General features: G+C 44.3%; 6 protein-coding genes and 1 long non-coding RNA gene across 8 annotated transcripts; 6 read left to right on the top strand and 1 right to left on the bottom strand.

Annotated features, from left to right (window-relative positions):
• The first annotated feature begins 22,195 nt into the window (after positions 1-22,195).
• Positions 22,196-24,190, top strand: LOC130195277 (E3 ubiquitin-protein ligase TRIM21-like). The gene has a single exon (XM_056416724.1). The coding sequence runs from the start codon at positions 22,199-22,201 to the stop codon at positions 23,834-23,836; it is 1,638 nt and encodes a 545-aa protein (XP_056272699.1). The 5' UTR covers positions 22,196-22,198; the 3' UTR covers positions 23,837-24,190.
• Positions 24,191-40,122: 15,932 nt separating this feature from the next.
• LOC130195299 (uncharacterized) lies at positions 40,123-40,849 on the bottom strand. Its single transcript, XR_008832045.1, has 2 exons — positions 40,760-40,849; positions 40,123-40,675 (listed from the first exon to the last, which is right to left on the bottom strand). It is a non-coding gene; the product is annotated as an uncharacterized LOC130195299 (long non-coding RNA).
• A 68-nt stretch (positions 40,850-40,917) lies between these two features.
• Positions 40,918-50,582, top strand: dldh (dihydrolipoamide dehydrogenase). The gene is made up of 14 exons (XM_056416713.1): positions 40,918-41,027; positions 42,390-42,471; positions 42,758-42,837; positions 43,386-43,454; positions 43,581-43,650; positions 44,095-44,195; positions 44,269-44,412; positions 44,870-44,971; positions 45,180-45,370; positions 45,443-45,613; positions 46,920-47,109; positions 48,895-49,032; positions 49,134-49,223; positions 49,827-50,582. Exons 1-14 carry the CDS (start codon positions 40,989-40,991, stop codon positions 49,890-49,892), a joined length of 1,533 nt encoding a protein of 510 aa, XP_056272688.1. The 5' UTR covers positions 40,918-40,988; the 3' UTR covers positions 49,893-50,582.
• A 1,407-nt stretch (positions 50,583-51,989) lies between these two features.
• Positions 51,990-67,343, top strand: syt8 (synaptotagmin VIII). Of its 2 annotated transcripts, XM_056416715.1 has the most exons (11): positions 51,990-52,162; positions 55,361-55,434; positions 59,803-60,114; positions 60,360-60,532; positions 60,703-60,795; positions 61,831-61,998; positions 62,337-62,504; positions 63,162-63,279; positions 65,268-65,288; positions 65,381-65,514; positions 66,279-67,343. In XM_056416715.1, exons 3-11 carry the CDS (start codon positions 59,901-59,903, stop codon positions 66,516-66,518), a joined length of 1,329 nt encoding a protein of 442 aa, XP_056272690.1. In that variant the 5' UTR covers positions 51,990-52,162; positions 55,361-55,434; positions 59,803-59,900; the 3' UTR covers positions 66,519-67,343. The 2 variants fall into 2 exon arrangements, with proteins under 2 accessions (XP_056272690.1, XP_056272691.1); XM_056416716.1 differs by lacking the exon at positions 65,268-65,288 and having other exon boundaries at positions 51,991-52,162.
• Positions 67,344-70,978: 3,635 nt separating this feature from the next.
• LOC130194928 (uncharacterized) lies at positions 70,979-76,344 on the top strand. Its single transcript, XM_056416152.1, has 4 exons — positions 70,979-71,048; positions 71,130-71,268; positions 71,656-71,839; positions 71,917-76,344. The coding sequence occupies exons 1-4, from the start codon at positions 70,979-70,981 to the stop codon at positions 72,790-72,792; spliced, it is 1,269 nt and encodes a 422-aa protein (XP_056272127.1). The 3' UTR covers positions 72,793-76,344.
• A 5,241-nt stretch (positions 76,345-81,585) lies between these two features.
• Positions 81,586-85,285, top strand: LOC130195283 (troponin I, fast skeletal muscle-like). Its single transcript, XM_056416734.1, has 6 exons — positions 81,586-81,641; positions 81,962-81,998; positions 82,127-82,255; positions 82,916-83,005; positions 83,529-83,705; positions 85,103-85,285. Exons 1-6 carry the CDS (start codon positions 81,634-81,636, stop codon positions 85,196-85,198), a joined length of 537 nt encoding a protein of 178 aa, XP_056272709.1. The 5' UTR covers positions 81,586-81,633; the 3' UTR covers positions 85,199-85,285.
• A 1,704-nt stretch (positions 85,286-86,989) lies between these two features.
• On the top strand, positions 86,990-102,422 carry LOC130195284 (troponin I, fast skeletal muscle-like). The gene is made up of 7 exons (XM_056416735.1): positions 86,990-87,064; positions 95,922-95,952; positions 96,168-96,204; positions 96,357-96,485; positions 99,977-100,066; positions 100,173-100,349; positions 101,238-102,422. The coding sequence occupies exons 2-7, from the start codon at positions 95,942-95,944 to the stop codon at positions 101,316-101,318; spliced, it is 525 nt and encodes a 174-aa protein (XP_056272710.1). The 5' UTR covers positions 86,990-87,064; positions 95,922-95,941; the 3' UTR covers positions 101,319-102,422.
• The last annotated feature ends 1,539 nt before the right edge of the window (positions 102,423-103,961 follow it).

Below are 103,961 nucleotides of genomic sequence, written 5' to 3'. Positions count from 1 at the left end.
CTGTGTCTTGTTTACCGGGGTTTGGGGGGCCTTGTCTTTGGGCCATGGGGGATTATTTTGATCCCTCACCACGTGAGCGCTTATTTTGTTCATGCAGAACCGAAATAAAGTACTTACAAATACTTTATCTCTGTCTCCGGTCGTGCAATTGGGTCCTACTTCCTAAGTGTCTGAGATCGTAACAGAACGAACTGACCACATTATGGACCCAGCCCAAAAGAACGCTCACGCCGCTGTCGGTACAGGGCGTGATGATTTTTCATCACGAGGAAAAACTGGACAAAGTCAGCCGGAAATACAAGAGCTGAAAAGGACGCCAGGTCAGGTTCAGGAAGAATTATCTACACAGATGCAACAACTGGTTGCCCAAATGAATAATTTTTTCACTCATCAACAGACTGCTCCTCCGGTGACGTCATCCACAGCTGAGAATTTGCCTGTCAATACTCCAGCTGACGACCCAGGTCAGGCTGTTTCCTCCCGTTACGGCTGGCTCTTCCGGAGAGATTTTCGAGACTCTTGAATTGCAGAGCCTTTCTGGTACAGTGTGATCTGCATTTTCAACACAACCCAGCAGCTTTTTATCTGAGCATGGTAAAGTGGCGTTTATTGTGTCTCATTTAACGGGAAGAGCTGCAGCCTGGGCTACTGCAGAATGGTCTAGAGACACCGAACTATGTTACTCATTGGCCGATTTCATAGAGACTATGAGGCGATTTTGACCACTCATCGCCTGCTCGGACGGAGGCCAGCAGAAGACTGTTTCAAATACGTCAGCTCAACCGTCAGGTGGTTGATTATGCCATCGAGTTTCGTACAGCAGCAGCGGACAGCGGATGGAATGTTCCGCTCTTCGTGACGCCTTCATGACAGGACTTTCGAACCGATAAAGGACCAGCTGGCTCCACTGGAGACACCCGGGATCTGGAATCCTCATCGCTGTGGCCATCCGGATCGATAACCGTCTTCGAAAGAGAGAGGGGCCGACGCAACCGAGATGTTATTCCCAGCTTCCAGAATTCGCCTCGGAGGGTCGCGCCGCCAGCGGAGGATTTCCAGCTCATGTTACCGACCATGTGAGGACTACACTTCCGAATGACCCGTGAACCCATGCAGCTTGGAAGAACCAGGCTTTCTGGAGGAGAGGCAGCGCCGTCACGGAGGGTTGCTGTTTCTACTGCGGCCAGCCGGTCATCAACCGCTTCATGCCCGGAAAAGATCGTGCTCACCAGTCAAAAGGAGGCAGAGCAAGTTTCCGCAGACTTCCCTCCTCGACCTGTTACTCAGGTAGACATTTGTATTAACAATCAGACCATTGACCAGGGTGTGTTAATAGACTCAGGGGCTGACGAAGCCTTATAGACTGGGGCCTAGTCAAACAGCTAAAATAAAAACTGTCCCGCTTATCTCATCCTGTTAGTGCCAGTGCCTTAGACGGCGCTTGTTGTTCACAGTTACCCATTGCACTGAGCCCATACAGATTACTATAAATAAGGACCATACCGAGAGCATGCAATTTCATATTTTTGAGTCGACTCAGCACCGATTATTTTGGGGTTTTTGGTTGAAGATCCACAATCCTCACATAGACTGGCCTTCAGGAAAGTTAAGGAATGGGAGAGGATTGTAGGGCAGGTGTAAACTTTCAAACCTGTTAATGCACCAACAGACTCTAGTAGGATCATTATAGATCACCCTGACTATCCTGATCTACACAAGGTACCTTCCTGTTACCATGATTTAAAAGAAGCGCAAGTCTAAAGCCTTGTCGCCTCCTCACCGAGATTTTGACTGTCCCATTGATCTCTAGGAGCCCCCATTCCCAAGGGGAGACTTTACTCGATTTCGAGACCTGAGAGAACAGCAATGGATGAATACATCTCCTCTTCACTCAAATCAGGGATTATCCGTCCTTCATCGTCTCCAGCCGGAGCGGATTCTTTTGTGGAAGAAAGACGGGTCTCTGAGACCTTGCATAGACTACAGTCCACTAAATGACATTACGGTGAAGAACCGCTATCCTCTGCCACTCATGTCATCTGCTTTTGAACTGCTTCAACGGCCAAGATATTCACCAAGGATTTAAGAAATGCATATCACTTGGTTAGAATAAAACAAGGGATGAGTGGAAGACTGATTCAACACTCAGAATGGTCACTATGAGTACTTGGTAATGCCTTTTGGACTGTGCAATGCACGGCTGTTTTCAAGCTTTTGTGAATGAGGTTTTGGAATTCTTGAATATTTCAGTGTTTGTGTATCTGGATGACATACTGATTTTCTCCCCAGACGCTAAATCTCATGTTAACCATGTCCGCCAAGTTTTGCAGAAACTACTGGATAATCAGCTATATGTCAAGGCAGAGAAGTGCGAGTTCCACACAGAAGAGGTGTCTTTCTTAGGATACATAGTCTCACCTAATCATATCCAAATGGATCCTGCGAAAGTCAGTGCAGTATCCCAGTGGCCCACACCAGACTCCAGGAAAAAGGTTCAGCAGTTCCTAGGATTTGCTAGTTCCTAGGAAGTTTATTAGGAATTTCAGTTCTGTTGCTGCTCCTCTGCATGTTCTGACTTCTCCTAAGGTTCCCTTCAAGTGGACCCGACAGGCGGATCTTGCTTTCAAACTGCTCAGAGATAGATTCATCAGCTCCATACTCACCATTCCAGATCCCCAGCGCCAGTTTATGGTCGAGGTGGATGCTTCCAATGAGGGAATTGAGGAGTACTGTCTCAACGTTCTGCAGAAGACAACAAGATGCATCCATGTGCTTACCTGTCGGAAGTTGACAACGGCAGAGCGGAATTATGACGTGGAAACAAGGAATTGTTAGCTGTAAAGCTGCCCTCGAGGAATGGAGACACTGGCTGGAGGGTGCAGAGCAACCGTTTTTAGTCTGGACAGATCACAAGAATTTAGAATATATAAGAAAGGCTGTTGCCTCAACTCCCGTCAGGCCAGGTGGACACTTTTCTTTAGTAGATTCAACTTCACACTCTCTTTTCGTCCCGGTCTCAGAATCAAAACCCGATGCTTTGTCTCGCCTTTTACGATCCCGAACCACTTGGTAGAGCCCAAGACCATCCTTCCACTTAACCGGGTGATCGGAGCCTTTTCCTGGCAAGTGGAGTCAGACGTTAAAGAGGCAAATGTCATGAATCCAGCGCCTAGCGAGTGTCCCAACAATCTGCTGTTTGTTCCTGAGGCTCTTCACTCCAAGGTCATCCACTGGGCTCACTCATCTGTGCTTTCGTGCCATCCGGGAGTAGCAAGAACAATGTTCAGGATTCAACAACGTTTCTGGTGGCCATCCATGAAGAAAAATGTGGCCGAGTATGTAGCGGCTTGTCCGGTGTGTGCGTGTAATAAGACCTCATCTCAAGTTAAGATGGGCTTGCTCCAGCCGCTGCCGATTCCCCATCGCCCTTGGTCACACATTTCGATGGATTTTGTGACAGGATTTCCTCATCCAGAGGCAAGACTACGGTTCTAACAGTGGTTGATCGATTTTCAAAATGGCTCACTTCATCCCATTGACCAAGCTTCCTCTGCCAAAGTCACCGCAGAGGTCATGATGAATCACGATATTCAGGATCCATGGATTCCCTAATGACATTGTTTCCGACAGGGTCCACAATTCATTTCCGCCTTCTGGAAAGAGTTTTGTCGACTCATAGGTGCCACCGCCAGCCTGTCATCAGGATATCACCCTCAGTCAAATGGACAGTCGGCGTCTGAACCAAGAACTAGAGACTACGCTACGTTGTCTGCCTCCCGGAACCAGACCACCTGGAGTGACCAGCTCAGATGGGTCGAGGTTGCGCACAATACCCTTCCTACGGCCGCCACAGGTCTCTCTCCATTCCATTGTGTCAATGGTTTCCAGCCTCCACTTTTCCTAACAACGAGGAAGAGGTGATGGTTCCATCGGCACATGCCATGATCAGACGTTGTCGCAGAGTTTGGGCTGGTGCTCGCCAGTCTCTTCTCCGAAGTTCAGCTCGGATGAAGGCTGTGCGGACGCGGACGTTCATCGCAGGGTCGCCCCTCCTACAGTCCAGGCCAAAGGTTTGGCTCTCTACCAAAGACTTACCACTCCATGTCGCCTCAAAGAAACTGGCTCCGAGATTTGTGGGTCCGTTTCCAGTGTCCAGAGTCATCAACCCGGCCGGCACGCTTGCAACTCCCCAGGACCTTGAGAGTGCACCCAACGTTTCACGTTAGTAGAATCAAGCCGGTGTGAGAGCACACTTGTTCCGCCTCCAAGCCCTCCACCGCCCCAGTTCTTTGAAGGGGTGACTTACAAGGTCCGTAAGCTACTGGAGGTCCGTAATAGGGAGGGCAAGCAATTCCTGGTAGACTGGAAGGGGTCCTGAGGCTAGAAGCTGGATAGTTGCTTCATTTATCGTAGACAAGACTCTTATCCACGACTTTTACAATCAGCCTGGGCCATCAGGTGTTTGACCTAGAGGGGTGAGTACTGTTGTGCACCGACAGATATGCTAGAGAGGTTCAGGTCATTTATGTTCGCTTTCTCTCATTCCAGGCTTCCTGATTGTTTTCACCTGTCATCACACCTGTCTCCTATGCTCATCAGTGTCAGCCGCCCTGATTGGTCCCACCTGTGTCTTGTTACCATGTGCTTAAATTCCCTGTCTCCCAGTGTTCCTTGTCAGTTCGTCTGGTCTTTTGCCATGATCAGGTCGGGTTAGGTTGTGCTCTTGAAAAGTTTTTGATCCCTCACTACGTGAGCGCTTTCATTTTGTTCACGGCAGAACCGAAAAATAAAGTACTTACAAATACTTTATCTCTGTCTCCCGGGTCGTGCAATTGGGTCCTACTTCCTAAGTGTCTGAGATCGTAACACTATGTCATGTGTATCTACCATAGGGGCATCTAAGAGGGCACTTTCTCATGTGTCTCTACCATAGGGGCATCTAAGAGGGCACTTTCTCATGTGTATCTACCATAGGGGCATCTAAGAGGGCACTTTCTCATGTGTCTCTACCATAGGGGCATCTAAGAGGGCACTTTATCATGTGTATCTACCATAGGGGCATCTAAGAGGGCACTTTGTCATGTGTATCTACCATAGGGGCATCGAAGAGGGCACTTTGTCATGTGTATCTACCATAGGGGCATCTAAGAGGGCACTTTATCATGGGTATCTAACATAGGGGCATCTAAGAGGGCACTTTGTCATGTGTATCTACCATAGTGGCATCTAAGAGGGCACTTTATCATGTGTATCTACCATAGGGGCATCTAAGAGGGCACTTTATCATGTGTATCTACCATAGGGGCATCTAAGAGGACACTTTGTCATGTGTCTCTACCATAGGGGCATCTAAGAGGGCACTATGTCATGTGTCTCTACCATAGGGGCATCTAAGAGGGCACTTTGTCATGTGTATCTACCATAGGGGCATCTAAGAGGGCACTATGTCATGTGTCTCTACCATAGGGGCATCTAAGAGGGCACTGTGTCATGTGTATCTACCATAGGGGCATCTAAGAGGGCACTTTATCATGTGTATCTACCATAGGGGCATCTTAGAGGGCACTTTCTCATGTGTATCTACCATAGGGGCATCTAAGAGGGCACTTTGTCATGTGTATCTACCATAGGGGCATCAGAGGACACTGTGTCATGTGTATCTACCATTGGGGCATCTAAGAGGGCACTTTCTCATGTGTATCTACCATAGGGGCATCTTAGAGGGCACTTTCTAATGTGTATCTACCATAGGGGCATCTAAGAGGGCACATTGTCATGAGTATCTACCATAGGGGCATCTAAGAGGGCACTGTGTCATGTGTATCTACCATAGGGGCATCAGAGGGCACTTTGTCTTGTGTATCTACCATAGGGGCATCTAAGAGGGCACTTTGTCATGTGTATCTACCATAGGGGCATCTTAGAGGGCACTTTCTAATGTGTATCTACCATAGGGGCATCTAAGAGGGCACTTTGTCATGAGTATCTACCCTAGGGGCATCTAAGAGGGCACTTTGTCATGTGTATCTACCATAGGGGCATCAGAGGGCACTTTGTCATGTGTATCTACCATAGGGGCATCTAAGAGGGCACTTTGTCATGAGTATCTACCATAGGGGCATCAGAGGGCACTTTGTCATGTGTATCTACCATAGGGGCATCAGAGGGCACTTTGTCATGTGTATCTACCATAGGGGCATCAGAGGGCACTGTGTCATGTGTATCTACCATAGGGGCATCTAAGAGGGTACTGTGTCATGTGTATCTACCATAGGGGCATCTAAGAGGGCACTGTGTCATGTGTATCTACCATAGGGGCATCTAAGAGGGCACTTTGTCATGTGTATCTACCATAGGGGCATCTAAGAGGGCACTGTGTCATGTGTCTCTACCATAGGGGCATCTTAGACGGCACTGTGTCATGTGTATCTACCATAGGGGCATCTAAGAGGGCACTTTCTCATGTGTCTCTACCATAGGGCATCTAAGAGGGCACTTTATCATGTGTATCTACCATAGGGGCATCTAAGAGGGCACTATGTCATGTGTATCTACCATAGGGGCATCAGAGGGCACTATGTCATGTGTATCTACCATAGGGGCATCTAAGAGGGCACTTTGTCATGTGTATCTACCATAGGGGCATCAGAGGGCACTATGTCATGTGTATCTACCATAGGGGCATCAGAGGGCACTATGTCATGTGTCTCTACCATAGGGGCATCTAAGAGGGCACTGTGTCATGTGTCTCTACCATAGGGGCATCTAAGAGGGCACTTTGTCATGTGTATCTACCATAGGGGCATCTAAGAGGGCACTTTGTCATGTGTCTCTACCATAGGGGCATCAACGACGCCTTGTTCCTTTGCAGATCCTCCTCCCACATGGAGTTCCACCTGCATCTGATCACAGATGGTGATCCGTATCATCTCCATCCAACTGGACTTCTCGTCGACGGGCGAGAAGGCCGACTGAGCTCCGGATCCTATCTGGAAACTCCTTAAGTTGGAGGGGAAAGGGTCTATGCTGCTCGCTGCTCTTAACTTTTAATAATATACAAAGACAGTTTTTTTGTAATCCTTCAAATGAAGGATACCTGTGACGAATGAACCACACCTATGACGTCATTGGTGTTTGTATTTGTAATGAAGGCTGAATTAAATAAATCATGATAACGTTCATATTATTGTTGAGTTGACTTTATGTGTTGAGTGGAATCAAAGTTACACACAGTGCAGAATAGTGTCTTTATTTAGAAATTATTAATTATTTATTAGAAAACCAACCAATCCGATAAAAAACTAAGAAATTCATACAAAACAAAAAGTTAATCATAATTTAAGATAAAACTTTATTGATCCTTCTGTGGATTTCTGCAGCATCTCCATATTCACCAGCTGCGACACATCAATGATTATCATACAACATAATATGTATTATTCTGCATGATGAGTACTTTCACTGGCTCCTCGTGAAAGAGGAGGAGCCAGTGAAAGAGGAGGAGCTGCAGAGTCACTTCTCCTGAAACGAAAGTGAAGTGAGTCTGAGAGACAGCAGCGCTGCAGTCAGACACGTCTCTGTTTCTGGCTGAGAAACATTCACCTGGACCCACAACAACAACAACAACAACAACAACAACAACAGCAGCAGCAGAGTCTCTGACCAACGCCGGTGAGTCCACTGTGCTGCTAAATGAACTTAAATGTAGTTCCAGTCAGAAAGTAGCAGCAGCTGAACTAACCGGTGGAGCTTGAATGTACCCGATGACGTATTTGACCCGTAAAGGCAGACGTGTGATTTATAAACACGTTTATTATGTTCATGACATTTGGTGAATGTCCGTGAACTCCTTCCCCGCCTGGTGGTCAGTGCTGTTGGTCTTCGTGAGGCGGCCCAGCTGGTCGTATCGACTGTGGTCCAACATCAGGCGTTAGCGTGAAGCCTCAGGTCTCCTCCGACAGGAAGCTGGCCTCAGCCTGTCCTCCATGTCGGGGCACTGTCGGCGTTTCTCAATTCAAAGAACACGAGTACAGACTTGTGTTCTTTTGGAGTCCGGACTTGGGAGGACGGTGTCGGGTTCGCTTAGTAATGCGCGTGAGACAAACTGTGGACTGAAGTTGACATGTTTATTCCCCAGCTCACTCCGTATCTGACCCTCGCCGCACACATTCACTCCCTCCTCCTATTGGTCCACACTCCACAGCCTACCAACATAGGGCTTCCTATTGGATAAACATACATGTCAATCAACTGTTATGCGTAACATTGAACAATACCACATCTTCCCTTTTAAGAACAGAGAATAAACTATTGTTTCCATCCGACCATTCGAACCCTGTAAGGAGAACAATGTTAGGCACCTTGGTGAGCATTGGAACTTGTATGAAACAAGTGCATTCATTAAACAACTGCTGTTCCCTGAATTCTCACATTGTAACATAAAGTGCTTTAACTCAACGTATTAGCTTCAACTAAGCTTTCACATAACCATGACACCCTAACACAACAATAACTCAACATATATTTCAGAGATTTCTTTCATTTCATTTCACAAGTTAAGCCTAGTGGGCTCAATGATGGCTCTCCCCGACCTAGTTCTGAGATTGGGAGTCTCTGCAGTAACACTGGAGGTGTCACAGCGGGTGACATGGGAGCTCTGACAGGTGCTGCTGTGGTGACGTCCTCTCTTGTGTAGGCGCCTGTGGAGGTATCAGATGCAGGCGGTTGCGTCTCACCACCCCTTGAGGTAAATCCACCAAATAAGATCTTGGAGTAGAGTGGTTCTGGATCACAGTTCCAGACGTCTTGGCGTCGGTGGCCCATACATGTTCTCCTGGTGACAAGACGCTGTGCATTTTTGCACGGTGACGCCTGTTATCGTGTGCAGCATCTGACATCCTCCTGCATGGCTGTCAGGCAGTGTAGGGTCCAGATGAGAGGGAACGGTTGGCACCGTGGTGCGTAAACGTCGGCCCATGAGAAGCTGAGCCGGGCTGTATCCGTTCTGAAGAGGAGTGGCTCTATAAGCGAGTAGAGCCAGGTCGGGGTCATCTGCCTTCTTTAGAAGGTTGTTCACCGTCTGAACCGCCCGTTCTGCTTCGCCGTTACTTTGCGGGAACCTCGGGCTGCTGGTGACACGTCTGAATCCGTATGCAGCTGCAAACAAGGCGAAGGCCTGTCCAGAAAACTGAGGTCCGTTATCTGACATCATTACCTCCGGGATGCCATGGCGAGCGAAGATTGACTTTAGATGCGTGACGATGTCGGTGGACCTGGTGTGAGATAAGAGTGCAATCTCAATATATCTCCAGAAGTAGTCGGCGACAAGTAAGTACGTCTTTCCAAACAGTTCAAAGAGGTCCGCCCCCAACTTCTGCCATGGCCGGTCAGGGAGCTCTGAGGGCGTGAGCGGCTCATTGTGATTGTGTCTCTCTTGTATGCATGTTCTGCATTTGAGGACCATGTCGTTTATCTGCTGACCAAGTCCCGGCCACCATACAGCCTGGCGTGCGCACGCTTTACATTTCACGACACCTTGGTGTCCTTCATGCAACAGCTAGCACGCTTCCAGTGTTGCAGGTATTACCAGCCGTGAGTCTTTGAGGAGCAAACCGTCTCCCACTGTGGGTGTGGCTCGCTCTAGCCAGTAGTTTCTCAGCACTGATTCCTGTTTGACATGCGCTGGCCATCCTTCTCTGCACCGCGTCATGACCCGTGAGCAGACACTGTCAGCTTTGAGCTGCTCTTTTAGATTCCCTATGTATGAGGGGCTGGCAGGCAGATTTTCCATGATACAGTCCACATATATGTTTGTGCTCTCCATCAGTTCGTTTTCATCTGGGGACATGCTCGCTTTCACAGGCGAGCGTGACAGTGTGTCTGCTGCTGTCCAGAGGGACTTCCCTGGCACATGTATGATTGAATACGAGTCGCGCATGAGCCTCATTCTGAAGCGCTGAATTCTTGGCGGCAGAAGATCAAGTGCTTGGGCTCCAAGTAGGCTGAGAAGAGGCTTATGGTCGGTCTCCAGGATGAAATGCTTTCCCAGGAGGAAATCCCAGAACCGTTCACAGGCCCATGTGAGGCCTAGAGCCTCCTTTTCCACTTGTGCATAGCGTTGTTCAGTTGGAGAGAGTGACCGCGATGCATAAGCCACAGGACACCGTCCACCTTCTGGAGAATAACGCCTCCCAAGCCATACGAAGATGCATCGGCTGATACTTTCGTGTCCCTGTTTGGGTCATACATGGCCAGCACTGGAGGAGAAGTGCCTCCTTCAGCTCCTTAAACGCCATTGCCTGGTCCGTGCCCCACACCCAGCAGTTCTTTTTCGAGAGGAGGTCGCGGAGTGCTTTGTCCTTTTCGGCCAGCTGAGGAATGAATTTTCCCAGCTGGTTGACCATGCCGAGAAAACTCCTCATCTCACTCACATTTGTGGGCTCCTTCATCTCCCTGATAGCCTCCGTCTTCTTCGGATCGGGCCGGATGCCCGTGACTGAGATGATGTGGCCCAAAAAGGCCATCTCGCTCTTGGAGATGTCACACTTCTCCACATTCAGGGTGATGCCTGCTCTCTCCACTCTTTGTAGCACAGCATGGAGTCGAGTGTCATGCTCATCTTGGTCCCGTCCCCACACTAGTAAGTCATCGATGTGGCAGACCACACCCTCCAACCCCTCTATGACTTCCGCCATCATGCACTGAAAGTGTTCGGGTGCTGAGTTGATGCCGAAGGGAAGGCGGTTAAAGTGGAACCCCGAAGGGTGTTATGAATGTGGTGTACATGACTGACTCTTCGGCTAAGGGGATCTGCCAGAACCCCGTGTTAGCATCCAATTTACTGAACACTTTTGCTCCAGCAAGCATTCCGAGGGACTGATCCACAGACGGCAGAATGTACTTTTCACGGCACACATACTCATTCAGGCCGGTATAATCCACACAGTCTCAGACGTGACTGTGGACTGTTTTCTTGGTGGTACCACCACCCGGCACATCATCAGTTCGTTGGCTCTCCACGGCTGATGACGCCCAGCGTTTCCATTCGCTGGAGCTCTTCCTTGACTTTCCCCACCAGCGGCAGTGGAATTCTCCTAGGGGTTTTCAGTGAGAAAGGCACAGCATTTGGTTGAAGTTTGATGTGATATGCCCGTTTCACCTCACCTAGCCCACTGCACAGTCTAGGGTACGTCGCCTTGAGAGTGTTCAAATCTATGCTGGCAACACGTGTGAGCAGGCCAAGGGCTGTAATGGCTGGAAATCCGAGCAAGGGCGTGCTCAGATTTTTGACCACGTAAACCTTCTGCATGGTCTGTTTGACTCCACTCCTCAGCTGCAGTCTGGCGAATCCCGACACCTCCAGCGGCATCCGTCCCGGACCAAGCAAAGGTCTCTCTGCTTTCTGGAGAACAGGCTGCCGTGTACCGGAACATATGCGGTTCATATCAGTCTGTGACACAGCAGTGACATCCGCTCCGGTGTCGAGTTTGAACCCGATTGTGGTGTTCCTTATTCCTATGTTAGCGGTCCATGCAGCTTTGTCGGACGTCACAGAACCCAAGAAGAAACTTTCATCCTCCTCCTCCGTCTCAATACCGTCCACGTTTTCGCCTGCACGACAGACACGCTGAAAGTGGCCTTTCTTTCCACATGAATGACACTTTGCATCGTTGGCAGGGCACTCATGTCTAGGGTGAGGTGAGCCACCACATGTGTAGCACTGGGAGCTATGTGTATATTTACTCTGGCTGCTGAAGTGTGTCTTTGCTTCATCACTTTTGCATGTGTTAAACTTGGGCTTCTCTTTTTGCTTCCTGCCTTCACACACTCTGTCCACAGTGGCTGCATCCATCTGCACAACACGACTGGCATCACTCCTCAGTGTGTTTTGTTGCTTTTTTATCTCCTCTGATTGTCTTCCCATGTTGAGCGCTTTTTCCAGGTCTAAATCCTTCTCCATCTGCATGCGTTCGGAGAGCCTTGCATCAGCCAGTCCCACTACAATCCTATCTCTGATTAGCTCGTCATGCAATGTCCCATAATTGCAGTGTTCCGCTAATGCGTGTAAGGCCGTTACAAAAACGTCCACAGTTTCATTTGCCTCCTGTTTGCGCATGTTAAAACGCGCGCGCTCATATACAATGTTCTTTCTAACAATGAAGAAAGACTCAAATCCGTCTCTCACTTTTGCGTAGACTTGCTGGTCTGGAGTGCTTAGTTTTAAGCCTCTCAAGACGTCATCTGCGTCATCTCCCATGCAGTATATCAAGGTGTTCACCTGGTTGACTTCGGAGCTTGCTGACAGGTTGCTTGCCTGACGGAATCTCTCAAATCTCCGAATCCATTTTGTCCAGTCGTTCGGCTTGGAAAAATCAAAGGGCTCCGGCGGCTGGATGCTAAACGTAGCGCTGGGTGTGTTAGCCGCCATGCTGACGTTAGCTGCCTCCCCGTCCTGCTCGTTATCACTCATCAAACTTCACCGAACTCTTCTTCCGAACTTTGACCGACGTCCCTACAGTAGTACAACCAGGCACGTGCACAGGTAGAGCCCTAGTGGTGCTCAAGCACCAGCCCCTTTGCCCTGGATGAGTAAAGTGCCCTTTTTGCTGGAGACACATTTTTTTTATTCATCCGTATTTAAGAATAAAAGTTACTCTCTCTGTCATCAAGTCCCCCCAAATGTGTTTTAATGAGAATTTCGCCCCGACCTGCTCCGCAGCGCTCACGAGCCCCCCCCTCCGCCGCGCCCTTCCCTCCTCCACTTCCTCCTCCGCGCAGTGCTCCTCGCGCCACCAAACGGCTGCACCTCCTTCTCCTCTGACCCGCAGCACCAGACACACAGGTCATGACGGTGTTTGTCCCCTGACGTTGTTTTGTGATAAATCAACCACAACATTACGCTGCTGAAAACATGACGTCACAACTGGTCCGACATTTCCTAAACAAATAAACAAACAAAAACTCCGTGATTTCAAAGCCTCGTCCAGCTGTTTACTGACGTTAGTTATGTTTAGGGAATAGAGAGAGGGAGAGAGAGGAGAGAGAGAGAAGAGAGAGAAGAGAGAAGAGAGAGAGAGAGGGAGAGAGAGAAGAGAGAGAAAAGAGAGAAAGGGAGAGAGAAGAGAGAGAGAGAAAAGAGAGAGAGAGAATTCTTATTCCGTTCTATTTAACGGGCTAGTCTAGGATTTGCGTGGCCAGACTGAAAAAAAATCATAAGGCCTCTCTTGTTCAGAGGGCCGGGCCAAATGTGGAGGCGGGCCGTATCTGGCCCTTAGTTTGAGGACCACTGCTCTTGGCTGTTGATGTCTATCAATATCACTCATTTTGAAAATGACGTAAGAGGGCAATACGGATCCGTATCAGACCAGCGAGGAGGGCAATACGTGGCTGGCATGACGACCCATGAGCCAATCAGAACGCTTGTACTGTTGTTGCTATAAAATAATTCATCTTTATTCATAAAGAAAATGTAAGCGAGCGGTCTGATGCTGCCCAGAGGAAACGCAGGTCGAGGATGTATTGCATCATCAGTGTAATGCTGCTAATGCTTCAACTCTGTCAGAAATTTTTTTTGGCATTGGGTGCCCTTTTTTTTGGTTTGAGCACCTGCCCCCCAAAATGTCTGTGCACGTGCCTGAGTACAACTGTTACATATCCTGCTTTAGCTACACAGCACTTCTGACACCATGTCGGGTTCGCTTAGTAATGCGCGTGAGACAAACTGTGTCCTGAAGTTGACATGTTTATTCCCCAGCTCACTCCGTATCTGACCCTCGCCCCACACATTCACTCCCTCCTCCTATTGGTCCACAGCCTACCAACATAGGGCTTCCTATTGGATAAACATACATGTCAATCAACTGTTATGCGTAACATTGAACAATACCACAGACGGGACAACGGGAGGATGGGAGGACGGTCTTTCTGGTCTTTCTGGTCTTTCTGCTTGGACCAGCAGCTGACTTGATGACGTCACCACATCAGCTGTTCTTGCTCCCCAGTTTACTCTAATTATTCACTGTAAATAATTTTTTACAGTCAAAAAAATATGACAACCCTGCTTTTTTCATTATTCTTTAAATATAATTATTTTATTTTGAATTATATATGTGGATATATATATATGTATGTGTGGATATATATATGTATTTATATACACACAATTAAAAATAAAATAATCATACACATATAATTGTATTAATATTGTGTACAAAATAAAAATATGTATTTATCTTGTTTATACATATTTATATTATATATAAATATGTATATATAATAAATATGTTATATACATACATGAATATTTATATATATATATATTTGTATGTATATATAGTTATATTACACATGTAATTGCAAACAATTCGGTCAAAAGTAAAAGGACACCATGAGTTCAACGGTAAAGTTTAATTAAAACATTAAGTTATGAATCTTAACCCTCAGTCAAACTGATGTAACGTTATCTGTGAATAAATAATGAACTCTTTGTGCTCTTTAGATCCTCCAAACCGAATTATATCTCATGTTTAACCGCTACGGAGACGTCAGAGCCAGCGGAGCATTTAAAAAAGTCCTGCCGAGATCAGGCTGCTGTCGGCGGGCACACAGCGCTGACCGCCCGCTCTGCAGAGCTCACTGGTCTACGGCACAGAACCTCAAATCTACGGCGCAGATCTTTATGAGGCTGAATCACAACAAACCGACCACCGATTCGATTTTTAAACTACTAACTTCTCGCCTGAAAACATCCTAAAATTACATTCCTGACTCAACAGTCGTATTTATTAAAAGTCAACTGTCAGTAATTTATTTTCTCCTCCGCTACTGTTTCCGGTTGCTGGTGAAATGCATTCTGGGATATCGGCTGGCCAGAGTACGCACAGGTCTCCTCTGATGCATCCTCCAGAAAGTGGGAGGATCAAGTCACATCCGGGTGTTTTGACCGTGCTTTGAGAGAAGAGAACTTTGAATGTGAACATGTCCTCAGAGACTGATGACGTTTCATGAGTCACGAGGAGAGGAAAGTACGCACAAGTACGCTGATGGAGAAACGCTGTACGTGTGTCTAACACCGGATAAGCCTGTTGCCCCACCTGTTGACCTCGACTCGCCCACATTCCACCACCTGAACATACAGTGGAGAGGTGTGAGTCATCAGCACGGATACAACTGCTGCTTTGAAAGTTTATGATGACGAGAGTTTAAAAGTCACACGAGATATGAAGTGAAATTATGGTTCCACAAAAGAGGAGCTTGATACCGAAGGCTCTGGGGCAATATGGTACTACACGTTCTCTAGTGGGGTAACATGGTACTACACGCTCTCTAGTGGGGTAATATGGTACTACAAGCTCTCTAGTGGGGTAATATGGTACTACACACTCTCTAGTGGGGCAACATGGCACTACAAGCTCTCTAGTGGGGTAATATGGTACTACACACTCTCTAGTGGGGCAATATGGTACTACACGCTCTCTAGTGGGGTAATATGGTACTACATGCTCTCTAGTGGGGTAATATGGTACTACAAGCTCTCTAGTGGGGTAATATGGTACTACATGCTCTCTAGTGGGGTAATATGGTACTACAAGCTCTCTAGTGGGGTAATATGTTACTACATGCTCTCTAGTGGGGTAATATGGTACTACATGCTCTCTAGTGGGGCAATATGGAACTACAAGCTCTCTAGTGGTGTAATATGGTACTACACACTCTCTAGTGGGGTAATATGGTACTACATGCTCTCTAGTGGGGCAATATGGTACTACAAGCTCTCTAGTGGGGTAATATGGTACTCCACGCTCTCTAGTGGGGCAACATGGCACTACAAGCTCTCTAGTGGGGTAATATGGTACTACACACTCTCTAGTGGGGTAATATGGTACTACACGCTCTCTAGTGGGGTAATATGGTACTACAAGCTCTCTAGTGGGGCAATACAGGGGTTTTCCTGCATAGAGAAAATTTGGGCGCGCGCCTAAGCCGTTTTCCCGAACGCCTATGACAAATCCTGAGCGCCTAAGGCAAAAAAAAGTCCACGATGGAAAAAAAAAAAAAAAAAAAAAAACCTGTGTTCATCACGTGCATGTCAGCGAATATGTTCTCAATAGTATGTTTCAAGTCGGCTACAGCCGAACCCTCGTTCTGTTTGGATCAATCGTAATCGAGTTGATAAGCGTGTCTTCTTGTCTGATCAATACGCAACTGTGAGGTGCGCGAATGGACAGAGCGACCAGCTGCTGATCACTCAACAGCCCGACGTGCATGAATACACCTGGACTATTGTCAATAGGGATGCACCGATCTGATCGGCGCCGATCCATATTGGCCGATATTCCCATTATCGGTTTTGATCGGCGTTCTCAAACGGCCGATCAGATGACGTAACATCTGCGAGAACTATCAGAGACGTTTCAATCGCGGCGCACCGCAACGGAGACCATGCGCCCGGCGAGGGCCGCAGAGTGAGAGGTCAGAGGGGATCATCACCACCGAGCGGCGTCCCCGTCCCCCGAGTTGAATCTCTGGGTCGACTCAGCCGACTCTCACATGTCTGCCCCTACAGACTGATGCTCACGGTAAACACATTCGATCGGGAGCGCGAGAGGGTTTTGATAAAGTTAGCGGAAGGATTTATGTGACAACATCCGGTTTTGCAAAGTTAGCGGAAAGAACCACGTGAAACAACATCCGTTTTTCAAAATAAGATGTCGACAAATCAAACACATAAAAGTAAACAATGAACTGATTTTGTATCTTTATAGATCGTTTCTGAGATTTAGCTTAAATTATGCTAACATTAAAACATTTTTACTTTACCAAGGAAGAGTTTATAAAAATAAGTCTGACTTTTGTATGTTAAAAAAAGTCCTGTATATAGATTTCCCCAAGAGTTCCAGGAAATGAATGATGCAGATGTGTTCCATACATATCTGAAATCCCCTACAATAGCAATCAAACAATTTTAATGTATCAATTAGGACATTTTTCAAAGTAAATGTCCTAAATGTTCTGTAATTTCTTTAAAGTTTGAGGTGCTTTATATAAGTATTTCCTCATAGTCCTAGGCAATAATGCTACACAATAAATAGAATGCTTCAATCAACACCGTGATCGGTTTTATCGGATCGGCAGATACTGATTTCGGTGATCGGCACCAACAAATCTGATCGGTGCATCTCTAATTGTCAATCTATTAGCCTATCTATTTTAGCAAAATGATTTCCTCAAGCATTGCCTCCATTATTTATGGAAAAAAAAAAAAAAACATAGATGTCTGCTAATTACGGTGACATGGCAATACAGACCGTGCGCGCTATGGGGAGCACCGAAGACCCATTTTGACCCAGGAAAAACCCTGCAATATGGTACTACAAGCTCTCTAGTGGGGTAATATGGTACTACAAGCTCTCTAGTGGGGTACTATGGTACTACAAGCTCTCTAGTGGGGCAATATGGTACTACAAGCTCTCTAGTGGGGTAATATGGTACTACAAGCTCTCTAGTGGGGTAATATGGCACTACAAGCTCTCTAGTGGGGCAATATGGCACTACAAGCTCTCTAGTGGGGCAATATGGTACTACAAGCTCTCTAGTGGGGTACTATGGTACTACAAGCTCTCTAGTGGGGTAATTTGGTACTACAAGCTCTCTAGTGGGGTAATATGGTACTACAAGCTCTCTAGTGGGGTAATATGGTACTACAAGCTCTCTAGTGGGGCAATATGGCACTACAAGCTCTCTAGTGGGGTAATATGGTACTATAAGCTCTCTAGTGGGGTAATATGGTACTACAAGCTCTCTAGTGGGGTAACATGGTACTACAAGCTCTCTAGTGGGGTAATATGGTACTACAAGCTCTCTAGTGGGGCAATATGGTACTACAAGCTCTCTAGTGGGGCAATATGGTACTACACGCTCTCTAGTGGGGCAATATGGTACTACAAGCTCTCTAGTGGGGTAATAGGCTGTGGAAGCGCTGTGCCAACGGCTGCTTGTTTCAGTAGTGGCGTTTTGCTTTTATTTTATTGTCTCTTTTTTTGCACTTTTCCTCTCTTTTTCTTTTTCTTTTCTTTCACGTTTGTCTTAGTTACGGTCGGACACTGGACCATAACTACTTTTTTCGATAATTCTACTGTGGCTTTTGTTCACTTTGTCGTGAGTATCGGTGAGCCACAGCAAAACAATGACGGGACCGTCTGCTCACTGCTGCTCAGCTGATCGCGCTGTGCAGGCCGAAGCTTCTGCCTGGAGACAGACCTGTGATCCGCTGGAGCTACGGAGGAGGGCTCGGTTGCAGATCGGGTGTCAAGCGGAGGGCTAAAACGAGGAGATACAAACCCTCGGTACGCCGATCATAACGGGAACGTGAGGTCTTTGGCGAATAAGACGGATGAGCTCGGCGCTGGTAATGACAGAGAGGATCTTCCGTGAGAGCAGTCTCTTGTGCTTCACTGAGACGTGGCTACACGCGGACTTTCCGGATCACAGCGTCTTTGCCCGGCTTCAGGACTGTTCGGCTGACAGAGACGCTACACAGAGCGGTAAGATGAGGGGGCGGATCGCTGTTTATGTGAATGAACGGTGGTGCCACCGGACCATGTGTGCGTGAAGGAGCGCTTCTGTAGCCCGAACATTGAACTGTTGGCCGTGGGACTGCGCCCGTACTATTTGCCGAGAGAGTTCACGTCCGCCATTGTGGTTGTCGGTACGTGCCGCCATCAGCTGACGCTGAGGAAGCTGTGGACACCATCCACTCCACTGTGTCTGCTCTGCTGAATCATCAGCCTGGAGCATTCATGGCTATCACTGGTGACTTTAACCACACCACATTGGAAAAAGCTCTGCCAACCTTCCATCAATACATAGACTGCCCAACAAGGAACAATAAAACTCTGGACTTGCTGTATGCTAATACTAAGGACGCATACAGCGCCACTGCCCTTCCCCTCGGCAGGTCTGATCATGACCTGGTCCGCTGACACCCAGGTATGTTCCTCTGGTGAAGAGGCTGCCGGTGACCACCAGGACTCTGAGGAGGTGGTCTCTGGAGGCTAACGACGCCTACAGGACTGCTTCGAGTCAACGGACTGGGATGTGCTGTGTGGACCGCACGGGAGGACATCAACAGTATGACCGACTGCATCACGGAATACATCAAGTTCTGTGAACACACCACCATCCCATCACGGACTGTGCGCTGCTTCCCCAACAACAAGCCCTGGATCACCAGGGACCTGAAGGCGCTTCTTAACATGAAGAAAGCTGCTTTCAGGTCTGGAGACAGGGATGAGCTGAGGAAAGCCCAGCGCAACCTAAAGGTGAAGCTCAGGGAGGGCAAGGACTCCTACAGGAGGAAGCTGGAGGCCAAACTCCAGCTGAACAACACAAGGGAGGTGTGGTCTGGCATGAAGCAGATAACTGGCTTCAAGGTGGGAGGAGACAGCCAGGGGCTCGCTGGAGAGGGCCAACGAGCTGAACTGTTTTTTCAATAGGTTCAGTTCACAGCCCTCCCCCGTCTCCTCCACACATCACACCTCCCAAACACCTCCCCCTCTGTCCCCCCTGCTGAGCTGCACATCCACCGAGCCCTCAATAACAATGGGCTCCTCCACCCTCCCCTCTCTGTGACGACTGACCAGGTGAGAAGACAGCTGGAGAAACTACACCAGCGCAGAGCTGAAGGTCCTGATGGCATCAGCCCCAGGGTCCTAAAGACCTGCGCCACCCAGCTGTCTGGTGTCCTGCAGCGCCTCTTCAACCTCAGCCTGAGGCTGGGGAAGTCCCGTGCTGTGGAAGACGCCGTGCCTGGTCCCTGTCCCAAAGAAGTCAGCACCATCTGGCCTCAACGACTACCGACCGTCGCCTCACCTCCCATGTGATGAAGGTGCTGGAGAGGCTGGTCTTGGCCCACCTCCGCCGCAGGTGAAATCATCGTTGGACCCTCTGCAATTTGCTTACCAGCCTCATGTGGGAGTGGACGACGCCATCATCTACCTGCTGCAACGAGCTCAGTCGCACCTGGATGGAACCGGTGTCTCTGTGAGAGTCACTTTCTTTGACTTCTCCAGTGCATTTAACACCATCCAGCCACTGCTGCTGAGTGAGAAGCTGCGGTGGCCGTGTGGACGCGTCCACCATCTCCTGGATCACTGACTACCTCACAGGCAGACCACAGTTTGTCAGAATGGGCCGTGTGCTGTCTGGAACGGTGGTCAGTGATGTTGGAGCCCCACAGGTATCTGATCTGTCTCTCTTCCTCTTCACCCTGTACACCAGTGACTTCCAGTACAACACGGAGTCATGCCATCTGCAGAAGTACTCTGATGATTCTGCAGTGGTCGGGTGTATTAGGGATGGACGGGAGGAGGAGTACAGGGCAGTGGTGAGTGACTTTGTAAAGTGGGCCGATGAGAACCACCTGCGGCTGAACCTGGCCAAGACCAGAGAGATGGTGGTGGACTTCAGGAGGAAGGCGACAGCTCCTACACCTCTGAGTGTCCTGGGAGTGGACGTGGACATGGTGGAGGAGTACAAGTACCTGGGCGTCTCCATCGACAGCCGACTGAACTGGAAGGCCAACATCAACGCTGTGTACAAGAAGGGATGAGTCGACTCTTTTCCTGAGAAAGCTTGATCCTTCAACGTGTGCAGCAAGATGCTGGAGTTATTCTACCAGTCGGTTGTGGCCAGTGTGCTGCACTTTGCCATTGTCTGCTGGGGAGCAGCATCGAGCCGGTGACACCAGCCGTCTTAACAAACTGGTTAGGAAGGCTGGCTCCATCATCGGCTGCCAGCTGGAGCACCTGGAACAGGTGGTGGAGAGGAGGTCGTTGAAGAAACTGGTGTCCATATTGGACAACCCGGACCACCCTCTCCACCACCTCCTACAGGGACAGAGGAGTACTTTCTCCAGACGTCTCCTCACGCTCCGCTGCCACAAGGAGAGATACAGGAGAACATTCCTGCCGACGGCTATGAGGCTCTACAACAGTTCACCTCTTGCCAGATCACCCTAACCCTTCTTATATTTTGTGTTTTGTTTTTATTCTTGTGTGTTGCTGCTACTGACTCGACAAATTTCCCGTTGGGGATTAATAAAGTATATATCTATCTATCTATCTATCTATCTATATGGTACTACAAGCTCTCCTCTAGTGGGGCAATATGGTACTACAAGCTCTAGTGGGGAGTAATATATACTACAAGCTCTCTAGTGGGGTAATATGGTACTACACGCTCTCTAGTGGGGTAATATGGTACTACAAGCTCTCTAGTGGGGCAATATGGTACTACAAGCTCTCTAGTGGGGAAATATGGTACTACACGCTCTCTAGTGGTGTAATATGGTACTACAAGCTCTCTAGTGGGGTAATATGGTACTACACTCTCTCTAGTGGGGCAATATGGTACGACAAGCTCCTTAATATCATCGTCTCTCTGCACCTCCTCCTCCTCCTCCTGTATACTATCAACTGTATACTACTTCCCGTGTACTTCTACTTGAAAGGAATGTGTAGCACTACATTAACCTAGAAGGGTAACTGGTTACACGGCAGATTCAGATTTGAGGCCAGCTGGGAGATATCATCCCTCCAGCATATCCTGGGTCTTCCCGGGGGTCTCCTCCCAGTTCGATGTGCCTGGTAAACCTCCAGTGGGAGGCGCAAAAGAGGCAACCTGATTAGATGCCCGAACCACCTCGGAATCTCCTTTTCCCCGGGAGGCTGAGTAGTCTGATACCTTGGTAGTTCGAGCACACTTTTTGAAAATGGGAACCATTTGGTCTTCGCCCATCGGCACTGTTCCCGACCCCCATGGGCGAAGACCACCAGACCACCAGACCACCAGACGCTCACCGGTGAGCTCCCCTCCTGGCTCCGGGAGGGTGCCCCGGTTTCCCTGACCTGGGTGGCTATAGTCCATTTGCCGCTACCGATCAGGTTTATTACAGATATTATATAAAAATATAACAATTACATTATAATGCATTAATATTTAATTGAACTATCCAAGATCTGATTACAATTCAAATCTCTACCTGAAGTAAATGTAAGTACATTGTGCCGATGATGCTTCTCTGTCACCCGTTACTTCATTTGAATGCAGGACCTTTACTGTGCGCTATTTATAGTTTTGCTGTTAGTTAATACATAATAACAGTTTTATTTCCCCCTCTTGTTGTCCTCAGACTGTAGACATGTCTGCTGCCAGCTGTCAGCTGACTGAGGATCAGTTCCTGTGCTCCATCTGTCTGGATGTGTTCACTGATCCAGTCACCATACCATGTGGACACAACTTCTGTAAAGCCTGCATCACTCAACACTGGAACGTCAATGTCCCCGATCAGTGTCCCAACTGTAACCAGCGTTTCTCCAGGAGACCTGAGCTGCAGGTCAACACCTTCATCTCTGAGATGGCTGCTCAGTTCAGACAGGCAGCTCAACAGGAAGCCAGCAGCAGCAGCTCAGAGCAACAAGCTGCCAAACCAGGAGAAGTTCCCTGTGACGGCTGCACTGGAACCAAACTGAAGGCCCTGAAGTCCTGCCTGGTGTGTCTGGAGTCCTACTGTGAGACTCACCTGGAGCCTCACCTGACAAGACCAGGTCTGAAGAGACATCAGCTGATGGACCCTGTGGAGAACCTGGAAGGCAGGATGTGTCTGAAGCATAAAGATAAACCTCTGGAGCTGTTCTGTCAGACCGACCAGACGTGTGTCTGCACGCTCTGCACTGTTCTAGACCACAAGAACCACCATGTTGTTCCTCTGGAAGAAGGATATGAAGGAAAGAAGGCCGAGATGAAGAAGACTGAGGCTGAAACCAAGGAGATGATCCAGAAGAGACGCCTGAAGATTCAGGAGCTCAAACACTCGGTGCAGCTCAGTGAGGAACAAGCAGACAGAGAGATAGCAGGTGGTGTTCAGGTCTTGACCGCTCTGAAGGAGACTGTTGAGAGAAGCCAGGCCGAGCTCATCCTCACGATCAAAGAGAAGCACAGAAACACAGAGAAACAGGCTGAAGGCTTCATCCAAGAGCTGGAGCAGGAAATCTGTGAGCTGGAGAAGAGAAGCACTGAGGTGGAGCAGCTCTCACGCTCTGAAGACCACCTCCACCTCCTCCAGAGCCTCAGGACCCTGAAGGCTGCTCCACCCACCAAGAACTGGACCGGAGTCAGAGTCCGTCCACCTTCCTATGAGGGGACAGTGATGAGAGCTATGAAGCAGCTGGAGGAGATGCTCAGCAAACTGATGAAGCTGGTCGAGCTGAAGAGGGTCCAGCGGTCTGCAGTGGATGTGACTCTTGATTCTGATTCAGCAAACCCCTACCTCATCCTGTCTGATGATGGAAAACAAGTTAAACTTGGTGATGTACAGAAGAATCTTCCAGACAACCCAGAGAGATTTAATCCTTGTGCTCTTGTCTTAGCAAAGCAGAGTTTCTCTTCAGGAAGATCTTACTACGAGGTTCAGGTTGAAGGAAAGACTAAGTGGGATTTAGGAGTGGTGAGAGAGTCCATCAACAGGAAGGGAAGAATCACAGCGTCTCCTCAGAAAGGTTTCTGGTTGATATGTTTGAGGAATGAGAATGAGTACTCAGCTCATGTTGACCCTCCAGTCCGTCTCTCTCTGAGGTCTCGGCCTCAGAAGGTGGGGGTGTTGGTGGATTATGAGGAGGGTCTGGTCTCCTTCTATGACGTAGATGCTGCAGCTCTTATCTTCTCCTTTACTGACTGCTGCTTCACTGAGAAACTCTTCCCATTCTTTAATCCACGTCGTAATGAAGGAGGTCTAAACTCTGCTCCTCTGATCATCTCTCCTGTCGACCACACGGAGTAGAACTACCACTGGATTCCCTCCAGAGAGATCCACCTTCATCTAATATAATAATGTCTGTTAATTGGTGATTCTAATGGTGTGTTCACAGCAGACGCGTCAAAATTTTGACGCGCGTCGAGATTACATGTTAAGTCAATGCAAAGCTGCGTCGAAGCTGCGTATTTTCCAGCGAGCAGCGCGTCAGACGCGTTTGAAGCAGCACGAACAGAGGGTTTGTCGCGGGGCGAACTCAGCGAACAGCGCGAACAGACGCAGCTCCTCGACGCGCGAGTTGAAATTTCCCAACTCTGGCAGCAAAGACGCGTGAGTCATAGTTGCGTCAGCCAATCAGCGTTGAGCAGCTCCGCTCGTCATCGTCCTGCCGGTTTAAAAAAATGGAGGACAAGATTATTATCGACGTCTGTGGGCACCCCGAACTTTACGATACAACTCTTTATGCTTACCGAAACCGGAGCTATAAAGATAAAGCGTGGAACAAGGTCGGAGAAGCCGTGGGACTACCTGGTAAGTTTTGAATGTATGTATTTGCTTTTATTCTCGCTATTTGTTGTACTTTACTATCAACCAACCGCCGGCATATGTGTTTCATGGCAGAGGAGATCTGCCGCCGTAGGTGGAAAAGTCTCAGAGACACGTATCAAAGAGAGAAGAAGAGAGAGAGAGAGAGAGAAGCGCAGTGGGAGTGCAGCTCAGTCCACTAAAAAGTGGAAGTACGCTGCGGTCCTGTCGTTCCTCGATCCATTTATTACTCCGCCCCCGACGCGTCCGACGCGTCTGGTGTGAACACCCTTTTTTCGACGCGCGTCGAGACTGCTGCGTCAGACGCGTCGAGAATTTTTTCGCCGCATCCGGTGTGAACGCACCATCAGTGTGTCGTGTTTATTATTTTTCTATGAATATTTCTTTGATTTGTATCACATCTCACAACTAAAACACCAGTATTTAGTTACTGAAGACCAGTTCATGAATGAGACTGACAGAACTTTGCTTTTCTCTCTTTCTTTTGAAGTAAAACAATACAAAGTCACAATGTGTTCAGCTTTGTTTCTTAAGATATCACAGATAGATCAGAGAACTGATGGTGTTTCTAATGACACCAAATCACGTGGTTAAAACACCATCAGCTGACTGACACCCCTTCTCTCTGGGGACTTTAATCATGCCCCTCCGTCCTCCACTCTGCCCACATTCACCCAGTATGTCAAATGCCACACCAGAGACAATAAGACACTGGATCTTCTCTATGCCAACACCAAGGAGGCATACTCATCATCACCACTCCCTCCCCTGGGCCGATCTGATCACAACCTGGTGCACCTCCTGCCTGTGTACACCACTCGTGCACAGAAGCAGCCAGCTGTGACCCGCACAGTTAGACGATGGACCGATGGAGCCGAGGAGGCTCTGAAGGACTGTTTCGAAACAACTGTGTGGGAAGTATTCAGTGATGCCCATGGGGAAGACATCGACGGTCTCACCGACTGCATCACGGACTACATCAACTTCTGTGTGGAGAACACCGTACCCACCAGGACTGTACGGTGCTTCTCAAACGGCAAACCCTGGATTTCCCCAGAGATAAAGGCCCTCCTCAAGGAGAAAAAGAGGGCTTTTAGATCTGGCAACAAAGAGGAGCTGAAGACTGTGCAGAGGGAGCTGAGGATGAAGATCAGGGAGGGGAAGGATGTCTACAGGACGAAGATAGAGGACCAGCTGCAGCAGAGGAACACCGTCGGTGTCTGGAAGGGCCTCAAAGCCATTTCTGGGTTCAAGGGGCCCAACCAACAGCCTGAGGGGGACCAAAAGTGGGTGAACGACTTGAACTTATTTTTTAATAGATTTGACCGCCACCCACCACTCCCCCAACCAGACCTCCCGGCTGCTGCAACCCCATCATCTGCACCCCTGTGGACCACTGCCCCCTCTCCGTCTCCCTCACCTTCTTCCAGCACACTCGGCTCCCTTCACACCTCTCATACACAGCATTCCACAACCAGCAACCCACTCCAACACCTCACAGCAACCCACCCCCAGAGTGTCCCTTACCCAGGTGAGAAGGAACTGAGGAGGATCAAAGTGAGGAAGGCCACGGTCCAGACGGCATCAGCTCAAGGCTTCTCAAATCCTGCAGACCAGCTGTGCGGGATAGCGGAGCACATCTTCAACTTGAGCTTGAGGCTGGGAAAGTACCACAGCTATGGAAGACGTCCTCGTGGTACGGTACCAAAGACCCCGCGCCCAAGGACCTCAATAGCTACCGGCCGGTGGCATTGACAGCCCACCTCATGAAGACCCTGGAGGCTGGTCCTTGCCCATCTCCGCCCTCTGGTGAGTTCATCCCTGGACCCACTCCAGTTCGCCTACCAATCTGGCATCGGGTGGATGACGCCGTCATCTTCCTGCTACAAAGATGCCTCTCTCACCTGGAAAGGCTGGAAGCACTGTGAGAGTCATGTTCTACGACTTCTCCAGTGCCTTCAACACCATACAGCCTTTGCTTCTGAGGGACAAGCTGGAGCAGAGCGGAGTGGACCACCACCTGACCGCATGGATCCTGGACTACCTCACCAACCGTCCTCAGTATGTGCGGATACGGGGGTGCGAGTCAGATCGGGTGTCCTGCAGCACAGGAGCCCCACAAGGAACCGTTCTGGCTCCATTCCTCTTCTCCATCTACACATCGGACTTCAACCACAACTCTGCTAACTGCCACCTGCAAAAGTTCTCCGATGACTCTGCAATCGTCGGCCTCATTTCCGCCGATGATGACAGGGAATACAGAGAGCTAAACCAGGACTTTTTAGGATGGTGCCAGCGGAACCGCCTCCAGATTAACTCCAGTAAAACCAAGGAGCTGGTGGTGGACTTCCCGGGTAAACGCCTCCTCCGGTACCGGTGAGCATCCAGGGATTAGACATTGAGATCGTCAAATCTTATAAGTACCTGGGTGTTCACTTGAACAACAAACTGGACTGGTCCGACCACATACATGCACTTTATAAAAAGGGACAGAGCAGACTCTTTCTGCTGAGGAGACTGAGGTCTTTCGGGTGCAGGGTGCACTCCTGAAGACCTTCTTCGACTCTGTGGTGGCATCAGCCATCTTCTACGGAGTGGTCTTCTGGTGCAGCAGCATCACTGCAGCTGACAGGAGGAGAATGGACAAGCTGATAAAGAAGGCCAGCAGCGTGCTGGGGCGTCCTCTGGATACCGTGGAAGTGGTGGGCGACAGGAGGATGATGACGGCTGTCGTCCATGATGAGCCACGCCTCCCACCCCATGCAGGACACTCTGGTAGCGCTGCACAGCTCCTTCGGTCACCGGCTGATTCATCCCCGGTGTCTGAGGGAGAGGTACCGCAAGTCCTTTCTTCCCGCTGCGGTTAGGCTACACAACCGGCTGAGCTCCCGGTAGGCCACTTCACAACCAAACTGAACTTGGTCACTCAGCAGTTTATCACTTTATCACTCTACCACTACCTGGTGCAACAACATGTGCAATATGCTGAAGTACTTTTTGTTTATATACTTTGTTTATATATATATATATACTTTTATTCAGTCTGTACATATATTCTACTGTTTTTAATGCTTATTATATTCTACTGATGTTTTCTTTTTTAATGCTTATTATATTACTTGTTTCTATTTTATTATTCGTTTATCAGTGAGCTATACTACTGTGATCCTGTAATTTCCCCACTGAGGGACTAATAAAGGAATATCTTATCTTATCTTATCTTATCTTATACATGTTCTGTAAGATCATGTGCTGATGGTTCAGGCTGGGCGTGAGCACTGAACCATACAGAAGCTGTGAGGGCGCCCTCTAGAGGAGCTCACGACACACTGCAGCCTGTGTTCATAGTATTACTTAATATATACAACCTGGTTCATAGTATAACTTTATTAATATAAACAACCTGGTTCATAGTATAACTTTATTAACATAAACAACCTGGTTCATAGTATAACTTTATATAAACAATCTGGTTCATAATATAACTTTATTAATATAAACAACCTGGTTCATAGTATAACTTTATTCATATAAACAACCTGGTTCATAGTATAACTACTTTATTAATATAAACAACCTGGTTTATAGTATAACTTTATTCATATAAACAACCTGGTTCATAGTATAACTTTATTAATATAAACAACCTGGTTCATAGTATAACTTTAACATAAACAACCTGGTTCATAGTATAACTTTATTAATATAAACAACCTGTTTCATAGTATAACTTTATTCATATAAACAACCTGGTTCATAGTATAACTACTTTATTAATATAAACAACCTGGTTTATAGTATAACTTTATTCATATAAACAACCTGGTTCATAGTATAACTTTAACATAAACAACCTGGTTCATAGTATAACTTTATTAATATAAACAACCTGGTTCATAGTATAACTACTTTATTTATATAAACAACCTGGTTTATAGTATAACTTTATTCATATAAACAAACTGGTTCATAGTATAACTTTAACAAACAACCTGGTTCATAGTATAACTTTATTAATATTGATTTAATCTAACAGACTGAAACATCGAATGAAGTGAAGGAAACGGGAGTCGCCGTTGGTAGAACTTTGTCTCTTTGGTTATTTGAAGGCGTTTGGAGTAAAATAGAAGATCAACTTTATTAATGTGAATAAATAAACACATTTAAAAAGTCTCATAAACATTAATAAGTCTAAGGAATTAAGGAAAAGCTCCACATGGAGTAGCCAGAGTGAGGGTATAGGGTGCTATCTGGAAACTCCTTAAATTGGAGCTTCAGGGAGGGGAAAGGGTATATGTTGTGTTCTATGTCTTAATTTGTTGTTGTTGTCGTTTCAATGTGTTTTTATTGTGAATCTTGTCATCTTCCCATTTGACCTCTCCTGCTCAGTACCAGGCCTCGACACAAAAGTGAAATTACACGAAACAAAATAGCACAGGAATTAACTCATCTCTTAAAATGTGTTCCTAATGGACGATGTCAAGATCCGATGAATTGAGAATCCACAGTTGGAACATCCAAGGTGCCAATAACCCCCCAAAAATTAAAATCCTGAACGACCTTAAAAAAGAGCGAGCAGATATTGCAGAGGAGTTGCAATTATCATTGGGAAACAATGACCCTTTGTCACTGAGACAGAACAGTCTGATCCAAACGGTGCTATGTTCTAATCCAAGGTCGACATGGAGAAAACGTTATTCTGAATGTGTATGTCCCACCAAACTCACCACCATACTGTTGACCATGCTTGCTGAACTGACCTCTGCTTATAATATATATTAGGGCTGTGAAACGATTACAAATTTTAATCGGGTTAATCACAGGTTTCTGTGGATTAATCATGATTAATCACATGTTACCGATATTCTCGGTATATTTTGTGAGAATTTAGAGATTTATGACAAAAGACGGATATATACATTTATACATTCATCTATATAATGGTGCTGCAACTCAGCAGTTATTTAGCAGTTTTCTTCCATATGGAACATAAATACATCTTCATCCTAAACAGAATGTTTAACCCTCCTGTTACCTTTCGGGTCAATTTGACCCCATTCAATGTTTAATGTCGGTGTTCTTTGGGGTCAATTTGACCCCAGGCTGTTTTTCACTGTGTCAAACATATAAGAAATATCAACTTTTTTATTTATTTAAAGGGCTATTTAGGTTGTCAACAAACAAACATAAAGTACCTCACACTTAAACTTGGGAAGCAATATTAATTCTAATACTTTTCTGGAGGTTTTAATTGCTGGGGTCAAATTGACCCCGAGGGTAAAATATGTTAGTAAATGTAAAGGTAACAGGTTAAACAGAACATGTTTCTCTTGTTTGTCAACCATTAACTCCACCATGATACAATCTAAAGGCCTCTAGTCTTCCTCTAGCAGCTGCTGAGGCAAACTGACTGTGTGGGTTTTCTTCATGAACTGGGCTGTGATGAAAGGGACGGCGGGGACACCGCTGCAAAGCTGAAATCTCACGGGCCCGGACAGGTGGACAGATTGACAAGTGACTTTGTTTTTGCTCGGTCCCGATGCGCGCGCACGGAGCTCTGCGGCGCGCGAGACGGAGATCGATAAGTGTTAACGCAACGCGAAGAGACAGAAATGACATGCTGCTGTGGAGATACGATCAACAACAGACGTTTAGTTTAATAAAAGAACAAAGACGTGCTCTAGAGAACATGTCAGGGGGCGGGCCAATCTCTTTAATGTCATGTGATCTACCGACACTACGCCGCGATCGACTGGCAGGTCGCGATCGACGTGTTGAGACCCTGATCTACAGGAAGTAAAAGTCGTAACAAGGTTTCCGTAGGTGAACCTGCGGAAGGATCATTACCGATGAACAGACCGTCTGCATGAGAGCGGACAGAGTTCAGATTGAAGTGGTGGATTGGAAGCTCATTTTGCAAGTGACTTTTTTTTCGTCCCGACGACCAACAACAGACGGATTGGAAGCTCATTCTGCGCATGCGTTAAATGCGTTAAAAAACAACAACTAGTTAAACCTGTAATTGAATTAACTGAGATAACGCATTATTTTTCACAGCACTAATATATATATCTTAACCCTAACCATATATCTTGAATTCAAATCTAGATATGTCCCCCCCAGGCTAAACGTCTCCGCCAGAGTCGTAAAACCAGTCAAAATAGTGAATGAACAGGGATGGGTAGGTATATGGCGTTAGAAAACACCCACAATAAAAGATATTTTACTGAAATCCCCATAACTCTTACTCTAGACTCGATTCCTTCCTTATTCCACGCACATTAGCATCCACAGTTCTCAATTGTAGGATTGGCTCAATTCACATCTCAGACCACGCCCCGATTACTCTCATTTTAACTTCGCAAAGCCTGGTGCACAACTACAGATGCAATGTAATGAGGCCATTTTATCAGACCCAGAATTCTGCGACTACATCAGGAAAGAGCTTTTAGTGTTTTTGGAGATCAATGACAACGACTCTGTAAATCCCTCAACACTCTGGGAAACTACTGAAGCATATTTGAAGGGGTTAATTGTTTCATTTTGTAGTGGAAAGAAAAAGAAAATGTTATCTGAACAGAAAAATCTGGAGGCAGAATTACTATGATGTGAACAGAAACACAAACAATAACTCAAGAAAACTACGAAACAATGATTGTTGTAAGGGCTCCTATTAACAATTTAATAACCCAACGAGTTGGGAAAGTATTATTTTTTTTAAAGCAAAAGCTGTATGAATATGGAAATAAACCACGTAATTTACTTTCAAAACTTTTAAATAATCAAAATAATCATAATTCGGTCTCTTGTCTGAAAGACTCGAACGGAATACGTTGTTTTAAGTCAGAGGAAATTAATACCATATTTACAAATTATTATAAATTATATACATCATAAACACATAAAAGTGACTCAAATAAACGTCTGTTTGGATCATTTAAACCAACCACAAGCTAATGAGCAACAACAACAGTCTTTAACCCTCCTGTTGCCTTAGGGTCATTTTGACCCGATTAAATATTTAACCCTCCCCCCGCCTTTGGGTCATTTTGACCCAATGCAATGTTTCACCCTCTTGTTATCTTTATATTTACTAACATATTTTACCCTTTGGGTTCAATTTGACGCCAGCAATTAAAACCTCCAGAAAATTATTAGAATTAATATTGTTTTCCAAGTTTAAGTGTAAGGCACTTTATGTTTGTTTGTTGACTACCGAAAGAACACCGACATTAAACATTGAATGGGGTCAAATTAATCCTAAGGCGGGGGGAGGGTGTAATATTGATTCGGGTCAAATTGACCCTAAGGCAACACAAGGGTTAAACTAGAACGGGCACTCGGTAGAGCGCATACCTTCGCATGTCACAAGATTGGGCATTGGATTATGAACATGTTGGCATTAGTTGCATGCCGATTGGATAGAAATTGACCGCGCTGTGGAAGTTGCATTAAAAGGCAAAACACAATTCCTCAAGTTGAGCACACAAGTGTGTGTCTCGTTTATTCTGTAACACAAAAACGAATGAACACAAGATGGCGCTGCCCAGATACCAAACCCGCATGGGGCTCGACGTCACCAACAGCAACACAACACTTAAAGGGACCGCGATCCCGGAACAGTCACACCGATGTGTGTGACTCCTTACATTAATAATTGTGTATAGAACTACACCAGGAACAAGGGTGAATTATGATATGACATTCACTACACACGTCCCCCCAGAATTCACCAAATAAGAAAAGATCATCGGCGAGGTGGTCGTAGTAACCGGCCAGCACGGCTGTGCTTTACAGGGGGTCGAGGAGACACTACTGTGGCAGGTGTACCACCATGACATGGGTGTGGGGCCTGGAGTGTGGGAGTTTGGGGAGGGTGGGGAGCAGGGGGTGGGTGCAGAGCTGCAGGACGCCCGCGTCGTGGGGGCTGGGCCAATTCAATGGACCTAGCAACGTCCAAACGAGCTGGTTTGAGGCGGTCAATGGAGAGTCGCTCCGGTTTACCACCCATGTCCACCATAAAATGTTTGTCTCCCGTCTCCAAAACCCGGAACGGGCCCTCGTAGGGCGGGCGTAGCGGTCCCCTGTGAGCGTCGTGGCGAATAAAGACATATTCAGCCGTCTGAAGCCCAGCGGGGATGTGAGACTGAGGGAGGCCGTGATGGGAAGTAGGGACCGGTGCGAAAAGCCTCGCATTGTCCAGTAGCGCGGCCCGCTGGAGAGGCAGACCAGGGAACGGTGGAGGCGGGAACAAAATCCCCTGGAACCCGCAGTGGCTGGCCAGAGACGAGCTCCGCGGATGAGGACTGTAGGTCTTCCTTCGGTGCAGTCCTGATGCCGAGCATCACCCACGGGAGCTTGTCGACCCAGTTGCTGTCCTTGAGGCCGGCACGAAGAGAAGCTTTCATGGACCTGTGAAACCGCTCACAGAGTCCGTTAGCCTGCGGGTGGTATGCGGTCGTGCGGTGGAGTTTGGCTCCGAGGCTCTGGGCCACCGCGTTCCACAGCTCAGACGTGAACTGCGCGCCCCGGTCAGAGGATATGTCGGAAGGGGTGCCGAAACGGGCAACCCAGGTGCCGATAAATGCCCGTGTCATCTCGACAGATGCCAACGATGTCAGTGGCACAGCCTCGGGCGAACGGGTGGTCCTGTCAACCATGGTCAACAGGTAGGTGAAACCCTGAGAGGAGGGCAGAGAGCCAACCAGATCCACGTTGACATGGTCAAAACGCCTCTCTGGCACCGGGAACAACTCTAGCGGGGCTTTAGTGTGGCGATGTATTTTGGCCCGTTGGCACTCAAGGCAAGTGGTAGCCCAGTCTCTTACGTCCTTTTTGAGGCCGCGCCAAACAAACTTCGCCGCCACCAGCCTCTGCGACGCTTTCGAACCGGGGTGGGAGAGACCGTGGATGGCATCAAAGACACGTCGTCTCCACCCCGTGGGAAGGATCGGCCGAGGACTGCCTGTGGAGACGTCACACATGAGCGTGGTGCCGGCTTCTCCAAAAACCACATCCTCTATTTTCAGACCTGTAGTCGAGGTCTTCAGGATGTGCACGTCTGGGTCTGTGGTCTGGTCCGCTGCCATGTGGCTGTAATCCAAACCAAGATGGACTGCCCTGCCACCGCCCGTGACAGGCAGTCCGCCACCTGGTTGTCCTTACCGGCCACGTGCTGTAAATCCGCGGTGAACTCGGAAATGTAGGACAGATGACGTTGCTGGCGGGCGGACCACGGCTCGGCCACTTTGGCCATGGCGAAAACCAGCGGCTTGTGGTCGACAAAGGCGGTGAAGTGTCGACCTTCCAGCAGGAAACAAAAGTGTCTGATGGCGAGGTAGAGACCCAGCAGCTCCCGGTCGAAAGTGCTGTACTTACGCTCGTTAGCGCGCAGCTGGCGGCTGAAGAAGGCAAGCGGCTGCCAGGCCCCGCCTACCCACTGCTCGTAGACAGCACCGACAGCGGAGTCAGAGGCGTCCGAGGTGATGGCGATGCAGGCTGTGGCTGAAGGACGTGCCAGCATGGTGGCCTGCGCCAGGGCTGCCTTAGTGTCAGCAAAAGCCTTGTCCCTGCCCTCAGTCCAGTCCACAGCGTGCGTGGGTTTACCTGTCAAGGCCTCGTGCAAGGGCTGCATGAGCTGAGCGGCTCGAGTGATGAAACGGTGGTCAAAGTTGACCATGCCGAGGAACTCCTGCAGGGCTTTCACGGTGAGCGGGCGTGGAAACTGTGCGACCGCCTCCACCTTTGATGGGAGAGGGACTGCACCGTCCTTGGTGATTCTGTGTCCCAGGAAGTCGATGGTGGAGAGACCAAACTGGCACTTGGCAGGGTTAACAATCAGGCCATGTTGGTTGAGCCGCTCGAAAAGTGTTCGGAGGTGCGACAGGTGCTGAGCTTTGGACGTGCTCGCTACCAGAATGTCGTCCAAATACACAAAAAGAAAAGGCAGGTCCCGTAAAACAGAGTCCATGAGGCACCGGAAAGATTGGGCTGGGTTTTTAAGGCCGAATGGCATCCTCAAGAACTCAAAAAGACCAAACGGCGTAATCACTGCTGTTTTTGAAATGTCCAGTGAGTGCATGGGCACCTGATGATAGCCCCGGACGAGGTCCACTTTAGAAAAAATCACCATACCGGCCAGGTGTGCTGAAAAATCCTGTATGTTCGGGACTGGGTATCGGTCAGGTGTCGTTGCCTCATTAAGCCTCCGGTAGTCGCCACATGGGCGCCAGCCGCCACCAGCTTTGGGGACGATGTGAAGGGGTGACGCCCACGGGCTGTCGGATCGGCGGACTATGCCGAGGCGTTCCATGTTGGAAAACTCAGCCTTAGCAACGGCAAGCTTGGTCGGGTCGAGGCGCCGAGCACGGGCGTAAACGGGTGGACCAGTAGTGGCGACATGGTGCTCCACACCATGCTTCACGGCCGACGCAGATTAAGTGGGCTGAGTGAGTGCTGGAAAACTAGCCAGTAAACGGTGGAAGTCATCGGATGGTGAGAGCAGACAGTCGTATGGACTCAGCCCCGCTGAGCGTGCACGTATACAAGCAGAATGTGACAGCGTCGATCAAACGGCGGTTCTTAACATCCACCAACAGTCCATGCGCACACACAAAATCAGCGCCAAGGAGGGGAACGGCGATTTTCGCCGTGACAAAATCCCAGCCAAATCGACGCCCTTCGAAACACAAGTCAATGTACCTCGTTCCATACGTGCGGATGGGGGTCCCGTTAGCCGCTTCCATCGGGGGGCCCTGGCTGTCGGTCACCGTGTCCAAACGGGAAGCAGGCAGGACGCTCCTCTGTGCCCCCGTGTCGCAAAGGAAACGTCGTCTGGAGATGCTGTCACGGATAAAAAGCAGCTTGCCTACGCGGCCGACGCTCATGGCCTCTACTGAGCGCCAGCCCTGGCGTTTCCCAACCCGCCGAAACTGCATGGCGAGCGGCATTTAAAGGGTACCTGTAGCCAGTGGTGTATAGTAACGAAGTAGAAGTACTTCGTTACTTTACTTAAGTAGTTTTTTTGGGTATCTGTACTTTATTTTACTACTTATATTTCTGTTTACTTTTACTTTTACTTCACTACATTTTGCAATGAAAACTTGTACTTTTACTCCGATACATTTCCCCTGAAACAGTATCGTTACTCGTTACTACGGAAAAAAATAATCATGAGAAACATCGGGACTGTTGTGGAACACACCGCAGCGCACCTGAACGCAGCACATCGGGGACTGTTGTGGAACACACCGCAGCGCACCTGAACGCAGCACATCGGGACTGTTGTGGAACACACCGCAGCGCACCTGAACGCAGCACATCGGGACTGTTGTGGAACACACCGCAGCGCACCTGAACGCAGCACATCGGGGACTGTTGTGGAACACACCGCAGCGCACCTGAACGCAGCACATCGGGGACTGTTGTGGAACACACCGCAGCGCACCTGAACGCAGCACGAACACCAGGTTGGGGGTCAGTGGTCCTTGCCGCGTGTTTTCTCTTCCCAGTGATGCCCAGGATGTTAGCGAGCGAGCGGCTACAGATACGACTCATTTCATGAGGAGCAGCAATGGAAGCTACTCGAGCAACCACGGGGACCAAGATCAACGTCCGTGGCCATATTAGGGCGAACTCTTTTCTTTTGTCGGAGTGAAAGTTTCTTCCTACCGGATGAAGTGCCTCTTATGCCGACCGAAAGCTACGGAGATATGGCCTTCAACAACTCACCAACCTCAGGAAACACATTGAGGTAAATTAAGATTAATCCCATGAGCCGCAACGTTAATGTTTAGTCATCATAAACCTGTTAAGATATCTAGCAGTGTTGTCCTCAGGATTGGAGTACGATATATCTTTGGCAGGAGAGGGGAGGCAGGTGTCTGATTGTCCTACGCATGTTGTACATTAGGCTAACGTTCGCTAGCTATCGTCAATTAAATGAGACAATTAGCGTGAGTGGAGTAGACGGATCTCTAGCGAGTTAATGAGCTGAAGAAGTGTTGACAGTTGTGATAATTTGTTGATTTGAGTCGTCTTAGCTTAAAATATAATGCTAATCATTACAGCATTATTATAATTATTTGTATTAATATTATAAGAGTGACGGTCCAGTAATGGCGACGATATTGATTTGGGACTGTTGTGTTTAACTACAGAGATACAAGTACATATTCACAAATCAACTCTGGATGCACGGACAGTGCATGAAACTAAATGTATAAACTTCAAATTAAAACAAACTATTTTGTACAAAACTTTAGGTTGGGGTCATGACATGTTAGGAAGTGTTATTAATTCTATCATGTCTGTAATACTCTCACTTTATTTCAGGAATGGACTACATCAAGCAGCACATGGAAGAACCCTCCCTGCAGCTAGGTGATGCCACCAGGTCCAGTTCATCTGATGAAGAGGACTTCTTCTTCGTCATCTCAAGCGCGTGACAGCAGCAAACAGCTGGATGGAGACGTGGATCACGTTGACTTGCTGAAATGCTTCCCAACTGTGTGCTGCTGTCTGTGAAGCTAGACACACTCTACCTGCACCATCAGGGTCTGTGAAGCTAGACACACTCTACCTGCACCAGGGCCTGTGAAGCTAGACACACTCTACCTGCACCAGGGCCTGTGAAGCTAGACACACTCTACCTGCACCATCAGGCCTGTGAAGCTAGACACACTCTACCTGCACCATCAGGGCCTGTGAAGCTAGACACACTCTACCTGCACCAGGGCCTGTGAAGCTAGACACACTCTACCTGCATCAGGCCTGTGAAGCTAGACACACTCTACCTGCATCAGGGCCTGTGAAGCTAGACACACTCTACCTGCATCAGGGCCTGTGAAGCTAGACACACTCTACCTGCACCATCAGGGCCTGTGAAGCTAGACACACTCTACCTGCACCAGGGCCTGTGAAGCTAGACACACTCTACCTGCACCATCAGAGCCTGTGAAGCTAGACACACTCTACCTGCATCAGGGCCTGTGAAGCTAGACACACTCTACCTGCACCATCAGAGCCTGTGAAGCTAGACACACTCTACCTGCACCAGGGCCTGTGAAGCTAGACACACTCTACCTGCATCAGGGCCTGTGAAGCTAGACACACTCTACCTGCACCATCAGGGCCTGTGAAGCTAGACACACTCTACCTGCATCAGGGCCTGTGAAGCTAGACACACTCTACCTGCATCAGGGCCTGTGAAGCTAGACACACTTTACCTGCATCAGGGCCTGTGAAGCTAGACACACTCTACCTGCATCAGGGCCTGTGAAGCTAGACACACTACCTGCACCAGGGCCTGTGAAGCTAGACACACTCTACCTGCATCAGGGCCTGTGAAGCTAGACACACTCTACCTGCATCAGGGCCTGTGAAGCTAGACACACTCTACCTGCACCATCAGGGCCTGTGAAGCTAGACACACTCTACCTGCATCAGGGCCTGTGAAGCTAGACACACTCTACCTGCACCAGGGCCTGTGAAGCTAGACACACTCTACCTGCACCAGGGCCTGTGAAGCTAGACACACTCTACCTGCATCAGGGCCTGTGAAGCTAGACACACTCTACCTGCATCAGGGCCTGTGAAGCTAGACACACTCTACCTGCACCATCAGGGCCTGTGAAGCTAGACACACTCTACCTGCACCAGGTGAACGGCTCTTCAGCATCGCAGGACTCGTCTTCAGCCCCAGAAGAGCGACACTGACATCTGTCCATTTTGAAAATCAACTTCTTTTGAAGATGAACAAGAATTTGTTCACTTTAAAGTGATGATTCTGGTTGTTACTTTTGGTTCTGCTTTTTTCTGTGTTAAACGTGTTTTTATATTTTAGTAATTTCATAGTATTCATATATTGCTAAATTAATCCGAGCTCATACTCCTTGTTCATGGCGGCCACAGCACCCAAACAAATAAACTTCATAATTCTCACAATTCTGACCCTTTGTTTTTTTTATTAACAGCATTTACTTTTACTTTTACTTTCAATACTTAAGTACATTTAATATCAGAAAATTACTTTTGATACTTAAGTACAAAAAAAATCAGATACTTTAATACTTTTACTCAAGTAGTATTCTCATGGGTGACTTTTACTTTTACTTGAGTAATTTTCCAGTCAAGTATCTTTACTTTTACTCAAGTATGACTTTTGGGTACTTTATACACCACTGCCTGTAGCCCAAAACAACAACGTGCTACATCCATTAGGCGCATCAAATAAATCATATTTTCCCCGCCGCTATTTTCAACAAGTCACGCATAGCCCGAGGCTTTACATTTCTTTGTCAACATTCCGAGTCCGTGAACGCTTCAGGGCGCAGACATATTGCCAGTTATTTACTCATGTCAAAGGTCACTATGACGTAGAGTCGTTGAAAGGAATTCAGCCAATCTCCAGCGCTGGCTTATGCGCGATGTAGCTCTCAAGCTCACGCTTTTGTGTAAAGCAGATTAGGTCTAATGTCACTATATCATCGGACATAAGTTTGTGTTCTTTACAACAAATGCACTCTGTCTGTTTTTTGTGGCACACATTTCCCACAACTGCACCAAACGTCCGCCGACTTGCGTGCACGGTCCGCACGGTGAAGCATCTGGACCGGCGGTCCTTCGGCATCAACTTCATCAGAATCATCGCTATCGCTGTCACAATTAACTAAATGGGGATAGTCTGCTTTTAATGGTTCATACAAGTATCCAGTTGCTGAATCTGACAATCTTTCATCGTCCATATTTCGCCCGTTTTCTTTGTTATTATCAAGTTCTCAGCATTTGTTTGCGAGCGCTCGACGTTGTTTACATTGGTTTCTGAACACATCCGCTGTGGCTGGCTGTCGATCTCTCAACGATGTGACGTCACACCACCTGCGCCATATTCAAGCTCCAGTGCAATGTCGCATGTCGGAGTTGAGGACTTTGAACAGCCTAAACTACGTATTGTTATTGAATACTGGACCGTCAGTGCATGAATAACCTTTAGAAACACATTATCTTTTGATCTGGCTACATATTCGAGATCACAACAGGTACCCTTTAAGAGCCTTCGGTCCAAACTTCTCGTGATAGAAGCACGAGCCTGAAGAAGACTGCTGCCGACGAGAAGAGGTTGCTGCGACAAGTGTGGAATCCGCCATTGTCCCCGGAGCGCCGTGCGTGGGGAGAAGCGCGGCCATGACGCGGTGCCCTTGACTCGCCAGGAAAAATGTATCAGCCTCTTCAGCCAGTGTTCGACAGTCAGTGATGGCGGTGTTGGCCAGTGCAGCTCTGACTTGGGAAGGCAGCTGGCGCAGGAAAAGTTGGGTGAAAAGAAAATCGGGTCTGTGCTCCCCCAGGAGATCCAGCATGCGGTCCATTAGCTCGGACGGTTTGCCGTCACCTAGCCCTTGGAGCGAGAGCAGCCTGCTAGCCCTCTCAGCGTCGGACAGTTCAAACGTCTTTAGCAGGTGGGCTTTGAGCGCCGCATATTCCTCCGTAGCTGGAGGACGCTTCAGGAGACTCACCACTCGGGTCGCCGTTGAGTTACCGAGAGCTGACACAACGTAGTAGTACCGTGTTGTATCCGCGGTTATGTCCCGCAGCGCGAACTGCGCTTCCGTCTGAGCGAACCATGACGACGCTGACGATTCCCAGAATTCGGGGAGTTTGAGGGTAACAGCGTTCGCGGCCATGGTCGAGTCGTGTTTGCGAGTACGTCCAGCAAACAGGCGTCGGGGTCACCAGTGTGGAAGTTGCATTAAAAGGCAAAACACAATTCCTCAAGTTGAGCACACAAGTGTGTGTCTCGTTTATTCCGTAACACAAAAACGAATGAACCCAAGATGGCGCTGCCCAGATACCAAACCCGCATGGGGCTGACGTCCCAAACAGCAACACAACACTTAAAGGGACCGCGATCCCGGAACAGTCACACCGATGTGTGTGACTCCTTACATTAATAACTGTGTCAAGAACTACACCAGGAACAAGGGTGAATTATGATATGACATTCACTACAGCGCTATGGTAAAAAGAAGATTTTGACCTTTTCATGACCTAGACCTTGACCTTTGACCCGATCAATCCCAAAATCTCATCAAATGGTCCCCGCATAATAACCAAGCATCCCACTAAATTTCATGCAATTCGGTTTCATACTTCTCGAGTTATGCGAGTAACACGCATACAAATAAATAAATAAATACACGGCGATCAAAACATAACCTTCCACATTTTCAATGCGAAGGTAATAAAACAATTACAATGGCAGAGCTACAGGAAGGATCGATGACATCCCCTCTGGTCCAGCAGCTGGTCCAGGTGGCTTTCCTCCTGAAATATATCAAGAATTTAAAGATATTTTCACCCCATTGTGAAGTAAAATGTATGAATACTGCTTCTCGAATAAAAAACTACCTGAATCAAGAAAGACGGCTGCAATTATATTAATACCAAAGCCAGGGAAAAACAATTTGTTTTAAAAGACTTTACCCTCCAACCAGAAACGGAGAGTGACGTCATATACAGGCGACCGACACCGTCGCGGTTTGTATTTTATTTGAATGCTGATACTGCGCACGCGCAATGGCGGTAGTCCTTGGCTGATCGGCCTGCTGTAGGTTACGGACCCGGACACACAGACGCAATGCAGAGCTGGACGCAGCTGTACCGCTCGCTGGCCACGGTAGGAGCGGCTTCCGTTCACCTGGTGCCCCGGGACGCGGAGCCCCTCGAGCGGCTCCCCGCGTGTCGTGGTCGCGGTGTTCTTAGGGGGCTCGTCTCGGTGCCGGCGGGCCCGCGGTCCTCCGGTCTCACGTAGCCGGGGCAGCTAGCCGCTGTGGCCCCGGTGCGAGGACGACATCGCGCCGCTGGGACGCGACCGGGAGTCACCGGGACATACCGGGACATACCGGGACGTTCAGCCGTCGGTGTCGTGCGCGTCTTATTCTGATTATGTGACGTCAGGTCGTTAAATCGGCAAGAGCGACATTCGGACTAATGACTTATTTGTGAGTGTTTTTTGTTATGTTTTTAAAGGCGTCACGTTGCTGCTGTTGAAGTGCCCTTGAGCAAAGCGCTGAACCCCGAACCTTAAAATAAACGTATTCTATGTACAACACGAACGTTACGTGAAGATACTTCCTGTTTCCGTCACGTGACTTTCCTCCGTCTTGAAGTCATAGTTTTGTTTTTATGGTCTTTTAACGTTAACCTTTTTGTTTGTACACTTATTATTATTGTTGATAATATTAACGAGTTTTTACAATTAGTATATCTGCTCTGGATGAATACACTTTTCTTAAATTAGACAAAATAAGACTATAAATCACGTGACACTGTTTGTTTACATCATTGCACTATTGCGTAGTTAATACATGTTATTACATATTTTTTACAATTTAGTTTAAATATATATTGTGCATTTTTCTGTTTTATATAAATTGTAGATTTTTCTTAAATTTAAAAAATATATATTGTATTATATGTATATAAATATATACATATAATATATATTGTGCATTTTATTGCTTATTCTGTATATATTGTGGATTTTTCTTCTATTTAAAACATATTTTTTGTATATATATATATATTGTGCATTTTATTGCTTATTTTGTATATATTGTGGATTTTTCTTCTATTTAAAAAATATATATTGTATTATATATATTATATATTGCGCATTTTATTGCTTATTTTGTATATTTTTTTTTATATATTTAGAGAAGCGCTATATAAAATTGAATGTTATATATTGTGGATTTTTCTTTTTTTTTAAATGTTGTATATATATATATATATAATATGCATGCTACTGTAGTGAAATATTTTCCACTTGCAGCATTAATAAAGTATGTAAATGAGAGTTTTAGCTTCGTCGTGTCGTTGCATCTCCCAAAATCAGTTTCCATTGTGTATTATTTTCTTAACGCTTGAGCTGCTGAACAAGGAAACTGTATTTAAGGAAATCCTCGAAACAAGTCGTCTATTGTTAAGTTAGACTTGAGTTGCTTTGTCATAACTCCCCCCCCCCCCCCCCCCCCAGCGGAGCCAGCACCTCCCCTGCAGACTTCCCGCCTCCTCCACCTCCTCGCTGTCCATCAGGAGCTTCTCCGACAGAGCAGCCAGTAAGTCACCAACAGAACACGTTTATTACAGAACGTTTAATACCTGCCTGACTACCTGTCTGTCTGCCTACTTACCTGTCTTACCTGTCTGCCTGCTCACCTGTCTGGCTTGGGTTTTGTTGTTGTTTGTTTACATTCTCAATTTGTTTGCAAAGTTCAACATAATAACATTTATGTAGGATTATTATTAAAAACTCTAACTCTAAAACATCAAGCTGCTCGCAGTGCCAGCTTCCTGTTTCCTTCACAATAAAAGCCCTGTTGACTCGTGTTCTTCTCTCCGTAGTCGATGCCGACGTCACGGTGGTCGGCTCCGGGCCCGGAGGCTACGTGGCGGCCATCAAAGCGGCGCAGCTCGGCTTCAAGGTAATGTTGTTGTTGTTGTTATTATTATTTAAGTTAGGGATTGATTTTAAATGGAGAATAAATTTCACGAGAGATGCTGAAGGGATAAATACTGGTATATACCATAAGATTCCTTCATGTCTTTGCAGCCCGCCTGTTCATTAATGACAGACCTGTTTTTATTTGCTTGTTTATATTTTTATATTTCTTATTTTAATTTACGTCTCAAACTCTTTTTTCACCAAAATAAATGCAAAAAGCTCTAAAACCAACATTTGAACAAATTAACTTAAACTACCAAAGTGCTTTATGAAGTGAAGTGGTGAATAACAGAATCACTTTCATCCTTTAAAAGAAGGAAAAGAAGACTTTATAAAACATTTATGTTGATCATTTAATTCTGAATAGTGAGAAGTTATTTCAACCCCGTTAACATTCATGAACGTGTTTGTTCCTGGACTTCCTCTGATGAGGAGACTCAGCAGCAGAAGTTATTCTAATGTATTTATCTTATAATGAAACCGTTTGACCTCAATGGAATCAACGTTAAATACTACTTCCTGTGCCAGGTGGTGTGCGTGGAGAAGAACGCCACTCTGGGGGGAACCTGCCTGAACGTGGGCTGCATCCCCTCCAAGGTGAGCGACTCTTCTTCTGTGGTGTTGAGCTCCGCGTCGTCGGAGCCGTCGGTTGAACAACGAGAATCTGAGCCGCGGCGTAAAGAAGTATAATGCATGATGGTGTGTGTGTGTGTGTGTGTGCAGGCGCTGCTCAACAACTCGTACTTCTACCACATGGCTCACAGCAAGGACTTTGAGAGCAGAGGCATCGAAAGTAAGAAGCTCGCTGCTCCACCATATTAGTGACCTTTATATGACCTCTAAACCACCTTTAAATGACCTTTTCGTGTCCTTTATTGAACCTTAACATGACCTTTAATGAACCTTAAACTACCTTTAAATTATTATTTAAAATGAACATTATTTGATCTTTAAATTGTCTTTTGAATTTATTTAAATTACCTTTTAAAATGTATTTAAATTACCTTTAAGTTTATTTGAATGAACCTTTAAATGACCTTTCATTACTCGGCCTATCACAAGAGACTAAATTATCTAAAATAATTAACTTTTTTTTCAGCTGCGTCATCTTTTCTCTTTGTTTTTGGTCATTATTGCGTCATGTTTATGTATTTCTAAATATGTTTGAAATGAAGCGAGTCATCCGTAGCTGTTGTTGTTTGTAGGTCAATTTGTTGTTGTTGTCGTCGTCTCTCAGTTTCCGGCCTGTCGTTGAACTTGGAGAAGATGATGGCCCAGAAGAGCGGAGCGGTGAAGGCTCTGACGGGAGGAATCGCTCACCTCTTCAAGCAGAACAAGGTGTGCAGTCCGTCTGTCTGTCTGCCCTGACCCTCTGGCCCCTCCCTCTGACCCTCTGGCCCCTCCCCCTCAGGTGACCCACATCAGCGGGCACGGGAGGTTGAGCGGTAAGAATCAGGTGACGGCCGTTGGCGCCGACGGCAACGAGCAGATCATCAACAGCAAGAACATCCTCCTGGCCACGGGGTCAGAGGTCATGCCCTTCCCCGGGATCCAGGTAGGGCCAGTACCTCCATGTGGTTCATGATCTTTTATTTAAACGCTTTTTAAATGTATTTTTATTTTAAAAGTTGTCATTTTTAATGATAAATATTTTCCAGTTTTCATTCATTTGTGGACATGTTTTGATTTCACTTCAAATGTAAGACTTCGGAACACTTTACAACACTTTGCAACACTCACTTTGTAACAGTTATACTTTTCAACACTTGTTAACACTTTGTCACACTTTGCAACACTTGTTAACACCGCTGTTCATTTGATGGAAACCAGCCTTAAGTCACTTTTTATTTAGAATATTCTTTCTGGGTATTTGGTTAAAATCTTCTCTCATTTGCATGTACACTTTAGTCTGGACTGGTTTGAACCGCAAAGTTGCGACAGCATGAATCTAACCTTGACCTTTGACCTTTTCCTCAACGAGCCGCGTGTTGAAACTCCTCCTCCTCCCTCAGATCGACGAGGAGAGCGTGGTGTCGTCCACCGGAGCTCTTTCCCTGAAGAAGGTTCCGGAGGAGATGATCGTGATCGGAGCCGGAGTCATCGGGGTGGAGCTGGTCAGTGACCTTTGACCTCTCGGCTTGGACCTGAGCGCACGGCGCTGTCGCTCTGTGTTGCATTCAAGCGCAATTTAAACCCTACGGAGTTCTAAACGTTGACCCGGCTTTCGTCCAGAAGAGCTCTGTCGTTGTTGTTGTTGTTGTTGTTGTTGGAACAATGGCGCCGAGAGCTGGTAGTCTGATTCCGGTGCCCGGCCCCCTGCAGGGCTCCGTGTGGCAGCGCCTGGGCTCCAGGGTGACGGCGGTGGAGTTCCTGGCCCACGTGGGCGGCATGGGCATCGACATGGAGATCTCCAAGAACTTCCAGCGCATCCTGCAGAAGCAGGGCCTCAAGTTCAAGCTGGGCACCAAGGTCATGGGCGCCACCCGGAGGCCGGACGGCAAGATCGACGTGGCGTGAGTCGAGGGAACACCGGTTTGTGTTGTTGTTGTTGTTGTTGTTGTCGGCTCACCGTGCGGCGGCTGCAGGGTGGAGGCGGCGGCCGGAGGGAAGAGCGAGACGCTGACGTGTGACGTGCTGCTGGTCTGCATCGGCCGCCGGCCGTTCACCCAGAACCTGGGCCTGGAGTCTGTGGGCATCACGCTGGACAGCCGGGGCCGGATCCCCGTCAACAACCGCTTCCAGACCGCCGTGCCCAGGTACCCCCATGAGGAATAACTGTGAGGAATAATATCTGATATATTTATATATATTTAGATACTATTTATAGATATAAATCTATATTTATATTTTATATATATATGTATTCAATATATATTTATATTCTATTTATATATATAAATATATACATTTATATTCAATATATGTATAAATATATATGTTTGTATATATTTATATTCAACATATATGTATAAATATGTATATTTATATGAATATGTATTTTTATGTGTGTATATGTATATATATAATATATACACACACACGCACAACTATGTATATATATATATATTTGTGTGTATATATATATATATTGTGTATATATATACATACAGTTATAGGCATTTATTTATATTTGTATATATATTTTTGTGTATGTATATATAACTATATATAGTTATATTTGTGTGTGTGTGTGTAAATAATATATATATTAGGGCTGTGAAACTATTAAACATTTTAATCAGGTTAATCACATATTACCGATATTCTCGTTATACAGGACTGTCTCAGAAAATTAGAATATTGTGATGAAGTTCTTTATTTTCTGTAATGCAATTAAAAAAACAAAAATGTCATGCATTCTGGATTCATTACAAATCAACTGAAATATTGCAAGCCTTTTATTCTGATTTATTGCTGATTATGGCTTACAGCTTAAGAAAACTCAAATATCCTATCTCTAAATATTAGAATATCATGAAAAAGTATACTAGTAGGGTATTAAACAAATCACTTGAATTGTCTAATTAACTCGAAACACCTGCAAGGGTTTCCTGAGCCTTGACAAACACTCAGCTGTTATAAATCTTTTTTTTTACTTGGTCTGAGGAAATATTAAAATTTTATGAGATAGGATTTTAGAGTTTTCTTAAGCTGTAAGCCATAATCAGCAATATTAAAAGAATAAAAGGCTTGCAATATTTCAGTTGATTTGTAATGAATCCAGAATGCATGACATTTTTGTTTTTTAAATTGCATTACAGAAAATAAAGAACTTTATCACAATATTCTAATTTTCTGAGACAGTCCTGTATTTTTGTGAGAACATAAAGATTATGACAAAAGACGGATATATACATTTATACACAGGGGTGCACAGAACATGCTCACCAGTGTGCGCGCATCTCCAAATAATTCATTAATAGTTTAATAAACTTTTGCTTCAGTTTCTTTTATAATATCTTCTGCAGTCAAAGTGAAGCGTCGGTCTCCTTGTTGCGTCATCAATGCTTTGATCCTGTGAACGACGAGCCGATGCCTAATCAATGACTCCGTGACCGTCAGCGTGTTCGCCGTCGGGGACGTGATCGCCGGCCCGATGCTCGCCCACAAGGCCGAGGACGAGGGCATCATCTGTGTGGAGGGCATCGCGGGCGGAGCCGTGCACATCGACTACAACTGCGTGCCCTCCGTCATCTACACCCACCCCGAGGTGTCCTGGGTGGGCCGCACGGAGGAGCAGCTCAAGGAGGAGGTGAGGGTGGGGGGGGAGAGGATGTTTAGGAGAGAACGGAGTAGAAGGAGTAGAACAGTGGTCGCCAACCCGTCGATCGCGATCGACCGGTCGATCTCGGAGACGTTCCCTGTCGATCTCCAAAATAAAATGAAAATAAATTCAGAAACACATTGTTCCTTGTTTTCGAACATTTTCTGAGGTGTCTTCTGAAATGTTTTCTTTCTGACTGGAAGATTGACGTCAGAAAAGATCTCCGCCTGATTCATGAACGCCTGAAAACGGGTTCTGCTACACAGCCGTGTTGTCAGCTGTGCGCCCCGAAAGAGGGAAACGTACCACTACAGGTGGGACGCAGGGGAAATGCAGAAAGACCTTTATTGATAACTTCACATATTACACAAGCTCAAAGTACACCGACATAAAACTAAGTCATCAATAAATAAATGTTGAAATGCCTGTACCTTCGTGTACATGTTTACGTTACGGCATTAACACATTACGCCTGCTTATGCGCGACAGCCGAGATTCTTGGCGACTTGCCAGGTCTTACCTCCGTGAGTTGGGCTTTTCTGCTGTTGTCCTTCAAAACAAAAGCTCAACATTGAGCTTTTGTTTCTTGTCTGATAGAACAATCTGGTTTACTTGAAAGTGATTGCAATTGCATTTATTCTATTATTTGAAAAGGGACAGATGCAGGAGTCACAAATGGTGATTCTCATATGTATTATTATGATAATAATTTTAATCTGAGGATGTCTGGAGAGCTGATGTGAATGTATTCACCAACGGGCTGACTTCAGAACCAATCCCAGATGAGAAAACTTTCATGAATACCAATTTTGCCCCGAAAAACTCGTCAGTGAAGTTGAGAAAATCACCAAATCAAAGACCAGGAGCTGGATTACTGACAGACAGCTGACAGACGGCCTCAGACTCATTGTCTGTGATTATGAACTAACTACAAGCTCACAGACAGAGTTCAGTCACAGCCGTCACACTGACTGGAGTCACATGGCTTGATGGCATTATGATGAGAGCTGAACTTACATGAGTTGCACTGACTGATCATGTTGTCAGTGTCGTGTTGTAATGTAAATAAATACAACATTTATATTGGTAGGTCATCCAGCTGCTCATTGCAAATGTGTTTTTTCTTGTTCATATTGTGTGCGGTTAACAAATATCTTACTTGTTATATTACACTTAAATTCTGTGTTCCTGGTCACATCAATTTGAACGCTGGACCAAAATGACAATTAGGCCAAATAAAAAGTCGTTTTCTCTCAACGCCTCAATAGGTAGATCTTGCCGTCATGAAGGCGGAGGTCAGGGATCTTGGGCTCAAAAAGGTTGGTGACCACTGGAGTAGAAGGAGTAGAAGGAGGAGGAGGAGGGGAGGAGGATGGTTTAGGACAAAAGGAAGGAGGAAGGAAAAGGAGGCTGTTTAGGACAGAAGGGAGGAAGAGGAGGAGGAGCAAGAGGAAAATGTTTATGACAGAAAGGAGGAGGAGGAGGATAACAGCTAAATGTTCAAACACTGCCCCCCGTTGGCCAGCAGGGGGCAGCAGGTTGTGAACCTTGTTCTGAAGTGAGAGGAACATGTATTTATTTTTAACGGTGTACTGTCCCTTTAAGAGGACGCACAGGTCAACAGGTTGAGCAACACGAAGCGACTTTAAGAACATTGTTTAAATTATTACTTGTTCTCTTCTCCTCCCCTCTTCCACCGCCTCCTCTTCCTCTTTCTCCTCCTCCTCCTCTTCTCCCCCCCCCCATCCTCTTCCTCCTCCTCCTCCTCCTCAGGGCGTCCCCTACAAAGTGGGTAAGTTCCCGTTTGCAGCCAACAGTCGGGCGAAGACGAACGCCGACACCGACGGCCTGGTGAAGATCCTCGGCCACAAGGAGACGGACCGGATGCTGGGAGCCCACATCTTGGGATCGGTGAGAGGCCGACCAATCGGAGGCCGGCCCGTCGGAGGCCGGCCAATCGGATGAGTTCTCAAAGGACGACGTGTGACTGTATTAAACGCTGCTTCCTGCAGGGAGCCGGAGAGATGATCAACGAAGCTGCTCTGGCCATGGAGTACGGGGCGTCCTGTGAGGACATCGCCAGAGTCTGCCACGCCCACCCGGTACACACACACACACACACACAGAGACACACACACACACACAAAGACGCATAGACACAGAGACACACACACACAGAGACACACACACACACACACAAAGACGCATAGACACAGAGACACACACAGAGACACACACAGAGACACACACACAAAGACACAGAGACACACACACAGAGACACACACAGAGACACAGACACACACACACAGAGACACACACACAGAGACACATACACACACAGAGACACACACACAGGCATTTTATCCATAGTCTATTTTTAATATTGGGGCCTTATTTTTTAAGATATTAATTAATTATTTCTTTATTTTTTAGATATTAATTCATTATTTTTTAGATATTAATTCATTATTTTTTATATTAATTCATTATTTTTAGATAGAAATTAATTATTTTTAGACATTCATTCATTTTTTAGAGATATTAATTAAAAAATATATATAAATTAATTACTTATTTATTTACGATTAATTTTTAACATGGTTGCAGAAATGGGCTTATAAACATAATAGCTAATAATAATAAAAATAATAATCTTAATAAACACAAAAACTAAAAACTCTTCCTCCTCCTCCTCCTCCTCCAGACGATGTCGGAGGCCTTCAGGGAAGCGAACCTGGCCGCCTCCTTCGGCAAAGCCATCAACTTCTGATTGGCCGGTTCCCGCGGCCCCTTCAGTGTACATAACGAGAGGAGGAAACCAGAAACGTCACCCAAACCCACTGGGACCCAAAACCTGCACCACCACGTTCAGTTCTGATATTTAAACGTTCTCATTAAAACGACGACGGAGGGCTCGGACACTGACTTCAGATCAGCTTTCATAAACGCCCATTTAAAGGCGTATTACCACATTTACTCTCATGAATATAAATATAGTTCTCCTGAAGACGTTTTCTGGTGTTTCTGATTTTTACAGCGTTGAACACAAATGAGAGGAAATCGTCTTGTGACTCACAGCAGCTGCATCAGATATATAAAATATATAATATATAAATATATTACACTACTTATATTTTAAATAAATAAAAAATTCCCCAAATCGATACTTTTAATTGACCCAAACGTAACGAGGTCGAATAAAAATAGTTTTTTAGGGTCTCCTCACGAGCTCGTACACGTACCTGGAGTCTGAGTATTAATTAAATTAAAGGAGCTAAACGACACCAGCTGACTTATTGAATTATGAATCTCACACTTCACGGTTCCCTGCTCCGCCCCTTTATGTTCAACAGCTGCTGTGATGTCACTGGTGTTTTCCACTCGACTGCTGCTCTGTGATTGGCTCCCGGCCCGCTCTTGTTCATTATACATTAATCCAATAAACTGCAAATGAACAAATCCCGTGTGTCGCTTTACTTTGAGATTACTAGGTACACTGTATATACGTATAAATATATACACACAATTAAATGTACACTTGTTTATGTTTGCACGTGTTTGATTGGTGACGCAACATAGTACCATATTGTCCCACTAGAGAGCTTGTCTTACCATATTACACCACTAGAGAGTGTAGTACCATATTACCCCACTAGAGAGCTTGTAGTACCATATTACACCACTAGAGAGTGTGTAGTACCATATTACCCCACTAGAGAGCTTATATTACCCCACTAGAGAGCTTGTAGTACCATATTACCCCACTAGAGAGCTTGTAGTACCATATTACCCCACTAGAGAGCTTGTAGTACCATATTACCCCACTAGAGAGCTTGTAGTACCATATTACCCCACTAGAGAGCTTGTAGTACCATATTGCCCCACTAGAGAGTGTGTAGTACCATATTGCTCCACTAGAGAGTGTGTAGGACCATATTGCTCCACTAGAGAGCTTGTAGAACCATATTACCCCACTAGAGAGCTTGTAGTACCATATTACCCCACTAGAGATCTTGTAGTACCATATTACCCCACTAGAGAGCTTGTAGTACCATATTGCCCCACTAGAGAGTGTGTAGTACCATATTACCCCACTAGAGAGCTTGTAGAACCATATTACCCCACTAGAGATCTTGTAGTACCATATTACCCCACTAGAGATCTTGTAGTACCATATTACCCCACTAGAGAGCTTGTAGTACCATATTACCCCACTAGAGAGCGTGTAGTACCATATTACCCCACTAGAGAGCTTGTAGTACCATATTACCCCACTAGAGAGCTTGTAGTACCATATTACCCCACTAGAGATCTTGTAGTACCATATTACCCCACTAGAGAGCTTGTAGTACCATATTGCTCCACTAGAGAGTGTGTAGGACCATATTGCTCCACTAGAGAGCTTGTAGAACCATATTACCCCACTAGAGAAGCTTGTAGTACCATATTACCCCACTAGAGAGCTTGTAGTACCATATTACCCCACTAGAGAGCGTGTAGTACCATATTGCCCCACTAGAGAGCTTGTTGTACCATATTGCCCCACCAGGTTCACCTGGTCCAGCCCCTAGAGATGCTGCTATAGGCTGATAGGCTGCTCGGGGTACACACAACATTCTTCAAAACAAACCATGTGATCAATAATTCAGAAGTTTAATCTTTAAAACTGTTTTTATTTAAAGAAACTTTGTTCTCCTCAGAGAAGTCATGAGGAACTGGTTGTAGCAGCAAGACTCCACCTCTGTTTGATCTGTGTGGTGTGTGTGTGTGTGTGTGTGTGTGTGTGTGTGTGTGTGTGTGTGTGTGTGTGTGTGTGTGTGTGTGTGTGTGTGTGTGTGTGTGTGTGTTCAGCAGGCGTGGTGCAGCGTGAAGTCGTCACTCTTCCAGAGTTGAAGATGAAGTTCAGCGAGACAGAAAACGGAAAAGCAACCGGGGAATAAAAAGAAAGAGAGAATGAAAGGATAAAGAAAAGGAGAAATGAGATCGACGTGAAAGGAAGTCAAACTTCTGGACAGGAAGTGTCGTCGTGGTGACAGTAAGGTACCGTAAACTGTTGTTGACCTGTTTACAGCTCCGTCATGTGTCTGTTGTTGTTGATGTTGTTGTTCAGGGCTTCATTTTTCCCAACATGCCTCTCTTGTTTCTTTAGTCCATTTGTTTATATACATATATATATATATATATACATATATATGTATATATACATATTTATGTATATAAGTATATGTGTATATATATATGTGTATATATATATATGTATATATATATATGTATATATATATGTATATGTGTGTATAAATATATATATATTTATTTATATAGGTATATATATATAGGTATATATATTATATATACAGGACTGTCTCAGAAAATTAGAATATTGTGATAAAGTTCTTTATTTTCTGTAATGCAATTAAAAAAACAAAAATGTCATGCATTCTGGATTCATTACAAATCAACTGAAATATTGCAAGCCTTTTATTCTTTTAATATTGCTGATTATGGCTTACAGCTTAAGAAAACTCTAAAATCCTATCTCATAAAATTAGAATATTTCCTCAGACCAAGTAAAAAAAAAAAATTATAACAGCAAAACAAAATCAAACATTTGAAAATGTCCATTAATGCACTCAGTACTTGGTTGGGAATCCTTTTGCACGGATTACTGCATCAATGCGGCGTGGCATGGAGGCAATCAGCCTGTGGCATTGCTGAGGGTTTATGGATGCCCAGGATGCTTCAATAGCGGCCTTTAGCTCATTTGCATTGTTGGGTCTGGTGTCTTTCAGCTTCTTCTTCATAATACCCCACAAATTCTCTATGGGGTTCAGGTCAGGGGAATTGGCAGGCCAATCGAGGACAGTAATGCCATGGTCAGTACACCAGTTACTGGTGGTTTTGGCACTGTGGGCAGGTGCCAGATCATGCTGTAAAATGAAATCCCCATCTCCATAGAGCTTTTCAGCAGACGGAAGCATGTAGTGCTCTAAAATCTCTTGGTACACAGCTGCATTTACTCTGGACTTGATGAAACACAGTGGACCAACACCAGCAGCTGACATGGCTCCCCAAACCATCACTGACTGTGGGAACTTCACACTGGATTTCAAGCAACTTGGATTTTGCGCCTCTCCAGCCTTTCTCCAGACTCTGGCGCCTTGACTTCCAAATGAAATACAACACTTGCTTTCGTCTGAAAAGAGGACTTTGGACCACTCTGCAACTGTCCAGTGCAGTAATCCGTGCAAAAGGATTCCCAACCAAGTACTGAGTGCATTAATGGACATTTTCAAATGTTTGATTTTGTTTTGCTGTTATAAATTTTTTTTTTACTTGGTCTGAGGAAATATTCTAATTTTATGAGATAGGATTTTAGAGTTTTCTTAAGCTGTAAGCCATAATCAGAAATATTAAAAGAATAAAAGGCTTGCACTATTTCAGTTGATTTGTAATGAATCCAGAATGCATGACATTTTTGTTTTTTTAATTGCATTACAGAAAATAAAGAACTTTATCACAATATTCTAATTTTCTGAGACAGTCCTGTATATATATATATTCATATAGGTATACATATATTATATTCTTATATATATATATATATAGGTATATATGAACAATAAACATTCAGTAAACAACAAATATTGTCCTTTTTTCTTTGGGTAAGATTTTGAATGCAGGATGTTTACTTCTACACCGTGTTCGTACTTGTACTGCAGTAAGTGGTCTGAGTATTCAGTTTAGGCAGACAGATGTTGCACTGTTAATATTAATAAAAACAATAAATATCGTCAAAGAACACAGGCAAACATGTCGAAGGTTTTACCGTTTGTCACGTAACGCTGATTTCCTTTGGCGCTTTGACTGAGTGAAAAAAGTCGTGTCAATACCCTCAGGCCGTGACGTGGAACAAGCACGACAAGTTTGGGGCCGATTCGAGTACATCCAGTTGAGCCAGTAGGGGGCGCTTTGAGAACGTCAACATATTCACGCGTCATGTGTCTCTGCCTGAAGTCTAGACCACGTCATGTAAATTACATGTTAAAAAAAGTGATGCAAAAAATTAGGCCTGGCTCGGATGTGAACGCGGGTCTCTGGGTCACTGGGCGAACACTTATCCGAAGACTTCATGGTAGAATACATAGTGTTCTTTAAAAAAAAAATGTTTAAGTTTCTCTAACAAATGTGAATGTTTCTTCCCGTCGGTGTGTTCAGGCTGTGACTCATACGTGATCATATCTGGAAGGTTTGGATGAGTTTAAGCAATAGTGTATAACAGGGGCGTCAAACTCATTTTCACCGTGGGCCACATCAGCATCATGGCCGCCTCTTAAAGGGCCGGTGCAACTGAAACACTGTATAAACTAACCCCGAACACATTGTTAAATAACTCTCTTTGCATTTTATTATTGTTTCTTGGAGTGTATAAATATTGTACTTAAGAACATTTCTCTAATATTATAACATAAATCCATTTAATTTGAAACCTTCAAAATAAAAGCATAGGATATTTTTCTTAAATTTCTTGAAGAAAAAGTGATCATGTGTCTTTCAAGCCGTCAGGGGCCACATTAAATGACGTGGTGGGCCGGATTCGTGTATAACAAAACACACCACAGAAGATGGCCGTTTATTGGAGTCCACATATCGTCAAAGTTTTGTGGTGAAAAGTCTCCGTTCTCCTCCCATGTCATCTTTAAAGCCTTTAGATCATTCTTGAACAAGATTGAAGTCGATCGGACAAGTTTTATGGGAGAGATCCGTAAATCTATAACAGCAAAAAAATGACATTCAAGCAAAAAACGGCCAACTTTGTTGAATTACTGTAGTGCCCCCTAGTGTTCAAATCCCACGAGACTTTCTGCGCATGTTACAGGATGCAATGTGCACATACACTGCAAGTTTAGAGTGATTAGTCCCAATAGCATATAAGTTATGAGCTATTGAAAAACAAGACACACCCCCAAGAGGTTAATTGGTCCATATCATCTTAACACAATGAGATATCAAGACGTTTGATACGTAGACGATGACATCATCGCTTCGTCAGTCGCTCGGACCCAAAGAAGACTTTTTATTTGTGTCGTGTTGTTGTTGGTGTCTGGTGGAGAAGGAGGGAGGAGATGTTTCCTCTGCTCTAAGAGTTCTTTGAGGAGGAGAACGTCTCCGTTGGACGTCACTTCCTTCCTCCTCACTCCTCACTCCTCCCTCCTCTCTCCTTCCTCCTCACTCCTCCAGATCCTTTGTGCTGTTCCTTGTGACTCAGACTGCAGCCGGCAGCAGAGACGTCGACGTTTCTGTGGAACTCTTCGGTGAGTAAAACGTTTTCACCAGAGAAGACGCTCAATGTTTCAATGTTTTCATGTTTCAATGTTTTAATGTTTCAATGTTTCAATGTTCTCATGTTTCAATGTTTTAATGTTTCAATGTTTTCATGTTTTCATGTTTCAATGTTTTCATGTTTCAATGTTTTAATGTTTCAATGTTTCAATGTTCTCATGTTTCAATGTTCTCATGTTTCAATGTTTCAATGTTTTCATGTTTTCATGTTTCAATGTTTTCATGTTTCAATGTTTCAATGTTTTAATGTTTCAATGTTCTAATGTTTCAATGTTTTAATGTTTCAATGTTTCAATGTTTCAATGTTCTAATGTTTCAATGTTTCAATGTTTTAATATTTCAATGTTTCAATGTTCCAATGTTCTCATGTTTCAATGTTTTAATGTTTTAATGTTTTAATGTTTCAATGTTTTAATGTTTCAATGTTTTAATGTTTCAATGTTTCAATGTTTTAATGTTTCAATGTTTCAATGTTTTAATGTTTCAATGTTTCAATATTTTCATGTTTTCATGCATGTTTTAATGTTTCAATGTTTTAATGTTTCAATGTTTCAATGTTTTAATGTTTTAATCTTTTAATGTTTCACTGTTTCAATGTTTTAATGTTTCAATATTTTTATGTTTCAATGTTTTCATGTTTCAATGTTTCAATGTTTTCATGTTTTCATGTTTTATTGTTTTAATGTTTCAATGTTTTCATGTTTTCAGGACGGTTCTTTTAACATTTGTGATAACTTTGTTGTATAAATATAATTATACATGTACATGTACGGTATGATGCTGTCAGATTGAGGCTTTTTGTTTAAAGTCTTGACAGCAACAAATATGGATTCAAGCCTGATATTATATATCGTATAAAAACGTGTTACGAATATTTGGAAATAGTTACAGCAATTATTTTGCAAATGAATTTTGACTTTGAGTCTTCAAAACGCTCCAAAGTTATTGGATAAGGAGTCAAATACTAATAATTGTAGCTTTGTCAGATCTTCGTCTGAAGAACAGAAAGTTGATTAGTATTAAACGTTGTGAAGTTATTGTAGCTGACGAATATATATCGATATCTATATATATAGATATATCTATATATATATATATGTGTGTATGTGTATATATATGTATGTATGTACAACAATCCATCCATCCATTTTCATCCGCTTAATCTGGTGTCGGGTCTCAGTTCATCAGACCTGGACGTGCCGTGAAAACCTCGACTCCAAGCTCCCTCCTGATGTCCGAGCTCCTTACCCTATCTCTAAGGCTGAGCCTATAGAGGAAACTCATCTCCTTACCCTATCTCTAAGGCTGAGTCCTACAGGGGAAACTCATCTCCTTATCCTACCTCTAAGGCTGAGCCTATAGAGGAAACTCATCTCCTTACCCTATCTCTAAGGCTGAGTCCTACAGAGGAAACTCATCTCATTACCTTATCTCTAAGGCTGAGCCCTACAGGGGAAACTCATCTCCTTACCTTATCTCTCAGGCTCAGTCCTACAGGGGTAACTCATCTCGGCCGGTTGTATCCGCGACCTCGTTCTTTCGGTCCTGACCCAGAGTTCGTGACCATCGGTGAGAGTCTGAACGGAGACGACCAGTACATTGAGAGTATCCAGTAGTCTTGGAGGGTAAATAGCTGGTTCACAGTCCCACGACCGGGACGGAATCCACACCGCTGGTCTTGAATCTGAGGCTCAACCAGTCGGAGCGCACTCTCCGGTCCTCCTTTTTGAAAAGGAGAACCACCAGCCCGGTCTGCCAGTCCATGGGCACTGTTCCTTACCCCCATGTTCCTGATCCCCATGTTCCTGACCCCCATGTTCCTGATCCCCATGTTCCTTACCCCCATGTTCCTGATCCCCATGTTCCTGACCCCCATGTTCCTGATCCCCATGTTCCTGATCTACATGTTCCTGACCCCCATGTTCCTGATCCCCATGTTCCTGATCCCCATGTTCCTGACCCCCATGTTCCTGATCCCCATGTTCCTGATCTACATGTTCCTGACCCCCATGTTCCTGATCCCCATGTTCCTGATCCCCATGTTCCTGACCTACATGTTCCTGACCCCCATGTTCCTGATCCCCATGTTCCTGATCCCCATGTTCCTGACCCCCATGTTCCTGATCCCCATGTTCCTGATCCCCATGTTCCTGATCTACATGTTCCTGACGCCCATGTTCCTGATCCCCATGTTCCTGATCTACATGTTCCTGACGCCCATGTTCCTGACCCCCATGTTCCTGACCCCCATGTTCCTGATCTACATGTTCCTGACCCCCATGTTTCTGATCCCCATGTTCCTGACCCCCATGTTCCCGACCCTCATGTTCCTGACCTCCATGTTCCTGACCCCCATGTTCCTGACCCTCATGTTTCTGACCCCCATGTTCCTGACCCCCATGTTCCTGACCCCCATGTTCCTGACCCTCATGTTCCTGACCCCCATGTTCCTGACCCCCATGTTCCTGATCCCCATGTTCCTGACCCCCATGTTCCTGACCCTCATGTTTCTGACCCCCATGTTCCTGACCCCCATGTTCCTGACCCCATGTTCCTGACCCTCATGTTCCTGACACCATGTTCCTGACCCCCATGTTCCTGATCCCCATGTTCCTGACCCCCATGTTCCTGATCCCCATGTTCCTGACCCCATGTTCCTGACCCCATGTTCCTGACCCCCATGTTCCTGACCTACATGTTCCTGACCCCATGTTCCTGACCTACATGTTCCTGACCCCCATGTTCCTGACCTCCATGTTCCTGACCTCCATGTTTCTGACCCCCATGTTCCTGACCCCCATGTTCCTGACCTCCATGTTCCTGACCCCCATGTTCCTGACCCCCATGTTCCTGACCTACATGTGACATTGAAGAGGCGTGTCAGCAAATACAGCCCAACAATGTCCAGCGCCTTCTGCCTCTCACAGCGGATCTCATCCCCCCGGCGCCACCAAGGAGCTTTTCGACAACCTTAGCGGCCTCTACCGGGGATATGGGTCACACCCCCCAAGTCTACGGGCTCTACAGGGGTCACTAAGGCTGGATTTAGGAGTTCCTCAAAGTGCTCTTACCACCGCCCGGTGATGTCCCCCGTCCGGGTCAGCAGCCCCCCCCCCCCTGCTGAGAACATCCTGGGGTAGACCCTGCCTTCCTTTCCTGAGCTGTCGGATGGTTTGCCAGAACCTCCTTGAGGCCGACCGAAGGTCCTCCTCCATGGTCTCCCCGAACTGCCCCCATGCCAGAGTTTTCGCTTCTGTGACCACTGCAGCTGCTTCAGGAGACCCCCGGGCCAACCAGGCCCGGAAGGCCTCCTTCTTCATCTGGACGGCCTCCCTCGCCCCTGTTGTCCACCACGAACGACACCGTCCACTAGAGGCTTTGAACATGGTCCACTCCGGCTCTCCCCCCTAGCGAGGTGACGTTCCACGTCCCTAGAGCTACTCGATGCTGTCTTTGCGTTTGGCGTTGTGCACCCAGAACGTTTCCTACGGGGAAAGTTTGACCTCCAAGTGGTCCGGACCGCATAAGACGTGCCATCAGTGCCCACTGCATTGTGGGTAATGTAGGTTCCAGTGGTTTTTGAACTTTAAACCGCGCGGGATTCCTCAAACTCTGCTGCTGCTTTCATTTGGACCGTTCTGGTTTCGATCGGTCCGTCTTTAAGGAAGTGTGAAGTGTGTGTTGGAAGCCCCGGTGACTTCGACTCTTCAGGAACTGACTTTAGTAACGAGAGTTTCAAGACAGTTCTCCTAAAAGCAGTCCAGAGTGAAAGAGTGAGCTTTTAATTTGGAAAATATGTATATTTTGTGGTTTTAGGGTCCAGGTAGTCCAGGGTTCAGACTCTGACTTCAGTCTGCTGCCCTCGAGGCCTGGTGACCTCATGGTGATTCGATGTTGGTCTCAGTGAAGAGCTGTTTGCTCATGGTGGAGCCTGAAGGTGGAGCCTGAAGGTGGAGTCTCCACACAGTCCTGTAGGAATCTTGAGTGTTTCCGATGTTTGGTTTCATACGTCACTCTTCTTCGTCAGTGTGAGGAAGACGTTCTGCACCTGAGTACACATGAGGCGCCTCTACGGTTCTACTTCGAGCTGCTTTGGTGGCTTTCTGTCGTCCACTTCCTGTCCAGAGACAACCTCGTGTCTCCAGATGTGTTGACTAAACGTTTAAAAAGTCACTTTTTTCAAAGTTTCTCCAGATGTTTTGATGTTGAATGCTTGAGAAAGATAAAGGAACTTAAAGTTCCTTTATGTGTGGAGGACATTTAGTTTATATACTTGGTATTTTACTGGTTTACGGTCTTTTAGTTTATCCCTTTTTATTTGTGTTCTTCTCCCTCCACAGATCTCCTCTTCATCCTCCTCTTCATCACGCCTGCCTTCTTCCGGTCACCGAACTTATCTCAGCCCCGCCCACTTATCTCAACCCCCCCCACCGCCCACATGGCCCCCAAGGCCCTCCCAGTGATCGCCCACCCCCCCAAAGCCCGCAGGGCCCTGCCAGTGACCGCTCATGTGGCCCGCATGGTCCTGCCAGTGACCGCCTACATCGCCCAGATCGGCCTGGTGGTGACCGACCAGCCCCCCACCGCCTCCACCAACACCACCCTCAAGCCGGCGGCCGGCTTCGTCAACGGCATTCTGGACAAGATCCCCCGTGAGTCTGAACATTTCAGAGCGGCCTGTTATTGTGGCCAGCTGGACGGTGTGTCGCCCCCTGGTGGTCAGGAGAGGGAATGCAGCTTTAACACGTGAAATCTAGACCTGTATTAAAACCAGAGGAGTCGCCCCCTGGTGGTCAGGAGAGGGAATGCAGCTTTAGCACATAAAGCATAGACTTCTATACAACCAGTCAGGTCAGGCAAGAAGAAAGTCATTTCTGAGACATGAATCTCCCCCCAGTGCCCCGGTGGGCGATCTACACCATCTTCGTGGCCGGCGCTCTGCTGATTCTGCTCTGCTGCCTTTGCATCTGCGTGAAGTGCTGCTGCAAAGGGAGCAAGAAGAAGAAGAAGAAGAACAAGAACAAGCAGATCAACCTGAACGATTTGAACGGGAAAACCAACACGGCTCTGGTGAGCACGTTTATCGTAACTTCCGCCAGCAGAAACCCAAATATCCCAAATATCGGTTGTCTGTTTCCTGCCTGAGCTCTCGGACTCATTATCTTATGAAATCACTGCGTCGTTGCTGCTTCCTGCTCTGACTTTAATGAGCCTGTTTCCTGTTTCCTGTTTCCCGGCAGGTTCAGCCCGGCGCGGCGGGTGGCGGCTACGGCGCAACCAAACAGAGAGGAAGGCTGCTCTACTCGCTGGAATACAACGCCGCGAAGTCCATGGTGATGACACGGGCATCACCCCACCTCTGACCTCTGACCTCCACACTACGCCTCTATCAAAGCGCTTCTCGGATTCATCGCGGGTTCAAACTAAAAAGAGGAATCGATGCCACACAGTCTGAGCTTTCTTCATTTAGTTTGTTCTGCATATTCTTTTTGCCTACATTACCCACAATGCAACGTGTACGTTAAGGCGTCTCATGCTAGGTAGCGGCTCATGTAGCCCGGAGCCTCTGGCCTGCAGCAGAGATGTTCAGCGGCTACAGAGGTCTCACTTCTTTCTAACTCCGGACCACCAGATTCTTTGTGAAAAAACTTCAACTGACGCTGACTCAAGTGACATCACTCGAGGACCAGACTTCACACGGCGCTAAAGGCTTTATACTTTAGGAACGCCCAGAAAAATGAAGCCATCGTGTCCGTGTTCTTTTAAACTTTTAAAATGCAGGTTTTCTTGTCGATTCTGGAGCGATTGGCGCGATGCTAAGCTAACATTCTAGCTGCTCGATCAACACTCAACATGACGTTATCGAGGCGTAAGCGCATCGTCTTTGGTTGACGCACATTTATGCACAGGTAATAATTCATGGTGTCACTAAAGGTCTGTTTCCTGCTTGCTTCCTCTCTGCTTTCTGTCTGCTTTCTCTCTACTTCCTCCTGTCTGCTTTCTCTGTTTCCTTTCTGCTTCCTCTCTGTTTCTTCTCTGCTTTCTGTCTGCTTCCGTTCTTCTTCCTGTCTACATCATCTCTATGTCCTGCCTACTTCCTGCCTGCTTCCTGTCTGCTTCCTATCAACTTCCTGTCTGCTTTCGGTCTGCTTCCTCTCTGTTTCCTGTCCGGTTCCTCTCTGTTTCTTGTCTGCTTCCTGTGTGCTTCCTGTCTGCTTCCTATCTGCTTCTTGCCTACTTCCTTTCTGCTTCCTGTCTACTTTCTGTCTGTTTCCTGTCTGCTTCCTGAATGCTTTTTGTCTACTTCCTGTCTGCTTCCTGAATACTTTCCGTCTGCTTGCTGTCTGCTTCCTGTCCGTGTGTCCCAGCTCTCGGTGGGCATCAAACAGGCCGACGGCCTGATGGCCATGGACCTGGGAGGAAGCTCGGACCCGTACGTCAAGGTCTACACCTGCCCGGACAAATCCAAAACCTTCGAGACCAAAGTGCTCATGAGCACGCTGAACCCGGTCTTCAACGAGAACTTCAACTTCCCGGTAACGAGCAGCGTCCACAGGTCTGGGATCAGATCCACCACTCGGCTCCAGGAAGCTGTGTTTGTGTTTGGGCGACTCGACAGAGGAGCGTATCCAAGATCTCTCTCGTTAATTTATCGCTTAAATCTTTAAACATATTCAATTATATTATTATACATACAAATTATATTTAAAATAAGTTGATAATATAAATACATATTTATTTTTATGATAAACATAAAATATCTAATTTAAAAAGAAATAGTGATCAAAATGAATTCATTTATATATATATATATATATATATATTGTATTTCACCTTCTTCACAAAGTTTGATTTTTTGTTATTATTTCCCCAGATACAAAAGTCGTCGCTATTGAAGTCGAGGGTGGTGATGCAGATCTTTGACTTCAACCGATTCTCTAAGCACCACATCATCGGGGAGCTCCGGGTGGTGCTCGGCAGCGTGGACTGGAACCACGTCATCGAGGAGTGGCAGGACCTCGCCGAGCCCGCCAAGTTCGAGGTTTCCTTTGTCTCCATATTATTAGTCATGATAAATACAACGATAACAATGAGAACAGCTGGACCTATATATATATATATGAATATATATATATATATATATATATATATATTATATATACACTACCGTTCAAAAGTTTGGGGTCAATAAAGATAACATTAATCAAAAATACACACTATACATTGTTAATGTGGTAAATGACTATTCTAGGTGTAAACGTCTGGTTTCTAATGAAATATCTCCAGAGGTGTATAGAAGCCCATTTCCATCAACGATCACTCCAGTGTTCTAATGGTACATTGTGTTTGCTAATCGCCTTAGAAGACTAATGTCTGATGAGAAAACCCTTGTGCAATTATGTTAGCACAGCTGAAAACAGTTATGCTGGTGATATAAGCTATACAACTGGCCTTCCTTTGAGCTTGAAGTTTGAAGAACAAAATTAATACTTCAAATATGAATCATTATTTCTAACCTTGTCAATGTCTTGACTATATTTTCTATTCAATTTTCAATTCATTTGATAAATAAATGTGAGTATTCATGGAAGACACGAAATTGTCTGGATGACCCCAAACTTTTGAACGGTAGTGTATATATGTGTGTGTGTGTGTGTGTGTGTGTGTACGTGTATGTAAAGCTCTCTTTGTGCATCAGGAGGAGAACCTAGGTGAGATCTGCTTCTCTCTGCGTTACGTTCCCACCACCTCCAAACTGACCGTCGTGGTGCTGGAGGCCAAAAACCTGAAGAGCATGGACATCGGAGGATCCTCAGGTCAGACGCCGAGAAGTCTCACACAAAATCATTGAATCCTCCACGAGATACGATACATTGAATCCTCCACTAGATACGATACATTGAATCCTCCACTAGATACATTGAATCCTCCACTAGATACGATACATTGAATCCTCCACTAGATACGATACATTGAATCCTCCACTAGATACATTGAATCCTCCACTAGATACGATACATTGAATCCTCCACTAGATACATTGAATCCTCCACTAGATACATTGAATCCTCCACTAGATACGATACATTGAATCCTCCAAGGCAGTGATTCCCAAACTGTGGGCCGCGAAGGTACTGCAGGTGGGCCGCGAGAGGTCATTTACAATAAAAAATAAAATGTTTTTAATTTTCAATTTTGAAAACTTTGAAATTAATATAAAAATATTTATGATATAAATTCCGTGTTATTCTTTTATCTGACCTATTTTTCTGACCACCAAACAAAACAATGTCAAATGGGGCGCCCTCTTGTAGTATTAGTTTATGTTTTGATCAGAGTTGTGATCAGCGCCGCCGCTCCCATAGCGCACTACGCGCTGCGCGTAGGGCACCAAGTCCTGAGGGGGCTCCACAAAATCGGCACCAAAAAAAATCCTCATAGTTATAATAATTATAATGCCGATATTATTTCAGTCTAGAAATATTAGGCGCCTTTTAGGCATGTATATCACAAAGCAGGCAGAACAAGAGATATATTTAATCGCTCAGCACCCCCCGTTAACACTTCTCGGGTCGCATCGCTCTGTCTGCCGTGATGCGCGCCGACACATCCGCGCACACAGCAGGGTTTTTCCTGGGTCAAAATGGGTCTTCGGTGCTCCCAAAAAAAAATTTTGCGGGCTGTGCGCGCACCATCTATTCATGCACGTCAAGCTGTTGAGTGAGTGATCAGCAGCTGGCCGCTCAGACAAGTCGCGCACCTCACAGTTGCGTATTGATCAGACAAGAAGACACGCTTATCAACTCCAGTGTTTCCCCTCCTATTATAACAAGGTGAAATCTGACCACCCGTCACCCTGTAATTTTCGTCTACCCCCCGTCAACTCTTCTCGGCTGGCGCGCACCAGAGCTCCGATGACCCCCGCCCCCCGTCGACAACGCGTCGTCAACGCTGGTTGTGATTTAAGGCTTGGGTGGGCCGCAGAAGATTTTCAGATTTCAAATTGGGCCGCGGCATTCTTGAGTTTGGGAACCGCTGCTCCAAGGGATATGATACATTGAATCCGTCACAAAATACGATACATTGAATCCTCCACTGGATACGATACATTGAATCTATCAACACAAGGCTGTAAACTGAAGAGCTTTAACCAAACCAGGTAATGAATCAGACATTTGTTTACATTCATTTCATGTTTATTTTTTCCAATCCGATGAATGTCAATCAAACTCAATGTTGATTTTATATCAACCGAAATCATGTTTAATATATCATGATTTATAAATATTTTTCATAAGTCTTTTTTAAATAAAGATTTGTTTATGAATATTTTTCAAGAATATTTTTTTATAAATATTTGTTCATGAATATGTTTTCAAGAATATTTTTTAATAAATACTTTTACATGAATATTTTTTTCATGAATATCTTTTTCTAAATCATGTTCTCTAAATATTTTTTAATTAATACTTTTGAATGAATATTTTTGTATAAATATTTTTTATAAATATCTTTTTTTATAAATCATGTTTCTTTAAATTTGAATGTCAATCAAACTTGGTGTTTAAATCTTTCTTCATTCTTTCAACGCGTCAAACCGAATAACAATAAAGACGTGAATAATTACCTCTCAGTTCACCTGTCAATAAACAATCAATCACATTCAGGGAAACCAAAGAATAATTTGTTTCCTGTGAAAATCCCCAAAATTATTTCTAATTATTTCAAAAACACCGCAAGATGATTTAATCCTCGACATATTCCTTCTAAACATGTATTTTCTTGTTTTTTATTGTCGTCACAGACTCTAATACACCTGAGAGAAGTAAACATTTCCTATTTTTTCTGAACAAATATCCCCCCTCCCCACCCCTCCCCCATGTGACCTCACCGACCTCACCGACCTCTGCTCCTCAGACCCGTACGTGAAGGTCCAGCTGGCTCTGGACCATAGGAAGTGGAGGAAGAGGAAGACCTCTGCGAAGAAGAAGACGCTGAACCCGTATTACAACGAGTCCTTCACCTTCAACGTGTCCTTCGACCAGATCCAGGTGAGAGCATCTATTTAGAGTTAAATGCTTTTATTTTGAAACATCCGCAGCAGGAAGTGTTGTGTTCTGTTTAAAGTTGGCTCAGAACCTCTTTTAACTTAATTATAGTCCATGATTAGACCTTTTAATAATGTCTGAAGGTTCAGCCCATAATTAAAGTTACTGACCAGAATAATTAATATAATTTAATCTGTTCAGGTATCTTTTAAGGAATCATCCCCACGTTCAAAGAATTTACCAAAACATTCAAGATCCTTTATTTTATTTAAAGACTTACTTTACTTACAAATTCATTTATATATATATATATATATAAATAATTTTTAAAAAGCTAAACAATTATTTTGGCTAAATACAAGTTGTTTTTATTGAAATGCAAAATACGATTTTTTAAAATGAGAAAACCAAAATGCAAAATACAATTATCTCTGTGCAAATAAAAACAATTGTAATGCAAAATAATGTAAAAGAAATGTTAAATACAATAAAAAATGCAAAATACAATTTAAAAAATGCTAAATATAATTATTTTTGTGCAAAAGAAAAAAAGTGTAATGCAAAAGAAAAGAAAAAAAATGTTAAATGAATATAATTGAAAAAAATGCCAAATACGATTTAAAAAAATGACGAATCCAATTTTTTTAAATGAAAAAAGACATTCTTTTTAAAATTCAAAATACAATTTCTTTATTGCAAAATATAACTAAAAAAAATGTAAAATAAAATCAGTAAGAAGCCCTGATCCGGGTCCCCCTCGCCCGCAGAGGGTGCATCTGGTGTTCTCCGTGTGGGACCACGACACCGTGTCCCGGAACGACGCCATGGGGAAGATCTTCCTGGGCTGCGACGCCGCGGGGAACCAGCTGCGCCACTGGGCCGACATGCTGTCCAGCCCGCGGCGGCCGGTGGCGCAGTGGCACCACCTGCTGTCCTCGGAGCAGGTCAACAGCACGCTGACCCTGAAGAGGCGCATCCCGCTGCAGAGCCGGATGCCCTTCTTGTGACGTCACCGCGTGGTTCATACACTCGTCATCAGGTCGGAATGAACTTCCTGTGGTGATTTTATGACGCAGAGCTAATGTCACGCCTCAAACATCTGAATGTTCTGACGATTCAAACCGGTGTATACTTTTATTATTCTTTACTTTTGGCGAGCCAGAACTTGAATATAAAAAACCTCTCATGATGGTGGTTTGAATTTTAAATGTTCAGCCTTGAAAAACTAAACACAGTTTATAATTAAATGACTTAATAATCTCCTCGAGTAATGTCAAGTTTTGCATTTGTGTGTAAAAAATAGCTAAGTCTCACGTGCACGCTCATGTGCACTGAAATGCTCACGTGCACTCTCACGTGCTCAGAAGAAAAGACAATGGGTCAGTTTAACTTGAGGGAGAACAATAAATATAATCATGAATAAATTGCAAAAATAAAATCGGAAATATTAGTAAACAAAGGTCAATAGAGGGATTAAATATAGATAACTAAATATAAAATTAGAATTATACACATTTTCACATTTAATTGTAATCATGAAAATAAAAATGAAAAATATATATTTTCTTATCATATTATCAATATTGTGAAAATTATATATACATATATATGTATATCATATTTACAATATTTATAATATTCAAAAATGCATTCAAATACTTACATTTTTCTGTTTATTTTCTGTGTTTATTTACTTTGATATATGATTATTTTGATCTCTTTACATTTCCTTTTTGCTTTTGCTATTCCTTGAAGGGCCAAGCTGTCAATCAATTAATAAATAAATATTTACAAAAAGATGTTTTTTCAAATAAATGGGATAATAAATGAAATGCTTGTTTTTATTATTTTATATTTTATTATTAGTCTTAAATTCATTTATTTTTGTACTGCAGATTTACTTTTTATGGATCAAAATTATTTCTGGAATTTCCAATTTTTAGTTCATATCAAAATAAACAAGTGGTTTTGAACTTTGACCCCTTTGAGGAGCACAAACTAAACTAAACCCCGAGACACGTAAGTTCATCAGAGACAAAACTAAACCCAGAGACACGCAAGTTCATCAGAGACAAAACTAAACCCCGAGACACGTAAGTTCAGCAGAGACTAAATTAAACCACAAGTCTCGTAAGTTCAGCGGAGACAAAACTAAACCCCGAGACACGTAAATTCATCAGAGACAAAACGAAACCCCGAGACACGTAAGTTCAGCAGAGACAAAACTAAACCCCGAGACACATAAGTTCAGCAGAGACTAAACTAAACCCTGAGACACGTAAGTTCAGCAGAGACTAAACTAAACCCTGAGTCTCGTAAATTCAGCAGAGACTAAACTAAACCCCGAGACATGTAAGTTCAGTTGAGACCAATCAAGCTGAGATCAGCAGGAAATGAGTTCTGCTGCTTCGGTTCTCCAGAGATCCGACTCATTAGACGTCCCTGATGCTGACTCCTTATCTCTTTCTGCAGGAGGAGATAATGACTCCTGATCTCCTCCTACCTGCAGGAATAAAGCGTCGCCGGGTAAAAACGCATCAGATAAGATCATGTCGCACCTGGAAAGCAGCTTTGTAAGATAGTTAGCCTGCTAGCCAGCTAGCAAAGCTAATATAGCTAAAATACATAAGATAAGATCACGCAGCTTCGTTAGCTACTTATCCCGCAAATGAAGCTAGCCAAGCTAACCAAGCTGCTTAAAATGCATTAATTACGTAATTTTAATCATAACAAACTATTAACATAGACATAGTATAAACAATAAAATATATATTTTTTTAAACATAGACATATTATAAAGCAATAATATATAATAATAAAAAAACATAGACATATTATAAAACAATAAAATGTAATAATAACAATAAACATAGACATAGTATAAAACAATACAATTATAAGAAGAACAATAAACATAGAATACAACAATAAATATGCAACAAAAACAAAAAACATAGAAGTAGTATAAAAATAGAAACAATAAAAAGACAGACTACAACAATAACAATATAATGTAAACAAAGAATAAAACATTAAAATATAATAACAAAAATAAACAGACAGAATAAAACGATAAAATATAATAAAAACAATGAACAGACATAGTATAGAAATATAACAAACAATAAACATAGACATTGAATAAAAACAACTAAATAATGTAAATGAAAATAAAAACAAATAATCTCAGTGCAATAATAGAAACACGTGGTCACCAACAAACAGATAACAATACTTTATTTTAAGATGAAGAAATAAGACATGTAGTTTCATCGTGAGGGAAGTGAATATAAAACAATGGCTGCCATACAGGGTGATATGCTGGAAGTTTTCACAAGTATTAATAATAACGTGTACATTGCATTAAGGGGGGAGGAGGGGGATTCCCAGCATGCACCTGTTTCCATCCACCTGGAGGCTGGAGCGAGAAAGTGAATGTGAGTAAAGGTGAAATAATGAGCCTCCATTGTGCGTCTTATCTCCTGTTGTTGACACACTCACACTTCATTATGGAGAGGTGACATCACAGTTACCAGGAGACCTGGAGAGAGGCCGGGCCATCCAATTAGAGAGGAGGAGGAGGAAGAGGTGGAGGAAGAGGAGGAGGAGGAGGAGGAACCGGCTCCACGTCAGCTCCCAGATAATAGTTTTCAGACCGAGTTGCTGCCGCTTTAATCGGTCCGCTGACACACACACACACCTACACCTACACACACACACACACACACACACACACACACACACACACACACACACACACACACACACACACACACACCTACATACGCACACGGACACACACACGGTGAGTTGCTGCGATTGTTTCAGCTTTCTTTAACGTGCATGTGCAGCTTATTTATTATTCTTTTAATTTCTTTATTTAGCTAAACTTTTATTTTGAAAAGGGGAAAAAAGAAAATGATACATTTTGTTTAAATGGATGTTCGGAAACTTTAAAAATGTTTTATTCTGCTGTTTTTGTTGAGGTGCAAGTTCAGGAGCATGTGCTATTATTATAATTATTATAAGAAGAATAATTATAATAATAATTATTATTATTATATGAACGTGGTGGGAAAAGTATTTAGATCGATTACTTGTGTAAAAATACTCAATTTTAAGTAAAAGAAGAAATGATGTGATACTATAAGTAGAGAGAAAGTAAAAGTATTATTATTCATGTTTCTGCTCCAGGTGCTTTAACAGGTAGTTTAGTCCAGTGGGTCCAAACATAAGGGTCGGCCACCTCCGGAGGGTCACCGGATAATATGTGAGGGACAAAAAAAGAAGAAACTTGTTATTGTTATTCAAATGGAAATATTTCACTCGTTTTGTGTACCGCATGTTTCTATATTTTAAATAGTTAATCTTAAATATGACTATTAACCTCTCAGAATAATTAAAGTTCAGTTCAACAGAATATTTCCCACCGAAGTACAAAAAGAAGCATACAATGAAAATGTTCAGATACTCGTAAATGTACCGTGTTACTTTTCACCTTTTATTTAAAATAACTGGCAGTAAAGTGATATTTGGTTAGAATATAATATTAATATAATATATTAATTCATAATATTTTTAATAAGAAAATGTCCCTTGGGGTTGTGGTGCATTCAATAATCACATTAAGAAGAAATAAAAAATAAAAGCAAAAAGTCAAAGAAATATAAACTATAGAAAAAGTACACATACATAAATATTAAAATACTATATAAGCTGTAATGATATCAAGTTGTGTTTATTAATAATCCAAATATTATATTTATAATCATTGAACGTTTGTTTTAGTGCCTCGTGTCAGACGTCAGGCGGACACTGGTGAAGATTCACACTAGCCCCGCCCCTTTGAGAGACGCCAGTATCTGTATCGAGCCTCTTTCAGCCTATGTTAAGTATGCCGCCTCACAGGCCTCACAGGCAGCGGCTCCTCTCAGGATGCGGTACCTCCTGCTCTCCTTCCCCGTGGGGACCGATACCTGAACTCCGGTAACGTCCGGCTTCATTTGAATAACTTCATCCGTAAAGTATTTTTATTTTTACAGCGCAAGGAGTTTGTGAACGAAACCTGTAAGACAAGCACCGGGGTGAAAATAAACCCTCAGTGCTTCTACCCGAACCGCATTCGAGACCGCGCTGCAGGGGGTCGGGCTGCGCGCGCTGCTGGGGCTCGGAGCGACATCACGTTTCCCGGTGTTAGTCATCGACGGTCTCCGGTGCGGCGGCTTCACGGGGCCGCGAGACGCGCTGCTAGTCCGGTTGTTCAACTCGCCGCCATGTTGGCCCCGTCCCCCCGGCGTGGCGGGTGCTTCCAGTCTGCAGCGGCCTCACGTCGCCCGAACTAACCGACGGGGTCTGGGGGGGTCCGGGTGGCGGGTGGGGGGGGTTGTCCGTCCGATGGAGCCGCGGGGTCGAAGATGACGGGCCCGCCTGAGCCGGTTTCTGCGCCCATATCTGCAGGAGGCGGACCATGGCCGCCGAGGAGGACCGGAACAAAGACCCTCACGAGCTGCTGCTGTGCAGGCGCGACGGGAGAATCGGTGAGCTGTTGTTGTTGTTGGTGTTGGTGCGCGACGTCGCTCTGCAGCCGCCTCACCGCAAGGTGACCTCTCTGCCTGCAGGTGTAGGGAGACCCCCTTGCGGCCTGCCGAAGCCCCGCACCGCGCCGCCCGCCCCGCAGCCCGCCGCCCGCTCCCGATGCGCCGGTAGGCGGGGCGCAGCAGCGGGACGGCGGCCTCCTGCAGCCTTTGGTGCGTTCAGGCACCAGAGCGGCCGGAAACATGAGCTCTAACAAAAGTATTGTCACCCATAAGCCTTTCTCCTGCCGAGGAGACAACTTAGAGACGTTCAATGACCTCATGCACATCCTGCAGGTGTATGTGTGTGTGTCTCCTAATGGACACACACACACACACACACACACCTCCTGACTGGATCGTCACAGCTTTTCATTGGATGATGGAGCGTGTCCCGAGTTACAGACTATCTGAAGTGTTATTTATTCTTTGTTAGTTTACGTACGACGTGTGTGCACCGAGATTTAAAATACATTTGTGGCGTGTCAATGTGGTTTACGGCCCTGTGTGTGTGTGTGAACCCTCCCTGACTCCTCCCACATTGACCCCCCCCCCCTGTGTGTGACCTCAGGCTCCTGTCCAAACCTGATGATGAGTCGGAGCGAGCGGGCCGAGGCCCGGCCCCCCCCCGCCCCGGCGGCCCCGCCCAGCTGCCCCGAGCCCACCGGCCCCTGTGCGTGTCGGTGTCCTCCGACAGCAGCGGCCGCTTCCGCGCTCTGGAGACTCAGGAGTGGAAGAACAACCTGAAGGCCCAGGTACGCCGCGCCGCCGACGCTTTACTGGCTCGCTCCGTGTTGCTCTACAAACAGACCCCCCCCCCTCTGCCTTCCAGATGGAGCAGGCCCACAGCGCCGGCGCCGCCAGCAGCACCGGGTCCCTGGAGCGGGCGTCCCTGTTCTGCGCCGCGGCGTGCGGCGGCCCGGCGGAGCCGCTCAGCAAGAGCAAGTCGTCCAGCCGCTTCTCGCTCTTCTCCCCGCCGTGGAACAGCAGCTCGGAGTCGGACTCCAACCCGCCGTCGCGCTCCGGCTCCAAGAAGCTGCGTAACTACAGCCGGCGGGCGGCCACGGGGCCGGCGGGCGTCGCGGCGCCCGACACGGCGCCGGAGCCCCGACCCGGCGGCGGCGGCGGCGGCGGCCACGAGCACTTCCAGTACTCGGAGCCCGTCATCTCCAAGGTCACGGACTACATCTACGTGGGCAACCTGAACGCGGCGTACAACGGGCGCGCCCTGTGCCGCAACAACATCGACAGCGTCATCGACATGAGCGGCGCCCCGGGGGAGCCGGGCCCCCGCCTCAGCCTGGTGCCGTGCACCTGCTCCCGCGGCGCCCGCCACAGCTGGTCGCGCCTCAAGGTGGACATCGGGGACGTGCCGGACGCGCTGGGCGACGGGCCGGCGCTGAAGCAGCGCTGCTTCGAGGACATCAACGAGTGCATCGACGCCTCCGCCGGCAAGAGGCGGCGCGTGCTGGTGCACTGCCGCGACGGCTTCTCGCTGGCGCCCACCTGCATCATCCAGTACCTGATGGTGCGGCGGGACATGAGGCTGGTCGCCGCCTACGAGCTGCTGCGGGCGCGCTACCCCGTGAACATCAGGGAGTGCCACCAGAACGTGCTGGTGAGCCTGGAGCGGGCGCTGCGGCCCGGCGGCAGCACCGACCCCGAGTGCTTCAAACAGGCCATTTCGCGCAAAGTGGCGTGGAGCTGACGCCCTGACTCCGCCCCCCTCGTGGGGTTTAGACGTGTCCCTAAAGACGTGTCCCCCCCCCCCCCGTCCCCCACTTGAGTTCAGTGGTTGTAAAAGTTACGGATTTGATGTATTTCCCTCTTCAGAACCTGTAATGTGACCTGGCTCCGCCCCCCTCCCCTGGCTCCGCCCCCCTCCCCTCCCAGGAGACTCAGTACGCGTTGCACTGTAATATTCGCCGTGGCGTGCGGGTGTGGTCGTGTTGGTGGTCGTCGTGTTTCATATCAACGGGGATCTCAGGACCGTGATGATGTCATCCCAGTAGAGGGCGGGACTCGTTCGGCGAGCAACCGTGTTCACACCTGGCACCGCAATGCATCCTGGGAGGCCGCCGCGTGTTTCCCACTGTTCACCTGGCCAAAGAAAACACATTTTTTTCCTCTCCCCCCGACAATAAATTAGATTTAATCAGATTATATCGAACATTCCAGACGTTGGTTTAGTTTTCACGCCGTAGAAAACATTTCGACAAAACCTAAATTTGTACAAAAATACATCAACACGTATTATCTAAATTTTTATTATTTACCATAACTAACGTCGGCTCGGTGAGGACCATCGGGACTGTCGGCCATCTTTGTTTTTAAAAGCGTGCGATCACACGTGTGAGTGACGCCATGTTGAGAGCCATCAGGAGGCAATCCCACCATCGTAGATACGCTTAGAATTCTGAATTTAGCACCTTTTTTATCAGCAAAAATCAGGTTAAAAAAACAACAATGATCATTTTTTGAGTTTGTACGTTAACTGAGCGCTCAACTTAAAATATTCTTCTGATGTCTGAAAAACCCCTCCATTTGAAGTGCGACTCTCAGCCCAGCGGCCTCTGGAGGTGCTTCCTGACGTCTACCTGGTGCCAGGTGTGAACCTGCAGTCGGCTTCATGAAGTGAAGTGAGAGTTTTTCCTTCTTTAAAAAAAAAAAAAAACCTAGCTATTTTGCTGGTAAATAAATAACTAAATGGTTGTTTGGATGTTCTCGCCGTCGTCCGCCGGTGGGAGAATGAAGTCGGTTCCCGGTCGGGTGAAGATATCGATTTGTCACGATTGGATTACGTCACCGATCAATCGGACTTTATCGAGCGAGACGGACGCTTTGCTCTGTTCACGCTGTGTTATGGTTATGATTTCCCCTCCTGGAGGCCCAACGCGTCCTCTGTGAGGACTGCGGTGGTGCATTGTGGGTAGATGTCTTCGGTGGTGCCGTGTCCTTGACCTTTGACCTCCGGCGTGACGCTCGGTGGATTATCAGTATTATTGTGCCACCAACCCGGGCTCAATCAGTCTGATCAGTGATCGGTTTGCGCTGCGCTAACGAGGCCTCGTGGTTATCGATTGAATACATTTGCGTACAATAGTTTCAGGGGGCATTCAAAGGTCACCTTCCAAAAGTCCAAACAAAACCGAAATATTTAACTTAACAGTGATTTATAAAATAAGAAATCAGCAAATACCCGTATTGGAGAATGTTTGGTGATTGATGCTTTGATAAATTACTTCGATTAATTGATTTATTACAATGTTTAGACCAACATTCTGGACAGAGAACTAACCAGTAAATCTATTTAATTACCTAGAGGATGACTTTTATATTTTAATTTTTCAGCCAACATTATAATTTGAACGTTTGAATATTCCAGGTTATTGTTTCCACAGCATGTCATCAGTTTTATTTTTGTTGCAGCAACGTGTCTGATGAATGTTTTTTATACGCTCAAATATTCAGTTTTTTGCCCCAAATTCCCACAAAACAGTTTTTTCCACTAATATTTTTCCGTGACACGCAGCCGTGCATTACTTAGCTAACGTTGCGATGAATATTCACGCAAATCTCAAGCGCTCCGTTAAAAAAGGGCCGTACAGCCTCAACACCCTTGAGATGAATATTCTGAAAAGCGCTGTTTACAATATAATTTATCCTAAAAACCTGAATAATATCGGCATATGCCACGTCTTAATTGGAATAAGGCTTAATGTGGAACAAAAGCGTAATATGCTGTGTCTGTTGAATCCTGAATATTCCACCAGGCCGAGTACTAGTTGAATATTTGTGTAAATTGAGTCGACTGGCAGCTTGTTTGTGGATATGAAGAGGAGCGTCGTCGTGTTCGCACTCGAGTTTAAAATTAAATGTCTCTTTACACCTGGAATGTGAACCAATAATTTAACATGATGCAACGTTGAGCTCCGAGAAGCCGGGGAAAAGCTTCTGGTGGTTTGAGATCGTTGTGCTGATCCAAACCAATCGGATGCTTGATGGTCCAGTTAGCCAGCTAAGTTCAGTTATAGTTATTTACGGCTCAATAGTGGAACTAAAGGTGTAGCTTCTGGTTTAGCTAACGGTTCCTTTTTGAAAGCAGCTAAAAAAAAGTTACATTGTAAAGTTTACTAAAAACGAACTTATGCACCCACAGGTCACGGTTGAGCTAACGGTTCCTTTACGCTGAACGTTTGGTGAATAATTACCCTCTGGACTATGAGACCTTCATCAAAGCTAACGCTATCATTAGCATGAAGCACGAACCAGACGGATATTGTTGCACTATTGGAGTTTCTTATCTTGGACTAAACTAGTTTAAAAGTACAAATAATCTGGTTTTTGCTCCTGTTAAATTTGGGTTCTAAGTAGTTTCTAGTTCATCAAAGAAACGTTGCCCCTTAAAAGCTGAAAATAGTTTAGTTTTTGCTAACGAGACACAATGGTCTGTTAGCTCGCGAACGTTAGCTTGGCTAACGGATTAATCGAGCAGAGAAAAGTTTGGCTGTAGTTTAGTTCGTAAAACTTAAATTCTGCTCAGCTAACGGTTCAATCGATGCTTTAATTGCGAAACGTATGAAACACAAATTATCGGATAGTTTTTCTTAATTCATTTAAAAAACGTTTCACAAAGATGCTCGTCGAGGGAAAACTTCTGCCTGTAAAGATCATAAAAAACTAATGTTTTGTCTGAAAGGACAACGGCAACATTGCACTGTTTTTATTTGAAAAAAAATATTACGTTTTAATTTGTTTAATTGAGTTATAATGCAGTTCACGGGCAGCCGCGGTGTAACCTCGTCTCACGGGACACGTTAAGCCGGGAGGTCGGTACCTTTTCGTCTCGTGACACTTTGCACACTTTGTACGACTTTTAACTCGATCGTGTCGTGAAATGTTGAATATTTTTTGGGGGATGTTTTTTTTGTTGTTGGAGCAAACAGTGTGAACATGACGATTGTGTAAAAAAAAGAAGAAGAAAAAGGTCCTTACTGTAATAAATCTGTGTTACCGATGCAGGCGACGTTTTCCCGATGCGTTCGCAGACTGACGTACATTATTGCGCGTTCGGGTTCCTCCCTCGTCGTCATATCAACGGGGCCAACTCGTTCTCTCAGGTGATTTCTCAGTGGCCCCAGAATGTTCTCCAAATGAAATGTGATATTCAGAAACGTGAAGCGATGTATTTCTCATGTCACGTTTCTGAAAAAGATATTAATTTGTACTGTTGAAATATTAAAGAAAAGTACGTACTTAAGGGTTGTTTTTGGTGCTGAAAGAACAACATCGAGTACCGAATTTTCTATTGAAGGTTCTACCTGAAGGTGCTTTCAAAGGCGTTCAGATGCGTCGGAAACGGCTGTTTTCTTACGGTGTGCTTTGAAGTTGAAGTTATACTTGTAGTTCTAGTTGAAGTTCTAGTTTACGTTATAGTTCTAGTTGAAGTTCTAGTTTACGTTATAGTTCTAGTTGAAGTTCTAGTTTACGTTATAGTTGAAGTTATACTTGTAGTTCTAGTTGAAGTTCTAGTTGTAGATCAGACCCAGGTGGCGCCACAGACTGAACCGGCTAAATGAACAGATGAGTTTCTGTCCAGCTGCTCGTTCCTTCAGGTTCTAGAAGCTTCCAGAGCCTCCAGTAGAGTTCCTTTGATACGTCTCCTGGAGGGGAGATGTTTGTCAGAGCAGCGACGCTCTGCTCGGACTCGTTTCCACTTCACTAGGCAACGTAGAGTCTTTGGATTTCACACGACATGAGGTACAAGTCCTGGATGAAGACCCCCAAAGAGCCACCTGTAAGGCCCCGAGGACCACAAGAGGACCAAGACGCCTCTGAAACGCTTGTTGTTGTTGTTCTTCTTCTTGTTCTTTTGGTTCTCCGACCTACAGGTACCTGAAGGCACTCCAGAGGGTACGTGAGATCTGTAAAACATTTTTTTATTATTATTAGCATCCTTTTTCAAATAGTATTGATAAACATTCACTAAGTGTAAGTTTAAACTGAGTTGTGTATATTGTGTATCAGCGCTGTGCTTCACATCTTTATTATACCCACAATGCTTTGCACCGGGGCGAAATTCTCACAAGAACTCAAATAAATGCCCCGTCGGATATTAAAACACATTTGGGGGGAGTTTATGACAGAGAGAGAGTAACTTTTAATCTTAAATACTGATGAATGAAAAAAGTGGGCTCCAGCAAAAAGGGCCCTTTACTCATCCAGGGCAAAAGGGGAGGAGCTTGAGCACCACTAGGGCTCTACCTGTGCACATGCCTGTATATATGTATGTGTGTATATATATATATACACACATACATATATATATATATTCAGCCTACTGAACCTCGTTGACTGTTGTTTGTGTAATCGTAGCTTCACATGCTGCAGGTCATCCATCACCACTGAGGCTCTCTCTCTCGCTCTCTCTCTGTCTCTCTCTCTGTCTGTCTCTCTGTCTCGCTCTCTCTCTCTCTGTCTCTCTCTGTCTCCCTCTGTCTGTCTCTCTCTCTCTCTGTCTGTGTCTCTCTGTCTCTCTCTCTGTCTGTGTCTCTCTCTCTCTCTCTGTCTCTCTCTGTCTCTGTGTCTCTCTCTCTCTCTCTGTCTCTGTGTCTCTGTCTGTCTGTCTCTCTCTCTCTGTCTCTCTGTCTCTGTGTCTCTCTCTCTCTGTCTGTCTGTCTCTCTCTCTGTGTCTCTCTCTCTGTCTGTCTCTCTCTCTCTGTGTCTCTCTCTCTCTGTCTGTCTGTCTCTCTCTCTGTCTCTGTGTCTCTCTCTCTCTGTCTGTCTGTCTCTCTGTCTGTCTCTCTCTCTCTGTCTCTGTGTCTCTCTCTGTCTGTCTGTCTCTCTGTCTGTCTCTCTCTCTCTGTCTGTCTCTCTCTCTCTCTGTGTCTCTCTCTCTCTGTCCCTCTCTCTCTGTGTCTCTCTCTGTCTGTGTCTCTCTCTGTCTCTGTCTCTCGCTCTCTGTCTGTCTCTCTCTCTGTCTCTCTCTCTCTCTGTGTCTCTCTCTCTGTCTCTGTCTCTCTCTCTCTGTCTGTCTGTCTGTCTCTCTCTCTCTCTCTCTCTCTCTCTCTCTCTGTGTCTCTCTCTCTCTGTCTCTCTCTCTCATGATGAGGGGCAGAAGCTTCAGAACTTTAAAGACTTAAAGTGTCTCACGTCTGAGCGTGTGTTTTATACGTGTTCATATTTATTCTCCATTTCCTCTTTAAGTTTATTGTGTTTTGATTTATCTATAGTACTTCATTATAGTATTTCCCTTTAATTCAATTCAATTCAGTTTATTTGTATAGCCCAATTTCACAAATTACAAATTTGTCTCGGAGTGCTTTACAATCTGTACACATAGACATCCCTGCCCCAAAACCTCACATCGGACCAGGAAAAACTCCCAAATAACCCTTCAGGGGGAAAAAAAGGGAAGAAACCTGGAGGAGAGCAACAGAGGAGGATCCCTCTCCTAGGATGGACAGATGCAATAGATGTAATGTGTACAGAAGGACAGATTTAGAGTTAAAATACATTCAATGAATATGACAGAGTGTATGAATAGTTCATAGTAGGCATATTCCACGATGGAGACCTCCACGATCCATCAGGCAGATGGCGGTGGGGAGGAGGAGTGGCGGAGTCTCAACAGGACAGTGGCGTAGTCATGAGCAGGAATTCCACGACCCAGACGATCCATCAGGCAGATAGGATCTATGCCGTCTCATAGGGTCCGATGACCCCATGAGACGTAAAGTCAAAAGGACTTCCGGGGAGAAAGCAGAGTTAGTAACGTGTGATTGAGAGATGAAAATTCATCCTTAAGGAGAGAAAAAAGAGGAGATAGGTACTCAGTGCATCCTAAAACGTCCCCCGGCAGCTATAAGCCTATAGCAGCATATCAAGGGGCTGGACCAGGGCAAACCTGATATTTCCCTTTAGTACTTATTCATAATACGTCTCCATAGTACTTCTCTCTAGTATTTCTCTGTTGTACTTCTTCATAGTACTTCTCTATAGTACTGCTCTACAGGACTTCTCAATAGTACTTCATAGTAGTTCTCTATAGTATTTATCTATGGTACTTGTTCATAGTACTTCTCTATGGTACTGCTCTACAGGACTTATCTATGGTACTTGTTCATAGTACTTCTCTATGGTACTGCTCTACAGGACTTATCTATGGTACTTGTTCATAGTACTTCTCTATGGTACTGCTCTACAGGACTTATCTATAGTACTTCATAGTGCTCTCTGCTGTCTTCATGGTGCTTCTGTTGAAAGCAGGTTTGAGGGTTTAGTGGAGACCACTTAGCTCCTTGAAACTGGACTCCTTCCTTCCCTGAGCTCCACCTGCGTCTCCTCAGCTCTCATCAGAGCATCAGGTCTGGGCCGGTCCCTCCTGGGGGGTCTGGGCCGGTCCCTCCTGGGGGGTAACAAGGCAATCAGAGGAACAATCCCAGAAAGGGTTATTTATAAAGGTCAGAGATAATATTTCATGTTCTGGGAGCCCATTGGTCTGAGGGGCCCGCTTCCTTAAGGAGAACCTGGGAATGGGATATAAACCGGCTTCTGGAGGCAGAACCGATCCACCGTCCAGAACGTCCAGAACCGATCCACCACCAAGAACCGATCCGCTTGGCTTCCGGCTCCGAACCCAAAGGTGAGACGCCGCCGAGCTTCTTCTTCTCCTGTCAGAACATAACGAAGTGGTCCTCATGTTTAATTCTGCTGCTCGTGAGGCGTTCAGGTTCTGCTCGTATCTTTGTGTATTTGTGTGGTTGCGTAACTGGACTCTGGAGCTCCGGGTGTTTATTGACCTGTCGTCACGGACGCTTGAACACATCGTGATGTTTAAGGCGCTCAGACGACGATTAACCCGACAGCTCGGCTCAAGTTTGATCCGGTTCTGTTCAGAATCACCAGATCCAGATTCTGTTCAGTCCAAGAGAAAATAGAATAAAATAAATGATGTGGTTTAACAATAATGTAAACTTAGTACGAGGAAGTTGATTTATTGACAGTTTATTGTTTTATTATTTATGTATTAATGTCTGTTCCTACAGATTATAACAATTTATTAATTAATATTTATTTAATAATGTCTATTCCTACAGATTATAACAATTTATTAATTTATTTATTAAATAATGTCTGTTCCTAAATTATAACAATTTATTTATTAATTAAATAATGTCTGTTCCTACAGATTATAACAATTAATTAATTTATTATTTATTAAATGTCTATTCCTACAGATTATAACAATTTATTATTTATTTAATAATGTCTGTTCCTACAGATTATAACAATTTATGAAATAATGTCTGTTCCTACAGATTATAACAATATATACATTTATTATTTATTTAATGTCTGTTCCTACAAATTATAACTTTCAAAATTTATTATTTATTTAATAATGTCTGTTCCTACAGATTATAACAATTTATGAAATAATGTCTGTTCCTACAGATTATAACAATTTATACATTTATTATTTATTTAATAATGTCTGTTCCTACAAATTATAACTTTCAAAATTTATTATTTATTTAATAATGTCTCTTCCTACAGATTATAACAATTTTTTATTATTTAATAATGTTTGTTCCTACAGATTATAACAATTTATAAATGTATTATTTATTTAATAATGTCTGTTACTACAGATTATAACAATTTATTAAATGTCTGTTCCTATAGATTATAACAATTTACTAATTTATTATTGATGTATTAATGTCTGTTCCTACAGATTATAACAATGTATTCATTTATTATTGATGTATTATTGTCTGTTTCTATAGATTAAAACAATGTATTAATGTATTATTGATGTATTAATGTCTGTTTCTACAGATTATATCAGCTCAGAGCACCTCAGGAGTTTTTTGTATATTTCAGAAATAATATAATATATATTAATAGAGAATGCAGCTTTAACACATGAAGCATAGACTTCTATACAACCAGAGTCGCCACGCCCTGGTGGTCAGGAGAGATAATCCAGTTTTGACAAATGAAGCATAGCCTTCTAAACAACCAGAGTCGCCGCCCCCTGCTGGTCAGGAGAGAGAATGCAGCTTGAACACATGAAGCGTAGACTTCTATACAACCAGAGGAGTCGCCCCCTGGTGGTCAGGAGAGAGTCCTTCATTGTTATGTATTGTGCCTCTATCTTTCCGGTTGGATGCGGTTGTTGTCGTTCTGGATTGTTCCGCCCGGTTTCTATTCCCGGCCTCCCGGTCAGAGATGTTTCAGGAGGAGCGTCGAGGTGTCGAGTGTTTCCTGCTAATCTTCCAGAAGACAGATCTTTAATGACGGGGATGCCCAGGAGGACAACTGGACCCACAGATCCCGGTCCCGATTTAGACTGGATGTTTTTCCTCGGCTGATGGTCTGAGCCGGTGTCCGGTTTCCTCCAAGTGGAGTTATTCCTCCTGACCCCGGCTTCACCTCCTCATCTCTTTGTGTTGGTGACTGTTCTGGGATTACAAAATATTAATAAAGAGTTTAAAATGGGACTTTGTGTTGTTCTGCAGGCTTTGAAGCGAGAAACGCCAAGATGTCGGAGTGAGTGATTCCGTCTGTGTGTGCATGTTATCTATATTTTCTAATAAGAATAACCACATCTAGTACATTAAAACAGGACGCTGGAAGTAAAAATAAAATCTTAAATTCCATTTTGTTGTATCCAGTTAATTAGTTAGTTAGGATTTTAAAAAAAAAAAAACATTTTTTTGGTCCAATTTATGCGCCTGATGAATATAAAATGCATTTTCTTTTGTTCAGAAAGCTACAATCAGGGTCGTTGTTTTCATTTCTATGCCAGCGAGTTCCACTGTTCAATGGTTGTAAATCTGTCTTCATAAATGTTTTCTTGAACCCTTCAGAAAAAAGATGTCGTCGAGTCGCAAGCATCACCTGAAGGTAAAATATCAACTTATTCAAAATGACCCAAACTATGAAACTCAACCGGAGGAGTCTCTTCACGTTCACACGTCCCGGTGGGAGGAGAGACGTCGGGGCTCAGGTTTTGCGTCCTTCCTGTCGTCCAGAGTCTGATGCTGTCCATCGCCAAAGTGTTGCTGGAGGAGGAGGAGAGGGAGCAGCAGGAGGAGCGCGAGCGCTACATGGCAGAGAGCTGTCCCCCCGTGTCCATGCCGAGGAGCATGCAGGAGCTGCAGGTACGCCCCCACACGCTGCCTCCTGGTTTCAGGGACGCCAAATGTTACCTCCTGGTTTCAGTGATGCCAAATGTTACCTTTAGGTTTAGGGACAGGGACACCAGATGTTACCTCTTGGTTTCAGGGACACCAAATGTTATCTCTTGTTTTCAGGGACACCAGATGTTATCTCCTGGTTTCAGGGATGCCAAATGTTACCTCTTGGTTTCAGGGACACCAGATGTTACCTCTTGGTTTCAGGGACACCAAATGTTATCTCTTGTTTTCAGGGACACTAGATGTTACCTCTTGGTTTCAGGGACGCCAAATGTTACCTCTTGGTTTCAGGGACGCCACATGTTATCTCTTGGTTTCTGGGATATCAAATGTTACCTCTTGGTTTCAGGGACATCACATTTTACCTCTTGGGTTAGGGACACCAGACGTTACCTCTTGGTTTCAAAATAAAGACATTTGGTGTCCCCGTACCTGGTACAGGGACACCAAATGTTTTTATTTTGAAACCAACAAAACCAGCAACATGCAGTCTCAGTGTGTTTAGCATTGTTCGACAGCTATATTAAAACAGAGATGTTTGTAGTCTTGAACGTCAGAGGGGAACACAATAGCGTTCACATTCCTTTGAGACGATGTCACCGCGTTGCCGCCGTCTGTGTTCAGGATCTTTGCCGGGAGATCAACCACAAGATCGATTCGATCGACGAGGAGCGGTACGACCTGGACATGAAGGTCAATAAATCCAACAAAGAGGTAAAATACACGAAACCATCGAACCTCCAAACTCTTCTCTCGATTTATCTTTACGGTTCTCGAGTTTATAAAGATACATTTTGGGGATTTGTTTATGAAATGGAGCGTCGGTCTTTCAGACTTTGATGACCTCATCACTTTCTGCTGCTTCCACTCTAAATGTAATTTTAGCTTTTGGATTTCTTTTACGATTTACTTATTTATTATGCCTTTACTCTTTAATCTTTTATTCTACTTTGCTGCTGGAATCCTGCAAATATTCCCGTCGTGGGACGAATATCTCATCTGAAGACATGTTTTACATCTTTAGCGCCATTTGTTTGACTCGTTCAGCTTTAAGAACGGTTCACGTTGCAGTTTGATCACATCCGTTTGAAACTAAAGCAAAAATGACAATAATCTTTATTTGAAAAGCGTCTCTACTAAAACTAGTCTTCCGTGTTTATAATGTTCTTCTAGGTTGTAAATGTGGTTTTGTGAATCCAGACTTGACATTCACCCATCCTCCGTTTGCACCTTCCAGATTGACGACCTCAAAATCAAAGTTCAGGACCTGATGGGTAAGTTCAAGAAGCCGGTCCTGAGGAAGGTCCGCATGTCGGCCGACGCCATGCTGAAGGCCCTGTTGGGCTCCAAGCACACGGTCAACTTGGAGCTGAGGGCCAACCTGAAGCAGGTCAAGAAGGAGGTCAAGGAGGAGGTGAGGAAGCGGCTGATAGGGTCCCGATTGGCGTGGCCGGTCCGAGAGGACGCCAAATGTTATTCCATGGGTAACATTGGGCCCATATTTGGGGTACTGGTTATGTAAAGCCCCAAAAGTCACCAAATTGGCAAGTTTATCATGTTTGGTGATATATGTTACCTCTTGGTTTCAGGGACACCAAATGTTACCTCTAGGTTTCAGGGACGCCAAATGTTACATCTTGGTTTCAGGGACAGGGACACCAAATGTTACCTCTAGGTTTCAGGGACACTAGATGTTACCTCATGGTTTCAGGGACGCCAAATGTTACCTCTAGGTTTCAGGGACGCCAAATGTTACCTCTTGGTTTCAGGGACGCCAAATGTTACCTCTTGGTTTCAGGGACACCAGATGTTACCTCATGGTTTCAGGGATGCCAAATGTTACCTCTTGGTTTCAGGGACACCAAATGTTACCTATTTGTTTCAGGGACACTAGATGTTACCTCTTGGTTTCAGGGACACCAAATGTTACCTCTTGGTTTCAGGGACACCAAATGTTACTTATTGGTTTCAGGGACACCAAATGTTAGCTCTAGGTTTCAGGGACAAGCGATCCGATATAGACGTCAAATTTGGTTAACATTTTTTTTTTCTCTAGCGCCCCCTCGGAGTTTGAGCGGCGACGCCCCTCACCCAGAATTTGACTTTAAATTGTTCCCAGATGTCCACCTGCTCTACTAAAACGCCTCTCAGACCCCTAAGCTCCGCCTACTTAGATTTTCCGCCATTTTTTATTTTGGGAAAAACACAAAATAGAGCACTCCTCCTACACGTTGGGTCCGATTCATACCGAACTTTCTGGGGATCACAATTGAAGCTTTGTCGCCTGAAGTTATCAACATCCTTTTAATATCTCATTATGTTAACGAGATATGGACCAACATACCTCTCAGGGCTTAGTGTCTTGTTATTTAATGCTCATAACTTCAACACAATTGGGACTGATCATGCAAAACGTGTAGTATATGTGCAGATTGCATCCTGTAACATGCACATGCAATCTTGTGCGATTTAAACACTAGGGGGCGCTACAGTCGTTTGCCCAATTTGGGTGTTTTTGTCATCTTTCGCCATTATGAGCATTCTTACTTTTACACACTCCTGCCACAAAATGTATCCGATCGACTTTAAATTAAGAATGATCTAAAGACCTTTAAGAGGAATAGTTTCATATCATTAATACATTTTGTCTGAATAAAGTCCAACCTTTTTACTCCATAAAATCAACATTGAATCAAATGTAATGTGAGTCAAGCTAAACCTGACTAGTGGGTCAGGTTTAGTTTCAGACAGTTAGCTGAAACTTTGACGGTAACCTCCTGGTCCGGCTCTGTGCGTCTTTCTGTGTTTCAGGACAAAGAACTGCGAGATGTCGGAGACTGGCGTAAAAACATTGAAGACAAAGCCGGCATGGACGGGAGGAAGAAGATGTTTGAGGCCGAGGCTTAAGTTACTTACAGCTTGTTTCAGATGGCACAAATACATTAAATAAGAATAATAATAATACAACTGTTATAATAAAACAAATTGAAGGTTTTAAGTCATGCTTATTGGTTGTTAAACCCAAAATTTGAAAAACTGGAAAACAAAAGATTTTGGCCGAAGTCTGAAATTCTCGCTGTTAGCTGTGAGCCGCCTGCTGTCGCCATGTTGAGAGCCGAATGGAGGCAATCGATGAATTTGATATTCTTCGGAAACTAGCTAGCTGGACCTTGATATGCTAACAGAGGAAATATAAAAATGAATATCAATTAAATCATTATTGATGTATTACATTCCATATTAAGAGTACATGAAATCTCCAAATTAAATATTCTACGCATATTATACAAGTCTTTAAAATTAACGTTAGCTAGCAGCTAAATTGCATCATTTTAGAAGTTTTTTTAATGATAGTCTTGATTATTACATTTAAGAATAAGCCTTAAATAATGTTAATAAAGGGGCGTTTGTATCGTGGATGAGGCTCCGCTGTCCTTCAGGGCAACAAACTACATTTTGTCAATTTAAATTCACAAATAAAAAAAGAAATAAAAAATATGTATGAAATAATTTATATTGTTTGCATTGAACTGAATAGAACTGGTGGATGTGAACCTTTGAGGTGTTAAAAGCATTGAAGATAAACTCTGAGCTGACGTTTATGACGCGGTTGATTTATGACGTGGTTGATTTATGACGTGTGAACTTCTCACGTCTTCAACACGAGCCCCAAGAATGTCCTGGAGAAACATTCGTCCCCCGAAAGGAACTCTGAAGTTCATGTACCCGCCTAACGGGGACTTTTACACCAAACTACACGCATCACTAACAGATCTGAGGTAAGTCTTTATTTAAATATTATTATTAATATGTCCTTTTGATTTGTACCTTTTGTCTGAACAGTTTATTTCTACCTTCATTTTTACAAATTATAACAAGAATGAACATTTAATCGTTAGGATGATGATAATAATAATAATAATAATATACATATAAGAAGATTTATGTGTTTTTTGTATGTATTTGTGAACAACTTCAACTCTATGAATCACATCATAGGAAACACAGTTAGAAGATAATAATAATAATATTAGAGTTTATAATCCACCTACTTTGCATTTAAAACACTTAAGATGTCTCTTTTCGGTGGAATAATAATGTTTAATACAGACATTTAATGTATGAATTACATGAAACGTTGTTGTTTTCATTATTGATCAGTACATATTGCTTGAAGAGGTTGAAGCTGTTATAACCATCTGTTTCCATTGTAAAGGTTAATTGTTCATTCCAGCTGGTTCTGGGCTGCTTTTATTGTGAAACTCTCGACACTGAAACAGGAAGCTGATTTCTATTTGAATGTGAGCTTCCTGCTTCTTTGACCTGATCTCTCTCCTCAATCAGCTGCTCAGAGGATATTTGTCTGCTTCGGCTGGACCACTGAGCTGTTAGAAAAGAGACTCTTCAAAATAAAAGCATCATTCAGACGTCTTCTCACATCTGGACACAGTTGAGGTCCGTGGCGGCGACTTTAATTTACGCTCAATTAATAAACGTATTAACTGCTGATTCTGAAATGCCTCTGAGGCTTCATCACGTTCCGTCGGCCGGATGAAACGAGATAATACAGATTACCGTCTGAAAGGGCGGGTTATTTATAATGAGGCTGCGCGACACTGGAGCGTGGTCGTGACCTTGCCAGCCGATTGGTGTGACCACTAATCCGCCTCCATAAAGAGAAAGTGGAGGATTTAGAGGAGATGCAATATATACCTCCGGCCCTCGGTCGGCCGGGACTCGGACGGCGTCTCCAACCCTAACCCTAAGACTGAGGTGAGGACCGTGTGTGTTCATAAGTGTGTGTGTGTGTGTGTGTTGGTTCGGGCGCTGCAGTTCTGAGGAATTCATGTTTTTGTTGGTCTGAAATTAGTTTTTATTTCTTCATGAAGGTTCAGTTGTTCATCAAAGGGTTCAATAGTTTGATGTTTGGGGAATTCTTTAGGATCTTGTTGTTGCAATTTTATTCTTTTATTCTTACCTGTTTGTCACAAATATTCTTTTCCAGTCGTGGTTTGTTTTGTAAAGTAAAGTACAACCGGAGAAGAACATCAAAATACAACCCGTTGAAGTACATCCGGGTGATGTACATCCCGGTGAAGTACAACCTGGTGAAGTACATCGAAGTACAACCGGTGATGTACAACCGGTGATGTACAACCGATGAAGTACAACCGGTGATGTACATCAGGTGATTTAGAACCCGGTGATGTACAAACCGATAAAGTGCAACCGATAAAGTACAACCCAGTGATGTACAACCGATGAAGTACAACTGGTGAAGTACAACCTGGTATTGTTCATCCCGGTGTTGTATTCCCGGTGACGTAGTGTGTGTAAGGCCACACCGCTCCAAGGCCACCCCTGAAACAGGATCCCGGTGTTGATCCTCCCGTCAGCGCCGAGGAGAAGCTCCTCTAATCTGCAGCGGCTGCCGGCTTCAGGTTTAACTCTTCAGAGGCTGAAGCAACATGAAAGCTTCTAGAGGAGGAGGAGCTTCATGAAGGTACACAGAGTATGTACTTCCTGTTGTACTTCTACACATCAGAGGGAAGTGTTGCTGTTAGTGTCCTCCAGTGTTTAGATCTGACCAACAGTACAGTCACGTTTAATTTAATGTTTATATATATATATATGTATGTATGTATGTATATATATATATATGTATGTATATATCGGGCATGAAAACGGGTCAGGGGTGAAAAAGGTGAGAAGGATAGGCGCGCGCGGGGGGGGGGGGGGGGGGGTGCTGGTGACTTCCACGAACATCGATGTCGGACGTTGTATGATAATCTATAGTTCCTCCATTCTGACACCAAGTCAGTGGGCCCTATAATAATAGTAATATTGTGTGTAATATGGTCATTTATGAACCAACTTCCTTTTTTTTTTAGCGTGAACAAGTCTTCAAGTCTTGTGCTCTGCTGAGCCTCGAGTCTGTTCCTTGAGTCTGTTCCTTGAGTCTGTTCTGCCTCTACCTGGTTGTCACGATCTTCTATACCAGGGGTGTCAAACTCATTTTCACCGAGGGCCACATCGGCCTCATGGCTGTCCTCAAAGGGCCGGTTGTTACTAACACGGTATAATTCTAACTTCTCCAGAACATATTGTTAAATAACTGTCTTTGCATTTGTTTATTTAGGTTTACTTATATAAATGTATAACTATATATGCAAATGTATTTAATATTATAAAATACATCTATTTAATTTCATTATATTTATTTTAACCCACATTACTTTATCAAAGATCAAACAAACATTATTACATTAACTTTGTTAAAAGCTTTGTCACAGTTGAGACAGGTGGTTCTCCACTGGTCTGGGCAGTGGTTCTCCACTGGTCTGGGCAGTGGTTCTCCACTGGTCTGGGTAGTGGTTCTCCACTGGTCTGGCTTTGGGACGCACTATCACCCCTGAATGACAAGCTGAGACCTAAATCGAGGGACATTTTTAACTTCTCAAATGTATTTAATGAAAAGATGGTGCAGTTTGAACCTGAGTTCAGAATATCACAGTATGCACAACACAACTATTAATATACTAGTAATATTCCCTTTTACAGTCAATTATGAACCAACAAGTGAATCTTAAGGACACAAGAATGCCGTCGCGGGCCACATAAAATGATGTGGCGGGCCACACTTGGCCCGCGGGCCATGAGTTTGACACTATGTTCTAATCTATGCCATACCTGCCATAAATATCATGATACAATACCATAAAACAGTATACCATAAATAAGATACTGGTATATTTATCTATAATAGTAATAAATAAAATATCCGTATGGTTCACTTTTTACCAACTTTTTCAACACTTAACAAATGGCAGTAATATTAGTATTAGCCTATAAGATATGAATGAAACTACATGGTTCCATCATAGCATTGATTATCACTATGAGGCCGTTAGTCTCTGACCAGAGGATACACAGTTCATCAGGATGAGCAGCTGTAGAGTTACAGAACTTTACAGACTGAACTTAAACATTTCACTTCTGGCATCTTTTTTTATTTTTATTTTTAAAGCCGAAAATTCCGCCACTTAACGCCCCTCTCTGTTAGCGCCCCTCTCTGTTAGCGCAGACAGCTCGAAAACGGAGCAGCGCGTGCGCTCTGATCGCTCTTTTAATGAAGTATCGATACTAAAAATATGCTAAATCACATCGTGTTTAACGTACGGGTACTTTGTTAGCATCGCTACACCGTGCAGCGTGACAGCAGCAGATGTAGCGGACCAACATTCAAGCTAACCTAAACCACCATACGCTGAAGACATCTTGACGCTGATTGGCCGAGACGCGACACGTCCCATCAAAGATGTTTTATTGCGAAGAGCACCACTCCACATTTTCTCCGTGTCTCACTCCAATCTCATAAACGCCGGCCGGCCAATTGACCCCCCCCCCTACCCCAAAACAAAAACTCTTCGGATCTACACGATTCACGTAAGTCACCTATTTTGGTTTCAAAACGGCGAATTTCGCCGAAAGGTGAGGGATTCTCATGCCTGATATATACTAGGGCTGTCAGCGTTAACGCGTTAATCTATGGGATTAATTTGGCCGCGTTAACGCACTAAAATATTTTAACGCAATTAACGCAACTTTGTTTACTTCCGGTGTTCGTTGAAGTTTTTACACTCAAACCGAGTGTCAAACCGCGGCAGTACGGTTTAACACTTTCCGTTTTTAAAACAATTATTTCTTCGCGAAAATAAGGAGCAGAAATCAGTGGATGATTCAGTCGGGTTTCCTCCTATGGAGGACTCAAAATGACTTAAGTATAAATAAATAAATAAATGAATGCATGAATAAATACAAGAATAAATAAATAAATGCTTAAATAAATGTATAAATAAATGCTTAAATAAATGTATAAATAAATAAATAAATACAAGAATACATGTATAAATACAGAAATAAATACAGAAATTAATAAATATAAGTTATAACTCAACAGGACATCATTAAATAAATGTATTTCTACATTTCTGTATTTCTTCATTTATTTATATCTCTATTTATGTGTCCACGCGTATTTCTTCATTTATTTATGTGTGACATTTACGTGTCCGTATATTCAAATGAGCTGGGCGGTCCCAACCTCATTGTTGAACAGGATTGGTCAAGTTGGAGAGCAAGACAGAAGCAATCGATCCCTAGCACTTGGACCTGTAGACGAACAGCGTTTATTATGCATTCTTGTCTGTACATTCTAAATACTACTGTTGTTGAGTCACGGAATGTAATTTAAGGATATTTTCAGCCGAGGAGTTAGTAGTTTAAGCATCAAATTTGTGGTCGGTTTATAGAGATTCAGCCTAATAAGGATATGCGACGGAGATTTGAGGTCCTGCTCGCGGGACCTCTGAGCTCCGGGCCCTGTGTGGCCGCCGAGAGAAGCCTGATCTCGGCAGGACTTTTTGAAATGCTCCGCTGGCTCTGACGTCTCCGTAGCGGCTAAACATGAGATATAATTAGGTTTTGGAGGATCTAAAGAGCACAACGAGTTTATTATTTCCTAAAAGATAACGTTACGTCAATTTGACTGAGGGTTAAGATTCATAACTTCATATTGTAGCGACCCTGGGTCAGGAAAGCTACGAGACGTTGTATATTTATTACCGTTTATTCGTAGCCTACGCCAAACAACAGTGAACACCGCAACACATTCTACTCCACTGTAAAGTATTTTACAGTGAATAATTGGAGTAAATTCATGCGCAAGAACAGTTGATGTGGTGACGTCACAAGACCAGAAAGACCGTCCTGCGTCCTCGAGTCTGGACTCCCAAAACCAGACTCCAAAGACCAGACTCCAAAAGAACACGAGTCTGTACTCAGTGTTCTTGGAATTGATAAACGGCTGAAGTCAAAAAGCTGTCTAGGCTAACTTCTGCTAACGGTGAGCTGAGCGAGTCAACTTCAGCTTCATGTGCCAGGCAGAAGTAGTAGAGCACAACACACCAGGTGCATCACACTCCTGTGACCAATCATGCTTTAGACAGAGGTTCGGACCGCCCCAGCTCATTTGAATATACGGACACGTAAATGCCACACATAAATAAATGAAGAAATACGTGATTTATTTAAAGATGTCTTGTTGATTTATAACTTATATTCATTCATTCCTGTATTTATTTATTTATTTATACATTTATTTAAGCATTTATTTATACATTTATTTAAGCATTTATTTATTTATTCTTGTATTTATTCATGCATTCATTTATTTATTTATTTATACTTAAGTCATTTTAAGTCCTCCATATCCTCCTGCTCTCCTTCCTCCCGTCTCCCCCTCTGACACACAGAGGAACGGAGGGGCGACGTGTCGGGTGACGCGGCGCGGAAATAACTCGTCACACGAAACCTTCACCGTGATTGGTCAATCCGTTTGTCTGTCAACATTTCGGGAAAAAAACAACCAATGAACACTCAGTAAATCACAAAGGACCTCCCACCTCACGGGTGAGGCTCTATAGCAGCCTGTCAGTCAGAGAGCAGAGAACACGGCACCAGGACAACTGAGCCTCATTGAATAGAGCTGAGATTGTTCTGGAATGTTTGATGTAGAACACGTGGGTATGTGTCACATGCAAACGCCTTTAAAAGGTGAATTTTTGTTTGTTTGTAAAATGTATAAAATGCCCCCAGCCTCCAGAGGGTGAACAGGACATATGTGAATGTCAGTCAGTTACCAAGACCACTGGTTCTGCTGTTCAGTGTTAAAGATGACAGGACCAATGGGGTCTCAATATACTTCTTTTTTTTTACTAATCTGATGTTTCACTGAAGAAACAATTTATCATCCACAATATTAAATACCTCGCTGGCACTTTATAGGTAGAAGCCTCTTTGAAAACACAGCTCTGTGTGAAGTTTGGTCTTTAAAAAGAATGAACTTTTAACTTTTAACTGCGATTAATGAATTTCAAAATGTGCGATTAATTAGTTAATTTTTTTAAATCGATTGACAGCCCTAATATATACATACATATACAGTATATATATATACATGTATATATGTATGTATATATAATATATGTATGTATGTATATATATCTATATGTATGTATATATATATACATACATATACAGTATATATACATACATATATATACATACATATATACAGGACTGTCTCAGAAAATTAGAATATTGTGATAAAGTTCTTTATTTTCTGTAATGCAATTAAAAAAACAAAAATGTCATGCATTCTGGATTCATTACAAATCAACTGAAATATTGCAAGCCTTTTATTCTTTTAATATTGCTGATTATGGCTTACAGCTTAAGAAAACTCTAAAATCCTATCTCATAAAATTTTAATATTTCCTCAGACCAAGTAAAAAAAAAAGATTTATAACAGCTGAGTGTTTGTCAAGGCTCAGGAAACCCTTGCAGGTGTTTCGAGTTAATTAGTCAATTCAAGTGATTTGTTTAATACCCTACTAGTATACTTTTTCATGATATTCTAATATTTAGAGATAGGATATTTGAGTTTTCTTAAGCTGTAAGCCATAATCAGCAATATTAAAAGAATAAAAGGCTTGCAATATTTCAGTTGATTTGTAATGAATCCAGAATGCATGACATTTTTGTTTTTTTAATTGCATTACAGAAAATAAAGAACTTTATCACAATATTCTAATTTTCTGAGACAGTCCTGTATATGTGTATATATGTATGTATATATCTATCTATATGTATGTATATATAATATATATATGTATGTATATATACATATATATACATACATATATATACATACATACATATGTATATATGCATATATATCTGTATATATATGTGTATATAGTATGTGTATATATAAGTGTATATAATATATATGTGTGTATATACTATATATATATGTGTGTGTATATATATGTGTATATGTGTATATATACATATGTACACAAACATATATATATATATGTTTACGGAACATTAAAGTTTTAGATTAAAACTTTAAAAGTAGATATAAAAAATGTTTTCGCGACAGTCCAGTTTTGTTTTAATGTATTTAATTTAAAATTAAGATTAAAACATTAGAGGAGCTTTTGAATTTAAATCTCGCCTCTTGTCGGTTACCGTGGAGACGCTCCCACGTCCTGTCCGTCTGAGGGATGTTCTGTGGTGTCGGGTTACCCCCCCCCCCACCCCTGTTGTTGGTTCACGGCCATGTGTTCCCGCCCAGCGATGTGTTCAGGAACGTCTCTTGAGACGAGCCTGCGGTCGTTTATTATTATTCTTTCCTCCGTGATGAAGATGTTGAGACAGCTGCAGCTCCAGGAATAGTCCTCAATAATCCTGCAGACCGGAGGCCTCCAGGCCTCCAGGCCCCGGACCTCAAAGGGGGTCGGTTCCCCCACAGGGGCGGGGCTTCCATCACACCTCCCCTTCACCTGCTGACGCTCAGACTTGGATTATAAATTAAACATCTGATATGATTATGGTATCCGATCCATTAAAGACCGGATCGAAGACTCGGACTCGGAGACTCATGGATGCCTCAGACGGGACGCTTGAGCTCTCGGGTCCGGGTACCCTACGAGTTCTGGCTCTCGTTGGGATCCGATCGGCCAGACCACATGCCCACGTGGTTCACATAGAGAGGAGGAAGCTGCTTCTTCAAAATAAAAGCAAAATGGGGACGTTTATTGTGAAGAAGTTACAGTAAAAATGTGTTTACCACCAAATTAGTGGCTATTGGCAAGAAGAAGAAAAAGTCAGCTGACCACCGGGGAAGTCAGGTGACTACCGGGGAAGTCAGGTGACTACCGGGGAAGTCAGGTGACTACCGGGGAAGTCAGGTGACTACCGTGGAAGTCAGCTGACTACCGTGGAAGTCAGCTGACTACCGTGGAAGTCAGGTGAGCACCGAGGTCAGGGGACTACCGAGGAGGTCAGGTGACTACCGGGGATGTCAGGTGACCACAGGGAAGTCAGTTGACTCCCGGGGTCGAGGACGAAGCGTAGGAAGGAGGTTGAGGTCTTGGAGGGTTGAGGTCATGAGTCTTTGTCTCTGGCACCAAGTAAAGAGAAGTTCAATAATCACATATTTGGTGAGACTTTGGGTTAGGACTGACCGGTTGGTGGCGCCAGAGAACGACCCACGTCCTCACGAGTCGTCTTCGTGTTCGTCGTAAACATCCGAACACGAAGTTTCATGCCGATCGGTCCGATAGTCGCGGTCATGCGGCGTGCCGGAGGCGTCTGGACCCCCAGAGCGCGGCTATAAATAGCGTCCCGGCCCTTTAAGGCATTAACGCGTTCTCGGCTTCACGTCCAACAAATGTCCGGAAATTAACTTTGAAGTCTCAAGATAGAACGAACATGAAACGTGAGACAGGTGTTTGTTTGGTTACAGGTGTTTACACCGGGACGGAAACAACAGCAGAACAATAGCAAAACAAGCACTCAGCTGTTTCAGGGGGGAAGACATTATTTGTAACACAGGTCAAAGTGTCTGTTAGCTGATTGGCTGTTGCTCACACAGACTGTGTATGAGGAGTGGAGAAGGTTAGCTATTGGTTGTTGGACTGATGGTTTTTTTTGCAACCACATGTGACACCATAGGTGTTAACACATGAAGCATAGACTTCTATACAACCAGAGGAGTCGCCCCCTGGTGGCCAGGAGAGAGAATGTAGCTTTAACACATGAAGCATAGACTTCTATACAACCAGAGGAGTCTCTCTCTGGTGGTCCGGAGAGAAAATGCAGCTTTAACACATGAAGCATAGACTTCTATACAACCTTAGGAGTCACCCCCTGGTGGTCAGGAGAGAGAATGCAGCTTTAACGCATGAAGCATAGACTTCTATACAACCAGAGGAGTCGCCCCCTGGTGGTCAGTGGAGAGAATGCATCTTTAACGCATGAAGCATAGACTTCTATACAACCAGAGGAGTCGCTTCCTGGTGTATTTCTGTTTAGACTCTCATAGTGCCCTTTGAGGGACGGACAACGGGTTTTCAATTCCAACATTTATTCATACCCTGTTTTATATATATATATATACAGGACTGTCTCAGAAAATTAGAATATTGTGATGAAGTTCTTTATTTTCTGTAATGCAATTAAAAAAACAAAAATGTCATGCATTCTGGATTCATTACAAATCAACTGAAATATTGCAAGCCTTTTATTCTGATTTATTGCTGATTATGGTTTACAGCTTAAGAAAACTCAAATATCCTATCTCTAAATATTAGAATATCATGAAAAAGTATACTAGTAGGGTATTAAACAAATCACTTGAATTGTCTAATTAACTCGAAACACCTGCAAGGGTTTCCTGAGCCTTGACAAACACTCAGCTGTTATAAATCTTTTTTTTAACTTGGTCTGAGGAAATATTAAAATTTTATGAGATAGGATTTTAGAGTTTTCTTAAGCTGTAAGCCATAATCAGCAATATTAAAAGAATAAAAGGCTTGCAATATTTCAGTTGATTTGTAATGAATCCAGAATGCATGACATTTTTGTTTTTTTAATTGCATTACAGAAAATAAAGAACTTTATCACAATATTCTAATTTTCTGAGACAGTCCTGTATATACACACATATATAAAGATATAAATGTCTTTTTAATGCTGTCTTTCATGTGTTTTTCATCAGATCCGGTTCCTGCTGCCAAGATGGCCTGCGAGTGAGTTCACAGCTTTATGTCCATCAATATGTTTATAAATAAGTTTATTCTTCTGATACTCGTTAACAGATTTTTAATGGATAGAAAACACTTTTTACCTTTTTTTCAAACAAGAAACCTCTTGTTTCTGAACACCTGACATTGTGTTTATATTGTTGTCTTTATAACATTATGGGATGGATGCCTGAGTCACATCTTGTGTTTTCCACCTGCAGGAAAAGACTGTCTGCGAGGCGCAAGCACACTCTGAAAGTAAGAAACGGCTCTTCATTAAGGTAGTATCTGAACTCCTTGAACGCCCCTCAGGGGTGCTGTGTATTAAAGGTAGTATCTGAACTCCTTGAACGCCCCTCAGGGGTGCTGTGTATTAAAGGTAGTATCTGAACTCCTTGAACGCCCCTCAGGGATGCATGCTGCTGGTGGCCACCAACATGCTGGATGCTGAGGCCGGGGTGAAGGTCGGGGAGCGGGAGAAGTTCCTCACAGATAAATGTCCTCCGCTGGAGCTGCCGTACTCCAAAGAAGAGCTCACGGTGAGATGAGATACTAACATTATATTTAATGGTAGCACTCTTTCTTCACAGTGGCATAGTTCCTCTTTCTGGGAAGCAAATTCGGACTCAAATAAAGAATAGGGAGTTCCTCGCATTCCTTGATCTGGTCTAGCACAGCCCCCAGACCCACCTCTGAGGCGTCTACCTGGACCACAAACTCCTTGCTGAAGTCAGGGCAGTAAGGACCGGTTTTGAACACTGGGCCCTCTTCAGGTTACCAAACACACTGCATGCGGGGACCATGTCACCATCTGGGAGTGTTTCTTGGTCGTCAGTTCTGTGAGGGGGGCCGCTATCGTAGAAAAGTCAGGAATCAAGCGCCCGTAATAATTGACAAGGCCTAAAAAGGATCTCACCTGCTTCTTGGTCAATGGTTTCGGCCAGTCTTGGATGGCACAGAGTTTTGCCTCCTGGGGTTTGACAAGGCCCCGCCCGAGAGTATACCCCAAGTAGTTTGTCTCCCCGAAGGCCAGCTTCAATTTCTTGGGGTTTGCCGTCAAGCCTGCCTGTCAGAGGTACTCCAGGACCTTCCTTACCAGCGTTAAGTGGCGTTCCCAGTCTGGGCTCTGAATCACAACATCATCCAAATAGGCAGATGCATCCTCTTGATGGGGTTTGAGCACCTGATTCATCAAGCGCTGGAAGGTGGCGGGCGCTCCCAACCGTCCGAAGGGCATCACCCGATACTGCCAAAGGCCTCCAGGCGTGGCAAAGGCCGTCTTCTCCTTTAAGCCTACCGACAAGGGAACTGCCAATACCCCTTTGTGAGATCCAGTGTGGTTAGGAATCGGGCATGTCCCAGGCTTTCAATCCGATCCTCAACATGAATGGTGGGATAGGCATCAAATTCAGACACTTCGTTCACTTTACGGAAATCATGACAAAAACGCACCGATTTGTCCGGCTTGTTGGCCAGGACCATGGGGCTGGACCACTCTTGGACTCCTCAATCTCATTCAATATCTTCAAAACTTCACTGTTTGTCCCGGCTGGGTGCGTATTTCATGTTCAACCAGATGGATGCACCCTGGGATGGATGAACATTAGTGCTGTGAAAAATAACGCGTTAACTCAGTTAATCCAATTACAGGTTTAACTAGTTTTTTTTTTTTAACGCATTAACGCATGCGCAGAATGAGCTTCCAATCCGTCTGTTGTTGGTCGTTGGGACGAAAAAAAAGTCACTTGCAAAATGAGCTTCCAATCCACCACTTCAATCTGAACTCTGTCCGCTCTCATGCAGACGGTCTGTTCATCGGTAATGATCCTTCCGCAGGTTCACCTCCGGAAACCTTGTTACGACTTTTACTTCCTGTAGATCAGGGGTCTCAACACGTCGATCGCGACCTGCCAGTCGATCGCGGCGTAGTGTCGGTAGATCAATGACATTAAAGAGATTGGCCCGCCCCCTGACATGTTCTCTAGAGCACGTCTTTGTTCTTTTATTAAACTAAACGTCTGTTGTTGATCGTATCTCCACAGCAGCATGTCATCTCTGTCTCTACGCGTTGCGTTAACACTTATCGATCTCCGTCTCGCTCGCCACAGAGCTCCGTGCGCGCGCATCGGGACCGAGCAAAAAAAAGTCACTTGTCAATCTGTCCACCTTTAGATTGTGTCATGGTGGAGTTAATGGTTGACAAACAAGAGAAAATGCTCTGTTTAACCCTCCTGTTACCTTTACATTTACTAACATATTTTACCCTCGGGTCAATTTGACCCCAGCAATTAAAACCTCCAGAAAATTATTAGAATTAATATTGTTTCCCAAGTTTAAGTGTGAGGTACTTTATGTTTGTTTGTTGACTACCTAAATAGCCCTTTAAATAAATAAAAAAGTTGATATTTCTGATATGTTTGACACAGTGAAACAGCCTGGGGTCAAATTGACCCCAAAGAACACAGACATTAAACATTGAATGGGGTCAAATTGACCCGAAAGGTAACAGGAGGGTTAAACATTCTGTTTAGGATGAAGATGTATTAATGTTCCATATGGAAGAAAACTGCTAAATAACTGCTGAGTTGCAGCACCATTGTATAGAAGAATGTATAAATGTATATATCCGTCTTTTGTCATAAATCTCTATGTTCTCACAAAATATACCGAGAATATCGGTAATATGTGATTAATCATGATTAATCCACAAAAACCTGTGATTAACCCGATTAAAAATTGTAATCGTTTCACAGCCCTAATGAACATACATCCTAATAACCCGCCACAAGCTCCAGCTGTTGAGAGGAGAGGTCCGAACTGCCCGGGCAGGTTCTTCGGGCTCTCTGGAGGGAAGACGATTGAACAACGACTCTCGATCAGGCCATTTCTTTCAGAGCTTAATATGGTAGCTTTGCTCCACTTTTGTCTTCCCTGGTTGATGTACTTTATAATTGACTTCCCCCCTTTTCAATTACTTCATAAGGTCCCTGCCAATAACTTACATTCCACAGTGGGCACCAGAACTAGGACTCTGTCTCCTGGGTGGAATTCTCTGGGTTGTGCTGTCCTCTGATCCCTCCTAGCCCTCTGATCCCTCCTAGCCCTCTCCATGTGCTCCTTCACATTGGGAAAAACAGCTGGCATCCTTTCCCCTTCATCCTGGAATTGTTGGATTGACGTCCACGAGGAGGATAGAGGATGGTTCTATTAATGTCCACGAGGAGGATGGAGGACGGTTCTATCGACGTCCAGGAGGAGGATGGAGGACGGTTCTATTGATGTCCATGAGGAGGATGGAGGATGGTTCTATTAATGTCCACGAGGAGGATAGAGGACGGTTCTATCGACGTCCAGGAGGAGGATGGAGGACGGTTCTATCGACGTCCACGAGGAGGATGGAGGACGGTTCTATTGATGTCCACGAGGAGGATGGAGGACGGTTCTATTGACGTCCACGAGGAGGACGGAGGACGGTTCTAATGAGGTCCATGAGAAGGATGGAGGATGGTTCTAATGAGGTCCAAGTTCTTTGGACGTCCAGGTTCTATGGACGTCTATGAGGAGGATGGAGGACGTTCTACATATCTAAGAGTTCTAGCATTAACTTCTGATTCTTGCTGTTTCCTAATCGTTTGATCCAGGAGTCTCTTGGTTGACCTCACAGCTTCTCGTTGTGTTTCTTCTGCATCTTCAGTCTTGAGTTTTGGCTCTTTGGTGCTCAGCTGATTGGTCACCTCTGAGCATCTGAATGGACACGTTGATAAAAGCATTAATAACTTTTCAATGTTTTTTCTATAACCTAACAAATGTGTTATCGTATCCCTACCATAATATAACATTATAAAAATATTATTTTATTACAAAAATAAATACAAATGTGTCAAATAATTCCCGCCACACACTTTGGCAGATGTATTTATTTTTATGTCTCTGTTCTGTGGAATAGATGAAAATATTTGAGCCCATATTCAGTGGAATAGGTGCGTAAAGTTTGCAATAAGCCACAAAAATAAAAACCATTTCTTTACAGGAGCTTTGCCAGAAACTCCACGGGCAGATCGACCTCAGCGAGGAGGAGCGATACGGCATCGAGTTCAAGCTCAACCTGGTCCTGAACGAGGTCAGACTGTTTTTATAGGTCATGTTTTTGATGTGTATTGTCTTTTAAAAGGACTTTAAATGACAATAAGATATAATAAAAAGTCTATACTTGAATCCCCTTGAAGGTCCGAGACCTGAACATTAAGATCGTGGACATGAGGGGGAAGTTCAAGAGACCCCGTCTGAAGAAGGTCCGCATGTCGGCCGACGCCATGCTGAAGGCCCTGCTGGGCTCCAAGCACACGGTCAACATGGACCTGAGGGCCAACCTGAAGCAGGTCAAGAAGGAGGTCAAGGAGGAGGTGAGCGTCCAGCATCTCCCTGAACTCGGCTCTACTTTGAGTTCTTGTTGGCTCTCTTGTTGTTTGACTGGCAGCAAGAGTTTAAGGATTAAAGTGGTTTATTACTTGTATTTTTGTAGGTTCGGCCATATTATGAGAATCCTTAAAGGGTGAGAAGAATGAACCATCAGACAATCATCTTGTTTTAGTCCTCATTTGGATATGTTCTTATACATATACCTTGTTCTTCTAGTTATATTATATCTATGACCTCTATCGCTATTGGTTGAGCCCATTCAACAGTCCTCCAGGCGGTAAAGCCCTTTAGAAACTGGAGTTACATTCAGTAACTACTAGTTCACAAAGGTTAAATATTGCATAAACCCAGACGCGGGGACACAAAATTTGCCAAAATAGTTCCTATTTGCTCATATTTATTTCATGAATATGCATCAGAATTCAAAAATAAGAATGAGACATTACATTTAAGGTTAATAGCAAATATTAGCTTCTCGTTAGTTTCTCACTTTACACTTCAAACGTCATGAAATTCAGTGAAGATGATTTTGTTTAACTAAACCTGGAATAATCCTAAATGTCTGTTTGGCACGGAGATTATTTTTAATCCAACATACATTGGATTTCTTTTGAGGGAACGAATGCGACGCTAACTTCCTGCAAAACTCTATACTATGAGAAAACTACCAGTTATATTGTCGACTTTAGAAGAACAAAAAACAGATTTCCATTCTTGGGGAACACGAGATTATGAGAACAAATACAAACCGACGAATGAATTGAGTATTTCTCTCGAAGGCGTTGGACATGAACCAGTAGAGCCTCCTTTCATCTCTTGGTGATTCCTTGTTGAAGCTTCTTTCCTCATATGAACCATGTGTGTGTTCTCAGGACAAGCAGCTGCGCGATGTGGGCGACTGGCGTAAGAACATCGAGGACAAGTCGGACAGGAAGAAGATGTTCGACAGTTAGACGTCGCGGAGAGTCAAACCGATGCTTTGCAGCTCCAATGTCTTTGTAACCCAAGAGTTTTATTCCAAAACGCTGCATATCCACCGTCAACCTCCCGCGTACCTCTCATTGAGACGCAGAGTAGATACAGAGTGTGAATGTCTCCAATAGTTAAGAACTGAAGGTTCACGTCTTCAGGAAGACGACAGCGTGACGTAAGTGATGAACGGTGAAGTTGCTTTGCAGGGTTGAGAACCGGAAATTAGTTTAAACTTTCTACCTTTTTCTTCATTTTGGCTATTTAAAGTAAATTGTGTTTCATCCACAGCTGGAGTTGAGTGAATGAACGAGGGAGAAGGATTCAGGTAGTTGTTGGATATCTCACGTTGGAACAAAACTCTTTGAATCCCAGCTGCCTTCTGCTTGTGCCTGTATCGACTCTGTACTGTGATGTGTGTGCACTGCGTGTACTGATGGCAGTATTAGTACACGAGTAGTGACTCGTGCTTCTGCTTCCTCCAACCAAAGAGTTACGGAGTCCATCTGGAGAATTTGTACATGTTCATCTTTAACCTTATTTATATATATATATATATATAGAGAGAGAGATTTATATATGTGTATATATATACATATATATTTATATGTATATATATACATATATATATATATGTACATATATATATACATACATATGTGTATATATATATTTATTTCTATGTATATATATATTTCTATATATATACATATAGAAATGTGTGTATATATGTGTGTATGTATATATATGTATAAATAAATATATGTATACATCCAAATATATTTCTTTACTTTTTTCCACAGAAAAGATTAAAAGAAATAACACCAGTATAACATTTACAGCTGATCATGTAAACCTTTCATTAAAATGAGTTGTGTTATCTATTAACCAACGTGTCTCATTCCCTCACAGAGTTGCGTTAGCTTAAAGCGTTGCGTTAGCACGGAGATCCAGAGCGACTCCTCTGCAGCAGCACGATTCGTCCCTCGGTGTGTACTAACGTCGTCTTTTCCAAAGAGTTGTAACTGAAGTGTACGTTCATCGTCTTGTTTCTGTCCCATTAAACACCAAAGCTTCTCGTTCACCTCGCTCATCGTCTTGTTGAATTTGTCTCGAGGTCCCGTTCACCAAACTGTCCGCCGCATCACGGCCCACGAAGGTTTTCAGTTGAGGGCAATTTGCCCTCTTTGTCTGAATGCAGTTGTAATAATTAATAATAATTAAGTCGCCAACTCTCTGAAGACGCTAATAATTTCACTGTGTGTTCGAAATGATCTTTGTGAACTGGACTGTTTTTGCAATGAGGCTAGTTTAAATAGAAGAGGGGACAATTTTATATTCTAACAAATAAATCAAGACGTTACTTGCAGCTCAGTTTGTGACGAGGCTGAATCCTAAATTGTCTGTGTTCTACTAGTACATACTATTGTACATTAGCTTCATAATAAGAGCTGTAAGACATTTATCTGATGAGAGAATTGTGCTTAACATGTTTGATTTTCTCTCATCCTACAAATTAATGCTAATGTCACATTTATGCTAATGTCACAATTATGCTAACGTCACAAAGATTAGCGTAAAGGAACGTTAGCATATTTTTTACACTCATCCTACAAATTAATGCTAACATCACCCTTATGCTAATGTCACAATTATGCTAACGTCACAAAGATTAGCGTAAAGGTTACGTTAGCATATTTTGTATTCTCTCATCCTACAAATTAATGCTAACGTCACATTTATGCTAATGTCACAATTACGCTAACGTCACAATTATGCAAACGTAACTTTACGCTAATCTTTAGCGAATGAGACATTTTACGTGGATTTTAAAACTCTTAAAAATGTATGTGCACATAAATCACAGAATTTAAAACAATACTGATAATGTTTTTGTTTTTTTGAGGTTTAATTACTTCAGATTTGATTGCAGCCAAGAGCTAACAGTTAGCTAATGTTAGCATGAACAACAGTAATGTGAACTTAGCTTCAGAGATGTAAATAAAAACAAACTCTCACCTGAAAAAGAAAACAAATGAAGTCTATTTTAAGTGTATTTCATCCAATAAGTAAAATATTATGTGTTTGAGGAATTAATCATTTGCCAGTTAGCTTTCAAAGTTGAATCCTCCATTTTGTTATGAATATCTGCTCTTGGTTCAAACTGAAATGGACACGCTCCTTTCTTCCGGAGAAGATGAGGTGAGTTATTGAATCCAGAGTAAATATCTGTAGATGTGAAAGTCGTGTTTTTACTGATAATTCCCAGATGTTGTCTTCTTTTGGTGTTGTTTTCTCAGCTCATCTTCAACGTGACTCGGGGTGGTTTGCCGCAGAGGTAAATCGGTTCATTTGAATGTTCCATCATTCTTGGTGGGTTGCGTTTATAATAAAGTATCCCTGTGGAGGCCAAGAGGGGTTCGGTTTCAGCTGCTCCTTTGGGTTCGGGAGGCGGCGGTGCAGTTATCACCATTTACATGAAGACGAATGAGTTTTTGTCGAGCTGTCGTAGAATAAAATGCCATGTCATCAGGAATCAAAACCCTTTAAATATTCATAAACGTCTCCCTCATTTGTAGGCCCCTGTTTTGTGGCTACACTGGACGGTACACCATCCACATGGTCTG

Source organism: Pseudoliparis swirei, chromosome 6 (genome assembly GCF_029220125.1).
Source record: "Pseudoliparis swirei isolate HS2019 ecotype Mariana Trench chromosome 6, NWPU_hadal_v1, whole genome shotgun sequence".
Lineage (NCBI taxonomy): Eukaryota > Metazoa > Chordata > Actinopteri > Perciformes > Liparidae > Pseudoliparis > Pseudoliparis swirei.
Note: the sequence above shows the minus strand (reverse complement) of the source record. Positions and strands in the feature narration are given on the sequence as shown.

Excerpts from the sequence above, each read along its gene's own strand:
- LOC130195277 (XM_056416724.1), top strand. The coding sequence starts at position 22,199 with ATGTCTGCTGCCAGCTGTCAGCTGACTGAGGATCAGTTCCTGTGCTCC.
- dldh (XM_056416713.1), top strand. The coding sequence starts at position 40,989 with ATGCAGAGCTGGACGCAGCTGTACCGCTCGCTGGCCACG. Across the intron at positions 41,028-42,389 it reads TGTACCGCTCGCTGGCCACG|CGGAGCCAGCACCTCCCCTG; the intron begins GTAGGAGCGGCT and ends CCCCCCCCCCAG. Across the intron at positions 43,651-44,094 it reads TGAGAGCAGAGGCATCGAAA|TTTCCGGCCTGTCGTTGAAC; the intron begins GTAAGAAGCTCG and ends GTCGTCTCTCAG.
- syt8 (XM_056416715.1), top strand. The coding sequence starts at position 59,901 with ATGGCCCCCAAGGCCCTCCCAGTGATCGCCCACCCCCCCAAAGCCCGC. Across the intron at positions 60,115-60,359 it reads CATTCTGGACAAGATCCCCC|TGCCCCGGTGGGCGATCTAC; the intron begins GTGAGTCTGAAC and ends ATCTCCCCCCAG. Across the intron at positions 65,515-66,278 it reads TGTCCTTCGACCAGATCCAG|AGGGTGCATCTGGTGTTCTC; the intron begins GTGAGAGCATCT and ends CCTCGCCCGCAG.
- LOC130194928 (XM_056416152.1), top strand. The coding sequence starts at position 70,979 with ATGGCCGCCGAGGAGGACCGGAACAAAGACCCTCACGAGCTGCTGCTG. Across the intron at positions 71,269-71,655 it reads GCAGCCTTTGGTGCGTTCAG|GCTCCTGTCCAAACCTGATG; the intron begins GCACCAGAGCGG and ends GTGTGACCTCAG. Across the intron at positions 71,840-71,916 it reads AGAACAACCTGAAGGCCCAG|ATGGAGCAGGCCCACAGCGC; the intron begins GTACGCCGCGCC and ends TCTGCCTTCCAG.
- LOC130195283 (XM_056416734.1), top strand. Across the intron at positions 81,999-82,126 it reads GTCGCAAGCATCACCTGAAG|AGTCTGATGCTGTCCATCGC; the intron begins GTAAAATATCAA and ends CCTGTCGTCCAG. Across the intron at positions 83,706-85,102 it reads AGAAGGAGGTCAAGGAGGAG|GACAAAGAACTGCGAGATGT; the intron begins GTGAGGAAGCGG and ends TCTGTGTTTCAG.
- LOC130195284 (XM_056416735.1), top strand. Across the intron at positions 96,205-96,356 it reads GGCGCAAGCACACTCTGAAA|GGATGCATGCTGCTGGTGGC; the intron begins GTAAGAAACGGC and ends AACGCCCCTCAG. Across the intron at positions 100,350-101,237 it reads AGAAGGAGGTCAAGGAGGAG|GACAAGCAGCTGCGCGATGT; the intron begins GTGAGCGTCCAG and ends GTGTGTTCTCAG.